This window comes from Homo sapiens, chromosome 13 (assembly GCF_000001405.40).
Source record: "Homo sapiens chromosome 13, GRCh38.p14 Primary Assembly".
In the NCBI taxonomy this organism is placed as follows: domain Eukaryota; kingdom Metazoa; phylum Chordata; class Mammalia; order Primates; family Hominidae; genus Homo; species Homo sapiens.
This window is the reverse complement of record NC_000013.11, coordinates 76,702,957-76,847,135: the sequence shown is the minus strand read 5'-3', so window position 1 is coordinate 76,847,135 and position 144,179 is coordinate 76,702,957. Positions and strand designations below refer to the sequence as shown.

The window sequence follows — 144,179 nt, the reverse complement described above, 5'->3', positions numbered from 1 at the left end:
TCAGACAAGATTAAATGCTTCATTGATGCAAGGACAAAGGTAAGATAGGAATTCTGGTAAATTCCAGGTAAGAGCAGTATTTTTCGAAGTGCATATGAAAAATTTCTCCTGGCTTTTTATGATTCCCCCAGTCATATTTTTGGTTTAAAAATCTAATCTTGTTTTAAGGCTAAAGGGATATATCGTTACCTTCTGGACAACACATAAAATGTTTAAAGGCAAAAATATTTGATTTTTTTTTCACTCTGTCAGAGAAACTGTCATTCGAATCAACAAAATGAATTAGTTTGACTTTGTATTTGGAAACTTTATAAAAGTAAACAACTTGTTTGTGAGTAGTTTTGCTGATTGTTATCTAGTCATCTTCTTTTGGTTTCTAGCACTTTGGCTAATACGTTATAGTCCTTCTCTTGATGGAAATTAATTGTTATCTAGTTTGATGCATTCATGAATCCCAAAATATTTTGCTGAAATAAAACCTCTGATATTTAGGGCAAGTTTTAATGATGTGTTTTCTTCTGGAATGAGTAACTTTAAAGGAAAAAATGCCAAGTCATAGTCACACTTTCCAAGCATGCATCATTTTTATGACAAATTTTTTTTCTGAGCACGAAGATTTCTTCTTAGAGCAAAAGCTTGCAGGAACAGCGGCATGAGGGCCAAAGCCTCACAACAAGTGGGTTGTCTACAGAAGGAGCAGCTTACCTTACATTTATGCTGCAATCAAGAATAAAGGTAGATAAACTCTTCTTACATCGTCACCTTAGGGAGGAAAAGGACAAATGAATGTTTATTGCTTTGTATCTCTTCTTAAATATTTCACCAGAAAAAGATTCTCCTGGTCAAAGCATCATCGCTAAATTTATCTCCAGAGGGACACTGCTGTTTAATTGAATCTTTGCAAGATTTTACCCTGGTGTTCTAAAAAGAGAAATTACTCAGGGTGATATGTTTTATTATTTTCTTTTGAATAATTCCAGAAATAGTTCATAAAATATTTTGATCAGCTAGTGTTCCAGACCGAGTCTTGGGAGATTAGGTTGTCAAATTAAGACAGAAAGGTTACAGAACCTGGGTCTGTGATGCTTTAACTGTCACTGTGTCAAGTTGAAACGTTGCTGGATGTTATTTATTTCAGAGAATGAAACATGGAATAAATATTGTTTTGCTTATGCTCAGGTTTCTGGTTTTAAAATGAGAGGATAATCTTTTATGGAAAAATTTAAACACATTGAATTAATTACTGAGACATGAGGTAAAGAGGTATATATTTTTTTGCTTCAGTGTATTTTGTTCTGCTAAAAATATACATAACCATTTGGTCTGTTTTTTGCCCCAGTTTTACCTCTGTTTTTGAAACTGATAGAAAAAAACTCATTCCCCTCCAAAATTTCCATATGAGACAAATAATTGGCAGATGTTTATGCTACTCAAAAATAAAGTGATCGATCGCATCTGTGTCACTTTGTGATTTGAAAGAATAAAATAAAAAGCTCTTTGTGTGTATGTGCATGTCTTTTTTCTTCATTATTTTGCATAATTTATTATTTATAATTTTTTTATTTTTTCCCCATTATTTTGTGTAATTTATTATTTATAATTTAAAAACTAAAAATATCAAATATCAATATTGAAATTGGACTTACCTGTTAATTGTTGAGCGATCAACAATTAAATTATCATTATTTTAAAATAAGTTTTTATCATTTCAATTACAGATCTCATTTTTTTTGAGTTGGACAAAGTAAGACAAAAATCTTAATTTCTATGCCCAATGTATATAAGCAGGGTGAACAAAAATTGGTTCTCAAAAAGAATAATTAACCCACTTACTTGTTTCTATTTTATTTACTTTTCTTATTGTAAATTGACAAATTATAGTGTATATTTATGGGGTACAAAGTGAAATTATGATTCATGAGTAAAATGTGGAATAATTAATCAAGTGAATTAACATACCCATCACATCAAATACTTATTTTTTTGTGGTGAGAGCATTCGAAATGTACTTTCAGCGATTTTGAAATGTATAATATAATGTTATTAACTATATTTACCACACTGCAGTGGATTAAGAAAAACTTATTCCTCTTGTCTAACTGTGCCTTTGTACCTTTTGACCATCATCTCCCCATCTCCCCATTCCCATCCTCCAGCCTCTGGTAACCACCATTCTGCTTCTTGCTTTTGTGAATTCTCTATTTGTAGATTCCACGTATAAGTAAGAACATGCTGTGTTTGTCTTTCTGTGCCTGACTTATTTCACTTAGTATCATAATGTTGTCCAATTCCATCCATGTTGTTGCAAATGACAGAATTTCTTTCTTTTTCAAGGATGAATAGTATTCCATTGTGTACCAACTGCAAGTTTAAAAGACGAATCTGCATAGAAAGACAAATATTTTTAAAATGTTTAGTTAAAAATTAATTTCCTGGCCGATCATGGTGGCTCATGCCTATAATCCCAGCACTTTGGGAGGCTGAGGTGGGTGGATCACTTGAGGTCAGGTGTTTGAGACCAGTCCGGCCAGCATGGCAAAACCCATCTCTACTAAAATTACAAAAAATTAGCTAGGCATGGTAGTGTGTGTCTGTAGTCCCAGCTACTTGGAAGGCTGAGGCACATTTGAACCCAGGAGGCAGAGGTTGCAGTGAGCCGAGATAGTGCCACTACACTCCAGCCTGGGCGACAGGAGTGAGAATCTGTCTCAAAAAAATCCAAAAAATTAATTTTCTGCCAAGAATACTGGTCCTACTAAATCTGTTGGTGAAGAACCCCACTCTCCATGGCAAATCAGTTGATAAGGATGGTGACTTGAACTGAGTAGAAGAGGTAGTAAAATGTTAATTACAGTTATTCTTCTGTATTCTCACTTGGATGTCATGAATGGTATAAGACTTTAAGGTGTTAGGGGACCTGAGATATGAATGAACAAAATGAGCAGAAGAAAAATTATGAATTATTTGTTGAGAAGCTTTTAATTTAATCAAAACCACGAGGGTTTTTTCCCCTTGGATCAAGTGCTGAGGACCCCAAAGCAATGTCATTTGGTATGCCATTTTTAGGTAATGGCCTTTCATCTGGACAAGTTGGAACTTTTAAAATGAAATTAGTCCTTCACTTTTGTTATTATTTAGTTAAATGTCAAAGGAATCAAGACCAACAGAACTTTGCCTTTTGCTTTTACATGGCTGAACTTTTATTTTTGATTTGATATTAGAACTTTAGTACTTCAAGTTTGTCTTCTTTGAATGGATATACTGAAATGGAATTGCCTTTCCAAAGAAATTGATGGGTGGTACTAAGGAGGCTACAAGTAATTGGAATTTTCCTATGATATTCACTTTTACTATAATATATTACAAATTTGTTGTAGTTCCTATCCACTATCCTAGAATCAATCTCATTTCCCTTTTTTCACCATTTTCTTTTTGGTTATAGGTTTAAAGAATTTTAATGATCTGGAACTAGCTCCCCAAACTAATGAAATAAATATGTCAAAGGGATTCCTTTTTTCCATCTTAAGTTTTAATAGATGTTCATTTTCTCACCATGCCAAAGGCAATTCTAGTATGGATTCTATTTCATTAGTGTTGAAATATACATCTCTGAAAACTCAAGCTGTGGTACCCTATTGCCTGACTGGTCCTGTTACTAGCAGGGAATTATGTTTTATAACTTTTCTTGATGAAGTTAAATTTATGTTTGGGAAATTAACCAGAAAATTTAAACCAAAAACTTCTTTTATATCTCTCTTCTAAAACTTAGAAATGGAATAATTAAAGATAATTTAGGTTTTATTTCCTACCCTGCCTCTAATTTATCATCCTAAATGAGCCAATCCTTCTACCACATTCTTTTTTTTTTTTAGACGGAGCCTTGCTCGGTCGCCATGCTGGAGTGCAGTGGTGGGATCTGGGCTCACTGCAACCTCCGCCTCCCAGATTCAAGAGATACTCATGCCTCAGCCTCCCGAGTAGCTGGGACTACAGGCGCATGCCACCATGCCCGGCTCATTTTTTGTATGTTTAGTAGAGACAGGGTTTCACCGTGTTGGCCAGGATGGTCTTGAACTCCAGACCTCGTGATCCGCCCGCCTCAGCCTCCCAAAATGCTGGGATTACAGGCGTGAGCCACTGCGCCCAGCCTCCTTCTACCATTTTAAGAGACGTTCTACTCTGGCATGTGGCTTCTGTCCTTCTGTGGACCCTCAGGCCTTGTCATTTCCTGAGTGACTTGGACATCTGCCCAAATGACACAGGCTTCTCAGGGTTTTGACTTACTCGTAACCCTCTTCTGCTCTAACCCTGTTCCTCTTCTTTTTCCATGGCCATACTCTGGCCATGGTACTCCGTACCCATATTTTGGTTACTCAATTATTATATTCAGACATTTACTCTCTGAACATAGCCTCATATCCATCTTACTCTTTGTCTCTTTAGGCTCTCTAGACCCTCAATTACTTTACTTTTTCTTTCTCTGTCACCCACCTTGCATCTTCAATCCATTTCTCAATCTGTTTAGATTTTGTGTTCTATCACTTCAGTCTCTCTTTTGTCACTATCAACTCTTTTGTCCCTATGTAACTTCTTTCACTACTGCTTGACAAAATCCCAGGCCTGGATGAATCCAGACGTCAGTCTTCCACACCTGAGTTTTGCTGATTAGAAAATTTCCCCACCGAATAGACTGGTGCCACCAAAGGCATAATAGGATCAACTGGCTTCTCAGTGCTTTGTGGCCTTGACTCCTTGCCACACCCCAGATTTGGTTAGTTCTTGCCCTGTGAGCTTCCCTACCAACAGCATTGAAATATTGTTTATTCTACTGAATTGTAACTGTTCATTTAATTGTCTGCCAGCACTAGTAGACAGTAAGCTCCATGAGGGCAGGGATGGTGTTGATCTTTCTTTCCCATGGTATCCTCAGCATCTAGTAGAGTGCTTGTCACTCACGAATATGTCTATAAATATCTCTTGCATGAGTGCTATACGTGTATTGAAGGAAGACTATATGGCTAATGTTTGTTAAGTACTTATGTGTTAAGCACTATGCTAAACACCTTACCTTGTTTATCTCATTTACTATTCAAAGCAGCTATATACATTTCTGTTATCTCCATTTTATATATTAGCAACTGAGACTTAGAAGAATTAAATAATTTGCCCAAGCTCACATAGCTAGAAATAGTAAGAGTTAGTATTCAAACTCATTTGCTTCACTCTAAAATCTTTGCATTTTCATTTTTGTTTTTTCTGATCTCTTGAACAATCCCATTGCTATTCTTTTTTATTGATTTTTTTTAACTTCCATAGGTTATTGGGGAAAAGGTGGTGTTTGGTTACATGAGTAAGTTCTTTAGTGGTGATTTGTGAGAGTTTGGTGCACCCATCCCCCGAGCAGTATACATTGCACCCAATTTGTAGTCTTATCCCTCACCCTCTCCAACACTTTCCCCCTGTGTTCCCAAAGTCCATTGTGTCATTCTTATGCCTTTGCATCCTCATGGCTTAGCTCCCACTTATAAGTGAGAACATATGATGTTTGATTTTCCATTCCTGAGTTACTTCACTTAGAATAACCATTGTTATTTTAATATGTATTTGTTTATGAGTTAAGCTTGAAATTTTTAAATTTATTTTTACCTCTATCTCCTCCTCTAAGAAGAATTGCCTGTAAATATACTGTATTATGGTCTTTGTGTATTCTAATAGATTTGTAAATGCTGTTTACATATGAAGGACAGTAACCATTTGTCTCATAGTTGTTATAGATATTTTTCCAGTTGGTAGTCTTTTAGTTCTCCTTATTTTAATAAAAAATTTATCAACCTCTTTCTTTGTAATTACTTTCATTGTTTTTTAGTTTCAAAGATCCCCTCCATAAGACAAATCTCTGTACCTTCCCTTCTACTTTGTAATTTGTTTTAAAAACATATTTAATTACTGTATACAGGATTTATCTCATAAGGGTATGTAGCAAAGCTTCAAATAATTTTTCCCCTAATAGTTTCTCCAGTATAAATTGTTGAATCTTTTTTTATTTCCTATTAATTTCTGACACCTCATACACCATATGGTAAATCCTTACATATACTAGAAACTCTTTTAGGGTCTTTTCCCACACTGTTGATATGCTTGGCATTCACAAGCAAATACAACATTGATTTAAATGTTGTGGTTTTATAGTATGATTTTCAAATCTAATTGAGCAAATTCTTCTAAAACTCTTCTTTCGTAAACTTCCTTAGCCATCCACACTCATTTTGCTTCTACATAAATTTTGAGATAGTTTTGATGAGTTTATTTGTCAAAATTAAATCTACAAACCACCAGTAACTTGGAAAGGATTGAAATGATCACATTTTGAATATTCTCACCCAGGAACATAGAATATATTTCATTTATTTGAGACTCCTAGATGCCCTAGAAAAAGAAGCTGAGGCTTTCTTTATGCACGAGTTTGCACATTCCTTCTTCAAATTACCTTGTATTAGCAGTTCAAATTGTAATGTTAGGCCAGGTGTGGTGGCTCATGCTTGTAATCCCACCACTTTGGGAGGTAAGGCAGGAGGATCACTTATACCCAGGAGATTGAGGTTACATTGAGCTCATGCCATTGCTTTCAAGCCTGGGCATCAGAGTGAGACCCTGTCTCCCTGCCACCAAAAAAAATTGTGTTGTTAATACATGTATGGTAAATTTTGGCCCAGTCTCCAATCTGGTGGGAGATCCTTGGGCAGGAGTGCTGATACTGAAAGTCTGGTGGGAGCTGGCATGACAGTGCTTAGAGGTCTTTTTGGTTTATGGCAGGATCCCAGGAAGTTACTGAATAACAGGGTAATGGGCTGGAAAAGTTATTTGGGGCACCAGTTAAGTGTCTGGGTTTAAGGAAGAGCTCCAACCCCCATAAGAGAAGGGGAAAGTTCAGTCAGATACAGAGTTAGAAGGCCAAGCATAGTGTGCTCAGCAGTAGGGTAGGGTTAGCCCCAGGGAAGGGCACAGCTCAGTTCTGGTTCCCAAGGTTCACCCAGGCATGCTAGATATTGGTTTTCCTATCATGGACTGATCTGAGACCTTATCAACCTCCTCCTCCATCAGTATCAGTTTGGAGAAATAGGTAGTGCTGTGAGTGTAGGTGGGTGGGGTTGGTGAAACTCAGTGGGTGATAGTGGTAGGGTGTTATCAGAGGTGAGGCAAGAGAGGTAATTTGGAGTCAGCCTGTAAAAGGCATTGCCCAAGCCCTTACCTGATAGAGAGAGCTCTTGAAGAGTGTGATCCAATTGTGGAGTCAAATTCAATGGAAACGGAATAAACATGAAACACTCATATTTCTTATTAGTTATAATTTTTTGGTTACATAATTTCACTTATATAAAAGGGATAAGAGGGGACTTTTAAACCAAAGAATTAACTTTTGGTTTGCTCTGCGAGGATTGCACTTTATGAAAATTTTAGACCTAGGCAGTTTTTTTGGTCATGTCATGGCCTCTTGACTCTCTTATGTATGCAAATATTTTTGTTTCAGTACATTCAGGGAAAATAAACTAATTTTAGTATTAGCCTAATCAAAATACAGGAAGGCAGATCTGTTGTAATAACATAATATGGTATAATCCAAAACTTAATATATTTGTATCCTGCTTTAGGCAAATTTAATATGTTAAAAGATTTACATAAAAAATCAATTGGAAGATATTTATTTGTTTTACAAAATTTTCATCATACAATTTCTTTAAAAAAACGATTTCCTCTAGGACATTTAAAATCTGATTTGGTGTACTACTAAATCAGATTGTACATGCACATTTATTCTGATTAATAATCAAGTGGGACTAGTTAATAGGGATAAATACACATTTTTGAGTTTAAGCTTTAAAATGTCTATGTGAGTATGAAGCTGAGTGCTGTGGTTGTAGTAGATCAAGAGGGCAGTTTTGTTCACTGTAGGCTAGGTAGAAGGTGATTGGGTGACCTGGATGTCAAAACATGGGAATCCGATTTGAGCCTCAGTTAATAGAAGTCAAGGGTCCACAATGAGAGCCTCAGATGCTTCATAGACCACATTGGGTACTTTCTGCCCATCCTTAATGGCAGACCTGACAAACTCTGTGCCTATAGAGGCAGGTGTTGTGAATAGAGGTTGATTAGAGGATGCTTGGCTTAGAGAAGAGAAGGAAATGAAGGTTCCATATAATATGTGGTGATTTGCCACATAGAAGCAGACTTGGATTTATTTGTTATTGTTTCAGACTTAGGGTTCAAGGTAGGAATTACAGGGAGGCAGTTTCCCCTTCTTACTGTGTGTCAAGAGGTTTCTTAGGGGCTTCCTCTTGTATGAGGTAAGAGGTAAGCCTGGAGGCTTCTATGGCTTCTCCCACTGACTGATTAGTCCAAATTTATCCCCTCATGTAAGCTTCTCAGCTATTATTATTTGTTAGTTATACTTATATATCCCTTATTATGTACCTGGCAGTGTTCTAAGCACTGTACAATTCCAACTCATTTCACTCTTATTTTAACAACCCTACAAGTTAGCTATTTTCTGCATCTTGTAGATGTGGATACTGAGGCACAGAGATGTTAAGTTACTCGCCAAATTAACACAGTAAGAGCCAGAATCCACACCCAAGCTGTCTGCTCTTTATTTTAGAAATATGTATTTTAAAGATTACATTATGCTTGAATTATGTATGTGATTGCACCATTCTTGGTACATTATTGAGCTGTGTCTGCAAATGACTTGTTTTTATTCTTATGATTATTTAAAATTTTTCTTATCTGGGAAGAGTTTCTGATTTACCTGGATTCATATATGGATGTTTTGCTAGAAAACAAATTAAAATGTTGCATTTTGCTCCCTGTGGCCTAAATAATTTTCAAATAGTAATTTGGATGATTTGAAATTTAAACTTTTTCAGCTCGAGCCCCTCCTACTTGGAAATTCCAGTGAAGTTTTTTTTTTTTTTTTTTTTTTTTAAAGAAAAATGCTGTCTTTCACAATTGCTTCCTTCACAATCCATGTGATTCCTTTACAATGGCAGGATCTTATGTTGTGCCAGTGGCTTGGAATAACTTTTTTTTTTTCCCCACCAAGTTTTAACTCTGTCACGGGTAATCTCAATACTGGAGAGTATAAGGCTTATTAAACACAGAATGGTGTTTGCTGTTCCTTTGGCTCACAACCTCAAAAGCCTCATCTGTTAGCAGACAGCTGGAACACACCCATCACAGCCTCTCCAGTGTTTGTGTTACTAGTTCATGAAGCAGAAAATAAGACAGGTTCTGTATCTTTTAAAACATTTCCCCCCAAACACTAGTTAATCCTCTGACTTTCAAAGGCCAACAAAATTCATCTTTCTGCTGGTGGCAGAATATAGTTTTTTTCCCCCAGACTAATGTAGATGCTGTTTTACTGACATTATGGTTTAACCCATATGACTATAATTTTTTATATGATATTAAACATTTTCAGAATATGGGCTAATTTTATGAAGAAAAATAAAATTATCAATCACCTAATTCAAGCCCCAATTTTTCCTTTTTTAACAAAAATGGGTAAATAATTTTAGATCTGAGGAATTGTTATCTTAAATAAGTCCATAGGCAATTTAAAATATGTTCATAATGTATTCATTTAAGTGAACGATTTGATTGTCTAAATAACAATAACACAAAATAATAAATGGAAACACTATTCAAAGATGGCGCAGCCTTTACCAGTGTTGTTGGGTATGGAGCGGAACAGACTTCAACAGAGAGCAGGCAGGGATGAAGGACTGAGTGGGCAGGAGGGCTTTTTGAGAACCGGTGGAGACTAAGGTAGTAAAACTGACAAGGTAGAGACAGGCAAGTGGTTAATTTGTCTTTAATGGGAAGATGAATGTCCCTACTCCTGGTGACACTGAAAAGGAATCTTGTGATGTTTGTGTTGGGGTATTTAGTAGCACCAGTAACAGGTACCCTGGTTCTGTATCACCCAGAATGTGGCTGCTTGGAAGGCAAGAAATGAAGAGCCTGCAGCATAAATAGCTGGAAGTGAGATTAGCACTTGGGAGCAAGCAGAAGGTATGGGGAAGAGCTGGAAGGAAAGGCTGCCTGGATATTCCCAAGTTTTGACTTATGCAAGGAGAGGTGGAAGACTGAAAATAGCAACAGGAGCACACCAAGGAACTCGTTATACCCTGGGAAAAGAAAGCAGGCACAAGTGATAATGGGTAAACATGAGCTCTGCAGACAGGTGTCTCTCGGGCAGTCTCAACAGCAATGTAGTCTATAAATGTATCAGCCAGGTAGGCTTTTGGCTGTATGTGTTAGAAAACCTGAATTCAAAGGGGGTTGTTTTTCATAGAGGATGCAAAATATGTAGGTGGGTTGTTGTTGGCACTGATTCAGGGACTCAGCAATGCTAGCACCAAGGTCTCTGATTCTTTGGAGGTTTCCTTCATGGCCACAGGAATGGTCTCACAGCCCAGGCATCATTTCTGCAGGAGGAAGAGAGATGTCTTTTCTGGCTGAACTGTGTCACTTGCCATTCCTAGCTGGAAGGGGAACTAGGGAAGAGGCTGGAAGTGGGGTCGGATCATTCAAGCAACAGAGTTTGCCACAGCATTCTTTTCTGATAACTAACCCTTGTAATATAATCTCTTGGGAAGCTTCCCCTTCCCTCTATATTTCAAACATCAAACATTCCCAGAAGTGCTGGAAAAGGAGGGTGTGTGTGTGTGTATGTGTGTTTTTTTGTGTGTGGGTGTGTGTGTGTGTGTGTGTGTATGAACTACTCTGTGATTCCATGAAATTATTCCTTGAGAATTACTGGAATTAATAGACTTAATTATTATCATGGTGCCTTATAATAATGATGATAATGATATTAAAAATGCTAGCACATATGGTTTCCTATGTGCCCAACTCTGATTTACATGCTGCATATAAATTACTTAAAATAATCTTATCAACCTTACATTATGAGATAGGAACTACTATTATTATTCCCATTTTACACATTGGGCAGCTGAGACTTTTCTTTTTCTTTCTTTTTTTTTTTTAGATGGAGTCTCTCTCCGTCGCCCAGGTTGGAGTGCGCACAATCTTGGCTCATTGCAACCTCCGCCTTCTGGGTTCAAGCAATTCTCCCACCTCAGCCTGCCAGGTAGCTGGTATTATGGGCATGTGCCACTACGAATGGCTAATTTTTGTATTTTTAATAGAGACGGGCATGTTGGCATTTTGACTAGGCTGGTCTCGAACTTCTGGCCCCAAGTGATCTGCCCACCTCGGCCTCCCAAAATGCTGGGATGACATGCGTGAGCCACTGCATCTGGCAGAGACTTTTCAATGATTAAATCACCTATCCAAAGTCATCTCACTAGCAAGTGGGGAGACCAGGAGTTTCACCTTGCAGTCTGGCCCAGTCTCCTCATTATTTTGCTCTGCAACTTCTTCTGTTTCTTTTTCTTTCTTTCTTTCTTTCTTTTTCTTTCTTTCTTTCTTTCTTTCTTTCTTTCTTTCTTTCTTTCTTTCTTTCTTTCTTTCTTTCTTTCTTTCTTCTTTCTTTCTTTCTTTTCTGGGCAACCAAATCACAATATATACATTTATTTATTTATAAAATATATTTTATTATGTATATGGAAGGTATACAATACGATGTTATAAGATACATATATATAGTAAAATGGCTACTATAGTGGAATAAATTAACTAACATCTCCCCCAACTCACATAGTTACCCACATTTTCCCCCTGTGGCAAGAGCAGCTATAGTTTACTCATTTAGCAAAGATCTTGACTACAATACACAACTATTAACTATAGTCTTCATGCTGTACATTAGATCTTTCAACCTATTTCTTACATATTTAGTACTTTGTATCCTTTGACCTACATCTCCCCATTTCCCCACCACATGAAGACCCTGGTAACCATTGTTTTATTCTCTAGCTTTGTGTGTGTGTATGTACACACATACATATACATCTATCTATCTGTCTGTCTGTCTGTCTATCTATCTATCTATCTATCTATCTATCTATCTATCTATCTATCTATGTGGAGAGAGAGACAGGGCCTGGCTTTTTCACCTAGGCTGGAGTGCATTGGTTTGATCTCGGCTCACCACAACCTCTGCCTCCCGGGCTCAAGGGATCCTCCCGCCTCAGCCTCCCAAATAGCTGGGACTACAGATGCGTGCCACTATGCCCAGCTATTTTTTTCTGTTTTTGGTAGGGTCAGGGTCTTGCTATGTTACCCAGGCTGGTCTCAACTCCTGGGCTCAAGTGATCCACCTTCCTCAGCCTCCCAATCTGCTGGATTTACAGTTGTGAGCCACCGCACCTGGCCTATCTTTGTATATTTGACCTTCTGTTTTTACATTCCACATATAAGTGAGATCAAATTTTTTTTCTGTATCTGCCTTATTTCGCTTAGTATAATGTCCTCCAGGTCCTTCTGTGTTGTGGCAAATGACAGAATCTCCTTTTTAAATCTTTTTCTTTTTAAACTGTTATACTTACTTCTTTAGCATTTTTCTAAGTTTTATCATCATTATGATTTTTCCTAATGATTAATTATAAAGTCCTGCAAAAACTAGAAATAACATAAATATGGACATTTATTTGTCCTGTCTCTAACAAATAATATCACTGCTAGGCAAATCATACCTGGACAGGTGAGATGGAAGGATGAGACGCTGCATCCAAATATGGTGAAGTTGGCAGGAGAGAGTTGCCTTAATCAGTTTCATTCATCTTGAAAAGTCCAAGTCCAGTACAGATTAGAAGCCATTAGGTAAAGCAGCATGCATGGTTCACTAACTCAAAAGGCAGACAGTTGAATTATTCCAGCTATATATAACTTTAGGTATAATTTATTTTGTCACCTACCTGAACCAAACAGAATTACTTCCTGCTAGTGTTTTTCTTCTGTGTTAATGGTTTTGAACATCTAGACTAAATAATTTAGTTTTTATACTGAGATAAAATTTCAGAAAATGCCAATATTCAAACCAACCAGCTTTAATCTATCAAAATTGAATAAAAATCTGTGTGAGTATGTGAGTGTGCATAAAGCAAGTATACAAGTATAAAGCAAATAACTGAACTGGCTGTTTGCAAATTTAAAAATATGTTAAATATTTTAAATTAAAATATAATGAATAAAGACATTATCAACACATAAACTTGCCTGACATGATGAGCTACAATTGCAGAAAAGGTATGGTTTGCTGGAAAGAGAAGTTGGACGAGTGAGAATGAGGCCCATGTCCGCCACTGGCCTTTGATTCCACAGCCCTTTAAATGCTCTTTTCATTTTACGATTATACGTTGGTAACACTGTGCTATTTGTCCTGTGGTATGCTTCATTGCTTTCAAAAGGACGGATCCAGGTCGACAGTTTTGTTGGGCGTTTGGAATCAGAAAATAGAATCTTGGCTGGATTTATCTCAGAGATCATTTCTTCTAACACCCGGCTGTAGACATGACCCATGGAATGTTTGAATCAGTGTATACATAGCTATGTTGACTACAATTTTATGGCATTTAATGTTCTGGTTTGTGTAGAATCTAAGTTGTTCTTAACTTTGCATATCAGATCTTGGAAACTGCATTAAATCTTTCAAGCCTAGACATTCTCCATTTGCCTTTAGGATAAAGTCCAAGGTCTTTTGCATCTAAGCTTATCAACTAGCAAGCAGTCACCCCTGTGGAAGAAACCTCATCACGTCCTACCTCCTACAATGTGGAGTTATCACAGGTTCCTTCCATATACCGTGATTTCAGTTACTTCGCCCCTTTCTTTGCATGCTTCCCTCAAGCTGGAGTATTGATTCTTCACCTTTCACTTGGCTAACTTCTTTGCCAACTCTAAGGCTCAGTGTAGGCATCACCACCTCCACAGGGGTCTCCTTGATTGCCTCAGGTTGTGTTAGGCAGCTCTTGCTTATTTTCCATCAATACCGTGTGTATTACATGGTACTCTAGTACTGTATCAATTAAAGAACAGTACTCTAGTACTGTATTAATTAAAGAACAGCACTGTAGTACTGTATATTCATTGCATTGCATTCAAATAACCTGCTTAGGTCTCCTCCTACGGAGGCAAAGACAGTGTCTTACTCATTTTCATATTTTCAAGGCTTACTACAGGATACATAGTTAATTCTCAATAAATATGAGCTCTATGAAAAAAATAAGAAAGGAGTTAGAAAAAACACCCATGAATATTCCTGTTGCAATACATGGGGTCATTCTATCCAGGAGTGGAATGGAATGAGTTCTGGGACTGCCCATACCCTAATAGAGACAATCCTAGTCAGGAGGCCTATATGACTTTCTTTGGACGTCACAGGCCTGGGGTTGGCTGCTAATGCACTTTGGCCAGTGGCAGTTAGTAGTTAAGGGGTTTCTATTTGATTAGCTGTCCTAAGTAACGATGATATGAAATGTTTCTACTTACACTGTTAGTTGATACCTGATATTATGTTGTCTTGCTTTCATTTTTGATAATTATTTTCTCTAGTTATCTAAAATAGCCCAGTATCTATTTATACAGTATATTACTTTCCAACTCATGTGTCTAGCATATTGGAAGCTTTAATACCAGCTAGCTTAGAGGTTGTAAATTTTTTACTGGTATCTAGATACAGATTTATAGGTTTTATGTGTTGTATAGTTTGCCATCAGAGATCTGAGTCAAAACCAAACACCAAATGTTTGTTGAGTCTATTATGTGCAAAGCTCCGTGGCAGGTACAAAGGTAGGTAAACGATGGATAAGTGGAAGAGAGAAGGCGTAAGTATTTGAAAAGTTAAGGGCAAAATAAGGGCTAAACAATAAAACACAAACAGCCATCATTTTGACAAATGTACGGATAAGCGCTATAAAATTATAAGCAGGCAAGACCACTGTGGGCTGGAGAGATCTAGGGAGGTTTTGGAGAGGAGAGGCTCTGTTGGGATTTTGAGAAATGAGAATGCTGCCTTCAGGCAGAGAGGACGGGAGAGAGCTTTGCAGAAGGTGGGCAAGCGTGTCGAGGAGAGCCCAAGCCTAGAAGCTGGAGGTGGACCTGTTTTGTGGGAGCAGGGCATCCACAGAGAGAAATTCAGTGGAAAATAAGGGCTAAGGCCACAAAAAGAGAGCCTTTAAAGAGGTTATTCTAACAGTAAGATTCGTAAAAGCAGTTTACTGGGTACTGCTTCTCAAACTTGAATGCAGCCGTGGGTTCTCTTTGGACCTGGTTAAAAATGCAGATTTCAATTTAGTTGGTCTGGACTGGGGCCATATATTCTGGATGTCTAAGATGTTGCTAGCGCCAGGACCTCACCTTGAATAGGAAGAGATGGAGGACTATGAGAAAAACGGTGAAGATCTGATTGGAAAACATGGTTAGTGACATTCTTGTTATATAACTGACTATTTCAAGGTTTTACACAGCACTTTGGAGGCATTGAAGAGTTATAGTTTTAAAAGGTGCATAATATTCAACCAGCGAGTCACATGGACAAAGTCTATGTTCAGTAGGTAGTGATGCAGGTCCACAGAGCTGTCCTGGAAGAAAAAAAATTGGGTTGGCTTTCATAAAATATCGTTATAAATTATATTTTATCAAAATGACACAACTTTAAAAATCTGGAGAAATTACTTGTTTAAATTAGATGGGGGTCACTTCTTTAGTATTTGTGTCTGTCCAGTCATTATTGGGTGAGAATTTTTTTTTGGCATATGAAAGGGGGTGCAGCACTGCATTTCTTGGATTAGATCAATGATTCATAACCCTGACTGCGCCTTTAAACCACCTTTGGAGTGTAAAAAAAAAAATACTGCTCTACCTCAGACCAATTAAATCAGAATATCTGGGGCTGGTGCCCGGCGCGGGGGTTAGTCTTTTTAAAGGCTTGCAGGTGATTCAAATGTACATCCACGATTGAGATTCACTGGTTGATCGATTAGATTGTTTAACACTGAATTAAAGTGCTGGCGGTTTTGACTCATAGATACTGTGGGCTTGACAGGAGTGAAACTGTGGGTTTGGTTGGTGCTGAGAGTCAGTCTGTGATCCTGGAGGCAGAATCACCGGGACCCGCTTTCAAGAGGTTCTGGGAGGAAGCTGCAAACCGACGGAGGTGGTATCGGAGGTGTGCTAGAGACTGGAAGTTCTGGTAACTAGGGAAGCAGGCAAGGTAACCAGAGACATGGATGTGGGAGCAGTTGCTAGGGAGAGGCAACAGCATCCTGCCAGATGGTGCCTGACATCTCCACGGCATGGAACTCTTTTTTAACAGACTGAGCTTGTTCTTGCAGCACAGGGTCTTAGAACTGCCGTCCGGGGAAGGCAGTTCAGAGCCCAAGAGCCCTTTGAAATGGACAGGCTTTGGTGGCTACCGAAGCAAGGACTGTGACCAGAAGGCAACACGAAACTGGAGTCTGTGAGCAGACAACATAGAGAAGCTTCCAACAGATTCCACGAAGTGGGAGAGTATGCTAAAACAGAAGACATCAAATACAACTTCATACACTTTCTAGTCCTCCACTGTGGTGCTCAGACACTCTGCATCTGAGGCTGTGCCAGTCCGTAGTCATTCATAAAGCACAGATCCTGCCATCCAGATCCTTGCCATACGAGCCAATGGTGTCTTGCCATTGCCAAAGATGTTTCTTAGGCTTTAATGAGCTTCCTAATGGAACACGCCAAGCCCAGTGACTTTGATTCTGAAAGAGGTCTTTGGAAACAAAATGAAACGAGGTGGCTTAATTTAAATCTTTATTTTTTAGCTGTAAAACTCTCATAAGAAATAAATTCTTACCTTTTTCCAAGGACTTACGGTGGCAAACATTTGAAAATATCACATCTCCTGGCACCAACACCCTTGAAGTGAACTTGAGGGCCCAGCCCCAATTTCAGGCTGCATCTGTAAGGGTGGTAATGATTACTTGGGCCCTATTGAAATAAGAGGAATACAGTTGCTATGGAGAAGGTTTAACATGTTGGTTCCTCTCTGGGATTCCAAGTATAACAAACAAACAGGCAGAAAGATAAAAGAGCTTTCCAGGCTGTGGAGGGGTCAGGAAAACAGAAATTGTTATCTGCTTTTGAGATTGAAACAGGCAAACAGGGGACCATTCTTATTCTTGGCAAAAGGCTCTCACTCGTAAAATAGGTTTTTCTCAGAGATCCATCTGAACCCTCCTAACATGGGACCTTAGATCTGACAGCTTCTGGGGCAGAAGAAATATCTGCGAGACTGGTGTGGTGGAACGGCCGTGGCTGGGAGCTGAGTTGCAGCCGGCCACCTCCGTTCATTCCCTGCCTTCTTCCTGGAATGTGTAGGAGGACACATGAGGCTTGGACCGGGTCACAAACACAGGCCTGCCAGGAGCTGGGATGGAACATTTAGGTTTCAGCGGGAGAGGCCAGTTTTCATGCAACTTTTTAAGTTTGAGATGATAAATGGGTAAGGACTTGTCAAACCATTAACCTTTAACTTTGCTGTTAAATATAAAGCAAACTATCAACTTCATAGTTCCTGGTTGGGAAGCCTTGGCTTTTTTTTTTTTTTTTTTTTTTTTTTTTTTTTTAGAAAACTTCCTGCAACTGGGAAGAGCAAAACCACTTACAACAATAATTTGCTAAATGTTTCAGAGGTTAGAATCAATTGCTATTTTAAAAAAACTAGTTCTTCCACCATGCGGGCCCAGACAAAGCCAGACTGCAGTGGACATCTGTTGTCATAACTCTTCCTTCTACTTTTATTAAAACGTCCCTAACTTTCCTTATTAAAATACAGTATCTGGAATCGGGTAGGAATGACTGATAGGAGTTTGAAGTGTTCTCTCTACAGGGAGCTCTTTTAACAGGAATCAAAATCTCATGCCATAGGGTTAATTCCAAATCTGACAAAGGAGGGGTTCTAGCTAGGCTGGCTCCCCATTCCTATGAGTTAAAATACTCCAATACTCCAAAAAGGACATGCAGGGGTGGGGCAGCATGATCCATTCCCACTGTTTGTGTGAGTGCCAGAGTTCTGTGGGGAATGGTGCCACTCCCCTTTCCCTTTTTGTGCCAGTGGTGATCTGCCTTCCTTTCCACCTGAAGTCCTCTGAGAGATTGGGATCTTTCATGTTGACAAGTTCAGCAATTCTTCTCTACCTAAAGCAAGGGGATGGAGCCCTGAGACACTTTGAGGAAAGAGTCCCTCTGGGGCTTCAGGGAGTGTATAAAGCACTGAAATTGCATGCAAATCTTTTTGCTTATTTACAAAGAGGATTGATAGCTTTCCTCAGATTCTCAAAAGTCTCTGCAACACCCTCCACACCTGCCCTCTACCCCCTACCAACATCACAGATGCTCCATGATGGCATTTCAGGTAGCAGGCAGCAGGTGGAAGAAATTACTTGAAGTCTCTGGGGCCTTCCTGGTGCACAGCTCACATGGGTCAACGGTCAGGTCCTGCTAGTGCTTGTCAATGTACAGTCATCCATTAATGTCTTCCTACGGTGGTTTTCTGTTGAATGTAGACTCAGCATGAACACTGTGAACCTCTTAATTGAGCCTCACCGTAGCTCTGGGAATCCCAAGATTGATATCTGAATTGTTCAGCACTCTTTCAGTTGCAAGTTAATTTAAATAGAAGGGCATATTTACTGGCTCTCATAAGTGAGATATTTTGGAGGAAGACATGGAGTTCAGGGGTGAGTCAGCCAGTGTCATCAAGAATCACTTTCTCTCTCAAACACAAAGATGGCTACCAAGACTGCAGGCTTTTATTCAGCTGGTTTAGTAGCCACAAAGTAAAGACTTTCCTTCCTTTGGTTTTTTTCTTTCTTTGGTCCTCCCTCCCCTCCCCCTCCCCTCTCCCCTCCTTCCTTTCTCCTCCCCTTCTCCCTTCCCTGCCTCCCCCCTCCCCTCCCTTCCCCTCCACTCTCCTCCCTTCCCCTCCACTCTCCTCCCTTCCCCTCCCCTCCTTCCCTCCCTTCTCCTCCCCTCCCCTCCTTCCCTCCCTTCCCCTCTCCTCCCCTTCTTTCTTCCTTCCTTCCCCCTTTCCCCCTCCCCTTCCCTCCCTTCCCCTCCCCTTCTTTCTTCCTTCCTTCCTTCCCTCCTTCCCTCCTTCCCTCCTTCCCTCCCTTCCCTTCTCCTCCCCTCCTTCCCTCCCTTCCCCTCCCCTCCCCTCCCCTTCTTCCTTCCTTTCTTCCTTCCTTCCTTCCTTCCCCCCTCCCCCTTCCCTCTTCCCTCCTTCCTTCCCTCTGTCCATCCTTCCATCTGATAGCTCTACGGTATGTCCTATGCTGGAGAACACTTTCTGTCAGCGACATTCCCTTGCATGAGCCCTTCACTATGGCCTGGCGAGTGAGGTGTTCTGATTGGTCAGGCTGTGGTGACATGCCCACTTCTGGAGTTGGAAGGAGTTGGTTAACTTTTCCTGAAATATATGGACTGAGAAGTGGGAAAGAGGTAGTTTCAGAAAAGGAAACTATATTGCTGTTAACAAAAAAAAAAAAAAAAAAAAAAAAGGGAAAGGATGCTGGGCAGGCAGAAGTAATTTATATCTGCCTCTATATGCTTCTGATTCAGGTACCTTCACCATTTTAGAGATGGAATGGATCTTAGAACATCTTATAGTTGAGGGACTTGTGACTCCCTGAAGTTGTATGAAAAAATGGTCAGGCAGATGCTTAATATGCGCCTAGAGGCAGAGCACCTTTGCCTTCACCAGCTTCACACAGTGCATTTGACAAAATCAGCTAATAACCACTGACTGACTTCTTTCATTTTTCAGATGAGGAAACCAAGGGCTCAGAAAGCCTAAATGGCTTGCTTGAGGAGACACCATCTAGCATTCGTCTACAACCCCAGGGTTTGCAGAAGACCCTGGTCACCAGATACTCAGTTAAACTCAGTCTTCTCTGATCATTTGGGATAGGTGCACAGTATCTATGCCCTGGAGATTCACAATGCATTTATGTATGTTAGAAATTCTGAGAAAATTATCCTAAAGAAATCTACTTAATTCTGTTTAACCCAGAAACCTATTTGAATACCTTTTTCATGAACTACCTGTATCATACTTTGGGAAACTGTGTGCTAGCACTTTGCCTTTCCTTTAGGCTATAGGGTGTCCCGTGGGTCCAGGTCAGGAATCCAGGACACCTAATTTACAGTGCCCTGTGCTCCCTATGTATCTGGTTCAGTTTCAGAGATTCCGGGACGCAGTGGCTTTCTAGTTTATGGAAGCTTTGTCCCACTGTACTCTCCTGCCTTTACCATGCCTCATCGGCCACAGCAAAGCAGTTAAAGGAATGCTTCCAGCTCCACCAGGGAGAGAAACGAGGGCCACAATTCAGTGCCAGGGGCCTACTTGGGACTTGGTAAGCGCTATGTGCCTGGAGCGCTCGTGTAGTGGGCAAGGTTAGTTTTGCTCTCAGTTCCTTTTGGGGCCACTGCCAGGCCCCTTCCCTTTGGTATCACCCCACCCAGCTGTCAGTTGCAGTTCTCCAGACCTTTCTTGTCTCTCATTACTTGTGAGTTTTCTCAGTCAACAACAACAATAGCAGCAGCAATAACAATAGCAGCCAATGCTGACTGGGAGCTTACTATAGGCTAGGAACTGTTCTAAGCATTATAGATGTGTTAACTCCTTTAGTCTTCAAAGCAACATAATGCTTTAGGTACTTATTTGTTCCCATTTTACAGAAGCAGATTCATATCACATTTTATGCCCAGGGATTTGCACAGCTCTGAGGATACAGCAGAGAACACAGCAAACATATGACTATAGCTGGATTTATTCCCCTGGGGGCATTTGTCTAAGGTGACCACCAGTGAATATACTATCCCAGTGCCTGTGCATATATTAGTGGGCACTGGCAGTGTGCTTCTCCCCCGAAGAGCTTTGTTTTCATCAATTGTCTTGGGAAGACAGATGTCTTGAACTTAAGAATGATCCTAATGATCCTAATTTTAGGCCCTGAGGGCATGATGGGGAGGTGACTTTGGACTAGGGAATCTTTTATCCCCGCTTAAAGCAGACCATTCAGGTAACTGTCTACCGTGGGCCTGCCTCTCACATGCCATCCATCTCTTCCTTTTTTCTTCTTAAGAGAAACAAAGATGCTTACAGTAGGGACGGGAGAGAGAGAGAGAGAGAGAGGAGGAAAATGCTCATGAATCTATTTTTGCCATGACTTTTGGCCTATGAGAAAACGTACGCACTCCTTTCAGTTTCCTAGTTTTTCATGGTTGTGTTTCTGCACACGCGTGTCCCCTGTCTATGCTCCTTGCCTGTGCTCTTCTTGTTCCACAGAGGAGCCCAGTGCCCTCATGTTACCCTGACCCCTGCAGTTCATATGAAAGTGTTAGTGGCAAAATGTATTCCCTTTCCCAAAAGTTCCTACATTTCAAATAAGCACTTGGGCTTCAGCATGGGAATGTGGGGGGTGGGGACTTTGTTCAGATGAACTGGAATGTTTTTCTCACTGTCTCTGCCATTTTTTATAGATTGTTCATGTTTGGCAGAGTCTAGAGATTTTAATGCAGCTGCTATGTGGTTGTGAGTCTTTAGGCTCAGAAATCAGATGAAGAAGGGAGGGGAAGAGAAGGGCATCTGGTAAGTGCAGGACTGGCAGTGATTGGCTGGGGTCGGTGGGGGCTGGGGGCAGAGGCAGTCACCAATGGCCAGTCCCAGAATAGGGGGAGGCAGAGGAGACTTGGAAGGTCTCTAAGTTGCGTGACCTATATAGGCATATTTTAAGCCATATTGTTGAAACTAACAAGGCAGACAGTGTCCTTTAAATAGCTAACTGATAGTTCACTATGGAGGAAAGTGGCTAGGTTGCTACTCTGGGCAGAAAACTAAGGAAACATATTATGAATTGAATTGTGTTCCCCCTGCCACGCCCCCAAAAAAGATATATTGAGGTCTTAACCTCGTAGTACCTCAGAATATGACCTTATTTTGAAATAGAGTCTTCAGAGAGTGAACCAGGTTAAAATGAGATTAAGAGGGTGGCTAAACCAATCTGACTGCTGTTCTTATAGAAAGAGGAACTATGGACACAGAGACAGATGAGCACAGAGGGAAGGTGATGTGAAGAGACACAGGAGGATGCCACGTGAAGGTGGGGGTAGAGATTAGAGCGATGCGGCCCCGGGTCAAGGAATTTCCGAGCTGCAAAAGCTGAGAGAAGTAAGGAAAGATTCTTTCTCTATAGCAGGGGTCCCCAACTCCCGGGCCACTGGCTAGTACTGGCCGTGGCCTATTAGGAACTGGGCTGCACAGTGCGAGGTGAGTGGCAGGTGAGCGAGTGAGTGAAGCTTCATCTGTTAAGTACAGCCACCTCCCATCACTCACATTGCCGCCTGAGCTCTGCCTCCTGTCAGATCTGCCCTGGCATTAGATTCTCATAGGAGCGAGAACCCTATTGTGAACTGCGCATGCGAGGGATCTAGGTTGAGTCCTGCCTATGAGAATCTAATGCCTGATGATCTGTCACTGTCTCTCATCACCCCGAGATGGAACCATCTAGTTGCAGGGAAATAAGCTCAAGGCTCCCACTGATCCTACATTATGGTGAGTTGTATAATTATTTTATTACATATTACAATGTAGTAATAATAGAAATAAAGTGCACAATAAATATAATGTGCTTGAATCATCCCAAAACCATCCACCCTTTTCTGGCCCATAGAAAAATTATCTTCCTTGGAATTGGTCCCTGGTGCCAAAAAGGTTGGGGACTGCTGCTCTATAGGTTTTAGAGCAAGCCCGGCCAAGCTGACCCCTTGATTTTGAACTTCTGGCCTCCAGAACTGTGAGACAATAGATTCCTCTTGTTCTAAGTCACCCAGATAGTGGCACTTTGTTGCAGCAGTGCCACCTAGCCTAGTGCAGCTAGGAAACCAATATAAGGAAAGAAGGTAATTACATTTGCTAAGACTTCCTAGGTGCCAGGCACCATGAGAAGGGCTTTGCATATTCAGTGCTTCCTTTTATCATCATGACAGCCCAGGGAGGTAGGCATTGTTAGGAGGTTAAGCAACTGCTCAGGGCACATAATGAGTACACAGCAGATCCTGAGGTTTTAAATCAAAGCCTGAGTTTCCTGAGCTCCTCTCAGCACATTCCCCACACTGCAGCAATCCATGCCCTGGGTGGTGGTAATGGAATTGATGGTTGACCTGGGAAGTTTTCAATGTGGGGCTACCCTGGGAATTTCATCTGAGACCTTATTTCTTAATCATTGCAATGCTCACCAACCTCTTCTGTGTTAATCTCAAATTGTCACCCTCTGCTCTGTGACTCCAGTTTGAAATTTCTGTTGTGTCTCATTCCAGTTTTCCACATCTACCTCCCTCCATCTCTCTGGAGTTAGTATCTCCTGAATCAGTTCCTAGCCTGGCTCAGGCCACATGAATTTCAGGCATTGTTTAGGAAAACAGAATTTGATTTGGGTGTCTCTAATGGCTTTGTCATTCCTTGTACTAATATTTAAACTTCTAAGGGTCTAATTTCAGTTATAGGAAAGTCTAACCTAGGATGGAATGACTTTGGATCATCAGCCTCATTATTGTCATCAGAAAGAATTGGTTTACTGCATTGAGCCTGGTTCTTTTCTGGGAATGGAGTATAGCAAGTTAAATAGGTATGACCCTCATCTGCATACATATTTCCATGACTAGACTTTACATTACACAAATAATTTAAAGTAGACTAAAGAAAGTATACACACAATAAAATAGTGAAACCTAAATTTTGAAAATAATAGAGCCAAGAGGTAAAGCATATTTGAGTAGACGTCCAGGTCGGAAGGAAATAGAAAATGCACATACGCTAAGTGTATCAAAGGGCTGAGATCCAGACCTTGTTGGAGAGGATATAGCTGTGGCTGACTGGATGGCAGACAAGTCCCTGTGATACTGTGCTGACAAAATTATCTAGAAATTAGCCCTCAGGAACTTGATAGTTCCTGTCCAGGGTGTTGGAGACAGCTGTTCACAAGGAGGTATCTCACCAGAGGAACTCTGCTACAAATCTGCCCAAGGGGGTTGTTGGGGGTACTGCTGGCTGCTGGGTGATGTTGGCCACTGTACCTTGTGGGAGCTGAGCCCTGGAGAAGCTGCTCCACTGCAGGTGCTGGGCTCTGGGAAGCCACATGTGTTGTGCTGTGTTGTAGGAGGAGCCTGGAGAAGCTATGAAGTCTAAAGGAGCCTGGAGGCCATGCAGCAGAACCAGGAAACTAAATACTTTCCTTCTGTGATGCTTCTCCAGAGCCCTCTACTGACAGAGTTTAACATCGTACCAGATGACAAAGGAAAAACACTTAAAGGGCCCTAGCTTCATCCATGTCCCTGCAAAGGACATGATCTTGTTCCTTTTTATGGCTGCGTAGTATTCCATGGTGTATATGTACCATATTTTCTTTATCCAGTCTATCATTGATGGGCATTTGGGTTGATTCCATCAGACAGAAGTATTAATAAGCTTTCTTCCATTGAACCATTCTCCGTATTAAAATAAAATGTTTTGTGAAAATTTGCTTTAAGAATTTTAGAATATACCCTTTCTGTAGATCATGATTAAGTTTGCATTATAAAATGGACATGTCTCAGTAACTAGCTAGTGGTTAAGAGCACTGTCTCTGAAGCTAGTCTGCCTGGGTTCAAATCCTGGGTCTGTCCCTTATTCTGTGTGCCCTCAGTTGAGTTACACAGGCTTCCTATCTGCAAAATGAGAATAATGACATTCACTTGATGGAGTAGTCATAAGGATTTATAGGTCTCAGAAGGTACCCAACACATCATCAACACTATTCAGATAAAAACCAGTGCTTCCAGATTAGTGAGAGAAGCTGAAGGGTCATATCTGTTTCTGCCAGCGTGTTTGCTTGAAGAATTAACTGCTGACTTGTTTTTCCCTGGCTCCCCTAGTAAACTACCTTGAACACAGTATGTGGAGCCTGAAATTTAAACTCAGGGTTCCTGGTGATTTGGAATCTCTAGCATAATAAAGGAAATGAAGCGAGTGGACAGATAGGCAGAAAGGAAGATGGAAATGCAGAGAGCAATAGGGTATCCTCTGTGGTTTAGTGCCTGAAGCAGAGTGGAAAGCGAGAAAGGTCCCGTGATCAAGGATGGGAAGCAAGAGCAGGAGCAGAGAGGGAAGTGGGAATCACAGACAGGTAAGGCTTGACGCCTGCCCACTCCTCCTCTGTCCTTTTTGTGGATAACACACATTGCTTACCCTAGCTGGGTGCCAGCTGATATGGTTTGGAATTGTGTCCCCACCCAAATCTCATCTTGGAGCTCCCATAATTCCCACATGTTGTGGGAGGGGCCTGGTGGGAGATAATTGAATTATGGGGGCTGGTCTTTCTTATGCTGTTATTGTGATACAAATAAGTCTCATGAGATCTGATGGTATTATAAAGGGGAGTTACCCTGCACAAGCTCTCTTTGCCTGCCACCATCCACTTAAGACGTGACTTGCTCCACCTTGCCTTCTGCCATGATTGTGAGGCCTCCTGCACCACATGGAACTGTGAGTCCAATTAAACCTCTTTCTTTTGTAAATTGCCCAGTCTTGGGTATGTCTTTATCAGCAGCATGAAAATGGACTAATGCACCAGTCCACCACAGCAACATTTTGCCAAAGATTCAATTGGCTTCTGATATGGTTTGGCTGTGTCCCCACCCACATCTCTTCTTGTAGTTCCCACAAATCCCATGTGTTGTGGGAGGGACCAGTGGGAGGTAATTTAATCATGGGAGCAGTTTTGCTCCACACTTCTCCTTGCTGCTGCCATGTAAAGAAGGATGTGTTTGCTTCACCTTCCACCACAATTGTAAGTTTCCTGAGGCCTCCCCAGTCCTATGGAACTGTGAGGCAATTAAACCTCTTTCCTTTGTAAATTACCCGGGTATGTCTTTATTAGCAGTGTGAGAACAGACTAATACAGCTTCGCAGGCTTTCTTTCTCACTTTTTTGTTCTGCCAGAAGACTCTAAAGGGGAGAAAGCCATCTGGATGCATTTACCAAAATAAGTTTACTTTTATTTTGAAACAGAAATCTTAGTCAAAGGAGCAAAAGATCAGGGCCAGTTTCCAAGGTCTAGGAAGCTACAGGGACCTGGACTTTGTGGCCTTTTGTGGGAATTGCTGGCAGAAATGGCTTCTCTAGGACAAAGCTTCTGGGTGGAGTCTGAGAACTTGCTCTAAGCAGACTCCAGGAGGAGCACAATCAGAGAAAGCCCTGGAACCAACCCACCAGCCAAACTGCTGGGCTGGGAGAAGTCAGTAGCGGTGCTGACTTCATCAGGGATCTAGAAGCAGCGAAACAACGCTTAGGCCTTAAGGCGTAAGAATGGAGCATTCCTATTTTTTTCCCCCTCTATCAAATATATTCTTTAAATAATATTTTTTATTGCAATAAAATATACATAAGATAAATTTAGTATTTTAACCCTTTTTAGGTGTACACTTCAGTGGCATTAAATATATTCACATTGTTGTATAACTATCACCAGAACTTTTTCTTCTTCCCAACCTTTCTTTCCTTCGCAAACTGAAACTCTTTATCCATTAAACCTTGACTCCCTATTCCCCTCTCCTTCCATCCCCTGGCAACCACCACTCTGGTTTCTGTTTCAATGGATTTTACTACTCTAGGAACCTCAGTGATATTGTTTGGACGTTTGTACCCTCCAAATTTCTTACTGAAATGTGCTGTTGGAGGTGGGCCTAGGGGGAGGCATTTGGGTCATAGGGGCCGATCCTTCATGAATGGCTTTGTGCTGTTCTTGCGATAATGAGTGAGTTCTCGCTTTATTAGCTCATATGAGATCTGGTTGTTTGAAAGAGACCTGGCACCTCTCCCCAGGTTCTTGCTTTCTCTCTCACTGTGTGACATGCTGGCTCTCCTCTGCCTTCTGCTGTGATTGGAAGCTTTCTGAGGCCCTCACCAGAATGGATATAGGGGCTATGCTTCCTGTACAGCCTGTAGAATCATGAGCCAAATAAACTTCTTTTTTTTGTATAAATTACCCAATCTCAGGTATTCCTTTATAGCAATGTAAATGGACTAACACACTCATATAAGCAGACTTATACAGCATTTGTCCTTTTGTGACTGGTTTAATTCTCTTAGCACAATGCTGTAGCATGTGTTACAATTTCCTTCTTTTAAAGCAGAATGATATTCTTTTGCATGTATATACCACATTTTGTGCATCCATTCATCTGTTGATGGACATTTGGGTTTTTTCCCACCTTTTGGCTATTGTGAATAGTCCTTCTATGGGCATGGGTGTATGTTTATGTGTTGAGTCCATGCTTTCACTTCTTTTGGGTGCTGGATCCTATTGTAATTCTAAATTTAATTTTTTGTGGAACCACCATAGTGTTTCTACACATGATTTTAAATAAACCTTTTTATTATGGAAATTTTAAAAGACTACACATAGTAAAAATAATAAAATGAATTCTCCTGTGCACAACATCAGGTTTCAATAGTTGCTTAGGATAATTATTTGGTGTGTAGGGTGGATCAATTTGTTAATTCAACAAATATTTATTGAGCAGTTAAGTACTGAATGATGCATTTGACATGATTCCTATCAGCTGAGGTGACGCTGGGTGGTGGTGAATCTGCAGCTCCAATGTCCTGCCGTGGCAGCATGACTGACTGATGGTGCCAGCTGGCTTTCTGGGCTTGCCATCATGTTTGTGCCGAGTGCACATTTTCAGTGGGCTATTATCAGCCAATAACTGATCATGTTGCTGGCCCATTCCTGTGAGATGCAGGACTCCTCCAACAGTGACTTTGGCTCAGTGGCTTTTCATTGGCCTGGCTGGATCTTTCTTAGAACTGCTCTGGGGTCTGAGAGTCTACTCAATTTTTCTTTCTTCCCACTCTCCTTTCAAAGGAGTCAGTCCTGTCTCAATTTCCAGTCTGTTTTCACCTTCTCCAGCTTAATCCTTGATCCCATAACCCTTCAAGGTGTTTCTCCCAGTAAAACTTCTGCACATCGAATCCTGTCTGCTTCTTGAAGAGCCTGAACTAACACACCTGAGCTTTGGGATTTAAGTAAGACTACCTTGAGCCTTTTATTACAGACATATTGGGAAACCCAACTACATCACCAAGATTTCTGCAAGTTCTAGAGCGCTGATGTCTTCATTCTGGCTCCAAATTATAAGCCCCCTGAACTCCCACATTCAGTTCTGTCTCATTTCACACAGCCTCTCTCTTCCCTGTCATTCATCTAGACTTCTACATAGAATTCAGCCCTCTTTCCTTGATTTCTTCCCAAACGACTTACCACAAGCCCTTTGTGTGTGTATCAGGCATTACTTCAGTTTTGGGTCCTTTTCACATATTAGAAATGCAGACAGTTTGAACTTAAATATGACTTATTCTTGTTTTCGGTGTCCTTCCTTCATCCACTGCCACTAGGAATTTCCCACTGCATTGCCCATCTGTGAGCTGAAGTTTTTTTTATGTTGCTTGACTACTTTTCCCCATTCAGCCAACTTACTTTTCACTGCTTAACCCACCCTCTAAATTCACGTGTACATCTCATACCAAGGAGTTAGCTTTCTCTTAGCTTCTCTTTTCAGTCAGTCTTTGGAACTTTCCTGCCAAAATTTACCTATCAAGGTATTGCCTAACCAATGACAGTTTCCTAAGTGGTCTCCTGAATGCAATTAAAATAGGTGTTTTTCAGCTGCACTACACATAAACATAGATAAAGACCAAGGTGTAGTAGGTGCTGTGATAGAAATGTCTAGTGGGTAGCATGAAGGAGAGGACATTTGATTTGAAATGGAGGTGGGTGAGGTGAGTGAGCTATGTCATAAGCAGGGAGCCCAGCTGGAACCCTATTTGTTGCAGTCGACTTGAGGGAGGCAGTAGGGTCTGGAGAGGAGTGGAAGTGGAGGTACTGAGGAAGTGCCAATATTAAAAAAAAAAGGCCATTGTTGTCAAAGAGCTAAGGCTTATGTAGCATTTATTACGTGCCTTTCTAAGTGCTTTCCATATAACTCAGTGTGTCCTTCCAACAGAACATATTACTGTGCCCACTTTACAGAGGAGCAGAGTGAGGCACAGACTGTGCGATTAAGCAACTTGTCAAATTTATAGAGCTGATAAGTGGTGGAGTTGGAATTTGGACTTAGGCTGGCTCCAGACCCCATAGTTCTTCCCCACTCCTCTTCCTTTAGCTCTAAGACCATGGGGCAGGACTGGTAATTGTTTGAATGTGGATGTCAGAGAAAAGGAATGGTCAGAGTTCATTATCTTAGAAGTTGGCACACTAACCTTTTCACTTGACCTCAAATGCAGGAATAGAAGCATCGTTACTAATGCGTACTTTATTGTAAAAGATAGCAGTGAATATTTATAGCAAGCCAATACCATTTATGTAAGCAGATGCAGTGAATGATGTGAGTGTTATTTATCTTTTGTAATACCATGTACAGGAAAATGATGGGTATTTCTGAATTTAAGTGTCATACATCTTTTGATGTCCCCATTCCTTACAGCTCATAACCGTTTCCTTTCTGAGTTGTAGTAAAATGTCTTCACTATAAAGTGTCATCCTTCACCTGCAATTAAAACAGAATAAGAATATATGAGTGCAAAAGCACATTTTTATTCTTTTCCAGTTCTCATCGCTATGAGCTTGGAATAAAATAAAAAGAAGAGATGGTTGAAATATGAGTCTATGGATTGATTTCTGTGTCCCCTTTCTAAAGCAAGCCAGAAAGTGTTCATATTAAGGTAAATTTTCATTCTAAAAATGTACAGTTTCTTCAAAGATTGGAAGCCACTGACATACAATTGCACACCATGTAAAGTTAGCTTAAAGTAAAAAGACTTTCAATTTATAAATTTCCTGTGCTATTCCTTTAAAGCCTTATTTATTCTCCCTGAAAGCACTCAGCAAAACATGATTGCAATAAAAAATGAATGTCCTAAATGCAAGCTGGAATCAGGGCAACAGCTATTGGTCTGGGATGTGCAAGATATTGACTAAACGCATAACATAAGCTATTTGTATTCTTTATTCACAATCACTTAAGTCTAATTGCTTTAGAAACTAAAGGTAATTTTTGATTTATGTATACAACCTTCTGAGAGAAGAATTTCTGAGCATTTGAAAAGATACATTTATAGGACTGAGTGCATTCTGGGGAAGTCCCATGCTGGTGTGCAAGTGTCTCCGTAGTTTTTATCTTTATTATTTCCATCATGTTTCATTCTCAGACCATCGGCTATGGATGTTACTATTCAGTGACTGAAGCCCCAAACTATCACCCTGACCCTGCTCAGTGGGCTTGACAATGGGACACAGAGTACACACCAAAGGCAGGGAAGCCAAGACACGTGGCCGGCTCATGTGGTGAGTGGGCTCCCTGCACTGGCTTCTCCAACTTGGAGTCATGCTCAGGACATCATAAGGGAAACCAGTAGTCCCTTGCACCTGCTGTGAAGGTTTTGTTGACTTCTTTCTCCAGCCTGTCAGTTTGGCTCTGAGCTTGGTGAATTATGACTCAGCGATGGTTGGTTCCCTGTGTGGGAAGCAGGCGATGCTTTGGTTTGCTAACAGGTGCTTCTTCCTGAAGCAGTTGCCTCCTGCAGCTTCTGAGCCTCTTCTGCCATGTCATTCAGTGCAGTGGGAGTGAGGAGGCAGTAAACACGTCTATACACTACCAGAGAAAACCAGTACCTAGAGACTCTGCCACTCATGTCTACTAAGTTCTCTACTGCAGCTTGTTGGTCAATCTTCATGAACATTTTCAGTAAAGCACTCTGGATGCTTTTATAGGAAAGAGCCCTGCAGGCCATTATCCAACCATTATTATCGCCATTACCGTCACCATCATCAACATTGTCATCAGCATCATCTTCACTGTAGAAATCAAACATTCATTAAGTAGTTAATTCTGGATGATTTTCTGTTTGATGCTGAATCAAAAATTAAACAGTCTAGGTTCTTTCTGTCAAGGATTATGACTGAAGACAGACACACTTATATGGACATACATTTATAGGTATTACAGAAACAGAAAACCAACCTGATATCAGCTAGTGTGAGTAGCTGATTTAAAAGTGGATTCATGATTGGAGTATCAGGAAGAAAACCTTTAGAAATCCCAAGGAAAAGCATATAACTTGCCTCTCTCTAGTTAGTATTTCAGGGATACAGGACAGTAGTAGGATCTATCTTTGCTGAGTCTTGATGATTAAGAAGAGTATTGCGGGGTGTAGAACTGGAGTTTCTATGTGTCCAGCTTTAGAGGGAGGATGAATGAGCTGATGATTGAGTTTTGGTCAGCTATACTTGAGATGGGTAGAAGGAGTACTACCATGGAAAGAATCCAGGTTAAAGAGTCAGGCCAGGGTCTGAATAACAGCCCCATTACCAGCTGTGAGATCTGAGGCAAATCATGCAATCAGAATTTTTTTCACTTCTTTTTATTCATCTGTAAAATAGGAATAGTAACATCTTGCCTGATGTGTTGAAGTTCCCTAGCATGTACCACAAGGAGTAATTATTATCTTGGTACATAAGAAGGGAGAAGACAAATAACAACATCTGAAGGAACCACATCAAAAACTTCGGTGGCTTGGCAATGAGATATTATCTCACACTACTCAGAGTGCCTATTAATCAGAAGTCAAAAAATAACAGATGTAATTCAGGCTTCGAAGAGAAGGGAATGCTTATACACTGTTGGTGGGAATGTGAATTAGTTCAGCCACTATGGAAGGCAGTTTAGAGATTTCTCAAAGAACTTAATATAGAACTACCATGGGACCCAGCAATCTCATTACTGGATACGTACCCAGAGGAAAGTAAATTGTTCCACCAAGAAGACACGCACACTCCTTTGTTCATCGCAGCACTATTCACAATAGAAAGACATGGAATCAATGGTGCCTATCAATGGTGGATTGGATAAAATTGGTACAGATACACCACAGAATACTATTCAGCCATATAAAAGAGTGAGATCATGTCTTTTTCAGCAACATGGAGGCAGCTGGAGGCCATAATCCTACGTGAATTAACACAGGAATAGAAAACCAAATACTGTATATTCTCACTTAAAAGTGGGAGCTAAACAGTGGGTATTCACAGACATAAAAATGGCAACGATTGGCCGGGCGCGGTGGCTCACACCTGTAATCCCAGCACTCTGGGAGGCCGAGGTAGGTGGATCACGAGTCAGGAGATCAAGACCATCATGGCTAACACGGTGAAACCCTGTCTCTACTAAAAATACAAAAAATTAGCCGGGTGTGGTGGCAGGTGCCTGTAGTCCCAGCTACTCGGGAGGCTGAGGCAGGAGAATGGCGTGAACCCAGGAGGCAGAGCTTGCAGTGAGCCAAGATCACGCCACTGCACTCCAGCCTGGCTGACAGAGCAAGACTCCGTCTCAAAAAAAAAAAAAAAAAAAAAAAAAGGCAATAATAGACACTGGGGACTCCAAAATAGGGGAGGGGACAAAGGGACAAGGTTTAAAAACTACCTATTGAGTACTATATTCGCTATTTGGATGATGGGATGATAGAAATCCAAAGCTCAGCATCATGCAATATACCCCCATAACAACTTGCATGTGTAGCCCCTGAATCTAAAAAAAGAGGAAAAAATGACTGGTGGCTTGGATTCTTCATGAATATGCATGTCCTGAAGGTGGTGTGGCCCCAGGTTAAAATCTAGGCTTTGTCCTGCAAGTAGATCCACAATCTAAAGATGGTAAATTAAAAAACTTCAAAACTCTGTATTAAAATGAATTAATCTGGATTGTTTCTGCCATAGGCACAGAACTCTATGTCCCACTGGTGTTTCAACAGTGGCTGTGGAGGCAGCAGGACAGGGATCTTTGCAGATGTAGGTAACCTTAAAGTGCTCCACACTATATCTCTGCATATTGTCTGCCAGTGCTCAACCACAGCTTCCCTTTTATAAGTTTCCACCTGGTTCCACAGTAGCTGAAGGCTGCCCAGGCTGCAGGAGAGAGGCTCTGGGATCCAGAGGACTTTGCACCAGAGGAGTGAGCTGAGGCTTGTTCCTGCCCCACAGCATTCAGCTGGCACAATGCCATGAGGATGTATCTTCAGAGCAGCCACCAGGTGCCTTGTGAGGAATGTGTGCAGAACAGATGAAAGCTGCACAATTTCTGATTTAGAAATTTAGCCTAAGCTAAAGGTTCTCAAACTTTTCCACCCCAAGATCCTCTGTTCCTCCTTTCTCTTCTCACCCCTCGCACAAGGAGACAGTGAGGAGGAGTAGGCATGGGGTCATTAGGAGACCCGAATTCTAATCCTGGCTCTGTCCTGTGTCATCTTTGGGTCCCCACTACTCCTTCCAAGCTTATGATCTCACCAGCAAACGAAGAAGGCAGAGAGAAGTTCCTCTACATTTTAATGCCTGGGACATAAACTCTAGGGGCAGGTAGAACTCTGGCCCCATGTGGCTCTGCACACAAAGGCCATGGCACCCCATGGTGGCCCACATGCTTGAGTGCATGTGCTCAGATCTGTGCTTTTCTGTTCCTCTGCTCTCCTGACAGCCCCTGAGGCTTTCCATTTTCCACCCACCTTCTGTGTAGAGCAGAGGGTGCAGAGAGAGCTCTCGCTTAGGAAGGAGGTGAGAGGAGTCAGAGTCTGCGGCAGGAACTGGAAACCCTGGGTCGCTTTGGGAGGGTGGGGATGGTGAGGCAGCAGAAAGTTTTACATTCATTTCTATTTGCCTGATGGAAATGAAAACCAGGTCGCTAGGAGCCAGAGGCCATCCAATAAACATTGTTTCTGGGACAGGAATTGGGGTGCTTTACTTCCAGAAAATTCCACTACTCTGCTTCAGGACTCTTGCATGAAATCTTTCAACACAGCATGGTTGGCTCAAAGCTTGGCATGGTTCCTTAGCCAGTGGCCTTCCTGTAGGGCTGATCAGGCTGCCAAAAGTGGCTCATTGTGTTTTGGGACAGTGGGGCTTAGTGGAACCTATGATCTCATTCTCACACTTTCCTCTTCACAGTCCACATTGGAACAATAAATCTCATACCCAAGATGGGGCTAAAGAGGCTGAAATGAGAGCTGGGTCAACACATGGAAAATGAAGTAATGGATTAGGAAAATTGTTATAAGAAAAACTGCATCAATGTAGCACCTTTGTTATCTGTATTTCCCAGATGAAACCTCCAGAATGACTTGATTTCTTGCATACAGATACATCTAAGGCAATGAGATTTCGTGGTCCATTGTATACTCTGCCTGGTGCCTAGTGATATATGTTCAATGGAGGTAAAAGTGCAGAATATGCTCAGTAAAATTTTTTATGGTTTCTTAGAAATGACTGCCATCCTTAGCACTTGGCATGTGAAGCAGCAGATGGAGTCACAACATCCCCAGGGGAGTAAGGACATGTGCAGATATTTCTTTCTTACTCCAGTGCATTTATTACTGAGACACAGGGAGGATTATGGAATATGATACCTTTGCTCATCACTGCTCAAGACTAAATTCAGCCAAATTTGCTCCTGTTAGAGAAGTGAACTTAGATGGTTCCTTTAATGAGGCAAGAAGGGGAAATTCCAATTTTCTTTCCGAGCTCAATGCAGCCTGTCCCAAGGGCTGAGGGTCCGGATGCTGAGCTGGGCACTGACTTGGATTTGGAAGGAGCAGTGTCAGCAGATCTGGAGGCTCAGCCCTAGATTGGAAACAGATGCCATAAAAGCAGAACAGAATCCATTCTGAACAAGCCCTTGGCTGCCGCCACAGCTCACATGGCCACCATCTGCTACAGTAATGTCCCCACCATGACACACTCCCTGCTTCTTCTGATAACCTTCCCATGTGAGTACTGCTGCCTGACTTGGGAGGTTGTAAGCTGTAAGTAATGGCTTTAGCTCCTCAGCTTAAGCCAAGAGCAGAATTCTCTAGGATTGGTCCTAGCAAAGAGAGAAGTAGGCTGTTGCCTTCATCTGCCTTTATCTTCTTCTCCCTTCTCTCTTGTGTCAATTCTCTCTTCTCAATCATTATCCCCTCCCCAGGCATCTGGTGCACTCTTGCCTCACCAGTTGCATCTGTGACCAGGTTGAAGCAATGAACTTCTAACTCCCAATGCAGTAGAATTTACAGTTTGAAGAAAGCCACAGGAAGAAAGCAATGCTTATCCCAGTGAACTGATTTTTAAAGGCTGGCTTAGCAGGTGCTCAGCATTGCCTGCTCCTGGGATAGTGAAATCCTTTTGATCAAGGTGGCCTCTAGAGTGCCTATTCTTCAAACCAGACCATCTGTGTCATTTGCTGTGCATTTGTGGCACTGACACAAATTAATTTCTAATCCTGCCCTCAGAGTAGTAGCACTCAAGTACTGGTGCTGTTGGCACATAGCAGGCTGCACTGGGGACAATTTCTTCAAATATTTTGGTACAATTTAATTTGGCCTCTATTTTTAACATAAGGTTCAGACCTTGTACTAACTGTAGGGTATTGGGTGTCTTAGTTCAAGCTGCTATAATGGAATATCATAGTCTGGGTGGTTTAGACAGCAGACATGTATTTCTCACAGTTCTAGAGGCTGGGAAGTCCAAGATCAAGGTGTTGGCTGATTTGGTTTCTGGTTAGGGATCTTTTCCTGGACTGCAGATGGCTGACATCTTTCTGTGTCCTCACATAGCAGAGAGGAAGAGGGAGAGAAGGGGAGGGAGTGGGGAGAGAGGGAGACAGAGAGAGAGAGAGAGAGACAGATTGAGAGGAGAGAGTGAGAGAGCATGAAAGTGCTCCAGTCTCTTTATATAAGGGCATTAATCTTACACAAGGACCAGCCCCCCTCTCATTACCTCTTCTAAATTTAATTATCTTCCAAAGGTTCTACCTTGAAATACCATCATACTGGGGCTTAAGAATTCAACACATAAATTCTTGGGGTGGGTGGGGGGGACAAAATCATTCAGCCCATAACATTGAACAAATCACTTAATTTCTCTGTACCTCCCTTTGTCATCTGTAAAATGCAGATTATGCTAGGATCTACTTACAGTGTGGTTTTAAGGATTGAGTGAGATGGTATATGCACAATGCTTAGAATTTGGTAAAGGCTCAGTCACTGGTAGGTCTTCTCTTTCCCCTTTCTTCTTAGCAAGAGTTTTTGGTACTATGGCATGTCTGCTCTAGTGTCTTAGAATCATGAAAACATAGAGCTAAAAGGAACTCTACAAATGATTTCATCTAGTTCTTTTACTTTTCATATAATGAACAGAGGGTGAAAATGTGCAAAAAAAAAAAAAAAGTTTCCCAGTGCTTTAGTGGATGAACAGAGTCAAGAACCTTAGTGTTCTGAAGTCAAGTCTATTGTTCTTTCAACAATCTCATTGTGTCTCAAGTACTAATTGGTATTTTAGTTACAAATCTGCCATTCCAGACTTTTCCTTTGGCAAGAAATTTGTGCTTAGAAAGTCAACTTAGTAATAAGATTTTTTTTTCTTAGTTAAAAGTAGAATATCTAAACATTTGGGGATGAGACCATCAAATGAATGACATTTGCTTCAAAAACAGACAAAATATATTCTTCTCTGGGGGAAAAATAACACTAACTTTTATAGGCAAAGGTGACTTGAATAAAAATATCCCATGGCCCTTGAGCTCAGATATCAGGAAGTGTATCAGTCCATTCTCACACTACTATAAAGAACTACCTGAGACTGGGTAATTTATAAAGAAAAGAGGTTTAATTGACTCACAGTTCCATAGGCTGTACAGTAGTCATGTCTGGGGAGGCCTCAGGAAACTTAAAATCATGGCAGAAGGTAAAGAGGAAGCAAGCACATCTTCACATGGCAATAGGAGAGAGAGAGAGTGAAGAGGGAAGTGCCACACACTTTTAAACCATTAGATCTTGTGAGAACTCACTATCACAAGAATAGCAAGGGGGAATATGATACAATCACCTCCCACCAGGTTCCTCCTCTAACATTGGGAATAAAATTCAGCATGAGATTTGGGTGGGGACACAGAGCCAAACCATATCAGGATGATTCATCTTAGAAATAAGGCATTTCACATGCAATTAACAGGCAACTCAAGAACATTGTTTAAGCCTATTAATATTATGAAGAGTGAGAAAAAATGGTACATTCAGGCATGGGTGGAGAAGTAAAGGACAGATAAGTGTGGGATGAAGGAAAACAAAAGACAGAAAGGTCAAAGTTGGCCTTGTCCATTCAAGCTGTCTCCCAAGAGGGGGAAAGACCCACATCTTCAATAGCTTGATGCATTGACTCCTAGAGACAGGCATGTTCCTACTGTGGAAATGAATGAACTGAAAGTCAGGTAATCCCAGTCTTGCAATTAACAATGTTGCCAGGCTCACAAAGTGGACTTCTGCTGTCATATGTATTTCCACATTGTACTCATATCCAGAGAGACTGGGCTGGCTATAGAAACACATGAGGATCTTGGATACTTGCATAGATTGATGTAGATGAATATGTTGGCTTTCTTGTTTACTCCTCAATCTCTATTGACTTTAAATTCCCAAGAGATGAATCCACCCATGGATGCTGACCACATCAAATATCAGAGCCTACAAAAGGAAGGACTTAGCCTTGTCTCAGGGAGAATAAGCCTGGAAGCCCTCCTGGTGACACTTCTAACTTAACCACACCTTCTTTTAAACTCCTTTAGATCTAATCAGGGCAATTATTTATATACGGAGTATTGAACTACATTTCCTTCAGCTATGTCAATGCTTAATTTTGACCTATTTTTCTTATCTAGGCTCTTGCTCTGCCTTCTCCTCCCAATTCCTGTTTTTCATTTCAAAGGCTACTTATGAGTCTACTCATTGTTGAAACAATCTTGAGAAAGTGAAATGTGACTTATCACCCACTGGCCATACTTGACGTATGCTATAGTCTTGTTTCAGATGAAATGTTTTATTACCATATTTTCTAAGAAATGAATCATTTCTGGGTGTGTTTCCAAGAAACAATCAATTTAATAATAAATATATGTGTCTTTGTGTAATGTGTAATATAAAAATATTTGTCTTAACAATAATATTTGACTTTATGGTCATGCCTTAAGCAGGGAAGAATGTGACACAGGATTTCCCACCAGATGAAGGGAAAGGATCAAAAACACGACTGCCAATGAAAAAGGTGCCTTTTGTAACAAGAAAACAACAATAATAGTATCTCTCCATATATGTATATCACTTCACATCTGTTATGTACAGGCTCTTTTACATCATCTGCAGTGTTTTCAGAAGCATAACTGCCCAGTGCAATGCTGTAGTGAAAAACAGTGTAGTAAGCCCACGGTCTCCACGGTGGGCACCTCAGAATGAAGGTGCATATCAGTCAAGGTAGATTCACTAGAGACAGCTATGTTCCTGGTGAAGAGATGAGTGGACTGAAAGTCATGTAATCCTAATCCTGCAACTAACAATGTTGCCAGGATCACAAAATGGACTTTGGCTCTCAGTATGTATTTCCATGTTGTACTCATAGCCAGAAAGACTGGCCTGGCCATGGGAGAAACATAAAAGGGTCCTGGATACTTACGTGGATTGATGTAGATGAATACATATAGATGAATATGTATATGAATATGAATATGTATATTCATATAAATATGTATATGAATATGAATATGGTATTAGGCCCTTCTTGCATTGCTATTAAAAACACTTGGGACTAGGTAATTTATATTGAAAGGAGGTTTAACTGGCTCACAGTTCTGCAGATTGTACAGGAGCATGGCGCTGGCATCTGCTGAGCTTCTGGGGAGGCCTCAGGAAGCTTATAATCATGGCAGAAAGCGAAATGGAAGCAGCATCTCACATGGTGAAAGCAGGAGCAAGAGAGAAGTAGGGGGAAGGTGTCACACTTTTAAACAACAAGATCTTGTGAGAACTCACTCACTGTCCTGAGAATAGCACCAAGCCATGAGGGATTTGCCCCCATGACCCAAACACCTCCCACCAGGCTCCACCTCCAACACTGGGGATTATATTTCAACATGAGATTTGGTGGGGACACACATCCAAACCATATCACTGCTGTAACACAAAATTTGAGTAAAGAATGTATAATGGCTTAAACACAATAGAATTTTATTTCTTGCTTGTGGAACATCCTAAAGAGTGTTTTTTGTTTGTTTGTTTTTTAGATTAGAGCTTCCTGGTGACGATTTAGGGACCTAGGCTCTTTCCGTCTTGTGGCTCTGTCATCTTTGCCATGTGGCTTCCAAAGTGGTTATGTTTGTTGCACCAGGCTGGCAGATGGGAAAAAAGCAAGAATTACCATGCATGGAAGTTTCATGGGCCAGACCTGAGAGTGGTGCACACTCCTCACAATCCATCTGTTGGAATTCAGTCTCATGGCCGTACCTCACCACGAGAGAGCTGGAAATTGAGGTCTAGCTGTGTGTCCAGGAAAGAAGAGAGAAGGCTACCAGTCTCTGCCACTTAAAAGGAGGCTGAAAAATACTGAAAAGCATAATTAAATTGGCAGCACCAGGGCATCCTGCCAAAGGGAACATGTTATTTTGCTTATAGCATCAGTGGAGAGGCCTGGAAGTTCTGACTGTTATACTTTTTGGAGAGAAGTAGAAAGCAAGTTTCTGAAGGAGAGATGTGAAGTTTAGGGCAGAAAAGAGAAATTCAGCCCCATTTACATTTCTAGAATCCTCCTCTCAACTATAAACATATGAGGCTCTTAATTGACATTTAGTTCATGATATTTCTGCATCTGACCCAGCTTCCTACCAGGGCATGGGGAATTATCTTATTAAAGAGCTTTGCTGTGGGCTGTGGAGAGAAGTGGAAGGCCATTGCGTCCTGGGATTCTATTTTTTGACCTGATGTTCACTTGGCCTTCAGGATCAGAGGCAGAGGGCTCTCTAGTCAGCAGGTTTCTAATAGGGTGCAGAGGGATGAAGTTGATCATTGGAGCAAAAGAACACATGGCTTTTTCTTGTTTCCCAAATCTCTGTTCTTTCCCTCATTTCCCTTCACTGAACATGACTTTTTTCTCTGGGAAAATATTTGGGCAGATCCCTTACCTTGTTGCTTCCCCCATCATCTTCCAAGTTATGCAAAATGTCATCTATAGACATGTTGTATGGAAGTTCGAGGAGAAGAGTCACAGGGCCAGCCCCCAGGCACAACTGCAAAGGAGGTGACATGATTTGGGCACGTTTGCCTTTTCCTTCAGTAGGTGTCTTCCCAGACAGATATGTCTCCTGAGCTTATTTCTAGTGTTCTTGGTTGGAAAAATACCTGAGTAAGTGAATTTTTATAAAATATTAGCTGTTGTGTGGGAGTAGCAGTGGGTATTGGCATTATATCAGACAGCTCTTCACACATCTTCAGAACAGGTCCCCATTGACAGAATTTCTGGCTCTGTGGCAACTGTTGGGGGTTATATCCTGGGCAAAAATATTTTCATTGTTCTCAAAAAGCTATAGACAGCTTCATAATTCTTGAGATCAGTCTTCTTGGTGAAGTCGGTTGATTTCATCCCAGTCCTGAATGGGATTCATTTTCCCATATACATGGAACGAATCACTGGGTAGATTAAAAACAGTTCTCTGCTACTCTGAATAATTTTCTTTATAGGTTTGAAATTCTCATCTTTAGACATGTACCGAGTTAAGCAATTGTAAATGTTGGAGGTATTATTTAGCGGGAGTGGTGCTGGAGTTGGGGCATTTGGTCTATACTTAGTGTAGCCAGGCACGGTGGCTCATGCCTGTAATCCCAGCACTTTGGGAGGCCAAAGCAGGAGGACAGCTTGAGCCCAAGAGTTCGAGACCAGCCTGGGCAACATGGCGAAACCCTGTCTCCACCAAAAATACAAAAATTAGCTGGGATGGTGGTGAGTGCCTCTAGTCCTAGCTACTTGGGAGGCTGAGGTGGGAGGATGGTTTGAGCCCAGGAGGTGGAGGTTGCAGTGAGCCGAGATTGCACCACTGCACTCCAGCCTAGGCAACAGAGACATACCCTGTCTCAAAACAAAACAAAGCAAAAAAGTGTAGCTCAAACAAACAGAAGAAGTTTTTAACATTTTCATGTTCTAGGTATCAACAGATTTGACAGCAACACTGGAAGAGATTGAAAGTCTCAGAACAGCATAACAAGTAAGCCACAATTACTTTGCATTTCCCATCACAGTATAGCAGTGCTTGACAGTGTCCATTAAAGTCTTCTCTGTTTCCACACTTCTCACTAGTTTGCCCCAGTGGTGTCCATTTTGAGTAGACCTATTGACTTCTTTGAACTCATCCTTTTATATACTCACAAGACAAAATTTTTGTGTGTTCTGGTGAACAGACAGTCTTTCTTTGGATTCAGATAAATTATTTTCCTCACCTCTTATTCATAGCAAATTGTACTCTACTCTGTAAAATTTAAATCAAAATATGGCAGCACACCCAGCAAGTCCCATGGCTGGGTGTGGCCATCACTGACTGAGAACCAATGTGAGTACCTCTCTACACCTGCTAGTTTATATGAATAACTCTTAGGGAATAAGGACTTGAGGAAGTGTTTATAAAAGTACTAGAGTATGAGGAACTTCTACAAAGGCCTGAATATGCAAAGATAAACACTGACTATCTAGGTGGTAGCACGAGGCTATTTTGTTATTATAGAGGGTCCTGTGGCTTGAATTGTGTCTCCCAGAAAGACAGGTTGAAGTCTTCACCCAATACCTGTGAATATAACCTTGTTTAAAAATTAGGCTTCTGTAGATGTAATCAAATTAAAAGGAGGTCACCCTGGATTATGGTGGGCCCTAATTTAATGACTGCTGTCCTTACACAAAGAGGTAAATTTGGATACAGGAATACAGAGACAGACGATGGAAACAGAGATTGGGGTGATGTCACTGCACGCTAAGAACGGCAAGGTTTGCCAACAACCACCAGAAGCTAGAAGGGAGGCCTGGAATGAATGCTCCCTCAGAGCCTCCAGAAGGAACCAACCCTGCCAACACCTTGATTTTGGATGTGTAGGCTCTGGAGCGGTGAGAGAAAAAATTTCTGTTGTTTTAAGCCACCCAGTTTGTGGCACTTTGTTGTGACAGTGCTAGAAGGATGGTGATGTTGCAATTGGGCTTTTTCTCCATCGTCGTAGCCTATGTTTCAGTTTTGCCTTGTGTGGGTATCATGGAAACCCTGGAAATGTCTACTGATGGGGAAGTTACTTTGGTATAATATTGCTCCCATTTGGAGCCGAGAGAATTGCTCTCTTTGTCTCTCTCTGTCTCTGCCTCTGTCTCTCTCATCCTTCCCTCTTTCTCCTGGCATCTCAAAAGCTCACTAGTTTGTAAAAGCACCACAGTGATACCTAATATTTTCTTTAAAAATGTGTATTGATGCTGGGCACGGTGGCTCACGCCTGTAATCCCAGCACTTCGGGAGACCGAGGCGGGCTGATCACCTGAGGTCAGGAGTTCAAGACCGGCCTGGCAACATGGTGAAACCCCGTCTCTACTAAAAATACAAAAATTAACTGGGTGTAGTGGTGGGTGCCTGTAATCCCAGCTACTGTGGAGGCTGAGGCAGGAGAATCTCTTGAAACCAGGAGGGGCGGAGGTTGCAGTGAGCCGAGATTGCACCATTGCACTCCAGCCTGGACACCAAGAGCAAAACTCCGTCTAAAAAAACCAAATATATATATACATATATATGTATATGTATATATGTATATGTATATATATGTATATATGTATATGTATATATATGTATATGTGTATATATATGTATATGTATATATATGTATATGTGTATATATATATGTATATATATTGACAGGGGCCTATGTTTTTCTTTTTCATTTTCAAATGCTGACGTTTTCAGTGAGGCCTTTCTTGTCAATACTGCAGGGCTTCAATCAAACAGCACTTGAAGTCTTTTCAAAAACCTGCAAGATTGAAAAAGATTTTAGCCTGTTAGAAAGGGGAATAATAGGTTTCATACACCCTCCACATTCCTATAAATATCTCCTCTTCCCTTGCTGTTAAGAACTCTGAAAGCGATGTGGAGGGTGTGGCAGCACAGGGCAGCATGAAGGGGAAGAGGAACTAGCATTTTGTGGGTTCTGCTGATGTACTGATTATCCCAGAACAGTCAGTTGAATCCAAGGAGCCTGTTAACACCATTCCAGCAGTCCTACAGCTGCCTTTGATATTTAGAATTGAGGAGGTTGAGAAAACCCAGTCCAATTAAACACATGGTATTTTAATCAAATAAGGATTAAAAGCAAGCAAAGACAAAAATAGTACCTTTACTGATTTCTGGGAGGAAATTAAATCAGACTTACTGCACAGGGAGAGAAATGATATTATAAGTTTATAAAAGAGGAGACCTTAAATTCTGCAACATTAAGTTAATGCTCCTGTATCAACTAAGCAAAGAAATTCCTTCGTTGTTGGGTGATATGCGGAAATCAGGATAGTTAGAAGCTATTAAAAAAGATCACAAAAAATGAGCAATAAAATATTGCCAGCAATTTGAACATAATACACTATGTACATATTGAAGAGTAGATAAAATATTCTTGCTGCATAGAATATAAAATTCTTCAACGTGGAGAGATGATTCACTCATCTGCTATTGGAATTCTTGCTGAACAACCCTGTTGCCAATTTCAATCGATATTCCATTGAAGGTATTACCACATTTCAGAATACACCAACAGGTCTGGAGATGTTATAAATATATATCAAGTGTAGGGATCTCAAGTGTAGAGGGGTCTGGCTTATGACACAAAACAAGTTGGAAAGGAAAAGGGGAATTTATAATCATCCAGCCTAGGTCATTTTAAGACTTGCAAATCTAAACTAAAAACTGTTAGATTTTATGTTTGATGAGTACATCTTTTGTCTTAATTTTGCTTAGAGAAGGAGTAAGTTGTTATTTAGCTATATTTATGGATAAACATTTTGATTAAATTCAATAGCAATAGGCTGGGTGTGGTGGCTCACACATGTAATCCTAGCACTTTGAGAGACTGAGGCATGAGGATCACCTGAGCCTGGGGAGGTCAACGGTGTAGTGAGCCAGGATTGTGCCACTGCACTCCAGCCTGGGCAACAAATTTCAGAACACACCACCAAGTCTGGAGATTATGTGTGTGTGTGTGTGTGTGTTTGTGTGGTGTGTATTATATATATATGTATGTGTATATAAAAATGTATGTGTGTGTATATATATGTGTGTGCATATGTGTATATATATATGTTTGCTGCCATTCTCCCCATAATAAAATCCTGAATTTTCTTCTTTTTTAAAAAAATTATAATTGCCCCTCTATCTCTACTACCTCTGCTGTGCTCTGGGTCTTGACCAGCTTTCATCTGGACTTGTGAAACTTCCTTCTCTGTGTCCCCTTTGTCATTCACAAAAGCTTGTGAAATGTCTTAAAATGATGTCTTCTCAGCTCTTGCCATTTCCCTGGAGAGAGCTCCTGGCAACCTTTCTGCCTGAAAATTCAACTTCCCTGGATCCTATTTACTCACTGATTAAGAGAATGCATCTTCCCATATATAGTAATTGCCCAGAGTGCAAATACTGATGTGTTCTTACTCAGGGTTTATTTCATAAGTAACAGTAACAGTCAGGGTCCATGGGTTGTAGGCAACAGAAACTGACTTTGGGTAATGATATGGTTTTGCTGTGTCCCCACCCAAATCTCATCTTAAATTGTAGTTCCAGTAATCTCCAGGTGTCGTGGGAAGAACCAGGTGGAGATAATTGAAACATGGGGGTGGTTTCCTCTATCCTGTTTTCATGATAGTGAGTTAGTTCTCACGAGATCTGATGGTTTTATAAAGGGCTTCTCACTTCACTGAGCACTCATTCACCTTCCTGTCACCATACGAAGAAGGACATGTTTGCTTCCCCTTCCACTATGATTGTAAGTTTCCTGAGGCCTTCCTCAGCCATGCTGAACTGTGAGTCAATTAAGCCTCTTTCCTTTATAAATTACCCCGTCTTGGGTATGTCTTTATTAGCAGTGTGAGAATGGACTAATACAGGTAATTTAAGAAGAAGGGAATCTCCTGGGAGGTAGGCACTTGGATTTATTGTTGCAGCAAGACTATTTAATTAAAAAATGTAATTCTCCAAAAGACATTTGTGTCCTATAGGAAGGAGAAGTGGGTGCTGAGTTGTCAAAATATTAAACACAAATATACACAACTATTACAAGAATACTTACATATTTTTATTTGATTTATAGATATTAGATTGGTGCAAGAGTAATTGTGATTTTTTCCATTAAAAGTAATGGCAAACTCCAGTTACTTTTGCACCAACCAATACATTTGTGTGTATACACATATCTATGCCATTTTTTTTCTTCTGAGACAGAGTCTGGCTCTGTTGCGCAGGATGGAGTTCAGTGGCATGATCTCGGCTCACTGCAGCCTCCACCTCCCAGGTTCCAGTGATTCTCCTGCCTCAGCCTCCTGAGTAGCTGGGACCACAGGCACCACCATGCCTGGCTAATTTTATATTTTTAGTAAAGACAGGGTTTCACCATGTTGGCCAGGATGGTCTCGATCTCCTGACCTCGTGATCCACCTGTCTTTGCCTCCCAAAGTGCTGGGATTACAGGCATGAGCCACCGTGCCTAGCCTAAGCCATTTTTAAAATACTATCTTGCCATGATAGTGCTGAATACCTCATGATCAAAGTCTTAGATTTGATATGGATTTTGAAGGGCATGAAACACTTATTTGAAGATTATTTTGTGGAGATAATTTTCTCTAAATGGAATGATTTCCTTTTTAGGATCTAGCTTGGAAGGAACGAGGGTAATGCTCTGAATCAAAAACACATCTGTTGATTTATGGAGTGCTTCACTAGTGACTTGGACATAAACAGATCATTAATTTCATAATGATTGAAAAGGTGGATGAAAATGCATAGAGAGAGAAAGTGAGAGGGGGTTGAAATTACAGCTCTCACCACAAAAATCATAACTATAAGGCGATGTACATGCTAATCAGCTGGATTTAACCACTCCACAGTGTATATATACACTTCATCATGTTGTATGTCATAAATACATACAACTTAATTAAAAATAACTTTGGAAAAAAATTACAGCAGGATCACTGGTCTTTGGACATATTCAGGGAAGGGATCTCAAGTGTAGAGGGGGCTGGCTTATGATACAAAACAGGAAGTTGGAAAGGAAAAGGGGAATGAATTTGTAATCTAAACTAAAAACTGTCAGGTTTTATGCTTGATGAGTATATCTTTTGTCTTAATTTTGTTTAGAGAAGGAGTAAGTTGTTATTTAGTTATATTTATGGATAAACATTTTGATCAAATTCAATAGAAATAGGCTGGGCGTGGGGGCTCATGTCTGTAATCCCAGTACTTTGGGAGGCCCAGGAAGGAGGATCGCTTGAGCCCAGAAATTCAAGACCAGCCTGGACAACATGGCAAAACCCTGTCTCTACAAAAAAAATACAAAAATTAGTCAGGTGTGGTGGCCTGCGCCTGTAGTCCTAGCTACTTGGGAGGCTGATGTGGGAGGATCACCTGAGCCTGAGGAGGTCGAGGCTGCAGTGAGCCAGGATCGTGCCACTGCACGCCAGCTGGGGCAAAAGAGTGGAACTCTGTCTCGAAAACAAAAAAACAAAACAGCAAAAAAACCCAAATTCCATAGAATTTGGTTTTTATTTTTATTTAATTAAAAAGTGGGATCATCACATTTTAAGTCGATATACAAGTACACTTAAGAGGCCTGCCTTTTTTTTTTTTCAAGAAGTGAGTATTGTTAAATATGTCCTAGTAATTTAACAAACACTGATGTTTATGATTAAAAAAACCCTCTTATGTTTCTATGTTTTGAATTTTGATTTTTTTTGTTAGTGGCTTGATCTGTTATTACTGATATACATTCTCTGTGAACTACGTTTGCTTTTAGTATAAGAGTGGACATTTCAAAGCTACTAGTAGCGTTAAATATTATTTAAGTGGATAAGCAAAAAGAAGTTTACTTTGTGTAATTTCCTCTTAAATTCAATGAAGTTGTGGCTTTATTTTATTTTATTTTTTACAATTCTCTCACGATAGTGTTCAGCTGAAGTTAGTCTCTGTTTTCCTCAGTTGTCCAATGGTGAATATTACTTTATCACCTCCAAGGCTGACTGTGTATGTAAGAATCACAAGATGGTCTACTCTCAGCTGTTGTCTTAGTGATACGGGGCTTTATGAGCTTGCCAATCATTTAACAACTAAAGCAGGAAGTGAATAGTAATGTGTTTGGTCTCCAAGGTGAAAAGTCAACAGACTCCACATTACTGTAATTTTCTTAATGACTGAATCTTTAGCCATAGCATTAACATACGTTGTGTAGTCTTTTTGTTTGTTTTTTTGAGAAGGAGTTTCACTCTTGTTGCCCAGCCTGGAGTGCAGTGGAGCAATCTCTGCTCACTGCAACCTCTGCCTCCCGGGTTCAAGTGATTCTCCTGCCTCAGCCTTCCAAGTAGCTGGAATTACAGGCATGTGCTACCATGCCTGGCTAATTTTTGTATTTTTAGTAAAGACGGGGTTTCAGCATGTTGGTCAGGCTGGTCTCAAACTCCTGACCTCAGGTGATCCACCCTCCTCGGCCTCCCAAAGTGCTGGGATTAACGGTGTGAGCCACCGCACCTGGCATTTTTTTTTTTTTGAGATGGAGTTTTGTTCTTTTGCCAAGGCTGGAGTGCAGTCGTGTGATCTCAGCTCACTGCAACCTTTGCCTCCTGGGTTCAAGTGATTCTCCTGCCTCAGCCTCCCGAGTAGCTGGGATAATTATAGGCACCTGCCACCATGCCCGACTAATTTTTGTATTTTTTAGTAGAGATGGGGTTTCACCATGTTGGTCAGGCTGGTCTCGAACTCCTGACCTCAGGTGATCCACCCGCCTCAGCCTCCCAAAGTGCTGGGATTACAGGTGTGAGCCATCACACCTGGCCCTGCTGTGTAGTTTTGAAAGCAGCAGTGCATAAATAGAAATGTGGACTTTTCAAACAAAATCTTAATCAAGGAACTTTAATGTAGGGATAATAGCTCTCTGGGAACTGGATGTGGTCTGGTGGAGAAACTGCTGGACCAGAAAGTGGACTTAATCATGGGAGAGAGCTTGTGTTAGAAAGAGATAAGCTAGGATGTTTTACCTTGGATAAAGTGGGCAGGGCTTCTCTCTCTGCGTTTTCTGCCACGTTCCCACTCCCTCTGCTCCCTCTTACTCCTCGCAAGTCCCTTAGAAGCCTCTGTCTATGGGGGTGGTTGCTAAAGCTGGGCTTAAAGGCTTTTCTTCTATTATTCTTACAGAATCTCCCTGGAGTAGGCTAATATTATCACCATTTTATAGATGAAGGAACATATGTCACTAGCCCACAATTATAAAGAAAATGGCAAAGCAGAGATTAGAAAATTGTTCTGTGCTTAGTTACCTAAAAAAGGCTCTTGATATTCATGTGATTAATCCCAGAGTAAGTGGTATGAAGGTTCAGAAATATCTGGAAAATTTCAGAAGCAAAACTGTCCCCCTACCTCCATGCATTTTTTTCCCTTTCTTTTTTTCTAAAAAAATTTCAGCGGGAAACTTCCCCATGCTTTCAAAAAACAAGAAAGAAAAAATTTTCTCCCTTTTTCCCATCAAACATTTTAAAAATAGGTTTTTATACCTCAACCCAGAGAAAGTGGAAAATTGGTTATTATTTCAAGATCCAGTATTTCGAGGGTCCTGTACACACACTTAAAACAGTATCTGGAGTCAGGGTTCTGCAGCAAGAAGAAGAAGGAGGTGTGGCCACCAGCAGATGCTAAGTGAACCCTGTGGTGTTCATGTGTCATCAGCAGCATATAATGGCCTCTCACTACCACAGTTCTCTGAGGCCATGAGGAAGGTTGGTTGCCGGGCAGTGCCCTGGTGCTGTGTCATTTAGGACATATGTTTGCAGCCATCTTAGGAAATTTCTTCCTCTCTCACTGTTTCTTCTGCTTATATCACTTGTCAAAATCTAAGGCAAGTAAAAGCAGAAGTTAACTTTATGGCCAGGCATGGTGGCTCACACCTGTAATCCAAGCACTTTGGGAGGCCAAGGCAGGAGGATCAATTGAGCCCAGGAGTTGGAGACCAGCCTGGACAACATAGGGAGATCCCATCTCTACCCCCTCCACCCACCACAAAAAAAAAAAAAAAAAAAAAAAAAAAAGACAGGCAAGGTTGCATGTGCCTGTAGTCCCAGCTACTGGGGACAGGTGTGTGGGGGTGGCACTGAGCCTGGGAGGTTCAGGCTTCAAGGAGCTGTGTTTGTGCCACAGCACTCTAGCCTGTGTGACTGAGCCAGTCCCTGTCTCAAAAACCGAAGCAAAACAAAAAGTAGTTAACTTTTGTAATATTAGACCTCACAAATGAGGGGCTGTGACAAACGCTGAAGAATGTAGTATACTGAATCAATTGTTGATTTATTTCTTATCTTAACTCTATCTGGCACTTAGGTGAGCTTCATCACGTCACAAGTCTCCAAGCCTCAGTGACCTCATTGGTGAAATGGAGCCCATTTTCCTGGTCTTGGCAGGACGTTCTGAAGTATAACTGAGTTAAGAGATGCGAAGGTGCTATATATAGCAGAAGCTAGCTCTATGTTGGACACTTTGTTCTGACCTGGGATTATAACTCAGATTTTTCAGAGGAGGTTAGGATTCCACTTTTTGGAGTTACATTTTAGCATCAGCTATCTACATAACAACATAGAAATGTCCTGACAGAGCAGCATGGTGTTTGGAACTCAGGTCTTGTGTTTCATAGTTGATCATTACTCCAATCTCTCCGAGTTTGTGAAACTGCCACAAAATTACACAAAAACAAAACAGCATCTCACATTCTGTTTGTAAAAGCATCACTTAGTCACCTAGGGCATAATAAATGGAAAGTTGTAGGGCTTAGAAAATGATCAGGTGTTAAGAGAAGCACAGAATGTACTATCATGTTTCAAAGGTTAATAAGCTTTTCCTGTTTCTGTTTTTTTTTTTTCTCTATAGTATTTTACCATCTCACATGACGCTGCTTCTCCAGATGAAGCCGAGATTGAAATGTCACACCGGCAGGATCAATTAGATGTTGTAGAATAGAGAGGCATTTGCTACCTGAACTTAATCCACAGGGCAAGAATGATTGAATGGAGGAGATTGGATATAGGGAGACTCAAGGGTAGAGGAAATCAGTTGAGCATAGTTTAAACAGACACAAAGCAGTATAAATGGTAACTCATGACAAAAAAAAAAAATCAGGGTGAGTGTTTATTATTGTGTATACTGGTTCACTTATTCAATTCTGAGAGACTACAAAGTGGAATAAACACCTGTCACAAAAAGAAATATAGTAGGAAAAGGAAGCAGGTATGTTTTTTGGAAATTCTAGATTTTTGTATCACTTCACAAAAGTGACGAGGAGAAAGATGCAAAACATATTCAGGCTGTAGGATGTCCTATGAGGAAGACAGTAGATGACATGACTGAGTAGGCAACATGATAGCTGTCTTCCTGTAGTTGAAGTCTTGTCATTGCAAGAAAGGTTAGGCATATTTTGGTAGGAATGACAGAGAGGAGGTTTTGACTTAGTATGAGGAGTGGCTTCCCAGTATTTAAAACTTGACAAGCATTGTTGGAGCAGCCTTGCCCAGCTCCCTGCTGCTGGATCAGTGGATATGTACTGTTGTAGAGGGATTCTTGCATTAAATGAGAGGATCTCAGTCACCCCTCTAATTTGCCTTCTCTGGAGCTTTAATTCACCTTGGAGAGGTTTGAAATGTTTTGCAGCTTGTTCAGGCTCAGACCTGAATGAGCTTTGAGGCTCCTTAGGCTTTGATAGAATGATACTTCTCAATAGCATGTACGCACATTGTAGGCCTGGGAATGGTTGCTGGTATATTTAGATTATGGGCAGCTGGTGTTAGCTAAGACATTTATTGGATTAGTCATCCCTAGTAACAATGATACGAAGTGTTTCTCCCGATTGTGAGTTGATATCTGTTATGTTGACTCTTTCAGTTTTATATTTATTTTTCTTTTCCATTCAAACACAGCTTAATGTGAAATCTTCTGGTTGGGAATCTGCTTCCCATGATAAACCACTATTTTTCTAGAGTCCACTGGTTGTTTCTATTTATGGATTTCAGTTTTGAGACATCGATTTATCATAGCTGTGGAAAACTAGCAGAAGGCTCAGAGTAAAGCCATGGAAACCATGAAGGACTAGGAAAACAAAATGAGAACATGTATTCTGGAGAGGTAAGGTTGAGGATAGAGTTTACACCTTTTTTGGCATGCCATTTTTTCCTAGTGCAGCTATTTAAATACATATACCTACATAGATGTTGATTAGCAGGTACAGAACCAACTGTGGTCTACTTGTTTGTGAAGGCTAATGTAGAGGATATCTTCTATCAAGACATGGGCATGAGCATCAAGATGTTCCCATAGCAGGCACTCTACCTTAACAAATCTTCATGGATTAAATTGAGTTCCATGTTAGTTCTAATATGAGCATCATGCTGCCAGTGAAGGTCATTAAACTTTAAAGTGTGTTCCCAGGGAATGCTGTGGCATCTTCATTTGAGAACATATTTTAAATTGGGTAGCTAATTATCTATTTAGAATAAAAGCAGATGAATAATTCTGAGTATGTTGTAAGGACTCATAGAGTTCTTCATTTCACTCATGTGTTTTGCTTGCATGTAAGCAAAGCAACAAATCCACAGTTCAAGGGCGAAGTAACAAATACATAAAAGACGACTACATAGAAAGAATTTCCTCATTGGAAATCTGTTTTCCTCCAATCAAAAAGAATGATAGTCTTAGTTCTGCATGATAAACATTCCTGACAAAAATGACCATCTATATTGCTCACAGTGCCTAGCATGTATGATAACCTGTTGTAGTTTGATTTGGGGGCAGACAGGATAGACTATAAATTTGGGTTTTCTTTAAAAAGCTACTGCATGTAAGACATACTGTTTCAGAACAAATAATGCCAATAGGAATTTATAATTTCAAGTTGGAATATAATTATAATTATATGGTTAGAGAAACTTTCAGTTTCTTTGTTTCTGGCTAATGAGTTCTAGAGCAGATATTTGGTGGTCACCTCCCCAGTATCCATTACTTCCCTTCTCCTAACACCTTGGGGTGGGGGGGATTGACTTCCCTCCCTTCTCAGCTAGGAAGCTTAGGTGGTGTTGATGCCACCACATGCCCTTAGGTGTAGGCTCTGATTGGCTTGTTCTAGTCATATCCCAGCCTCCCTGTCCGCACGACAAGAGCATGTAACACAATCATGCTAATGAGAATGTGAATCCAGAGAAGACTTTCTTTTTCTCTGGAAAGAGACATAAAGGTGTGAAGGCTAAAACTGCTGCATTTTGCTACTAGGAGGGAGAGCCCAGATCCTGTGAAGATGAAGCTGACAAGCTCTCTGTTCTTTAGTTTCCTCTTCTTTAAAATTGGGATGATATAGTACTTTCTTTTACATGTGTTGTGAAATTAAATTGGTTACCTCATGTAAGGTGCTTAGAATATCAAGCACTCAATAAATAATAAAAAGATTTATTCCCCTCCCCAGAGCCAATATAATAATTCTTTCAAACTGAGCCATCTGATTAATTATATTAATTTTTTGAATTAATTTTTTTCGTATTGGCTATATATACAAGCAATCTCTGCAAAATCTTCATTGACTTTTATTCCATAGAATTGGTTTTGCCAGTAATACAGAGTCATGTTAGCATTTAAACTTATATAAACATAGTCCTGGTGGTGTTTTAACATTAAACCTTAGGAGTCTGATCTTTGAAGAGCCATCTCTGGACTTCTAGAACCTCCAAAGTATCCTGATTCTTGCTTTCCAAACCCTCAGCTCTGTCTGGGAATAGTTTTGCAGAACCTTGGCAGTGAGAAGGAAGAGTTGTGATGCTAATTCCCAAGGCAGAGTCTGGAGTGATTATATCTTCAAATGATAATTAACCTGGGGGCATCTGTTGAGCTCAGTTAAGGCCTGGGCTAATCGAAGTCTGCAGATGCCTATGTTTAGAAGGCCATAACTGTACACAGTGGCTTCTGTGCTGTTCTTACTGTCCTAGTAACATTTTTTCCTTTAATATTGATGCTTATTTGCTTATTACCTTAAAGATAAGATTTACAGAGATAGAGAATAATGGTTAGAATTGATTCTAGAAGTTATAAATAATAGATTTTCCCTCGAAAAGCAAGGATTCCATTTTAATAAGAAATTTGTCAAGTTTTTGGTTAAATCTGACAGGACAAAGACATCTAATGTTTATAGATACTCTCATAGTGCCATGTGAAAGAGACAGAAACAATGTGAAGATATGTACATTTAGACCAAGAAGGGTCTAAAACATCACTTGCCTGTGGTTGGAAGAGTGGGATGGGAGAGGATGAGATAAGGAGGAACTTCCAGATGTTTACTTGGTGTACATCTGCATGGTTTGACTTTTATTTTATAGTGAATTCATGTGTTACTTGTATAATTTTAAGAAATTAACCTTGACATGTCAATACTTCCACCCAGGTTGAGTTATACTTTCTAAGATTAATTGTTTAGATCAGATTATAATAATCATTCCAGGTATTTATACTTGAGCCAATTGATGATTCAGATGAATTCAGAATTCATTAAACTTAAATGCTGGGTAGACAGCTAACTCCTTATTTATGTCTGGTATATTACATAATTTAATGTTTCTGAAAGCCCATTTTGCCTTTCTCTTTTTTCAGCACTCTCCCCCTCTCCTGGTTTTCCATACTACAGATATTTGGGTTGCATATACATCTGCAATGAATATTTTGCCTGAGAGGTTCATTCTGATATAAAACAGTATGTTAGATTTCCTGAATATTTATGACTTTCAGCTTTCACCAGTTCCTGCTGAATGAGAATCACTTGCCTGTGAGTGGGACGTTGCAGTAACCTCACACTCATGGCAATTAGAACTTGCTGCTGCAGTCGGATCTAGCAGCTGATGAAAAGTAGAAATTTTATGCTGGATGGGCCTTTAGGGACATTCATCCTAATCTTTCAGTTTTTATATGGGGAGAAGGAGGCCCAGAGAGCTAAGAGGAATTTTCAAGGTCCCTGTATTATATCTGGGGTAGATGAGAGCTAGAAGATAGTCCTGGCTCATTCTGCTTCCTGCCACAAGATGTGGTGAGGAGTCATCCAGAAGTCAGCCTGCTTGCTAAGTTTGCATCCTGGAAGCCGGAAACAATGTTGAACCACGTGGGATTTGGGGAATCCAGAAGATAGGAAGTGAAATTAGTGGAGTAGAATATGGTACAAATAGATGATAAAATGCAGGTTTAAACTGAGGAATATCCAACATCTGTATAGTAGTTGGAAAAGATGATTTTTTTTTCTGCTTGTAAAAATATATACTGCATTTAGAAAATTCCTGAAAGTACAGAAAAGAAAATTAAAATTACTCCTGATTCCATTGCCAATAAATGATTGAGACCGATATTTTGGGCCAGGGATGGTGGCTCATGCCTGTAATCCCAGCACTTTGGGAGGCTGAGGTAGGTGGATCACGAGGTCAGGAGATCGAGACCATCCTGGCTAACATGGTGAAACCCCATCTCTAATAAAAATACAAAAAATTAGCCAGGTGTGGTGGTGTGCACTTGCAGTCCCATATACTTGGGAGGCTGAGGCAGGACAATCACTTGAACCTGAGAGGTGGAGGTTGCAGTGAGCCGAGATCGCACCACCGCACTCCAGCCTGGGCAAGAGAGCGAGACTCCGTGTCAAAAAAAAAAAAAAAAAAAAAAAAAAAAAAGTAAAGAAAAAAAAGACTGATATTTTGGGATTTTTTTAAAAACATGTGCACACACATCAAATCAGATCATATTGCATATATGTTTTTTATGTAATATTATATGATGAGGCCAGGCGTGGTGGCTCATGCCTGTGATCCCAGGACTTCAGGAGGCTGAGGCAGCCTGATCACTTGAGGTCAGGAGTTCGAGACCAGCCTGGCCAACATGGTGAAAGCCCGTCTCTACTAAAAATACAAAAATTTGCTAGGTATGGTGGTGTGTGCCTGTAATCCCAGCTACTCAGGAGGCTGAGGCACGAGAACTGCTTGAACCCAGGAGGTAGAGGTTGCAGTGAGCCAAGATTGCACCACTACACTCTAGCCTGCGTGACAGAGACAGACTGTCTCAAAAAATATATATAAATCTGTATATTATGACACTTCCTGTATCATTGAGTATTCTGCAAAAATATGGTTTTTAAATGGCTAAATCTCAGATTAAAAAAATCATTTGAAGTGGAACCGTCGGAGCTGGACAATGTGGAATGAATCTGATAGAGAATTAAAAGAAAAGGGTCTAAGATTTGGTGCTGCAATCTGAGAGACATCAGCCTGGAATGAGTAGCGACAACAGCAGTGGAAAGCTGCCAGGCCACTGCAAGCGGCAGCATGACGTAGTTTAGAGGCAGGTGAAAGAAAGTCAATTCAAAGCCACATGCTTAAGACAATGTAATAGTTTTTCATTTTGTCCTCTCGCATTAACGTGCATTTATCATGCAAAACAATGTTTAGGCCACGGGCTGGCCACTCTAGGCTGCCTCTAGGTAAAGCCCTCATCCCCCAAGTGGAAGTGACTCAGTTACATAACCCATCCTTTGGAATTCAGGCCTTGATTATCCAGCCCACGTTGTCTTCCTTTGACACACAGTTGGCTGCATGTGATCCTTCTCCTAGAAGCAGGGTAATTAAAGGAGGAAGAGGTAAAATTGAAAACAGTCTAGTATGTCCCTTCTTAATCAGTTTTGCTAAAAGGTGCAATGAAGAATGAGGTAAAGTATTTGAAGTGCTTGGCTTTGTTTAGTTCACGTATTCCCCATTGCCATTGGTAATTGGGAGCCTGCCAAGTAGGAAACATGACTGTCACCTCAAAGATGAAAGTCAAATCCAGGATCCAAGGCCTGTGTATCATCTGTGGCTGTGAGGCAGCTTAAATGATTAGAGAGGGGACCACTTCTGAAAAGTGCTGAGAGAATGGGACACAGATGAAATCCAGCCCTTCCCAGTGCTCTGGGCTTAATATGCCTTTCTTTCCCTCTTTCCCCATTTCTACAGATTGTGAGTATATTAATCATTAAAGAAGCTAATCATACCTCAGTTCTAATGAATGAAACAGAATTCAGATAGGGAGCATAGTACTTTAGCTGAGAAGAGAATTTATGTAAGTATTACAGGAAATGTTCCTCAGTCTGATAAATACTCACAAGATACAGAGAGCAATAAAGATGGAAGTTCCCTTTGCTTTCTCTGTGTTTTCCCTGTGGGTTGGGTTGATGAGTCTGTTTCCAGCAGGGTATTGTTTCCTCCTGTGCAGAAATGCCAAATTTGCAGCTCTTGGTGGGGGATGAGCTTGGAATGTGATTTCTTCCTTTCTCCAGTAATTTTCTGCCTGCCTGCATGAAATGCTAACGAATGTCTCACACATGATGGAGCAATGAAATGTAGCCTTATTTTACTATTTTTGGCAGATTCTGACTTTAGAAGGTCTAGGTCTTAATGTAACAGTGACAAGATAGTGTTAGCAGACCCTGCTCCCCCTTCCTACAAATTTGTACTCTGTATACTCTGCTCCCTGTGCAGACCTGATGAGTCGTGTCACTGATTTGAGGCGAGTTCTATGTTTCTATGACATCCTCTGCATCCTATCTTATTCCACCATGCCTTCATGTCCAAGTCTCTGGAAAACTTCTAGCTCCAAGAAAAATAAGTCCTGAACTTCAATCTCAGACCAATTCAGACATCTATTATTAGTTGTAGATGAGTAGCATTCATGCCAGGTCTTATTTATTAATTAACTAGCTGGGGGTGGGATAGGGCATAAATAGGGAGTTGAACATGCTTATGGACTGCAGTTAAATGCCTAAATAATTTTATGATTACACCATCAAATGAATTGACTTGTAGGAGGGACTGAAGTGAAAACAGAGCTTCTGGTAATCAAATTTTAATTGAGGCTCTTGGCTGATTGATAGCGCCAGTGGGAGATCTTAATTTAGGCACGGTATCCTTCATTTGTGGAATCGATTGGTGGTACTCTGATACTCTGGCCACATCTGCAGGAGGGCCACCTGCAGATTCTGTGAGTGACAGAAGACTGCATGAGGCACAAGGGCAGAAACGTGCCAACAGCAGAGACAGAGATGCTGGTTTGAGGGAGGGCTGTCAGCAGTGACTGATGAGGAGCCCACACAGGCAATGTTGGGGTTCACCCTGCTTCCCATCTGCAACCCAAGGCTGCTTGTGGTAGTTGAACATAGTTTATTTTGAGAGTAGAAGAGTGAGAGAGACAAAAGAGGAGAAAGGTGGGGTTTGTAAATGCAGTAAAACTTGGATCCAGGGCAGAGAGAAAAGACTGCCTGGGGATGTATTCCTCAGTATGAATCCAGCTGATTCAGGGCCCCCTGGTCCTGGGGTTTAATTCAGACCCCATGTCTTCTATTTCTGTCCATCATCACCTTTTGCTGTCCTCATTCATCTTCTCAATGACCTTAGAAATTCTAGTGTTTGATCTGAAAGGTATAATCTGAAAGTCCATGGCTCAAAATGTGTCAATGAAAAGGCCCTTTGATCACTAATATACCCAGGAAAAGATGTTTCCTTTCTGTGTCTTAGTTTCTGTCATATGGGAAAGAACTCAAAAGATACCACAATGGATAAATAACTTAGAAATATACTAGGTCTGCTGTAGACCTGATTTCAGAAAAGCCTAGGGCAGTGACTGGAAATAAGTATAACCATTAAGAAAGATGAATTGTGAAATTCCTTTATTTTTCTGAAACAGTGTCAATATCTGGAGAAAAAAAATAATGAACTACCATTTGTGGCTAGAATAGCAAAGGCCAAGAAAGTATAATTGAAGATCATAAAAGTCTGAAGACTCTAGATTGGGTTGACATGCACTGGCCCAATCTAGGAACACAAGCTTGTGAACCTGTAGAATGTACCTCTCATAGAAAAGGAAGAATTTGAAATACAAACGGACTTAAAAAAAAAAAGGCTTAGATAAATAACAATAATGGGCTATAAAGGGAGGTTAAAGTTGCCTGGAGGGTACATTTTCATTTTTGTTTTTAATATTCTAAGTATTATTTTTTTAACTGATTAAATGTACATTCTTTTGTCAATAATTTGGAAAACATAAAGAAGAAAATAAAGATAAATTATAATCTTATTTTATAGACTTCTAACATTTTTAGCACTTATTTTTTTAAAAACTAAGTAATTAATTACTAGTATTGTTTTTACATATTTATGGGGTACAATTGCAGGTTTCTTACATGCATGTATTGTATTGTGGTGAAGACTTCTAACATTTTGATGTATTAACTCTTACTTTCCCACAGTATTTTAAAATTATCTTATATCATTTTGACTGTAATTTTGCATTCTGCTTTTATAAGTTACTTAAACCCAAAGAATTCTTCAAATCTTCTAGAAGTATTTATTTTAAATGAGCTTTTCAGATGTCATTGACTTTGGGGCACTTACTATTTTACATACTGCTAGGAAAGAAAAAAGTGTTTCCAATTAAACTGTGATACAAAACTTTAATGATAACTTTGCATGATATGTTTGTTGGTCACACCAGCCTTTTGACGCTTTGACATTTCTTTCATCTAGTTCAGGGATTTGGCAATAATTTTTCCTTTAGTTGCATTTCTTGGCATGTAAGAGATGCTTCTTTTGCATAATCCTCAGAAAACAAAATGTAGCACAGCATCATCTACTTAGGTTCATAAACCACATATGTGATTTATTGCTTTGGAACAAAATATGGCATAGTGATCATTTGTCCTATGGTGAATATTTGCTTCATCAACATAAAATGTACCCACTGTGTCTCTGTTTACATGCTTTTTTTGTGTGTACACAATGACTTTTCATCTCAATGCTGAATCACAGCGTTACATTTGAAGACATTTTATTTATTGTATTTAAAAATATTTAATTGACAAAGATTGAATATATTCAAGGTATATAACATGATGATTTGATATATGTATACATTATGTAACAATTACCACCATCAAATTAATAAACATATCCATCACCACTCATGCTGTACATTAGATCCTCAGAGATTGTTCAACTCATAACTGAAAGTTTGTACCCTTTGACCAATATCTCTCCATTTCCCTCATCTACTAGTCCCTGGTAACCACTCTACCCTTTGCTTCTATGAATTCAAAATTTTTAGATTCTACAGATAAGAGATCATTCACTATTTGTCTTTGTGTCTGGCTTATTTCACTTGGTGCAACGTCCACGTTCATTCATATTGTTACAAATGACAAGATTTCCTTCTTTTTAAAGGCTGATTAATATTCCATTACATATACATATATATCTCACATATTTGTTATTCATCCACTGATAAACACTTAGGTCGATTTCCTATCAATGCTATTGTGAATAATGCCACAATGAACGTGGAAGTACAGATATCTCTTCGTGATACTGATGTCATTTCCTTTGAATATATAGCCGGAAGTGAGACTGCTGGGTCATAGAGTAGTTCTATTTTTAATTTTTTGAAGAATCTCCATAATGGCTGTACTAATTTACATTTCTACCAACAGTGTATAAGGGCTCCCCTTTTCTCTACACCCTTGCCAGCACTTGTTATCTGTTGTCTGTTTCATAATAATCAGGTGTGAGGTGATATCTCATTGTGGTTTTAATTTGCCCTTCTCTGATGACCAGTAATGCTGTGCATCTTTTTATATACCTGCTGGCCATTTGCATGTCTTCTTTGAAAAGAAAAATGTCTATTCAGGCTCCTTACCCATATGTAAATTGGGCTTATTTTTTTTTTTTGCTATCGAGTTGTATGAATTTTTTTACATATTTTAGATTAACCTCTTATCAGGTTTTTGGTTTGCAAATATTTTTTTCCATTTTGTAGGTTGTCTTTTAATTTTCTCGATTGTTTCCTTTGCAGAAGTTTTTAGTTCATTGGAATCTGCTTGTTTATTTTTACTTTTGTTGCCTGTGCTTTCGGGGTCATGTCCAAAAAATCATTACTAAGACCAATGTCAAGGAGCTTTTTCCCTATGTTTTCTTTTAGGAGTTTTATGATCTAAAACATTACATTTAAATATTTAATTTATTTCAATTTAATTTTTATGTGTGGTTTAAGACAAGTGTCTAATTTCATTACTTTGCATGTGGATGTGCAGTTTTTTCAACACCATCTATTGATGAGACTTTTCTTTTCTTCATTGTATGATCTTGGCATCTTGGTCAAAAAACAATCGACTGGAAATGTGGACTTATTTCTGGCCTCTCTGTTTTGTTCCATTGGTCTATGTGTCTGTTTTTATGCTAGTGCCATACTATTTTGATTACTGTAGCTCTGTAAGAGATTTTGAAGTCAGAGAATTTATTTCTCCTGGCTTTGTTCTTTTTGTTCAAGATAGCTACTTGGGGGAATTTTGTGGTTCCATACAAATTTTAGAATTGTTTTTTCTATTTTTTTAAAAAAGTCATTGGAATTTTGATAGGAATTGCATTTAATCTGTAGATTACTTTGGGTAGTATGGATATTTTTAACAATATTAATTCCTCCAATCCATGAACAAATGGTGTCTTTTATTTGTGTCTTCTTCAATTTCTTTCATTAATGTTTTATAGTTTTAGTGTAGAGATCTTTCACCTCCTTGGTTAAATTTTTCCTAAGTATTTTATTTTATGTTTTGAAGATCTTATAAATGGCATTGTTTTCTTGATTTCTTTTGCAGATAGTTCATTGTTAATGTATAGAAACACTAACAATTTTTGAATGTTGATTTCCTATCCTGTCAGTTTACTGAATTTGCTTACTAGTTCTAATAGGTTTTTTTTGGTAGAGGCTTTAGAGTTTTCTTTATGTAAGATAACACTATATCAGCAAACAGAGACCACTTAGCTTCTTCCATTCCAATTTGAATGCCTTTTATTTCTTTGTCTTGCCTAAGTTCTGTGGCTAGGATTTCTAGTACTATATCAAACCGAAGTGCTGAGAGTGGGTATCTGGTCTTGTTTTGGGTCTCAGAAAAAAAGCTTTTAGTTTTTCCCCATTCAGTATGATGTTAGCTATGGGTTTGTCATATGTGGCCTTTATTATGTTGAGGTACATTTCTTCTACATCTAATTCGTTGAGTTTTTCTCATGAAAAGATGTTGAATTTTGTCAAATACTTTTTCTGCTTCTATTGAGATGTTTATACTCATTTTTTATACTTCATTCTGTTAATGTGGCGTATCGTGTTTATTGATCTGCATATGCTGAACAATCTTTGCATCTCGGATAAATCCCACATGATCAGGGTGCATGATCATTTCAACGTGCTGTTGAATTTGGTTTGCTAGTATTTTGTTGAGGATTTTTACATTTATATTCATTGGGGATATTGGCCTGTAATTTTCTTTTCTTGCTGTGTCCTTACCTGACTTTGTTATGAGGGTAGTGCTGGTATCATATGGTAAGTTTGAAAGTATTCCCTCATCTTCAATTTTTTAAAAAAGTTTGAGAAAAATTGGCATTAATTCTTCTTTAAGTGCTTAGTAGAATTCACCCCTGAAGCCATATAGTTCCAAGCTTTTATATATTGGGAGTTTTTTTATTCAATCTCCTTACTCATCATGGTCTGTTCAGATTTTCTATTTCTTCATGATTGCATGTTGGTAGGTTGTACGTTTCTATGAATTTATCCACTTCTTCTAAGTTTTCCAATGTGTTGGTGTATCATTGTTCATAGTAATCTCTGATGATCCTTTGTATTTCTGTAGTATCAGTTGTCATATCTCTTCTTTCATATAGGATTTTGTTTGAGGCTTCTCTCCTTTTTTGCTTGGTTAAGTTGGCTAAAGGTGTTTTAATTATGTTGATTTGATTTTTTTTCCCTAAAAACCCCAACTCTTAGTTTCCTTGATCTTTCCTATTATCTTTCTAGTCTCTATGCCGTTTATTTCTGTTCTAATCTTTATTATTTCCCTCTTTCTGCTGACTTTGGGCTTAGTTGGTTCTTCTTTTTCTAGTCCTTGCAGGTGTGAAGTTAGGGCAATTGAAATCTTTTCTTTTCCTTTATGTAGGTTATTTGTTGCTATAAACTTCCCTTTCAGCATTGCTGCTGCTGCAGCTCATAAGATTTGGCATGTTGTGTTTCTGTTTTTGTTTGTCTCAAGATACTTTTTGATTTCTCTTTTGATTTCTTCTTTGATCTATTGGTTGTTCAGGACTGTGTCGTTTAATTTCCACATATTTGTAAATTTTCTGAAGTTCCTCCTATTACTGAGTTCTAGTTTTATACCTTTGTGGTTAGAAAAGATACTTGAGACAATTTCAATATTGGAGACATTTTAAATAGCAGCTAAATCAACATGTGTGGTACCAACAATGTACATAATTCAGTTGAGGTAATGACAACACAAATGTCTGTCATCATGTTCATGCATGCATGGTAATGACAACTCCTTTGTACTTAACTGATAATAAAATGCCATCAGCTGATGGGGATAATAATATGCCAACTACTATAAGACATATTCCAATTTCAGAGATGCTAAAATGTGGAAAAGGTGCATCTTAACATCAATGGGTTTAATTAACCTGAATTTAATTAACCATTTTACTATTCTGGGCTATTAAAAATAAAATTTATTTATAGAAAATAAACTTTTTTTCCTTATAGGAAATTTTAAATAGTATTTTTCTTTGCATTTGTGATTTTTTTGGGAATAGATTCTGAGAACTGAAATTATTTAGTCAAAGAATATAAACATTTTTAAGGTGTTTGATCTTTATTTCTGAATTGCTTTACAGAAGGTAGTTCAAACTATACAGTCTTATGAACAATGTTATTTCAGCATTCTAAACTTCACTTTATAGAAAAAAGCTGGCATAGGTGGCCTGCAAGGTGGCCCCAATGATCTGAAGCGATGGCATGTGACTTTTGAGGCAAGGGCTGACACAATTGCAGCTTCTACCTTGTTCTTTCGGACACATTCTGTGGGAAGCCAGGTGCCAGGTTTGGCAGATACTCAAACAGCCTGTGGAGATGCCCATATATGGAAGAAACAAGACTGACAATGAGAACCAACCTGTGAGTAAAATGCCTTAAAAGTGGATTCTTTTGCCCGTCAGGTTTTCAGATGTCTAAGGCCCTTATTAACAGCTGAGTTGCAACTTCATGAGAATCCCAGAGCCACAACTGCCCAGCAAAGCCACTTTCATGTTTTTGACCCACAGAAACTATGAAAGATTATAAATGTTTATTATTTCTGCTACATTTGGGGGTAATATATTATGCATAAATAGATAATGAATACAATAATGGCATTGTTTAATAAAATATGCAAAGATGTCACTATCCAAAAGAGAGTACATCTCTAGTGGGCCATTGATTTAATTATTCGTGGCAAGTCTTATATTATTATGAGCACTTGGAGTTTCAATCTTAGCTTATTAGCTATGTGAACTTGGTCAATTCTTTTAGTCTCTTCGGTCCTGAGTTTTTTTTTTTTTTTTTTTGTCTTTCAAAGGAGATAATGATACTAGCCTTAATTTCTTCAGATGTGTATTTTAAATTAAAAAGAAAATTTTGTGTTCTATAAAATTTGAAATTTTCAATTTTAACTTTAAAATTTTCAACTTTTAAAATCACAAGGAACATAAACCAGGTAAATGGATAGTATTTATTTATATTTTACTTATTTTAGAGCTTAATTTTAAATAGATAATACTATTTATACAGTTCAAAATTAAAAGGTACACAAAATGGTAGGTATTATAAAGCCATCTTCCTAGCCTAGACATTATATTCTCTACATTATATGGCCCATGGGGATAATAAACATTGCCAGTTTTTCTGTTATCTTTGTTGATATATTTTATAAAACCACATATAAGATATCTATATCAATCTTCTCTTAAAAACACAAATGATAGTAGAATTACTTTTTTGTCACTTGACTTTTTTCTCTCAATAATAAAATTCAGAGACCATGATATTTAGTATGTGGCCTAAATATTTTTTCTTAAACTGTATCTTAAAATTTCTGTTCTGTTATTTCATTTTCTTTTCAGAGACTCCAATTATTTATATGTTTGATCTCTGCCTTAGCCTATTTGGGGTCTTATAACAAAATAGCATGAATTGGGTAGCTTATAAACAACAGAAGTGGCCGGGCGCAGTGGCTCACACCTGTAATCCCAGCACTTTGGGAGGCCGAGGCAGGCGGATCACAAGGTCAGGAGATCGAGACCATCCTGGCTAACACGGTGAAACCCTGTCTGTACTAAAAATACAAAAATTAGCTGGGCATGGTGGTGGGCACCTGTAGTTCCAGCTACTTGGGAGGATGAGGCAGGAGAAAGGTGTGAACCTGGGAGGCGGAGCTTGCAGTGAGCCGAGATGGCGCCACTGCACTCCAGCCTGGGTGACAGAGCGAGACTCCATCTCAAAAAACAAAAAACAAACAAAACCCCCCCCCCCAAAACCCCCAGAAGTTTATTTCTCACAGTTCTGGAGGCTGGGAAGTTCAAGATCAAGACACTGGTAAATTCAGTGTTTGGTGAGGGCCCACTTGCTGGTTTATAGATGGCTATCTTTTACAGTCCTCTTATAGTGGGAGGGGAGAGGAGTCTCTCTTGGGCCCCTTTGATAAGGGTACTAATTCCATTCATGAGAACTTTAACCTCATGACCTAAGGAACACCCAAAAGTCCCAAACCCTAATACTATTACCTTGGGGTTTAGGATTTTGACATATAGAATTTGAGGGTACACAAACATTCAGATAATTGCAGTCTCCTTTACCTGTATTCCATATTATTCATTTTTTCTCTAATTGTTTTTAGCTCTTTATTTTTGTTCCTTTATTTCTACGTTTTATATCTTTTAGTGTTCATTTTTGCCAATGTTGATTTACCCTTGTGTTCTTTACAGTTTTGTTGTCACTTTCATGATGATTTTATTTTTTTCTTTTATTGTTCTTCTGATATTTGAGAGCTCCTGTTTCACTTCCGACTATTGTCTCACTAATTATTCCTTATTGCTTAGTACTCTCACTTGATAGAGCATTACACTTTATGGCCAAATTTTTACCTCATCTATGGCTTCCTTTTTCTGGTGACATTCTTTTTCTGCTATCATTTTTCCAGTTCCTATCCTCATATTACCTTTGGAGGCACCTTTTGTACATCCTTTTTGTATGTGAATCATAAAGCATAATAATGTATGACCTGTGAACCTATCTCTTAGTATGCATTCCATTTAAAATTTTCTCATGTTGAAAGAGATGGATTTTTCCTGGGCCAACATTTTGGGGGAATGATGGGAGGAGGAGGCGTGTTGCATTCTAGTCTGGATGGATTTTTTTCTTATTATCTAGAATTTTATAACTTATTTTGCCTTTACTCTGGACCAAAACAGATAGATAGGCTGCTGTAGTTTTTGTTCTTTTTCATAATGTAACACCTCTCTTCTCCCTGTCTCCAATTATAGGAACAGACAAAGATGGCTTATTTGTGCCATTCTTCATTCAGTTCCTGCTTCTTTTAGATGAGAATAGGTATAGAGAAAATGCTGTCATCCTGTGCACCTCTATCCTACTGGAAATAGAGGGTATACCTCATGTACCCTTCACTTTGAAAAAGCCTACTTTGTTGGCTTTTTCTCAGATCTGCAGTCTTAGTGACCTATTACTCTTCTCTATGCTTTTGAAAGTTTTTCATTTTATTTGGATTTAACTATTTTCTACTACTGTTCAAAATGGATTTTGCTTTTCTGTTTCTTATTCTCCTTGGTACTTCTAGTTGATTTCCAGGAATGGTGGGGTGGTGATGGTGGTGGTGGGGAATTCTGACTTTATACCATCTTTATCAAACCTGAAGTTACATTTTAAATTTTTTTTGTGGTGCTCATGTGTAAAATATTTGTAGTCCTTAGGTTCACCCTAGGGTGAACTAGGCTGGATCAGGTGGCTAGCCTCCATATTCCTTCTTTCTCCTTAGACCATGTCCCCTCCTTCATTCACTTTACAGAAATTGTTGTGCACGCTATTACATGTCAGGCACTGCAATAAGCACTGGAAAACAAAGACTAAACCAAACGTGAGTTCTATCCACACAGAACTTGTAAGAGGTTATGACAATTAAACCAACAGAAGCAGAGCTTTCTAAAACAATTTTTTGATGGGAGACTGATGTCTATTAAACATAAATAGAGATATATGCTGATGCTATAGAAGAGAGGTTCCTGAAAAACAGGATGCATTGGGATGCAGAACACAGAGAGGATTAACCTTGGGTGGAGAAGTCAGTGGCAGCCTAGTGGGAAAAGCATAGGCTCTGGAGACTAATTCCCTCCATTCAAAACTGACTTTTGCTCCTTCCCAGCTGCATGAACTGGGGAAACTACTGAGCTTCTCTATGCCTCAGTTTCCTCATGTTTTGCTCACAAAATGAGACTATGTAATGCATAGTTGTATATAAACCACAATAAAAAGCAGCATAGTAGAATGCTTAAGAACATATATTTTGGAGAAGGTTGCTTGTCTGACCTTGGATACATTAGCAAATGTTCTTGTGCCTCAGTTTCTTGATTTATAAAATAGGGGTGATAATAATGTCTATTTCATAAGATTGTTATGAGACTTAAATGAGTTACTGTATTTAAAGTGCTTCTAATGTTGTCTTGGAGATAAAACAAACCATGTAACTATGCCTGGAAGGTAGTAAGCACCATCTAAGTATTTGCCAAATAAGGCATTTATCATCATACCCGAAATATAGAAAGTACTAAAACATAGTAGCTATTATAGCAGAAGGGGAAAAGTAAGTAGGTTTTGTGGCAGGAACCTGGAGTATTTCCTGTGATAGCTTCTATAGGCAGTCTACTTTTGAGAGGGAAGGAACAGATCAGAGGTTTAGGGAGAAAGGAGAAGATTTGAAATAGCTGCTGTTGAGTTAGAAAAAAAGAGATGGCTGAACCGTGTTGCCTAGTTGAGGTTAAATAACGCAATGACTCATAGAGGTACAAATACAAGCATCTGTCTTGTTTTATATAGCAATACTTGGTGGCCTGGTTCTAGGCACAGACAAGGCAGATTGATATGAGGCTGCAGTTCTCCCAGATGTGACAGAACAGCATCAGGGCAAAGAATTCAAGAATGTTGGCAAAAGGTGGTTAAAGCAATAGACCATAAAGACTATGTTGAGTAGGGAAGGAAATAAAGAGAGGAGGAAGTAAAGAGTGAAGGCACAGAGTTCCAGGTGAGGTAGAAATGCAATTGTAGTGGCAGCAAGTGAATGAGATGGATGGAGAGGAAAAAAAGTCCCTTGGAAATGCACACTGAAGAAAATAAGAAAGCATTTCTTCATAAGGAAGAATAAGTTTAATCTACCCATTTCAGTCATCTGTAGGGCAGAGACAGCTTTAAAGTGGGAGTAGCCTCAGGATCATATTATTTGCAACATTAGAGGTAGAGTGGGAAGAGAGGTCTCCAAAGAAAATGGTTCTTATGGGCTCAGAGGTCTAGCCATTTTACTTTTTCATGTGCAAGCCCTACTCTCTAGCATGGCAGACCATTGAGAAGAGTGACTTTCAGGGTGGCGTATATGTGTGTGTGGGAGGGTGTGAGAACATGGAGAGAGTTAGGAGAGTAGCCCCTAAAGGTGATCAATGTTCTTTGAGATCAAACAACCAAGAATTTTAGAGAAGACACTGCAGTCATAATGCTGTTGATGCAAGCAAACGTCTTACAAAAAATGAGACTTTTCTAGATTCTATGATGAAGGTGGAAGGTCTGCATTAAATCTGGGTCAGTATCATGTATTATACTCCTCAGTAAACCTACATTATGTTGTATATTAAACAGAGCCTTTTAAAATAACTAACATTCCTTTTGCTGTGGAATGTATCCATTTCCCTTGAGTTGACATGTCTGATCTGTGAGGCTTTGGGCCTTTGCCTTGCAGTTGCTTTATATGGGTGGGATCCAAATGCATGTCAAATTGAATATTGCTAGATGTTGAGAGTTTAGGAGAAAATAGGCAGGGGTGAAATATCTCTGAGTTATAGTTGAAGGTCACTGTGGCAATTTGATTCAATTCAATTCAACAATTATTTACTGAGTGTTAACTCAGCATAAGTCAAGTGGTTTAAATAGAGTGGTCACTGAAGAGTGGTCACTGCCCTTGTGAGGCTCACAACTAAGGGACAGGACAACCCATTCCAACTTGCCTGCAATGTATCTTCATCTTCTGTCATAAACTGTAGGGTTATATAAGGTTTCTTAGAATTCATTAATTGAATCATCTGTTCATTCAATACATTTTGTTTGTTTGTTTTGAGTTCTGTGGTATGTCATGCACTGGTGGTTGGAAACTCTTGATCAGCTCCTGTGACGTCCAGATGAACAACCTGTCATCAATATAATTTCCTAAGATTCTAAGAGTTAAATAGGGTTTGTCTTCTTTAAGTCACCCAAGACCCCAAAGGTCTATGTCCTCTCCCAGGAATAGAAACACTGTTTGTGATGGTGTCTTCATCGTTTTTTGGTACCTTCTATCTGCATGCCATCCTAGTGACCCTCAGAGATCATGTTTCAGAACCATGGAAATTTACAGGAATTAGAAAGCTTGGAATTAGAAGAACTTGGTTTGAGTCCGGTTCTTCCGTGGTCTAGCTGTGTGTGATCTTGGTAAATTGCTTAGCTTTTCTCAATCACCATGGTTCTCATCTTTTCCACAACAAGCTTATAGATATTATTCTATCCATTTTACATTAAAAAATCTGAGGCTTAGCAAGGTTAGGTAATTTTCCCATGAGCCAGGGTTCAAATGCATGAAGTCTGACTTTGGTGTCCATGCTTAAATACTCCTTTATGTATGTCAATTATGAAGAGTTGAACACACTATCTGGTACATAGAACATACTCAATAAAATATAGCTGTTATTTTGGCTATCATAACTGAGAACAAATACAATGGAAATATTTGCTAAAGGTGGAAACAAAACTGCACCAGTTATTTTGGAATAAGGAATCTTTTGTATTTGACCTTGGACCCCAACCACATGTAAGACTAACCTTGACTAGAGTGGCAAATGTCATTTATAATTGAAGGACCTAATTTTTATAATTCTATTTCTGCTGTAATGAAAAATTACACTTTTGACATTTTCAATTAATGCTCTAGATAGCCCTGTATTGACATATATTGTACTAGGACCCTTAAACCAAGAGCTAAAATAGAGAGATGAATCCTTAATCAATGAATTACAGATCCTGGTAAAATGTTAAATTTAAATAAAACATCCACAATTAGTACTGTTTTGAGGTCTTTAAGAATGTTTATATTCTACATGTACTAAATAATAGGGCTAAATGCATGTAGATTTTCATAAAGGCAACACCTATGAAAATCTTTGCCTAATGTTGCACTATTATGTTCAGTATGGAGAGATGCAGTCTAATTTTCTTATAATTTCCTCCCCTATCTTGCTAGCATTTTGTAGGTTAATCCTTTGTTAACACAGCTTCTTAGAGTGCTCTTGTTTTTCACTCACAAGTATTATTTTTTTCTTTATCTACCATAGAAAGATTGTCCTCATTCAGTTGCATTTAGGTAGGAAAGAGATGTTCAAATGCCATGTTTAAGAATGTCTTTCCCTTTCTTCCCCATTTCATTCTGTTCAAGTTTTCTGCTGTATCTGAAATAGCCTCTAAGTCCCCGGGGATGATGAAAAAACAATTTTATGGCAGAAGGTAGAAGAAAAACTATTGTAATTTTTTTTGTATGTGTGTGTGCTTATTTTTCTTTTTCTGAGACAGGGTCCTGCTCTGTCACCTGGGCTGGGGTACAATGGCATGATCCTAGCTCACTGCAGCCTTGAACTCCTGGGCTTAAGTAATCCTCCCTTCCTCAGCCTTCAGAGCAGCTGGAGCTACAGGTATGTACTACCATGCCTAGATAATTTTATTTATTTATTTTTTTGTAGAGACAGGGTCTTGCTATGTTGCCCAGACTTGTCTCAAACTCCTGGCCTCAAGTGATCCTCCTGCTTTGGCCTCCCAAACTGCTGGGATTACAGGCATAAGCTACCATGCCCTGTCCATTTTTTGTATTTTACAACAGAGGATGAAACTTCATTTTTAATTATAATTTTGACCCAAATCATCTTGTTTATGTAGACAAACAGGTCAGTGACTTGTCCACATATCTATCCTCACAAGTCGCTGGGGTGGGCAAACAGCTTGTGATATGTCCAGCAAAATATGTGTTCTGTTTGATTTTCCACAGAAGTATGAAAATCCAATTTAGATAATATCCATTAATGGGCCCATTAAAAAGAATGTTCTTAACCTTCACCAAGTAAAGAAAAACTTATTCAAGGGCTGCTGGCAACACTGAGCTACGGCTTAGGAGATTTTCACCAGCGTGTTGTTAAGATTCCAAAGTGTGGAAGGACAATGAAAAATGCAAATTGGAACCAAAATATTCCAGGTTTTGAATGAAGAAGAAAAACTTATTGCTCCACACTTACATGAACACTTATAAACATGCAAGAAAAATAGTTTGTGTTTTTAGAGGATGTGTCAGTTCTTTGAGCTGAGGGAAGTCAGATTTTAGGCCTGGGACCTAACTGGAATCACTTGTTACTCATAATTTAGTATTTTACTTTTTTGCAAAGTTCATTACCTTTCAAAGTCAAATAAAAATTTTAAAAAATAGAAGACATCCTTGTTTTGCAGCACTGTAAATTAGAATGTACTATGGATTTTGTCAAAAGCAAATGAGAGTATTTGAAAATTTGTTTAAGATACTCTGCTGATGTGTACTCTGGTATATCATCCTTTAAATATTTTTTCTAAGTGAATTTAGACAAATTGACAAATCAGAAATTTTTTTTGGGAACTTGTTAAGAAACTCCAAAGTTGTACCTCTTAGTGTATATTTATTGAAAATTGCAAGAGCCAAGAAAAGGAGAGTTTATTTGGAGTCTCAGAATATATAATTAAATCACTCTGCTTTGTTTCATAAAAGTGACTGAAGACTAACAGAATCCATTTCTATCTCTAGTATGATGCTGTTCATGATAGAGACAATTCATATGATATAGAAGTTAATCTTCCCAATGAAAAAATGTTATAAAGTTTTCTGCTTCTGTTACTGAATCACGATTTTTTCATGTTTTTCTCTCCAGTGCATTTATCCTTACTAGAAAACTCTATCAGAAACCCCCAATCATCTGAGTAGGTAGACAGCCATAAAAGTAACCACATGCTTTATTAATGATGGGGGAAATGGCAGATTAACTTCTTTCTTAAAAACTAAAAGGCATCTAATAACATGTGCTTTGATTTTACCCAGGTATGAGGGTCTGGAAAATTTCTTATTTAAATATACGGGTATTTTTATGGGGCCTTTTAAATCTTTGCCTTAATACTGTAGTTTCCTCCATATGTTTACTGTCAACTAACAGCTTAGAACTGATAAGCCATGTGGAAATGTTTTGTAAAGCTGCGGTTCTTCTTTGTGACTACTGCTTCTTTTATTAAAGTCGAACTTCTTCCAAAAAAGAATGCAATTTGTTTGCATATTCTTGTCTGCAAAATATGGCCAAGTATGGGTACCTTTTACATGATAGGAAAGAGGGTTTAGTTAGGTGTCTTTTAGTGTGATTAGAATGGATGTGACATGCACATGCTTGTGTTTTGGGAAGATCACTGGCTGCAGTGAGGGAGATGAGATGAGGTTGGAGCCAGGGAGACTAAAATGGGGAGAGTTACACAATCCCTGGGAGAAATAGTGATGGACTGGATGGAGGCAGTAGGAGGGAAATGGGGAAGAGGGAACAGAATTCAAGAATGTCCTGGGAAGTAGATTCATTGGAAGGGTGTACCAGGGAGGAAAAAGGATTTATTATGATTCAAGCATCTTCCTTGGTTAATAGTAAATCACATTCCTGGAGATAGAGAAAGCAGAGGAGAGGTACCTTTTGATACCTGCACATGGTTGGCCTCACAAAGTGCTGGGATTACAAGTATAAGCCACCATGCCAGAACTATATGGAAGCACTTTCTAGGAGCAGAAACACAATGTGAGATGCAACTACCTCTATGTGTCTTCAGCTGCCTCCCCATTAGAGAGAGCTGTTCTGCCCAACATTTAAGAAGTTATTTGTGTTTGGAGAGGATGAGGGCTGGATGAAGGCACTAGATGGCTTCTAAGATTCCTTAAAGTCTGAGAACTTGTGATTTTGAGAAAGTGGTTTGAAAAATTTAAGCTCAGCTTCAAGAAGACAGGAAGTACCACACTATAGTGACAGAACACACATGCACAGTGAGGAAAAATGGAAATTCCCCTTCATGTTCTCCCCAAATTGTGACAGCATAGTCCCCCTCTCACCACATTGCAATATTCAGGTACAGACATTATGCATTATGTGAATTAACCATTCTGAGGAATGATCAGACAACTTTGCACTGTTACCCTATTTGTATTTGAAAATATAGTTATGTTTATAGTTGTTTGTAGTCTGATTCTTATTCTAAATATTATTTTCCAGCAAAGATATGATGTTTCATAATACAGATTTGTGACTCTACTAATTCTACATCAAACTTGAATATATGTTAGAAACGTTCGCTCTTATTGTGGGACCACAATGCCCTATCTGTTGTACCAAAGAGGACTTGGACAGGAGTATCCATTGTTCATGGGGAATTCTTAGGAATATATTCAATGGAAATAACCAAATGTGTCGGTCACATTTGATTCTATCACAGTCAGGCAGGTGTGGCAGGGTCAAAAAGGGTATAACTTATTTTACAGAAAAACATTTTTGATGGGACATGTAGATTCAAATTAGCATGTTGGGATTAGAACTAGTAGACTTGACTGAAAGTCGGAGGGGCTGTTTATATAATTTCTTCTTCTCGAATACATGGTCTTTATTATACTAAATTACAATTTGCATCATTCAAATGCAAATGAATTTTCAAAAGCCCTGTGTGGGCTTCACGTAATTCTTTTGGGCAAGCATTGCTCAATGTTTCACTTACTCGAAAAGGATTCAGTGATTCAACTGATTCCATGAAAAAAAAAGTGAATTTGAAAGTGCTGTTCATATTGGAAGGGATGGTATAATCATATCAAATTCACATCTGGTTTTATTTTGCTGACTGTTTCTCCTCTTGGCTTTCCTAAAGTATATGTGCCCTATGGGATATAATGCTCTTTACTTGACTTTCCCTTATTTCCCGGAGTCTGATTCTTCTCAGAGTTATGCTCCCAATTAAATATTGACTATAAAAGTAAGGAACACAAAGGAAAGTTTTGAAAAGCATAACAAACTAACAATGCTATTATGGAAATGTGGGAATTCATTCAACAGTAACACTTCATTTTTGGCCTTAATGAACCAATCTTGCAGCAGACCAAAGTGCTCATAATGCAGGTCACTTTGTAAGTCACCAAACCTCCCTTAGCAGTTTATTTTAATGTCTTTTGTTCTAGCAGGAAGGAAAATAGTCCCACAGCTTTTAATACTCTCCAGCTGTTCATTCGTAAAGACTTCAACATGAAGCTTATAGGGAGAAAATTGTGTACTTGGTTTAAATTCTACAAGAGACTCTAAAAAGGCCTGAAGTTCTTCAGCCTCCACTCTCAGGATTTGTACCTTTCTGATCAGCCCAATGACACTTACATTGCTTCACAGGGCTTTACTGTGGTGATTCTTTGGTCACCAGTTCAGGTTACTTAGGGAACAACTAGGAGGTGTCAGATATTCTTCAGATTTTTTTCTGAACAGGTTTTATTTTTATTGTTATTTTTTTCAAGTGGAGAACATGATGTTGTTCTAGGCAAGTCTTATGAAACATCCATCATGAAGGCTGTTTCATGATAAAAAGAGTGCATGGGAGAAATAAGTTTGAGAAATAAATTTAGAGCTTAGAATTAGAAACAGCCTGTTAAAGGGTGCTATGGTCTGAATGTGAAACTTAATCACCAACTTGATGGTATTCAAGTGTGGGGCCTTTGGGAGGTGATTAAGACATGAAGATGGAGCCCTTATGAATGGCATTAGTGACCTTATACAGGGAGCTGTTCACCCCTTCTGTCCTTCCACCTCTTCTTCCATGTGAAGACATAACATTTGTCCCTTCTGCCTTTTCCATTATGTAAAGATGTCTTAAAACAATGCCATCTATAGATCAGGCCCCCACCAGACACAGAATCTGCTGCTGCCATGATCTTAGACTTCCCAGCCTCCAGAACTGTGAGAAATAAGTTTCTATTGTTTAAGAGTTACCTAGTCAAATGTGTTTTGTTATAGTAGTAGGAATAGACTAAGACAGAGGGTCTGAGAAATTCTGTGGTAAAGAAATCCTGCTTAACTCTGCTTAAGCCAGTAGCAGAGCACAGTATTTAAGAGCACCAGGTTTGAATACAGGACAGACTTGGTCTCAAATCAATCCCAGATTCAGTGTTAGCAATGAAACCTGGCCAAGTTACTTCCCTGTACAATAGGAATTCCCAGCTGTGCAAGGGGATTAATAAGACCCATCTCACTGGCTTATTGTAGAAAGTATTCTATAATGTAGAATAAAACATTTGGCAAGGTGCAGGATCATAGTCAGTATGAATACTCATTTTTAATACAATGTTATCTTATTTGACTGTATGACTTTTTGGGGCAACACATAAAAAACTGCTCTACTAAGGGAATATGATGAGAAATGCTAGTCCGGCAGACTGATATTGGCATCAATACTTTCAAAGAATGGAGAGGGCCAGGACTGCTTATATCATGTGAATTCTCTACTAAATTGGCTGATACCTTTCTCGTAGTGCTGTCTCATGGGCAAAAAAATTACAGAATTTTTAGCAAATTAAGTAAAATTGGATTTAAAATGAAATATACAGAGGTTATTATAAGGCCTATATTCTGTCTTGAATATCAAAAGCTAAGTTCTAGGATATAAATGTCCAGAAAGAAGCCTCAAGAGAATGAGAAAGAAGAGAAATTTGTTTCCTTATGTCAAGAAGAAATTCATGCAAAATTTTAACACCTATTGAAAGAGGATTGGAGCCATCTGTTTTTTCATGTTTAATCACTTTTAAAGGTTATTTTTAATCGACTCAATAAGTGCACATATACAGTGTGATATTTCAATACAATGTATACAGTGTGTAATGATCAAATTAGCATAATTAGCAAATCTATCACCTCAAACATTTATTTATTTATTCATTTATTTATTTGCGTTGGGGACATTTAAAATCCTCTATTCTAGCTTTTTGAAAATATGCAATGAATTGTTAACTAGAGTCATCCTACAGTGCTAAGGGACGCAGAACTACTTATTTTTCCTATCTTTCTGTTATTTTGTGTTTGTTAACAAACTTCTCCCTAGCCCCTCCTCACTATCTTTCACAGTCTTTAGTAACCACTATTCTATCCTCTATTTCTATGAGATGAAAAATTTTAACCTTCACATATGAGTGAAAACCTGTAGTATTTATCTTTTTGTGACTGGCTTATTTCACTTAACATAATGTTCTCCAGGCTCATCCATGTTCTGACAATTATGGCTGAATAGTATTCCATTGTGTGTATGTATCATTTTCTTTATCCATTCAACTGTTGATGGACACTTAAGTTGATTCCATATCTTGGCTGTTGTAAATAGTGCTGCAATAAACATGGGAGTGCAGGTATCTTTTTGACATACTGACTTCCTTTTCTTTGGATAGATATCCAGTAGTGGAATTGCTGGATCATATGTAATTGTATGTTTAGTTTTCAGAGGAAACTCAATACTATTTTCCCTAATGGTTTTACTAATTTACATTTCCACCAACAGTGTATAAGAGTTCCCCTTTCTCCACATCCTTGACAGCATTGGTTATTTTTTGTCTTTTTTATAATAGCCATTCTAGCTGGGGTGAGATGATATTTCATTGTGGTTTTGATTTGCATTTCTCTGATGAGTGATGGGTATTGTTTTATATACCTGTTGGCCATTTTTGTGTTTTCTTTTGAGAAATATCTGTTCAAATCATTTGGCCATTTTAAAATTGGATTATTTTGTTGTTGTTACTGAGTTGTTTGAGTTCCTTGAATATTCTGGATATTAATCCTGGAGCCAAGTCATCTTTTAGAACAAAGATGAAGTAAATTAAACATTGAATCATCAAACTAATAATCAGCTCATCATTAATAAGGATCTTGTGGGTAATTGGTTTTTGAAAACATTTGAATTGTAGGAAAGTTTGTGTTTAACTCCAGTAACTGCTCTTTTCATTTTCTTCTCGCCCTCTGAGGTACCCCCACCCCTTTCCTTAGTTCCTCCTTACCCTAAGCACTTTCCTCAGATGAGATAAAACCAATTGAGACCTGCTTTTAGTTAGCTCAATTTTTGAAAGGATCTGGCAATTAATTCATGTATAAGTATAAAGCAGGGTTTCTCAGCCTCTACTCTGCTGGCAGTTTTGCCTGGTTAGTTCTTTGTTGTGGGGGGCTGTCTTGTGCATTGTAAGATATTTAACCAAATCTCTGGCTTCTACCCACTAGATACCAATAGCTTTCTTTGTCCTAGTGGTGACAACAAAACTATCTCCAGATATTGCCAAATGATTCCTGGAGGGCAAAATCCGTCTCCTCTCCAATGAAAACAATTGAGTACGAAGATTTTTTACAACAGTTAAATCTGTACCACTGTCTGAGTTAATTTCTCCTTTCATCATGTGTAGTTTCTTAATTACCAAAGACAAAACTCTGAACAGTAAATCATTTACAACAAAGAGGTCAGGGAAGGATGGCTTTGTACTCTAGGTAATCATATTGGTGACATGGATATCTCCTTTATTTACCAAGTAGGCCAAATCTATTAGAGCAAGTAAACCTCCCCCTCAGTTAATGACTTCAGACAAGGCTTGAGGCTTCATCTACATTCATATTAAATTTTGAGTTCCATTTCCCATCCTTCACTGCAAATATTTTTAATGGTTGAGCATTAAACAATAAAAAGGATTTCCACTAGTCAATTGGACTTGGTCATTAATAAAGCAGAATGGATTGGCTGGTAGCTTTTGTCCTTAATAACTGAATTAGGTATATTATTTCAACAAACCATATTGCAAAACAGCTCTTCTAACAAAGGCAAAAAATAAATTCTAAATGGGTGATATTTCAGGGTATCTCTAAATACACATTTGGCATTGAATCCAAAAGAAGAGCGGCTGAGGTCCAAAGACTGCTGTTTTTTTCTTCAATTTGCATTTGGCTTTGTGGGTTAGATCTTTCTGCATGCATGTTTCCCCCTTTTTTGCTCCTCAGTTGTGGTTCTTCTCTCTGAACTTTTGCTTAACAAAGAGGAAAACGTACTGTGCAGTAAAAACATTGGCTGTAAATCATTTTAGCTATAAAATGTAGCTGCTTGGAGCCCAGTAATTGGGCCTGTGGTTCTGAAAATAAGGACTGCCAACAACTGAATGTGTTGTTTAATTGGTCCACAGGGAGAGACCCTGAGAGTGTCCAAGAGATGGTTTTTGACTTCCTATTGTTTTAGTTTTTCCATGGGACCTGCAGGATTCCCTTGCTAACCGTTTACCACAACTGGCTGTTTATTCTGTGTGGTAAAATACCACTGGCACCACAGAATTCATAGCACTGACAGAAGGGGAGTCTTTCAAAGGCGTGCATGCTTGGCAGGCAAAAATATGTGCACTTTGTAGATTCAGTGCAAAGTAACTAGGAACATTTCTTTACGATCTCAGTGTGGCTTGGGACACCAGCCACAATGTTATCTGTGAAGCCCAGGTTGGTGCGAATGTAAAATCCTTAAATTGGTCACAGAGCAAATAATTAATTTACTTTAGATATCTAAAATTTGCCCAGAATTCTCATTGCTCCATGAAATCCATCCTTTAAGAATGAGGTTGTATGCTATGTAAATGTGCTGATTTCAAGTAAAAATCGCGAAAGAAGAGCATGACCTGATATGTGTTTGAATGATTTGTTCCTTGAAGTCAGATTTTAAGGAGATAGTTCTTTCTCTAAAGTTTGGAAATATAAATTCCCTGTGATAAGAATAGGGTTTAGTTCTCCCTCCGTTTTGCCAAACCTGACAGAATACGTTAAAATATAACCCCGCATTTATCTCTTTTAATTAGTAAATGTGAATTCTGAGATCAAAAAGTGTAGTCCTGAGGATGTTGGGAGTGTCCATTCTAGAAGCAAAGGGAGAATCTGGGGAATGCAAAGAGGGAGTGAGCTGAGCCCATGGCTAAAGATCAACCCCTTTCCCTTGGATGTCTGTGGAGAGCAACAGTGCTTGAATACTGCTCTCCTCTCCTAGGTGTTGGAGTTTGAAATCTCTAGCAGCCAGCATCATAGGACACTCACTCAAAGCAGACTGAACTGGTTATTGGGAGTCATCACCTTCCTATTATTCCTTCTAGTAACTGACAGGCTGAAGGAAGCCTCAGGAACGTTTCTCCAGAATAATGGCCAGGTGTGTGAGTCAGCCCTATGCAGAATGGAGCATAAAGAAGAATAATTCTTTTGGATGAAATAATAGAAATCCTATTTAAAGTAGCTAAACTGAAAGGGGGAAATTTATTCACTGGGACTGAGGTGCCTCACTAAATATAAGGACGAGAATTCAGTCAGGACTGAGGAACTTGAGGCAGGGACTCATACAGCACCAGAATGTTCTCTCCAGTCCTGGATTCTGCTTTTTCCTGTTCAACCATGTTGTCTTTTCTTTATTTGACCATTGGCTTTCTCTGCTCATTGTTTAGCCAGAGCGTGAGGCATGACAGATAACAATATCCAAACTGTTTTTCTTCACTGTCTCAAATCTCTTCCTGGTCTAGTTTGGATTAGAAAGGCAACACTGCCCAAATGAATAGGATCAATGGTGGGTGTCATACTTCCAACAGGGTGGCTCAGGCATTAGCCTTGGGACAAAGTAAGAGGAATGGTTCCTAGTAGGAATGATATCATAAGTGTCCACAACATAATCCAAATCACAATCAGATGAGGGGGAAGAAAAAAAAAAAATCTGTGATTCCATGAAGGCTTACTATCTGTAAAGAAAGAAGTAAGGAAATATATCAATCACTTCACAGTTCATTTGGGGGCTATTGGGCTGGTGATATGGTTTGGCTGTGTTCCCACCCAAATCTCTCCTTGAATTGTAGTAATCCCCACGTGTCAAGGGTGGAGCCTGGTGGAGATAATTGAATCAAGGGGGCAATTTCACCTATATTGTTCTCCTGGTAGTGAATAAGTCTCAGGAGATCTGACAGTTTTAAAAATGGGAGTTCCTCCGCACAAGCTCTCTTCCCTGCCACCATGTAAGACATGCCTTTGCTTCTCCTTTGTCTTCTGCCATGATTGTGAGGCCTCTCCAGCATGTGGAACTGTGATTCTATTAAACCTCTTTTTCTTTATAAATTACCCAGTCCCGAGTAGTCTTTATTAGCAGCATGAGAACAGACTAATACAGCTGGCCAAGTCAGAAATGGCTCATATGGGAAGGAAAGAGTTGAATCTGGCCTGGAAAGATTTGCCAAATCTAAAGAGGTGTAGGAGAGAGAAGGATTTCCAGGTAAGGAAAAGGCCACAGGAAAATAGGCCAGAGGCGCTAATGAACTCCCATTGGTGGCAAGGGGAAAACAGCTTGATTGTATCTAGCTATGACTATGGAAGACATGTAAGATTACTTTGGGTAATTACGGTGGTGCCAGATTGCAGAGGACTTTGCAGGTGGGCAGAGGATTTAGGTTTGGCAAGCAATAGTGAAACAGTAAAGATTTTCAAAGAAACAGTAATATGATAAAAATGAAATTTTAGAGGGTGAGTGCACAATGTATGAGATGTACTATATCAAGACGTTGAAGGCAGGACGGCTTCCTAGGAGATAGCTTTGGAGTTCAGCATAAAATAAAGATTCTCAGACCTCATCCCTGCTGTCGAATCAGAATCTCTGAGATTAGGGCTGGGAGTTTCTAGGCTTGAAAATTCCTCAGGTAAAAATTACTCAGGATATGCCTAACTGATTCCTGATCTGCTATTTGTTGGCTTGAGCAGTTACAAACTAAAAATGTTTATAGAAAAACTATTATCCTTTGAGAAACACAGTGAATTCTTTAGTAATTGGAGGAAAAGGAGAGAAGAAAGTAATACATAATCCCAATTCTTAGTTAAAGACCAACAACAACTCTTAGCAACCCAGTTTCCCCCGTTTTTATTTATTTAATCATTATTTTATTTTGTTATTTCAAATAATGCAGTGATTATCTTGGAACCCACCAACCAAAAACCAAAGCTGGCATCCTCACAGTTACTAGGCCTCACCTGTTACATGGCTTTGTCCTCACCTCATTGTCTGGATGTTTACCCACCAAAGGCAGCCATCACTCTGAATCCCATATTCATCATTCTCTTGCTTTTTAAAAAATATAGTTTATTGTATTTATATAGTTTTTCTACAAAGTCTATGTAGTTTTGTTTTAATGATGTTTGACTTTATAAAAAGAGTAGCATGCTGCATGCAGTGTTTTGGTGCTTACTTCTGAATCTTACTATTACATTGCGAAAACTGTTCCATATTGTTGGATGCTGCTGTACTTCGGGTGACTGAGCTTTTGGAGTGACTGTGGGAATGACGCACCAGGACTTGCGGTGAGATCACCAATCACCCCAACAAGCAGCTAAGAGGCACTGGGTGTTTCCAGCACTGTCACCTTCCCAGGGCAAGAGAGGAGAAGCCACACCATGGGGTGTCTTTTCAGAAAAAAAGGGAGGCCTAGCCAATGGATTTCCTGTCAACCCAAGTAGCTTAGAGGGGGCAATAGCTTTTCCCTTTTCCATACATGCAATCAGCTATACTCTTTGCCTGCCTGTTATTCAGGAAAATGGCCAGGGAAATGGGTGTTCGTCATGGTTAATGTGCAAATTGGTGAATTCACCCTGATGCCAAGAGCCAATTGTACATTCAGGCTACTTTTCTCAGATGATATATAATACATATCTATAATATCCTGCATTTATGTAACATACTGTTCTATATAGTATAATGTTATATAACATATTGCTACACACTGAGTGGTGTCCTCCAAAAATTCATGTTGAAGCCCTAACCTCCAGTACTTCAGAAGGAGACTGTATTTAGAAAGAGGTTTTTTTAAAGAGGTAATTAACATGAGGTTATTTGTGTGGGCTGTAATCCAATGTGACTAGCCTTGTAATAAGAGAAAATTTGGACACAGACACATATGGAGGAAAGCCTATAAGAACATAGCAAGAAGGCAGCCATCTACAAGCCAAGGAGAGAGGCCCCAGCAAAAACCAACCCTGCCAACACCTTGGTCTCATACTTCTAGCCTCCAGAACTGTGAGAAAAGAAATTTCTGTTGTTTATACTACCTGCTCTGTGGTATTTTATTATGACAGCCCTAGCAAGCTAATATATAATTGTTTTTATTATTACTAGTTTTAGCATAACAAAAAACAGTTCCTGTGACTAGACATCCTGGGTTCAAATTCTGGCCTCACTATTTATGAGTTTATAAGACCTTAGATCGTTCTGGTTCCTCCAAGATGGGGTAGATACATTCCTCGTAGGTCCTTTACAACTAAAAATCTTGGGCTTAATACAACACACCAGCATTGGAAGTCTTTGAAAAGCGAAAGAAGGCCGAGCTGCCCAGGACTTCAGGACCTGAGGAATGGCACTGTGGTGAGCTCCTGGGCTCTCTTATTTCCTCCTGAGTATCTTGCACAGGTGCTGTAGAAGCCTTTAAACCAGAGCCACAAACAGGCACAGACATAAAAAGCTCTGACAAAGGCCTGTTTCTAGGCAAAGGACCAGGAAGCATTTTGGCAGTACCTACCCTACTCTAGACAAATGCCAACCACCAATGGAAAAATGCCCCTCTACCCCTTACCCCCTGCTGGGCAGAAGATTCCATTCTCCTACCAGATGGTGCTAGCAGGACCAAATGAAACCAGGCTGTGCAATTCTCCTGCCAGGTTGGTGTCAGTGGGGTCCAGTGGTGATTTGAGTCTCCATCTAGACCCAGCAGCAATGAGACTTAAGTACATGCTGGGGTTCATCCGTGCTGCACTTTTTTTTCTGGTGTTAGTGGGGCCAAGTGGGGAGCTGAGCATCCACCCCCATCCAGTAGCAACAAGACAGAATTATGTGATGGGAGGCAGGCTAGTTGGTGCTCTGCTTCCCTCCCTCTCCTTACCTTGTGTCAGTGGAGCCCAGTGGGGTGGGAGTTGGTGTCCTGTTTCACCAGGAAGGTGTCACCAGAGCCGAAGAGGAAGCAGAATAGGAACAACCTATCTGCAATGAAGCAGTGTGAGTCAGTGTCCCACTCTTGCCAAGGGAGGGTTTTCAGGGCCCAGTGGGAACTTGGAAGTACACACCCACCCAACCCTTGCACTGCACTTCCCAAGGGGACTTCCTGCTAAAAACAGAAGATTCAATAGGGTGTAGAGTTTCATAATAGAATATCTACAATTCCCAGAATACAATAGAAAGTCATGTGTCATTCTAAAAACCAGGAAGATCACAACATGCATGAGAGAAGCAAGCAGATGTGGAAGTGATCAGACAAATATTTTATAGCAGTCATTATAAAAGTTCCCCAGAAACAATTAAAAAATTCTTTTGAAACAAATAAAAAATTAGGAAATCTAAGCAAAGAAGTAGCAGTCATTAAAAAAACATGAAAATTGTAGAATTGAAAAAATTCAGTAACCAAAGTAAAACCTAGCTGGATGGGCTCAGTAGCACAATGGAGATGATAGAGGACTGAACCAGTGAATTTGAGGACAGATCAATAGAATAGACTCACTATGGATAAGACAGAAAATAGGCTGAAAAACAAAGGCCTTGGAGAAGTTACTTAAATTGTCTGGATTTTATTTCACTCATCTTTAAAATGAGGAACATAATTGTAGCTATGTCAAAAACAAATTTTGTGACAATTAATTGAGATATATAATAAAGGCTTATCTGATGCAATGCCAGGCACATAGTTCTCAATAAAATTTAATCTCTATAATTATTATAATTTCCCTGGGTAGATAGCCATGTGATTTCATCTCTGTACAGTTAATTCAATTCAATAAGCATTTATTAATCACCAGCTGTACACCAGTGAGAAGTAATATTTAGGCTACATGGTCTGGTGGAAACGACATAAGGAGTTAAATTCATATCCAGAATCTGCTACTTCTCAGCTGCGTGATCTTGGACATGATTTTGAGATGCCTGTTTCCCACCTATAAAATGATCAAAGGGCCTATCTAAAAGGGCTGCTTTTTGGAAGGATTAAGGAGCATCTGGTACATAGCAGAGGGAGAAAAATATTGGTTATATTCCTTGAATTTTCATCACAGACTATTAGTTGTATTGAGGTATAATGCTATACAAAGAACTGCATATATTTAATGTATACATGTTAATGAGTTTGGACATATGTAAACACCTGTGATCCTATCACCACAATCAAGGTAATAGACATATCCAACACCTCCCCGATTTTTCTCATCAAAGATTATTTTCCCCAACCATTCAAATTTTTTGAACATATAGAAAGGTTGCAAGAATAGTATAAGAAACACTCATAAAACTTCCACTTAATCCAAGATGATTTGAACAAATAATTTGAGCATGACATTATAGTAATTTGTGAGAAGTATAAAAGAGGAGATTGGCCTCCTTCCTTTGACAAACTTTTACTCTAAATCAGAAGGTGACAACACTGAATCATAGAACTGTAAAGCTGGAAGGGGCTTTGTATATGTACAGAGAGCAAATAGCTAGAATATGTGACTCCAAATGATAATTGCTGTTCTTAGGAGTTGAGGGAGAGGTCTATGTGGGGGAAGGCTGGGTACAGAAGGTTTCTTGAAAAAAGTGCTTTTAATCAAGGCTTGGAGGAATTCATCAGCCTGGATGAACCGGTGGAGGTTGGCACCATTCCTTGCAGAGATAGAGCCTAGAACTGAGACAGACATGGTCAGGAGCTAATAGGGGATGTTATTGGAGTCCTTTCTGTTTTCTTTGGCAAACAAGGATAGAGAGAACAGTGAAAGGAAGACAGAAGACAGGCCCCAGCTTCTAAGGGACCATTTAGGAAATGACTTTGGTGTTGAATGCAGTCTGGCTAAGGGAATGCATAAGAAGCAAGTTGCCGAGCTAATTAACCCATAAATACCTCTACTCTTTGTCCCTTTCCAGGCCATAGAAATGCCTTACCCCTTTGGTTTATTAGATGTGTTGTGTCAGCAACAACTCCTCATCACACTCACATATACACTCATATTCACTTCCACACATTTTCGTACATACATATTCACACATTCACTCACACTTACACTCTCCTACACATACACTCACATGCACAATCATACAGGCACACATATACTCACAAGACATACAAATGTACATAAACATACCCTACACACACAAGCAGTCACACCCATACTCATATCCCCCACCATATATACATAAAAACATGTGGACAAGTCTTCTTTGAAATGTCCCAACATATTTATTTTCATGTGACATACTTACTAATATGTGGACAATTTTCATAAATTAAGCTTAAAATGGTAATATAATTTACTATTTAGTTAAGGGTGAATCTCTACCAATAATAAGGTCATATATAAAACCACCTTCCTCCATATCCCCCCAAACACTTAGAAAATGTTACTAAAAATGTTAAAACACAGAAACAACAGATTTTCATTTTAAAGTAAAATTGATAGCATCTTCCCAAACTTTCCTGGCACTGTACCGTTCTTGTCACTATTATACAACAAAACCAATTACCAGATCCAAAATAATAAATTAACCTGTTGCTAAACCATCTTCTCATGGCTCTGGCCCCTACCCTACTTATTTTTCTAAATTTCACATTTGTATCTTTTCAAGAATAAATAGCAGGTTTTTTTTTTTTTTTTTTTTTTTTTAACTGTCACTCTTTTGTGATTTCTCAAACTTTAGTTTTGGAGAAAATTTCCTGAGATTTTATAACTTCTCTTAATAGACAACAACAGCAAAGTGTTTCTGTTTTCTTTTTGATTCGCTTTGGGTCACGGTATACCTTTTAATAATGACATACATTTCAGCTATAAACCTTCTTACAATAACTAAGTGCAGTTTGTTTGTTTGTTTGTTTGTTTGTTTGTTTTTTTGTTTTGTTTTTTTGTTTTTTTTTTTTTTTTGAGACGGAGTCTAGCTCTGTCGCCCAGGCTGGAGTGCAGTGGCGCGATCTCGGCTCACTGCAAGCTCCGCCTCCCGGGTTCAGGCCATTCTCCTGCCTCAGCTTCCAGAGTAGCTGGGACTACAGGCGCCCGCCACCACGCCCGGCTAGTTTTTTTTTGTATTTTTAGTAGAGACGGGGTTTCACCATGTCAGCCAGGATGGTCTCAATCTCCTGACCTCGTGATCCGCCTGCCTCGGCTTCCTAAAGTGCTGGGACTACAGGTTTGAGCCACTAAATGCAGTTTAGTTTACTATATCCTTTCTATCTTTTTAGCATTTTAGATTTTATTCAATTTTCTGAAACAGCCATTTATTTTCAGTAGGTCTTGTAGGTTGTTTTTCTTAGAATCTTCTTTTTGTAGTGGTTACATTAATCTCCCAAGCCTTTGGACGTCTATCCTTGATCTCTGGAATCTCTGTTACTTTTTTTCTTACAGTCAATTACTCTAATTTCTTTTCCTTTCACCTCTACTTGTTTTTATAGAAACTTTCTTTTTTTAAAAATTTTGATATTGCCATTAACTTTACTGCACATTGCTGCTTTGCTCTGGCTGTGAATAGCCTGCACAGGCAGATAGAGAACTGAAACACATGATAAAGAGTTCAGTATAATTTGCACAAGATCCCAAATACACATTTGTCATGCTGGGCACCTAATGGTCGTATCTATCACTAAAGCAATAAAGGAGCATATTAAGCAGATATATTGGTGCTGAGCATGATTGCTTAAGAGAGCATAAATAAATAAAATTTCTCAAATAGATAAACATCACCTGAGTTTCCATCTTACCAAAGACGATTGGGAGCCATAATGATAACCAGAAATTGCTTCTTCATTGGCTTCTTGGTTTTTAGTTAGGTAAAGGAGGGTCTGTAATTTAGATCAGGGCCATTGGCTCCATAATGGGAAAACAGGGACAACTATGCCAGTTAAACAAGCAATATTCCTCATTTCTGACCTAGGATAATGTTCTACAGGATGAGAAAGTGCTTATGTAACTGGGTATATTTAGCCTTATTTCTTTAAACTGGGTCTGTTAACCCAATTAGACAATTTTAGACTAGGCCAGTAGGAAAACTGGGTAAATGTGTAGTGACCCAGAAGTCAACTTGAGCATACCAGGAGATTAGGAGAGGGCCAGGGTCTGTATTGGTTTGCTTTGGTGCTGCTACTGCCTTCTGTATTCTACCAGCAAGTGACTTGGTGAGGATGCTGCCAAGTCTTAGGTGCCCACCTAGACTGGCTCTCTTTTTCCATTGACAGAAGCTGGTCCAGCCCAGTTGTGCTTATAACTCATTTTTTATTATTTTTCTTAGTGTTGCTGGTGTTATTGGTAGTTGTGGTAGAAATAATAGTAATAGCCTTTTCTGTGGCTCCTTGAAGTGTTGAAAGATCCTCGCATTAACCCCCTTTCTCTTGTGAAATAGCTTGAATTACCCTTCCCACTTGAACTATGAGAAGATCATCTCTGAAGAGTCAGGTGACCGGTTCAAGAGCCATGCTCTTCTTATGCCTGGCAGAAATGTTTCCTGAATATATCCATGTTCCCCTGTGCATTTAGTAGTGCCCTTGTGGTGAGATGGAGCATTTAAGAGCCAGTGCATGACTGTCTGATTCACTTGCTTTGGACTTTTGTTGCCACTGACCTGGAAGCCACATCTTGAGATACTGAAGCCACAAGATACAAGTGGCTTGGATTCCTGATTCACTGCTTGAAGGGAGCTACCCTGGAGAGCTGCCAGGCTTGCAGACAATTTTGCCCAAGTGAGAAATAAACCTTTGGCATATTCAGTTACTGAGATATTATTTATTACTTATTACTGCAGCATAGGCTAGCCTATCCACCAGAGTAAAGTGATCCTTACTTATATCTAGGTATGTATAGTGTAAAATATATTTTTATGTATATCAAATTTCATCTCCACAAGAACTCTGAAAGTAAAATATTCTATTTCTATTTTTCGAGTATAATGATAATCAATGCTGCAGTGTTCAGATTGTTTTGTGCACTTTTAGATCTCTATTTTTCATTTATCACGACTGGGATTTTATATGTATTTATAAAATTATTTGATCAATATCTGTCTAGAGTTGAAGCTCCATGAGGATACTATAATCCTGAGCCTGAATGAAGCAGATAATGCCTGTTTGTTGAATTCAGTGAATAAATGAGTGCTAGTATCAGTGGATGAGTGCATTTCATCCTTATGGACGAGCCACAGAAATTCTACTTTGAATCAGGGGAATTAATTGTGTGGTTTGAATAATCCATGGCATTTGGCAAAAGGAGATTGATTGATTCATCTTAGTTGTAGGACTACATCTACCCCTGGGACAAGATGGGCCATGTCCTTGGGCCAGGATATCCACCCTTCTGGCTGTTTTGATGTGGGAAATACTGACTTCAGAGAATGTATATTGATGATTGGACTTTATGCCCAGTTTATTAATATAAGTTCTAATGGCATGCCAAACTTTGTCACAATTACTCTGGGGCAGAGCCAATTTCAATATATTTTATGCTTCAAGACCATAAAGAAAAATTCATGAAAGCTTTGGTGGTTGTGGTGTCATTGCTTGCATGAACATTAGAATCTGAACTTTTGACACTGTAGATATTAATTACAGATATTAGGTATTAGTACATGTACTGGTTTAGAGCTGTTTTCATGAACACTGGGTGAATGGCACTCTTAATGGAACTCTTCAACATTCATTGCTGTTGTTTACACAAGAAAAATGATTCATATTTTGTAGGGTGGATGGTAGGTTTATGCTGACTTAGCCACATTTTGTTAGGCTGTTCTTCCTGGTAACTTATAGTCATTTCTGAGACAATTGCCTGGGACTAGTCTGGTCTGTGATCATGGAATTGCGTGACATTAACTGACAAATGGATAGATTAAAGCCATGGCTCTGACCTTATTAAAATAATGTGTTCATCATTCTAGCTTAAGAACATTGACTTCAAAGAGAACTCTTGGAACTAAGGAAAGCTAAAGGGATAAAACACAAAATTTAAATTTAGTCTGTGTTTTCTCTGGATTCAACCAGCAATACAAATCTTGCTCAGTGGTATAATGGTGTAAATCTGGCCACCATGGACTTAAGGATACCCATAATTAGATAACTTAATCATCTGATCTAATGAAGAAAATGCAATAGCACTATGCTTATTTGGACACAGCTTTTCTTATCTGTGCCTATGAATAGGATGTGTGATAACAAGATGTCAAAACAATTGCTGCACTGTGAGCTGAAGGAGGGCAGTCTACTCAAAGCAGACAGAAGGAATGATCAAGGGCACATGTGAGAGCCATGGACAGTAATGAGGCTGTGGCTCCAGACAGACCCTGCTGGCCTGTTGTCTGAGATGAGGCCATTAACTAAGCATGTCTTGTAGGGCAGAATCACAGGACCCCCAACAGAAAGTGGCCCAATGTCTTTTATGTTAAATACAGGGCAGACACTGGAAAGGAAAGGCATGTAGGAACAAAAACTGCTTTTTAATCAAACTGTTAAAGTGAATGCAGAACCTGTAGAATAGGATAAAATATTTTCAAACTATGCATCCAACTGGGGACTAATATCCAGAATGTATATGAAACTCAAACAACCGAACAATAACAAAAACAAACAACTCCATTAAAAAATGGGCAAAGAAGATGAATAGACATTTCTCAAAAGATGTACAAATGGCTACAAAGCATCTGAGAAAAATACTCAACATCACTAATCATCAGAGAAACACAAATAAAAACCACGATGAGATATTATCTTACACCAGACAGAATGGCTATTATTAAAGAGACAAAAAACAACAGATGTTGGTGAGGATGTAGAGAAAAGGGGATGCTTATACACTGTTGGTGGGAATGTAAATTAGTACAAGCCTCTATGGAAAACAATTTCTCAGAGAACTAAAAACAGAACTACCATTCAATCCAGCAATCCCATTACTGGGCATCTACCCAAAGGAAAAGAAATCATTATATCAATAAGATATCTGCACTTATTTGTTTATTGCAGCACTATTCACAATAGCAAAGATATGGAATCAACCTAAGTTTAGCAACAGATGACTAGATAAAGAAAAATGGTATATATGTATGTATATATACATATACACATATACACAATGGAATACTACTCAGCCATAAAAAATAAAATTATGTCTTTTGCATCATCATAGATGGAATTGGAGCCCATAATCTTCATTGAAAGAACTCAGAAATACAATTTCGGGTACCATGTGTTCTCACTTATAAGTGGGAGCTAAATAATGTGAGCACATGGACATAGAGTGTGGAATGACAGATATTGGAAACTTGGAAGGATTGGGGGGGTAAGGAATAAAAAATACTTAATGGGTACATTGCATATTGCATTATGGATACATTAAAATTAAGGATACATTAAAATTAAGGATAATTAAGGATACATTAAAAGCCAAGATTTCACCACAGTGCAATATATGCACATACCAAAATTGCACTTGTACCCCTTAAATTTATTTTTTTAAAACCCCGTTAAGTTGAGGAGAATCACTGTTGGTCATCAGATACCGATCTGTCAGTTCAGAGGACAAGAGTGCCTGTCCTCATGCTCACAGGAAGCGGCGTGTCTTATGCTATCCCATCTAGGAAAACCTGTGTACCTCAGACTATGCAGATACTTCACTATTTATCTGGTTTCCTCCATAATTCCCTGACCAATTATCCATTCATTTGAAGTTGCAGCATGTGCTACAGTATTGTGAGTTACTGCTATGAATTATTATGGAAACATACATTCAAGTATTTCTGAAGTCGTAGGTAGCAGCACAGGGCTTCTGCCTATATGTTTCAAAGCTTTTCTCAGTATACAAAGCAAAGAAGGTGTTAAACATGAATAATTGGAATTCACATGGCTTGGGAAATAGATTGTGAATGAGAAAGATTAACAGTCCCCTGAAAAAGTAGGAAAGGATGAAGTTTCTATCAAGGGAGGTGAAAATTGTCAGTGGATTGTACAATGAGATGGGATAACACTGCTTAGGCCGTCTATTTCCCTTAAATTGCCATGGCAGGAGTTACATAAGCAAAGGGTGCTTTTTTTTTTTTTAATTGCGCCATTCTCTTTTTGTCTCCTTCTCTTAAATTTCTTTTAAAAGAAGCTTAAGAAGCAGCATGCAAAGCATCCAGAATAATGCAAAGTTACCCTCCAATGCTGGTAAATGTAAAAAAAAAAAAAGCTCTTTTTTTTTTTTTTTTTTTTTGCATTTGAACAAAGTACATTTTTAGGTACTGTGCACACTCTTGTTTGTGGTAGTTTGTGAACATTTCTCATGGTAAGCAGACTTTTACCAGTTTGGCCATTCCTGAAAACGAGACCCATGACAATTCTTTCAAAAATTTCTCTTAGAAGAGCCTTCCTGTGTTTAGTCTCATGGAAAGAAATGCTGGTTGGAAGAAAAGTCCTTTAAGGAAGAAAAACATGATACAAATAGCAAGTTTTTTAAAGCAACCCAATTCTCCACTCTATGAAGTAGAAAACAAGCTTTCTTGGAAACCGGTGGCAGAAAGTGTTTCTAGATTGAGAGAAGAATGGGGATGGAGGAAGGGAGAAAGCGTATTTCCTTATTCCATGCCAGGGCAATGACCAGGGGATATACAGTAATAGCAAACATTCACATTGCACTTGCTGTTACCTTTCTAAGCACTGCTTTCCATAGTTTAGCTCAATGAATCCTCCCACTCCCCATGAGGTAGGTATATTTTTATCCCCTTTTGCAGATGGGAAACTGAGGTACAGAGAGCTCACAGGACTTGTCAGAGATCACACCGGTAGTATGTGGCATACTGTGGTATTGAGCCAGCTTTGCTTATAACAGACAAAGCGAAGAACTCAGGGGGTGTGATTTATAGACTATTTATAGTCTGAAGAGACCTGTTAATAAAAAATATTCCCTTAATGCTCTCTGAGATTCTTATCTTAGGGTCCAAAGACTGACCAATGAAAACTTCATTTGAGTAGCATACTCTATTCAAAGACAGGCTACAGTAATAGACTAATCCCATTTTCTTCCCTACAGAAATGAAGTAAAGGCATTTGGAAGGAGGAGTGAAGCAGTAAGTCAATGTGCAGGGAGCCTTCTGGGCTGGGGAGGAACAGTGAGGGTGGATGGCCAATGGGAGCAGCCTACCTTCCCGCCAGGGTCATGGCAGAGGGAGAAGGGGACAGATGCAAACAGAAGAGGCCTGGAGAATGGGTTTTAGAGTCAGGCAAACCTCACTTTGAAACCCCCTTATCACTTCTCAGGCTAGTTCCTTCACCTCTCGAAGTTTCACTTTTCTCCTCTATTATCGCCTGGGGTGGTTTAAAACATTTAATAACATCCTGAGAGTAACATACAGTATGTTACCCCCAGACATGAGGGTACAGACATTAGCACACAATGAAGGGACAAAAGAGCCCAAACTCCAGAGCCAAGTTGCCTGGGTACAAGTCCTGGGGGCCTCACTCATTAGCTGTGTGTGAGTTAACGTGTGTAAAGTGGTTAGACTCGTCTGTGGTACATAATACATGCTATGTAATTGCTAGCTATTTTCACAGTAAGCACTCAGAAAATAGCAACTGGCATTAGTGAGATATATATTAACCTACTTAGGCTTTGTTTTTCTAGCACATCCATGTATTGATACCTGTCAGTCTATAAATAAGCTCTTCTTGTTGGCGTTGAACTTTCTTATACCTACTATAAACGCTGCCTATTATTTTTGGTTAAATTCTATTTCTAACAAAGCATAATTTTGGTTCAAAAGTGTAATGCTACTTGGGAGGCTGAGGCAGGATAATCGCTTGAACCTGGGAGGTGGATGTTGCAGTGAGCTAAGATCGTGCCACTGCATTCCAGCCTGGGCGACAGAGTATGACCCCATCTCAAAAAAAAAAAAAAAGTGTAATGCAGCGGGTAATAAGGTAAAGTTTTCTTCTTTTAGGCTTTAAGATACAGTTATTGTAGGAGTCAAGAATTCCATCTTTTGGTTTGGATTGACAATCAAAGCAGGAATGTAAATTGTACCTGGACTTGTTCTCCAGATTATCAGGGAATGAGCTCATGGCTTCCTGTTTAGCTTCCTGAGCTCTGTGCTCTGACATGAAACTGCAGAATTGGAGCTGCTCCAACATTTTGTTCTGGAGCAAGACGAAATGTAAGAACTCTTGCTGGGTGGCCCAGTGCACTTTCAAATATAGGTCGGTGCAAAAGTAATTGTGGTTTCGGATCATGAATTTTAAATCATTATAACTAGGCTCAAACATATCTTTATTAATCAAAGTAGGAACTATTACAATCAACACATTTTTTGCCAACAAGAAATAAGTTTGTTTACTCCTGTAGAACAAAAATCCATGCTTTGGGATTCGACAACCCATGGAAAGGATTTTCTGCAATCTGCTGGTTGTGGAAGCATTTTCCCTACAAAAAGTTGTTGACATGCTTGAAGTGGTAATATGTTGGCGAGAGGTCAGGTGAATATGGCGGATGAGGCAAAACTTCGTAGCCCAATTTGTTCAACTTTAAAGTGTTGGTTGTGTGACATGCAGTCAGGTTTTGTCGTGGAGAATAATTGGGCCCTTTCTATTGATCAATGCTGGCTGCAGGCATTGCAGTTTTTGACACATCTAGTCAATTTGCTGAGCATACTTCTCGGGTGTAAATCGTTTCACCGGGATTCAGAAAGCTGTAGTGGATCAGACTGGCAGCAGACCACCAAACAGTGATCATAAGCTTTTTTTGGTGGAAGTTTGGCTTTGGGAAGTGCTTTGGAACTTCTTCTGGGTCCAACCACTCAGCTGGTTGTCACCGATTGCCATATAAAATCCACTTTTGTCACATGTCACAATCCGATCAAGAAATGGTTCATTGTTGTTGCATAGTGTAAGATAAGATGATACTTCAAAACAATGATTTTTTTTTTTTTTATTTTTGGTCAGCTCATGAGGCACCGACTTATTGAGCTGAGCTTTTTCACCTTTCCAATTTGCTTCAAATGCCAAACAACCATAGAATGGTCGACGTTTAGTTCTTTGGCAGTTGTGTAGTTGTAAGAGGATCAGCTTTGATTGTTGTCCTCAATTGGTTGTGAACTTCGATGGCTGGCCACTACACTCCTCATCTTCAAGGCTCTCATCTCATTTGCAAAACTTCTTGAACCACCAATGCACTGTACATTCATTAGCAGTTCCTGGGCCCAATGCATGGTTGATATTGTGAGTTGTGTTTGCGACTTTACAACCCATTTTGAACACGAATAAGAAAATTGCTCAAATTTGCTTTTTGTCTAACATCATTTCCATAGTCTAAAATAAACATAAAATAAAAAGCAAGTAATGTCATTAGCAAAAAAAATTAAAGTGAGAAATGCCCATTAAAATGATGTATAACATAACCACATTTATTTAAGAATGTATTCCAATATGAAATGACAAATTCCCAACAATGCAAAAACTGCAATATATCTTTATTATTTTCCAGGGACCTTTTAAATGCTTTTAGTACTTTGGCCTCTGTTTCAATGTTGTGAATGCCATTATACACATGGACATTGTGAACAAATATGAAATGCTGGCAGTTATATTTTTCCAGTTAGTAGTTGTTTATTGATTGATCCATTCATTCTCCTAAAACTTCTTTAATGAGCATCTATTATATGCCAGGAATTGTTCCAATCATTGGGGATTCAGCAGTGAACAAAACAGACACAATTCCTTGGTTTCAAGATACCTGCATTCTGATAAAACGTGTGAGACGATAATAACCAAGGTAAGTAAAGTATGTGACATGTTGGTGACAATGTACTATGGAAAAAAACAAAAAGGTTGGTAGGGTGAGAGGGTGACTAGGAAATCCTCACTGAGAGGCAAATGATGTTCGATTAAGACCTGAAGGAGTGTGGAAATGAACTATGTGGGAAGAGCAACCCAGGCAGAGGGAACAGCAATTACAAAGACTCAGAGGCAAGAGAATGCCTAGCATATGTAGGGCAGAGCGAGGAGGCCACCACAGTAGCTGGAGAGGAGTGAGTTTTGGGGAGAATAATTGGAAACAGAGTCAAAGAACAGGGAAGAGTCAAAAGATAGAGGTCCTTGCAGGCCATTAGAAATTTGGCTTTACTCCTGGTAGGATAGGAAGCTATTACACGGTCTCAGGCAGAGGAATAGCACAACCTGATTTTCATTTTGCCAGAATCAGTCTGGGGCTAGATTGAAAACAGAAGTGGTAGGGGGTGAACAAAGATCAAAGAAGAGTCCCCAGTTAAGGGGCTATCACAGTGGTCTTGGGGAGGGAGGACAGTGACTTGGACCAGGGGGCTTGCAAACATCCTGGAATGTAAAATGGTACAGCCACTCTGGAAAGTAGTTTGGCACCTTCTAAAAACAAGCCAACAAACAAATGAAAACTAAACTGAAATAGCCACACATTGACCATACAACTCAGCAATTGAACTCCTGGGAACCTATCTTGAAGAAATGAAAACAGGTCCACATAAAAAATGTGTACAAATTTATTCACAGCAGTTTTATTTATAGTTGACAAAAACTGGAAATAACAAAAATGTCCTTCAAATAACACCTGTAGATCTCAAGGGTATTATGCAGAGTGAAAAAAAAAGCCAACCTCAAAAGGTCACATACTGTACATTTCCATTTATATGACACTACTGTAATGACAAAATTATAGAGATGGAAAACAGGTTGGCAGGGGTTTTGGATACAGAGGGAGGTAGGTGTGATCATAAAAAGGTAGCATGAGGAAGTCCTTTGTGGCGATGGGTTAGTTTCTGTGTCTTGATTGCAGTTGTGATTACATGAATTCACACATAGGATTAAGTGACACAGAACTCTACACACATACAGTGTCAATTTCCTGGGTTTGATATTGGGCTATAAATGTGAGATGTAACCATGGAAGGAATCTGGGTGAAATGTATGCAGGACCTCTCTGTGCTATCTTTGCAGCTTCCTGTGAAAAATATGATTAGCTGACATGGCGGTAGGGCAGAGGTGTCAGGGGAAGCAGGGAAGGAGGGAGGGCCTTGGGTCAGCAGAGTTGTGGCTCATTCTTGGAGTCTTTGTGTTCTTTGGGATTCTTGATAGTATTTGTGGCTCCTTTTAAACTCCTGTAGTTGCGTGAGGCTTAGTGCCCTTTAATAATAATAGAAGACGCTGATGAAGGCAAAAAATAAATGGAGCCAACAGAATTTGCTGACTGAGCTGATGTGGGGTATAGGAGAAAATGGAGCTAAAGATGACTCCAAGAGTTTTGGCCTGAGCAACTGAAAGATTTGAATTGCAATTAATCATCAAAAGTGCTAGGTTGGGGGTATATATTGAGAACTCAGTTTTAGATACGATATATTTAAGATACCCAGTTGACATCTCTGGAAGTCATCAGCATGAAAATGGCATTTTTAGCTATAAACCTAGATGAGATTACCAAGAGAGTGAGTATATAGAGAGAAGTGAATTTGGGGCTGAGTTTAGAATGCGCCAACATTTAAAGATGTCAGAGATAAAGAGGAACCAGAAAAGACCAGGACACAGTGCCCAGACAAATAAGAGAAAATGTAGGTGAGGGAGGTTGTAAGAAGATAGTCATGATCTGTCTCAAATACTGCTGAAATGTCAACAAGATGAAGACAGAGATTTGACCATAGCTTTAGCAGTTTGGAGGGTATGAGAGAACTCCATGGGGTATTGAAGGACAGAAGGTCAAAGTATAACTGGAGTGGATTCAAAAGACAATAGGAAGAGTTAAATTGAAAACACTGCTTATAGTAGCTGCTGGGGAATCTTGCTAGAAAGGGAAGGTGAAAATGTAGAGAAACCAGGAGAAGTTTTCTGGTTTTTTTTTTCCCCTTTTTTTATGACGAGAAGGAAAGAACGTCTTTTGTTCTGGTGGAAATGATTCAGTATAGAAGGCAACTTTTATGGTATGGGAAAGAGGAGAGAATAACTGAAGAAATGTCCTTGAGGAGGCAAGAAGGGTTGGGATCTAGTGCACAGGTAATGTGGAAGCAATAGCTTTTTCCAGGAGAGAAGCAGAGTTTAAAGGTGCAGATGGGTGAGGCCATGTGTGCGGAGGGGCTATCTTGTGGGAGTTCTATTTGGGTGGTTTCTATCTTTCCAGTGAAATGGTAAGCAAGGTCATTGCTGCTACAGATGAGAATAGGTGGGTGAGGCTGGAGGTTTGAAGTGGAAAAAGAAACTGTGAAAGCATAGAAGAAGGAATGCACCAGGGGAACAAGTGCACCTTCTTTCAGCTGTAGCACATGTGTTTTATGCAATGAGATGTCTCTACTCTTAGTTTGGTATATTTATCATTGCAATAATTGTACTTCCTATTTGGTCAATGACTTGGCAATTCATGCAACCCTGTGACCTCAATTCTCTTTTAACCCCTTGAGAGGTTAATTTTGAAATTTTGGATTTTGGAAGAAAGGAAAATATGAAAGGGGAAGGAATGTCTAATGTGAGGAGGTATGGAAACAACCAGGAGAACAAAAAGTAGAATAGTTGTTTATTTCATCATTTATGGAACCCATGAAAGGGTTTTAGGTCACTGACATGCAAACAATGGCAGTTTCAGCTAAATGGAATACTTTGGATATTTTTACTTGTGTTATGTTCATCCAAACAAATATTTGTTGATAAGCTAACATTATCCAAACAAATATTTGTTGATAATCTAGTATTGAGCCAGGAACTATGCTATATACCAGGGACTGGGGAGCAGATGGCCATTGTCCTCAAAAGCCCTAGGTACTATGGAAGTAGAAATGTAAAGTGTGGTAAGTGGCAGGATGCAAGGGAAGGGAGGTGCCTGAATATGGCTGGGCAGTCGGTGGGCATTATTCAGAAAGAGACTCAACTAGGGATATTGGAATTGAGATTGACAGAAGGAGTGAGGGATAACCTGGTGATGTGGGTTGTGAGTAAGAAAAAAGCCATTTCATGGGAGGGTGAGGGCAAAGGTGAGAGGGTAGAAGGGAAGAGAAGCAAGGAAATAAGGCTCTGAGGGAGAGGCTACAGGGCCGGTGATCAAAAGTCTTGAGATGCTTCCATGTGATGGCTCCTGTCTGTACTCCCAGGACCTTGGGAGGCCAAGGTCGGTGGATCACTTGAGGTCAGGAGTTTGAGACCAGCCTGACCAACATGGTGAAACCACGTCTCTACTAAAAATACAAAAACATTAGCCAGGCATGGTGTCAGGCGCCTATATTTCCAGCTACGTGGGGGGTTGAGGTGGGAAAATCTCTTGAATCCAGTAGATGGGGGTTGCAGTGAGCTGAGATTGCACCATTGCACTCCAGCCTGGGTGACAGAGTGAGACTCCACCTCAAAAAAAAAAAAAAAAAAAAGTCCTGAAATGGAGAGGACCAGGACAGAGGGGAGCCATGGGTGAGGAGATGGGTGAGGAAGGAGAGGGGCTTTAACCCTGGGTACCTGCATTTTATTGCTAAAGCCATGTTAGTGCAGCATCTTCTTACAAGGCTGGCTGTGACCTAGGAGAGAAAGAAGAATTGACCAGAAGGAAATAAGGAGGAGAAGGGAAGGGAAGAATATCAGCTTCTTGGTGGATGCAACTGGGATAGCCCCCAATGCACAAGGCCCAGCATTGACCCTACCTTTCCTTGGTCTCTAAATCTGCATCAGAGTTTTACAACTTGTCAGGAAGCCAGGGATGGCTGAAGAGCACTGGACTTGGAGACTTGGGTTCTTGTCTCCAGTATAAAGTCATTAGGCAAGTTGTTTATCTCTGGGTCCTGATTTCCTCATCTGTAAAACCAGGTGGTTGGGTCTGAAGCTCAGATGCGTCATTTCTAAAAAATATTCCCTTGTGCTATATATTAATCGTTAGTGAGCATAAGGATATTATATTTCATTCCCCACTCAACACTCATGTAAGGCCTTTCTTTTCATGCTGCGAACTCTTCTAATTCAGGCCTCTTGTGTAGGGCATTTGTGATCCATCGACATCTGTGCTTTTATTCTGTTACTTAGTGTTACTGGTTTCCTTGAAAGGTGATTTGGAAGTTTCACAGAGATGATGAACTGTCAATCTTAGAGGAGTGAGGAATATGTGTAGTAACAATGATAATGAAGATGATGATGATGAAGATGGTGATAATGGTGATTCTGATCTCTTATTCATTTTCCATATATCACATTTAATTCACACAACAAACTTTTGATATAAAGATTTCCATTATCTGCATTTTACAGATAATGCACAGATTAGGCACAGAAAGGTGACGTAACCTTCTCAAAGTCACGCAGCATTTGAATCCATGTAGTCTATTTGAGTGTGTGAATAGGGAGAAAGGAGATAGAAAGGTGGAGGTTGGGGATTACATTGTTTTTGAAATTTCATAGGAAGTTTCCAAATATCTAATGCAGAACAATCCTATAAATTGACTCTCAGAAAACATTTTAAGGGTTAATATACATTGCAAGATGACAATTGTGACTGTACCAGAAACAGAAATGACATTCCAGGGAATAAGATTCTTCAGTTTAGTTTAAATGTAGAGAGTTTGAAATGTGTACCTGTTTTAAAACTTATTTTTTAAATTTCAGCTTTCATTTTAGATACAGGGATAAGTGTGCTGGTTTGTTACGTGAGAATATTGCTTTATTCTGAGGTTTGAGTAAGGGTCTTGTCACCTGGCTAGTGAGCATAATATCTGATATGTAGTTTTTCAACTTGCATCTCCCTCCCTCCCTCTCCCCTCTAACAGTCTGCAGTGTCTATTGTTCCCATGTTTATGTCCATGTGTGCTCAATGTTTAGCTCCCACTTATAAGTGAGAACATGTGATATTTGGTTTTCTGTTTCTGTGTTAATTCACTTAGGATTATTGCCTCTGGCTGCATCCATGTTGCTGCAGAGGACACAATTTCATTCTTTTTTATGGCTGCATATATTTCATGGTGTCTATATACCATTTCCATTGTCTGCATTTTACAGATGAGGAAATTAGGCACAGTGAGGTGAGGTAAACTTCTCAAAGTCAGGCAGCATTTGAATCCACGTAGTCTTAACCATAGTTCCATTTCAGTGTGTGAGTAGAGGAGGAAAAGAGGATAGAAGGTAAGTTCTTCATCATTTAAGTTGTAGAGTCCCTTATTAAGACAAAAGCATCCTCCATTGATGGGCATCTGGGTTGATTCCATGTCTTTGAGACCTGCACCTCTTCCATCATCTTCCTCCCAGCTCTGAAGAGCATCTTCTGTTCACTTCAGCTTCCTCTAGTCAAGAGGAAACTCACCATGACGTGCCTTGTTTTGTCATGTGGGTCTACTTACATAAAAAATGTTATTTGGGCCGGGTGCAGTGGCTCACGCCTGTAATCCTAGCATTTTGGGAGGCCGAGACGGGTGGATTGCCTGAGCTCAGGAGTTCGAGACCAGCCTGGGCAACATGGTGAAACTGTGTCTCTACTAAAATACGAAAAATTAGCTGGGCATGGTGGTACACACCTGTAATCCCAGCTACTGGGGAGGCTGAGACTGGAGAATCGCTTGAACCAGGAGGCAGATGTTGCAGTGAGCTGAGATCGCACCACTGCATTCCAGCCCGGGCGACAGAGCGAGACTCTCTATCCAAAAAAAAAAAAAGGTATTTGGAAGTAGTTATGATCTGATTTTTTAATGATTCATGTTGTACAAGGGCAATGTAATAACCTGCATTTGTGTCATACCTGACAGTTTGCAAAGAGCTCACATTATAATTACGATTAACATTTATTGAACACCTATTATGTGCTAAGCTATGTCAAGCAGTTTTATATGGGTTATTTCACTTAATCCTCACAACAACCTTTTGAGGTTGATTTCATTGCTATCCCTATTTTAGAGATGAGAAGACTGAGACACACAAGTGTTTAAGTTTAAGGTCACCTGACTAGTACAACAGGAATTTGACTCAGACCAAAATGACCAACTGTAATGCAGGAATTAGGTTTTCCATTTGTTACAAGGAAATTTTCTTCACATTTCAAATTTAATATGTGGCAATGATTACATTTGAAATGTGATGGAAATATGGGGCTATTGCTGTTTTTGGTTTTATCAGGGACTCTGCACTCTACAACTTGAATGTTGAAGACTATTTACTTTTTTTTTTTTTTCTTTGAGACAGAGCCTCACTCTGTCACCTAGGCTGGAGTGTAGTGATGGGATCTCGGCTCACTGCAACCTCTGCCTCCTGGGTACAAGTGATTCTCCTGTCTCAGCCTCCCAAGTAGTTGGGACTACAGGTCCGTGCCACCATGCCCGGCTAATTTTTGTATTTTTTTTTTTAAGTATAGAGAGGGGGTTTCACCATGTTGGCCAGGCTGGTCTCGAACTCCTGGCTTCAAGCAATCCACTTGCCTCAGCCTCCCAAAGTGCTGGGATTACAGGCGTGAACCAACGTGCCTGGCCAGAACTTTTACTTTCATCAGAAATCAAAACCTCCTCTATTCAACAAGTAATCTTTAATAATTTTTGGGTCTTTTCTCTACCATGCTGTGAACCATTTCTGTAAATAATGATCCCCTCCTTTGCAAAAGTCCTACAAAAGAGGTCAATGGGTGAAGGAAAGAAATGACACATTTCAAAAGATCTGCTTTCCTCTTTCAAGTTCTTTTCTGGCCACTTCTTTTTCCTGTTGTGTAATCAAGCAACTCTCGGTCTGATAAGGCAAGTCTGAACCCTCTTGCTTTGGGTTTTTGGTGGTTGGTCTTTGTTGAGGTGCTGGGGCTGAAATTAGACCAACAACCCACTGGGCAGCATTAAGTTCTGCTTGGAACTTAGTGTACCCTTGATGCTCAGTAAATGCTAATTACCAATGATGATAACAAGGCATATAAATTCAGCTTGTTCTTGCTGATCAGCTTCCCTCTTAGGGGAGGGAACAGACCAGCATGAAGCAGAAATGGTGGCCACTTCCCTGTTTAATGCAAAATTCCTTGGGCACTGTCTGCAGCTCTCGGTCACAATTTGAATAATCAATTGTACTAAGAATAGAGGAACTAATTTAATTTCTATAGTGCTACTGGGATCTGCAATAACTCATTTTATGATGTTATAGTTGCATGCAATTGTCTTGCTAGAAAATGAATAAGTATTTGGAAAATTTAATCCCTTGTGGTGATGCTGTTGTTTGTATGTTGTTTTTAAACCGGCTGAATGACATTCATCTCCCTTAGCCTCCAGAGCTCTTCAGGAAGTCTCTGTGTATAAGTGATGCAAATTTTAGGGAAGTGAGTGCTTTCTGTGCTTCTCCTCTTGCTGTATTTTTGGTATTTTCTGCCTCCTGACTTAACTTGTGGTTTTAGGGACCCATTTCACATTGCTTCTGAGCCTGGAATGTATCTTCTGATATCTGTATTTTCTTACAGCTATAATTTCTGTTATCAAAAAACAGTAAAGGAAGGCTTTATTTCTGAAGCTAAGAGTGAGCCTAGAGATTAAATAAACACATTTCCTAGTAAGTATAAATGTTGAAGTACTAAAATTGCCCAAGTTTTTTTTTTTTTTTTTTTGAGATGGAGTTTCGTTCTTGTTGCCCAGGCTGAAGTACAATGGCGCGATCTCAGCTCACCACAACCCCCACCTCTCAGGTTCAAGCAATTCTCCTGCCTCAGCCTCCCGGGTAGCTGGGATTACAGGCATGCAGCACCACACCCGGCTAATTTTGTATTTTTAGTAGAGACAGGGTTTCTCCATGTTGGTCAGGTTGGTCTCGAACTCCCAACCTCAGGTGACCCACCTGCCTGGGCCTCCCAAAGTGCTGGGATTACAGGCATAGGCCACCATGCCCGGCCAAAATTGCCCAACTTTTAAGTAAAATGATACCAATCTAGAGATCTCTGGGTGATCTATGAATGTGTGAGTGTGTCTTGTTTGAATGTTCAAGGCACACAGCCTAAATGTGTGTGATGAAGTGAATGTGAATTTTATGACCATATGGTTAGTTTAGTTCAACGTTCTCTCTAGGGGCAGTGGTGAGGTGAGTGGCTTCTGTTATGATCTATGCAAGGGTGTAGATGGGCACCCCACTATTCATGTGTAGATGGAGTGTTGTGCTCTAGAGAGGAGAGACCTGCCCTTGGGATCTGGGGTTACTCAGAAGATCTGGGGCTTTGTGATTTTCCGCTGATGTTTGGGCTGGAGCCATGGGAGGTGATTTTTGTACTTATGGAGGATGAATCAGCTCCCAGGCCTGGTTACCTGGAGAACAGGGGATAGTATTTGGAGCATCGTGGGGGTAATTTAGGCTTCTTAGGACCTACAATGGGGAATTTTATGAGTCAGCTTGGCTAGGCTATGGTGCCTAGTTTGCTTGATTAGACATGAATCTAGATGTTTCCATAAAGATAGTTTTATTTATTTATTTTTTAAAGTTTCCATAGTTTTTTTGGGGAAACAGGTGGCATTTGGTTACATGAATAAGTTCTTTAGTGGTGATTTGTGAGATTTGAGTGCACCCATTGCCCAAGCAGTGTACACTGAACCTGATTTGTAGTCTTTTATTCCTCACCCCCTTCCCACCCTTTCCCCTGAGTCCCCAAAGTCCACTGTGTCACTCTTATGCCTTTGCATCCTCATAGCTTAGCTCCCACTTATGGGTGAGAACATATGATATTTGGTTTTCCATTCCTGAGTTACTTCACTTAGAATAATAGTCTCCAATCCCATCCAGGTTGCTGCATATGCCATTAATTCATTCTATAAAGGTGTTTTGTAGATGTGATTATCATTTAAATCAGTAGACTTTGAGTAAAGCAGATTACCTCCACGATATGGACGGGTCTCATCCAACCCATCGAAAGCCTTCAGAGAAAAGACTAAGGTCTCTCCAAGAGAAGGGAATTCTGCCTCTTGACTATCTTCAGACTCAAGGCTGCAACATTGACTCCTGCTAAAATTTCCAGCCTGCCAGCTTGCTCTACAAAATTTGGACTTGCCAGCCCTCACAATCACATCAGCCAGTTCCTTAAAAGAAATCTCTAGCTATGTCATACATCCAATTGGTTTTGTCTTTCTGGAGAGCCATGACTAATACAGAACCCTACTGGATCCTGTGTGGAAACTTCAGCTTGGGTTCTTGGGGCTACTGGAGGAAACTTCACCTGGAACTGTGGGCAGCTATGGGGATTTGTAGTGCAGCTGCCACTTCCAGGGCAGCCTTAAGTCCCTAGTTCACTCAGGCTATGATGCCCTGTGGGTTGTGTATAGGCTTCAGTGGGTTATGGTAGCTCATGTCCCTTTGGCTTTTAAGTCTTATAGGTGACAGGTGAGTGGTTTGTACAGATTGAGTATCCATTATCCAAAATACTTGAGACCAGAAGTGTTTTGGATCCTAGATTTTGGAATATTTGCCTATACATAATGAGATATCTTGAGGATAGGACCCAAGTATAAACATGGAATGTATTTATGTTTCATATATATCTTATACACATAGGCTGAAGGTATATTTTATACCACATTTTAAATAATATTTTGCATGACACAAAGTTTGATTACATTGAGCCATCAGAAAGCAAATGTGTCACTATGTCAGCCACCCATGTGGACGGTCTGTTGTTGTCTGGCATCACCATCATTCCTGACTTTATATGCTACCAATAAGCAATAATTTTCTTATGCACACATAAGTATTTGCCAGTGAAAAATATAACCTACCATTAATATAGGTGTATTAATGTGTTTAGGGTAACTAAGCAGCACAGTGCCATCACCAGAATAAACAACAGCAACAACAAACAATGGCAGGCTTTCAGTTTCCACCTGTGGTGCTATGTTTTGATTAAAAGATTATTGTCCACTGTATTTTTTTTTCAGGTGAGAAGAAATAGCAAAAGCAGTTGAGGGACCAAGTAGTGGGTCCTGTAGGGATAAGGAAGCATTCTGTTGGATGGCTTTTAAAAATGTTCCTTCCAGAATTGCCTACTTCATTAATAAATGGTTTTTGTCTTAGAAGTCTCTGATTTTATAAATTGACATGATTTCTTGTTCTGTTATGGATTCGTCATGTCCTTCAATAAGCCCATCACCCATTTTCACCATGTTTTCTATAGGCACTTTTTCTACAGTGTTAACCATGTCATCTTCTTATCGCTATTTTCACAATCACCTTGATTGAGAACCATTCTGGCTATTTCAAGTCAAGATAGAACAAGTGGAGTCTCATTGATGTTAAAAAAAACTTCTTTGATATCTACTTCCATCTTACTGGCAGACTGAAGGTATGATTTTGCATATGTAAGGAGGTCAGACATCATTTTTTTTCTCACTTGACATTCAGCATCCTTCAAAGTCACCACCTTGTTCATCATCACTAAACATAGTTGCAGGCCAGAGGCTTTGCTAGGCATGCACAACCATGTCTTTAGTCATTGTGTTTCAGGCACTGGCAACAGCATATACGGCATCTTTTATGACAGCTCCTTTTGAAAACCTTCCACATCCATGCCTCTGAACACTGCGGCTAGCATGCTGTTCTATAAAGTGTTTTTATATTTACTCTTCACTCATCTAAGGATACCCTGATCACATGGCTGAATTAATGAAGTCACACTGGGGAAAAGTACATGGCATAAAAATATTTTTGATGAAAAGTTCAGGTGGAGGATGAGTAGAACAGTCGTCAAGGAATAACAAAAGGTTGCAGCTCTCATCCAGTCCAGCTCTCCTGCAGTGAGCATGAGCCACTGGTATAAAATATCTGTGAAACCAATAAGAAAAGATGTCCCTGGTGATCCATGCTTTTTTGTTAGCTATGTCATAACAAGAAATTCACTTCCTGAAAGCAGCAAAGACTCAAGCTTTTGCCAATCACAGCAAGTTTACATTTATGCATGCCTGCTGCATTAGCACGTCCCAGCACAGTTATTCTGTCCTTGACATCCTTAATTCCTGTTGGGGTTATGTCATTAGTTGTAGTGAATATATTTCTAGGGCAAGAACACCAAAACACTGATGTTTGTTGGCATTATAAACTTGTTCTTGTGTCAGATTTCCATCAGGAATGACCTTGACAAACTCATCAATGAATTTCTTCTCTGCTTCATGACCAGCAGATGATTTATCATCACAAGTGTCTAAAAATTTAATGCTGTATATTTTCTTAAATTTTTGCAACCAGCCTGTTGAATAGTCACAATTTCCTTCAATTTCTAGTTCACCGTCATAGATCTTTGCTTGTTTCATGATCAGCATACCATTAAGTGGCATGTATTCATCACAACACTGATGGATCCACTCTTTCTATACACAATCAAGATCTTCATTTTGAGCCTTATGCAGTGTTTTTCTATTTTCATTAACTTCTGTACATCACTTTCAGCACAGAACTTCAGTGGATTGTCCTTCTGTTCCTTCAGGTCATATATGGTGGTCATTCTGACACCATGCTCTTACGTAAGATGTTTCACATGTAATAGCATTGTCCAGTTTCTCCAAAAGCTTGGCTTTCTATGCTATAGATAAGCATAAATGCTTCCTCTTCTTCTTTTTACTGTTAGCCATAGGGATATTTGCAGGCCTTGTTGACATTTCCAATAATATCTTTACACCACAGAAAGAGAAAAACAATAAAACATAGTGAGTAATATATGTAGGTCTTGGCACAATATGGGGCATTGTGGGGAAACTGCCATTGATGTGTCCAGCCTGCACAGATACCATTTTATTGCCCTTTGTGGGCATGCTTGAGTGGGGGAATCTGCACACACACAGAAAATATATTGCAGCTGAAAGAGACTAGGAGGATCTTTTTTCCTTGGGGGAGACTGAATAAACTGTGTCGTGTGCCTGTATTTTGGCTGTGACATCATGTCAACACTTAAAAAGTTTTGAATTTTGGAGCATTTTGAATGTTTGATTTTTAGCATAGGGATGTTCAGCCTGTATTTACAGTCAGACACTAGGCAGTTTTAGTCCTTTTGTGGACTGAGATTTATTTCACCTACTTTGAATATATGGCAATGTCTCAGAATCTCCACTTCTTGTATTTTAAAAATTAGTGGCTGTCTCAACCAAGGTGGAATGAGAGGCTATCTGGTAGGTAGCAGGGAAGATGTGGCAGAAACAACAGCATATGTCAAGATCCAAAGATGTAGTGTACTTTTTCGGGGACAGGAAAGGATGGGATGTTGTTGATGGAAACTGTGGGTTCTAAGAGGTTATCAATTAAAGGAGCCTGTAAGAAAAGACGTAGGACTGAAAGTCTCAAAAATGAAGCCAGGAAAGAGACAACCGAGAGCTTCAAATAATGGGGCAGGAATGTGATATCAGGTGCAGAAGTCTGCAACTTATTTTAATCTGCCACATACATTAGAGGTATCCCTGGTGCAAGGCCACAACAAGTGATTTAAGTTTCTATAAACGAGATTGAATCCTTTTCTTTTTCCCCTCAGGGACTATTTTCCTTTTTGCTTTTTACAGGTTTTGCTTTGGTCGACTTCTTTGTATTTAAGTTTTGTAATTTAAGTTTTGGCAGAAATTTCATCTGGCAATAATCTCCATAAATGTGAATTTAGCCAGATAATTTGGACGTGCGGGGGTATTGTGTGCATTGTAGGCTTTTAAAGCCTTGTCACCAGGGCTGGAAAGTGAACTTCCCATGAACATGTCAGATATACACTGTCAGATATACACAGATATATCTTGGCTTCAACTGAATTGAATACATTACTACCTTGCTCCAAATAGACATTGCAATATCATTTTAAAGATTAGTTAGAATGACTCTTATTTGTCCCTCAGACATTTTTATGACATGTAAATGAGAGGCACTGCAGGTCATTCTCATTTGAGTATAGTTATACTCAAATTTTCAGTTTAGCTTTCTTTACAAGAACAAAGTTACATGGATTATATCAAAGTTATCATCAGTGGCATATAAACCAAGAGATGGGACATCTGGGGAGTTTTTTTTTTGTGGGGCCAGGAAAAATTCTGGAATAGCTGAATTCATCTGTGCAAGCCCATTTGTAAAGATGGTGCCAGGGATCTGCAACTGCTGATAGATGTAGAATCTTTACCCACGTGGGAGTTACCAGGGAGTGCCGAGTAACTGGTGATGGAAAGAAGTATAATTAATGTAGTCTCCATTGCTTCAAAAAGGGACATGCAAACCAGTTATGCACAGGTGATGAGTCTGTTTGATCCATCAGTTATGTCACCTGGTTCTTTTGTCCCCTTTGCCTGTGATGCATGGTGTATATTAAACTTTCTGGCATCCATATTGTCAATATGACTGCACAGTAGTCATCCTTGTGCCACTTAACAAACTAGTGTAATAAGCTACTGGGGCTATCCTGGCAGCTTGGCCAGTGGACACCTGGTATTACCCTGAAGGGGAAGGGACAGAAGCAAGCCCCATTGTAGCTCATAAATCCAGCTTCAGGCTTGATCTAGAGATCAGATTAGGTCACAAGTTAAAGATTGGCCTCAGGACTCAGGAGGGCCTCTAAAAGTTACATTCTCTCAGGTTACTTGGAACAAATTAGAAATTCCACAGGATGTTCCAAACAACCCTGCTCTTCAGGTCATTTCTCTAAAAGTCCTCCATCCCACTATGATTTTGAAGCAAAGTTTATAGTGCATCTGAAAATATTGGCTTTAAAGCTGTATCTCCTGTGATTGAAATCATGTATTAGGGCAGTGGCTAAGTTTCTTTAACAAAGAGGTCTGAAAATTTAGTGACTTAAAGCTTATTTCTCTGTCACGTAACAGCCTATGGGTAGGCAGATGTATTGTCAGGGTTATCTACAGACCCAGGCCTCATCTCTCTTGTGCTACCGTCTCCATGTCCCTATCCACATGGTCAAAACTGACTCACTACTCATGGGAAGTGAGGAAAGAGTGGGGAGTATATGGGCAATGTTTTAAAGGCATGCCTCAGAGGTTGGCGTATCACTTCTGCTTACATTTCTTCATTGCCCAGATATATTAATATGGACACAATTAGCTGAAGGGGTCAGTCTGTATCTGAGCTAAACTTTTGAAGCTTCTATTACTAAGAGGGAGAAGAGGAGAATGGGTGCTGGATGATAATTACTGTCTCTGCCACGATTTAGCTCTGAGTGACAGAAAATCCTAAGTAATTATGGCTTAAACAGGATACAATGGCTTTTTTTTTCCATGTTGAAGAAGTTAAAAGAAAAGCACTTGAGAATAGTAGTGGGCTTCTTGTAGTTGTTAGGGATCCTGGGTCCTTCTATTATGTTGCTCTATCATATTTAGCATGTGGTTTTCACCTCATGGTCCAAGATGGGGGCTGTTTATGCTCCTCCTGTTCCATGTATCTTCCAGCCAGCAGTTAAAAAAAAAAATGAAAATGAAGGATGTATCTTGCCATTCTCTTTAGAAACACCTCATGTAAGTTGTATATAAGACTTCCGCTTCCATCTTATCAGCAAGAATGTGGTCACATGGCCAAACCTAGTTGCAAAGGAATCTAGGCAGCTAGTTCAGAATCAATAATAGCACTGCTAAGAAAGGGGAGATGAACACTAGGAACACTAGGAACACTAAGAGCCACAGCCTGCTCTTTTGGTTACTCAATGATTTCTTCTTTACACCCTTACCTTCTCCTCAGAGCAGATAATGCCCAAATCCTATCTGTATTAATTCACATGGGCTGCCATAACCAAGTACCACAAACCGAATAGCTTAAACAACAGAAATTTGTCTCACAGTTCTGGAGGCTAGACAGTCCAAGATCAAGATGTTGGCAGGGTTGGTGCCTTCTTCCGGCTGTGAGGAAGAATCTGTCCCATGCTGTCCCCTGGCTTCTGGTGGTTTGTGGCAGTCTTTAGCCTTCCTTGGCTTGTAGAAACAGCCCTCAGTCTCTGCCTTCACTTCACATGGTGTTCTCCTTGCATGCTGTCTTGTCCAAATTTCCCCTTTTTGGAAGGACATCAGTCATACTGGATTAGGGGCCCACCTGTTTTAGTATGACCCCGTCTTAACTAATTCCGTCTGCAATGGCTCTATTTCCAAATAAGGCGACATTCTGAGGTCCTGGGGATTAGGACTTCAACACAGGCATTTGGGGGCAGACACAATTCAACCCATAAGACCATCCAATAACTGCACTGAGCTCCATAACTAGAAAACCTTGTCATCAGTTCTAGATGCAGCTCTGTGTGCCATAGCAGCACAGAAATTGAACTGCATAGGTCCCTTCCCCCATACTCATCCAATATACCAAGGCAGAGTAAGAAGAGCACAATTATGACAAAAGCCCCATTTAGAAAAAGAGAGTGGAGGCTGGGTGCGGTAGCTCATGCCTGTAATCCCAGCACTTTGGGAGGTGGAGGCCAGCGGCTCACAAGGTCAGGAGATCGAGACCATCCTGGCCAACATGGTGAAACCCTGTCTCTACTAAAAATACAAAAATTGGCTGGGTGTGGTGGCGCACACCTGTAATCCTAGCTACTTGGGAGGTGGAGGCAGGAGAATCCCTTGAACCCAGGAGTTGGAGGTTGCATTGAGCCGAGATCGTGCCACTGCATTCCAGCCTGGTGACAGAGTGAAACTCTGTCTCAAAAAAAAAAAAAAAAAAAAAAAGAGTGGAGAACCAATGGCAGTAATTGTTCCACAGCAATTGTCTTACCTGCTGGGTGGGACTCTCTGCCTTGGCATTAGAGGAAGCGCCATGGTTTTTCCCTTGGGAAGTCCTGAATCTAGTCCATGGAGGATATTCTCTCTTGCTTGTTGTTTCTTGTGGCCACTGGGTTTGCTCTCTCATTTTTAATTCCTTGTTCATTTGTCCCCATGTTGATTCTGAGGTGAGCCTCAGAGAATGCCCAACTGAAGGTTGCAGAAGCCTTGTGGCTGCATAAGTCCCCACGATGTAGTTCCAGGACCTGAGCATTGCTTTGAGGACTGATCTGTCACTGTCTTTTGTAGGCTAGGTTTGAGGTTGCTTTAGCAGTACAAAAAGGCTTACAATTGCTTTGCTTCTGGTCAGTTCCATAGGTAAGAAACATACAGTGAAATATCTTATGTAGAGATGATAGAGGCCTGGACTAGGTGGAGGCAAAGAAGGTGCCCAAAGCACAAAGTGGAAGGAGGCATGCACTGTCAGGTGCTGCTCTGCCCTTGCCCAAGCCTGAGAATGAGGGCTTCTTTAGTTTTGTGTGCTGGGCACTTCCTTTTTTGTTTTGTTTTGTTTCTTTTGAGACAGGGTCTCACTTTGTCACTCAGGCTGGTCTTGAACTCCTGGACTCAAGCCGTCCACCCACCTCAGCCTCTCAAAATGCTGGGATTATAGGAGTGAGCCACCACACTGGGCCCCCCGGGCCTTCTTCTTTCTCACCCTTGCCTTGGCCCTGAGAGATTATATTTAACTCTAAAGTCTCTGGCCTTTAATTTACTGATCTCTTGGCTTTGCTTTTCCTATTTCCCTTCTACCAACTTAATGATGGCTTTAACAGTGGATTTATTTAGCAAAACACCACTTTTATTTTTATTTTTGGCTTGCAAGCTCATAAGATTTGTAGGACAGGACACCATTCTTATCTCCTGCTAAGGCTACTGCTTTGCTGCTGCCACAAAATCCCTCTTCACTTTGGGGTACATATGTTGACTTTTTCAACCCTGCCAGGATTCAGATTATGAGTCTTTCTGTCAAGTTGTAGGGGAGGCCACAAGCAGAGAGTGCTTCCCTCAGCCAAGTGATGTTTCCTTCATCTCTGCTTGCAGACTCATTAGCTCCGACCTTGAGTAATTTTGCAAAAGGTGGCAAGAAGGAGCTAGCAAACACTACGTTTTCCTTACACTGCAGCCTCAGTCAGCAGGTCATCTGCCTTTTAAGGTCAGAGGGTTTCATTTTGACCAAGGGTTTTACCACTGCAAAATGAATGCTGTCAGCTTTCCAGACCTCAGTGCTTAAATTCTCAATGCCAACTATTTGATTGCATCTACTAAGCCATTGCAATATTTTTAAATGTTGTCACGAATCTCTCCAATTTCAGGTTTTAAGTCCTGTATCAGATAAGATTACACCAGTGTGCACATGACAGAGAACTTAAATACGTTTAAACACACATGATATTTCTCTCATGTGAAAAGTTGAGAGGGAGGCAGTTCCTGGCTGGTATGAGGTATTTGGGCCCCTTCCTGCTCTCACCTCCACAGTTCCTAAGGTGCAGGCTTCATTTACATGTTCCAAAAGAGCCATTCCTGCTTTAGCCATCACTGTGATGTTCTGGGCAGTGGGATGAAGGAAGGGTGAAGAAGGATATGCTCTCTGCCTTAGAAGACTTCTCAGAAGTTTCATACATCACCTCTGCTTACCTTGATTGGTCATAACTTAATTACCTGAGTGCACTGAGCTGCAAGGAACGCTGGGAATATAGTCTTTATTCCCAGAGGCCATGAACCCAGCTAGACATCTGTGCTCAATGACTAAGGAAGTAAGAGAGATGCATATTTTAGACAGCTACCACCTTCCATCATGTGTTACTTGATATTATTTAAATTTATAAATGTACATATTTTAATGTAAGAATTATTTAATGTCTACTATGTGTCAGGATGGAGTCAGATCCTATGGGGAATGGAATATGAGCAGGACAGGAGGCTATATAAAGTTACAGAAATGAATATTCCATAGGTTGTCAAATACAGTGTTAGTTTTCATACCATTAAAAAAGAACACCACTGCCATTTTCATTGTAATACATTTTTTGTTTTAGATATGCTAACAATTTCAGAGCTGTTTAAATGTGAAAAATATGCCTCTTAGAAATAATATAATTAACTGCTTCAAAGTACGGATTCTGGGATCAGATCTTTTTGGTGGCTTTATTTAATCTTTCTAAACCTCAGTGCCCCTATATGTAAAATGAGGGTAAAAATAGTTCCTACTTCAGGCTGGGCACAGTGGCTCACACCTGTAATTCCAGCACTTTGGGAGGATGAGGCAGGTGGATCACCCGAGGTCAGGAATTCAAGACCAGCCTGGCCAACACTGTGAAACCCCATCTCTACTAAAAATATAGAAATTAGCTGGATCTGGTGGCACATGCCTGTAATCCCAGCTACTCAAGAGGCTGAGGCAGGAGAATTGCTTGAAGCCAGGAGATGGAGGTTGCAGTGAGCCGAGATCATGCCACTGCCTTCCAGCCTGGGCAACGAGAATGAAACTGTCTCAAAAAAAAAAAAAAAAAAAAAAAAATTCCTGCCTTGCAGGGTTGTGAAAGGATTAAATGAGATGATTCACATGAAGCTTATAGCCCAATGTCAGACATTCAGTAAGTGCTCATTAAATGTTGGCTTTTAGTAGCTTTAAGTAAAGATTCCTGGCTTTAAAATAGCTTACCCTCTAATGGGAAACACCACTAACATAATAGAGGCAACAAAATGGGGAGAGGAGCGGGAAAATTGCGCAGCCTAAGTTCTAAGTGGGAAACTGGTGTTTCGGTGTGGGCTGTTTCGTCAGTTACACTAAGATGCTTGGTTTGAATTCCAGGATAGCTAACACGTATAATAAATACTATGCCAATTTAAATGATCTGAGGAAAATCACCCTAAGTAGTAGAAGAAAAATATTAGCCATTCAGACAATTCCAACGCATGATGTCTGTTTCACACACACCCACCGCCCCCCACCCGCTGTGTAGGGTGGACCCATGCAAGAAGACTGCCTCCTGTGTGGAACTTCAGAGAAAATGGCAAGACCTGAGCATAGCTGAAGGGTGTTAGAGGTTCCTCTTGACAGGAGACTTATGGAATGTGTTCTGCAAAGTTCTTATATTTTCACCAATGTCTAGACAGATAAATTCCCAAGTGGCATTGCTCCTTGGAGGCAAAGATCCCACTGAGACAGATAAACTTCCATTTGTTTTCAAGGAATGTTGACTATTGCAAAAGAATGGAATCATCTCCCCAGGAAAAGCTAATTATAATGGGATTCTTGATTCTTTGGGAAACCACCCTTTCCCATTGCATTTTCATCTTTAGTATGTTTGATTTAGAACCGACCACATCTATCTCAAGTATGTTTATTCCCTTTGGTTAAGTGGTGCCTATAATATTTACAGCCTAGGAGAGTAAAATGTAACTATTATGTCTTGAAGAAACTAACCACCTGAAGTTTACCAAGTTATCTCTTAAAACTTTTTGGCTTCTTAAATTAGCTCATATGTCATATTGTATAGTTTAAATTTGGGAGAAAAAATTGAAAACCTGAGATTTTTAGCTCTCTCTCAAAATAGAATTTTATTGTATTCAAAGAGATTTTTAAAAATGAATTTGTCTTGCATAATAATTTATTTCTTAAGGAGCAGCTTTGGGATATGGCAATTTATTAATTATATTTACACAAAATATTTTCATTGGCATCTATAGGACCTGAATATTCCCTACATTCCACTCACTTGTGGAAGTTACCTGGTGATATGGTTTGGCTGTGTCCCCACCCAAATCTCATCTTGAATTGTAGCTCCCATAATTCCCACATGTTGTGGGAGGGAGCTGGTGGGAGATAATCGAATCATGGGGGTGTTTCCCCCATACTGTTCTCCTGGTAGTGAGTAAGTCTCACGAGATCTGATGGTTTCATAAGGGGAAAACCCTTTCACTTGATTCTCACTCTCTCTCTTGCCTACTGCCATGTAAGACACGCCTTTTGCCTTCCACCATGATTGTGAGGCCTCCCCAGCCATGTGGAACTGTGAGTCCATTAAACCTCTTTTTCATTATAAATTACTCAGTTTCTGGTATGTCTTTATTAGCGGCATAGAGAACAGACTAATACACTTGGGTAAGGTGACTTGCACAGTTGTAGTTCTTGTGTCTAATGGATCAGCAGCCCCTTCTTGTGAGGAGCAGGATCTGATTTGTCATGGTGGCTGTGTCACTCAGGTAATCCTCCAGAAGACAGAAGAGGGGAGGGACCCGTGTATGCAGTAGTAGTCACTGTCTGGGAGGCCACAGTCCCTGTGCTCTTGTTGCCACTGGTGCCCTCATAGATGTCAGCACTCTTGGTGTCTTAGGCCTGGAGAGCAGCTATTGGTGCTTTGTTTGGCATGCACAACTTGCCCTTGACTTCAAATGACCGGAGTGTTTATCTCTGAGTTGCCATGGGTGGACTTCTGCCTCCTGATCTATGTGCTCACTTCACTCTTCAGTCAGTAAGAAAACACCTTCCCCTTTTAGAGCCCAGCGATCTTCCTTGGGCATGTGGCTGGGTGGGAGATGTCTTATAACATAGACACCAATAGATACAGCTGTTTCAATTATAGTACCAAGCTTTCCAGTGACAAAGTGGCAAAATTCACATGGCACAGTGGCTTAGGGTCTTAGAGATACAGCTTTGCATATTAAAGAATTTTTTTCTACATATTTCTCTTTTTTTAGGGTACATAAACAGTCCTGCCTGCAACATATTTGGACCCCAGAATAAGAATATTCACGTACAAAAGGTCTAAATACTTGAGTGTAAATCAAGTGAACATACTATTATATAAAGTATATCTTACCCTCCTACTTGACAAATATTCCTTTACTACAACAAAATTTCTATTTTTAAAATTTTAACGTTTTTACTTTTCTGAACTGCATTTTATATTTTCTATTATAATTTTAGCTTGTTCTCAATTTCAATGATCTAAGTAATGACAAAATAAATTTAATTTTATTTGGAGTATTAAAAAATTGAATGCATTTGAATTCTATTTAAAAATATAAATTAAAATAAATGTAAACATTAAAATATAAAATCCTTTCATGTGTCCAAAAGCTTATTTTTCTAATGAAATATTTTTAAAAGATCTATTGAAATTAAATGAGAAAATTCAAGTTATAATGAATGAATATCAAAGAGTTCAATCAATTATTTAAATGGAGCTGGAATTTTAATTTTAATTTTATGAATATAAATTAAATTATTTAAATATATCTATAAAAAATAAAACTGCTACTAAGCCTAGTCATCAGTGTCCCTCTGGTTATTAGTGTGAAGAAATATCTCACTTTGTGCATGCTATGTCTGTATCTTCAGGTATAGTTTAAGAGTATAAACTTACATATGTCTAACTTAAGACATGAACGGTGTATTTAATAATAAAGAATATTCCTCATCTTCCACATGCAACAGTTGTGAATATTGTACTAATTTGTGAGTGCTTCCAGAGCCCTAATATGGAACATAAAGAGAAGAAGACAACAGATGCCCAGTAGTTATGGGGAATTATACTTCATTATGCAAGAATTCATTATACTCATAGTACTTGAGAGGATTATGACATGTTATTTGTTTTTCCCTTGCTTGAGCTCTTTTGCTGCTTGCACTCTGAAGCATTATTGATTTCTGAAGCTGGTAATGGCACAGCCCAAAAACCTTCATGGCATTTGGATACAGTGATATTTTCCTTCAAAATCAGAGTGTATTAGTCTGTTTTCATGCTGCTGAGAAAGACATACCCTAGACTGGGTAATTTATAAAGACAAGGAGGTTTAACGGACTCAGAGTTCCACATGGCTGGGGAGGCCTCACAATCATGGCAGAAGGTGAAAGGCACTTCTTACATGGCAGCGGCAAGAGAGAAAATGAGAGCCAAGCAAAACAGGGACCCCATTATAAAAGCATCAGATCTCGTGAGACTTATTCACTACCGTGAGAACAGTATGGGGAAACTGCCCCCATGATTCAATTATGTCCAGTTATGTCCCTCTCACAACACGTGGGAATTATAGGAGCTATAATTCAAGATGAGATTTGGGTGGGAACACAGCCAAAACATATCACAGGGTAATAGATGTGAAGAGTTTTCCTGGGGCCTGAACAGTATTGGTAACAAGAGCAAATATTTAGGATTATGGATTGTGCTAAAATCCCATGAGACAGAGATGCCCAAGTGTTCTTTAAGGAACTTCTTTTGCCTCCGTCTAGGGCATGGGGACTACCAAGAGACAGAGTTATAAGGGGTAAGGTGTCTGTGCATAGCTTTGCACTGTACCTGCTAACATTTTGTCTTTGGATGCTCAGGTCCTGTGCTACTTCTCACTCACCATGCCAGATTATCTCCGCATTCACAAAGCTTTTCTCTTAGGGACTTAGCTGTCTCTCCCTGATATCTGGCTTCCTTCGGATTTTTCCAGCAGATATATCTGTAATGTGTCTGAATATCATTGCCATCAAGATTCAAGTTCTTTCCTATTGACCTGTGGCTAGAATCTGTCTGCATGTCTATGAACATCGTGTGACAGGGATAGACACTTTTTGTGCTAAGACCCTAAGGACTTCTAGGACTGTTGCCTAAATCCACATTCTGATCCAATACAATTTCCTTTCCAGCCTACAAAAGCACCCTATTACGCATGAAGTATTGTCTTTCCAAATGATTTCTTCTCACGAATGGTTTTTAAAATGACAAAATATTCCAGATATTTAATGTGCTTTAAAGATAAACATGGTATTGTTGAGAGAGATTAACTGCTCTGCTCCTTGGTTCTTCTGTTGATCTTCTTCATAGGAGGTTGTCACCACCCAGGTGACAAATCCAGGTGTAAAAATAGAGACCTTTTTCTCTTCATGGGCAATATCCTGAAGCTTCTAGTCTTTGGCTCCTCTAAGATCTCTTTTCCCAGCTTAACTATAACCATGTAAGCAGAGCCCACACAGCTAATTTATAATTAAAGTAGAGAATTTAGGGGCACAGATTACTTATTGCTGAGACCAAGCTTTTAACTTTCTTTTTAGGTGTATCTCATCAATTCTGAGCTCTTTAATCCTACTGTTTTTTTCAGTGACTCTCTTGCTTCAGAATGCTAGATCAGCAGTTTTGACACCAGTGCCACCTTTTCAGTTCTTCCCTTATGACTTAATTTCATATCCTCTGTAACCTCCTTCTCTTTCACGTTCTTCATCCTCCTTCATGTTCTTCATCCTCCATATGGATTGATATGTGATATTTAAAGATAAGTCTTAAATCCTAGTTTCATCACTCACTAGAATGTGACTCTGGGAAAATTACCCAGTCTCTCTAAGCTTCAGTTTTTCCATTTATAAAAAGGAACTGATAATGCCTATCTTGTGAGATGGTGGGAACGATTAAATGAGATAATTCAGGTAAATAATTTGGTAGAGATCTGACATATGCAAGATGATCACTAAATAGTGCCTCTCTGTTTTTAACTTCCTCCCTTTTGTCTTCAGGTTGTGTCACACCTTTTCCTGAACTTTGGCTCAATTGAAGAAGGAAACTTTCAGGGGAATTCCAATAGTAAACAACAGAACCAGCAGTTTTACAATAAACTGCAGAGCTCCATTTCAAAACACAAAAATAGAGCGTCTCTGCAGTGATGTACTGCCTTAAGGAAGGGTAAGATTTTTTTCACGGATGTTACCAAACTTTAATGAAGTACATGTTGTCCACTCCGTGTATGGATTTTTGCATGATTTCTATTTTCCAATGAAGTTCAAGTAAAATAATTAGAACATCACTTATATATAAAATGCTGACAAATCTCTACAAAACTCACAAAACAGAAAAATTCAAGGCCAGTCCATCTTTGGCCTATAATCTGGCTTTCATGCTCTTCTAGTTTCTCCTGACCCCCTGTATTAGTCTGTCTTTATGCTACTGATAAAGACATACCTGAGACTGGGAAGAAAAGGAGGTTTAATTTGATTTACAATTCCACATGGCTGGGGCGGCCTCAAAATCATAGTGGAGGGTGAAAGGCACTTCTTACATGGTGGCAGCAAGAGAGAATGAAGAAGAAGGAAAAGCAGAAACCCCGATAAACCCATCAGATTTCATGAGACTTATTCACTATCATGAGAGTAGCACAGGAAAGAGTAGCCCACATGATTCAATTACCTTCCCCTGGGTCCCTCCCAGGGGACCGAGGGGAACGTGGGAATTCTGGGAGATACAATTCAATTTGAGATTTGGGTGGGAACACAGCCAAACCATATCATAGCACCCCTGGCCCCTCCAAATCTCATGTCCTCACATTTCAAAACCAATAATGCCTTCCCAACAGTCCCCAAAAGTCTTAACTCATTTCAGCATTAACCCAAAAGTCCACAGTCCAAAGTCTCATCTGAGACAAGGCAAGTCCCTTCCACCTATAAGACTGTAAAATCAAAAGCAAGCTAGTAACTCCTTAGATACAATAGGGGTACAGGTATTGGGTAAATACAGCCTTTCCAAATGGGAGAAATTGGCCAAAACAAAGGCCCATGCAAGTCCTAAATCCAGTGGGGCAGTCAAATTTTAAAGCTCCAAAATGATCTCCTTTGACTCCAGGTCTCACGTCCAGGTCACGCTGATGCAATAGGTAGGCTCCCATGATCTTGGGAAGCTCCACCCCTGTGGCATTGAAGGGTACAGCCTCCCTCCTGGCTGCTTTTATGGGCTGTCATTGAGTATCTGTGGCTTTTCCAGGCACAAAGTGCAAGCTGAAGGTGGATCTACCATTCTGGGGTCTGGAGGATGGTGGCCTTCTTCTCATAGCTTCACTAGGTAGTGCCCCAGTAGGGACACTGTGTGGGGGCCCTGACCCCACATTTCCCTTCTGCACTGCCCTAGCAGAGGTTCTCCATGAGGGCCCCGCCTCTGCAGCAAACTTTTGCCTGGGCATCCAAGCGTTTCCATACATCTTCTGAAATCTAGGTGGAGGTTCCCAAACCTCAACTCTTGACTTCTGTACACCTGCAGGCTCAACACCACATGGAAGGTGTCAAGGCTTGGGGCTTCCCCGCTCTGAAGCCACAGCTTGAGCTGTATGTTGGCCCCTTGCAGTCATGGCTGTAGTGGCTGGCACACAGGGCACCAAGTCCCTAAGCTGCACACAGCATGGGGACCCTGGGCCTGGCCCACAGAACCACTTTTTCCTCCTGGGCCTCTGAGCCTGTGATGGGAGGGGCTTCTGTGAAGGTCTCTGACATGTCCTGGAGACATTTTCCTCAGGGTCTTGGAAATTAACATTAGGTTCCTTGCTACTTATGCAAATTTCTGCAGCTGACTTGAATTTCTCCCTGGAAAATGGGTTTTTCTTCATTTAGAATTCATCATCAGGCTTCAAATTTTCTAGACTTTTCTCCTCTATTTCCCTTTTAAAATGGAATGCTTTTAACAGCACCCAAGTCACATTTTGAATGCTTTGCTGCTTAGAAATTTCTTCTGCCAGATACCCTAAATCATCTCTCTCAAGTTCAAAGTTCCACAAATCTCTAGGGCAGGGGAAAAGTGCCACCAGACTCTTTGCTAAAACATAACAAGAGTCACCTTTGCTTCAGTTCCTAAGAAGTTCATCTCCATCTGAGACCACCTCAGCCTGGACCTTATTGTCCATATCGCTATCAGGCTTTTGGTCAAAGCCATTCAACAAATCTCTAGAAATTTCCAAACTTTCCCACATTTTCTTGTTTTCTTCTGAACCCTCCAAACAGTTCCAACCTCTGTCTATTCTCTAGTTCTAAAGTTGCTTCCACATTTTCAGGTATCTTTTCAGCAACACCCCACTCTACTGGTACCAATTTACTGTATTAGTTTGTTTTCACACTGCTGATGAAGACATACTGATAACTGGGAACAAAAAGAGCTTTAATTGGACTTACATTTCCACATAGCTAGGGAGGCCTCAGAATCATGGCAGGAGGCAAAAGGCACTTCTTACATGGAGGCGGCAAGAGTAAAATGAGGAAGAAGCAAAAGCAGAAACCCCAGATAAACCCATCAGATCTCGTGAGACTTATTCACTATCACGAGACTAGCACAGGAAAGACCAGCCCCCATGATTCAATTACCTCCCCCTGGGTCCCTCCCACAACACGTGGGAATTCTGGGAGATACAATTCAATTTGAGATTTGGGTGGGGACACAGCCAAACCATGTCACCACCCATGCCACTATTATGAGGCTGAGCAGTAAGGGTGGCCTGTGTGAGAAAGATATGCTGCTGTCATGCGGTTTCTGCAGTAAAGAGGTCATGCACTGGTTATTAGGAAACACTACTTCAAGTCCTCCATGTAGTTTGCTACCAAAAAAAAAAAAAAAAGCAATTTGTGCATTACAGAAAATAGGTGGATCACAGAGGATTTTCAGGGTGGTGAAATGCCCTTAATGATAGATATTATAATGGTGATACATGTCATTGTACATTTGTTCAAACCCACAGAATGTATATCACCAAGAGAGAACCCTAATGTAAACTAGGGACTTTAGGTGATTATGATGTGTCAATGTAGGGTCATCATTGGTACAAATGTACCAATCTGGTGGGGAATGTTGATAATGGAGTCTGTGTATATTGGGGGACAGGGGATATATATGGGAAATCTCTGTACCTTTCTCTTAATTTTGCTGTGAGCCTAAAATTGCTCTGAAAAAATTAAGTATTAGTATTTAAAAAATAAAGCCTGAGATAAATGAGAAAAAAAATAATGTCTATTCAAAATATTTGATGTCCTAAAGAGAGGAAAAATGACCTTCTCATAGAATTGAAATAATTGAAACTCTCTTTTAACATGTTAATTGGTTTTCTCTGCTTGCTTCATTTTAGGTCTTCTCTGTAGTCCTGGAAATTCCCAGTGTTCCCTCCCTCGTGCTTTTAATCTTGCTGTTCAAGGTTGAATTCTTCTCTTTTTGCCTCTCCAGGAATCCTAATTGTTCAAGGTCTTGCTTCTGGTCCTCCTGAGGCCTCCCTACCTCCTGTGGGTCCCTTCAGTGATCTCTAAATTGTTTCAGTTAAATTTAAACTGTGTAGGAACAAGGACCATGTGCTGTACTTAAAAATGCCACATCCCTTACAGAGCCTGGTTATAGTTCTGGGCATGTAGTAGGTGTAAATTTAATATGTGTTGACTGTTTAAAAACTTCTGTTAACTTAATCAGAAAACAAGAAAAATTTACCAAGTCTTTTACTGCTTTCAAAACATGTCTAGTATGTATGTTTCTTATGTTTTAAAATGCCTCTGCTCATTTTGTTCTTGTGCTAATGCAGAGCAACAACAGAGGGTGAACATCAGGTGTGCTCTTTTACATACGGTAGGGAAGGTGGAGAGATGCCATTGAAACCCATCTGGAAGAGTGAAGAGAGTAGGAACACCAAAGTAGTAAATAAATTCATAAACATAGGAGAGAGTTTGTTGATAGCCTGAAGGAGCATCCCAAATGCATTAAAAACAACTGCAGATTCTCATGATGCTAAGCTAGGGGAACTCGGGCAAGTAATTGTGTTTGATTTGCTTGCTTTTCTTGACTAAATCAAGAAAACAACATACAAATGGAATGCAGTGTAGTGGCCAAAGGAAAAAGGAAAACCCCAAACTCAGAATGCTGTGAGTGTGAAATGACCTTTTAGTTACTTTCTCCTGTTTTTTTTTTCTACTGCTGTTTGTGATTCAGGAAAGACAGCTTTTTATGTGTCTCTGCTAAACCTGGGGTAGCTATTCTTTCAATTTTTAAAAGTCTCTCAACAGATGCTATCTCCTGAAACACAAAACAAAAACAGAACAGAACAAAACAAAAAAAAAAAACAAAGCAGAACAGTACAAACCCATAGATAACTCTCCCTCCTCATACCAAACTAGGCATACTCTGAAATCGGGGGAGAATAATTCTTTTTTATATTTCTCTATGTTCGATGGTAGGTTTGGGTGTGCATAGGTTATGTTTCTTACAGCATTCTCATTTTAGAATATTTATATTAAGTTCCTTTTGCAAATCCACAGCAGATAACATGGATGGGGAGGGTTTCTGCTAATTCCCGTGTAAATCATCCCAGTGGCTAAACAACAGAGATTATTGTTAGATGGGTTATTGAAAATAAAGCACTCATCATTTTCTATTCTTTTGGCAGAAACAGTAGTTGCATGAGGCACCTAGGCATGGTTTGTTCTGTTGCTGATTTAATCCTTCCTCTTTTCCTTCCTTCTCTCCTTGCCTTCCTTCTATTTCTCCTTCTTTTTTCTCAGCTTGCTGTGCAGTGATTCTAAAACACAATGACCTCCCAATGTCTAGTACTTGCCCACTTCATATGGGAAGTACCCTAGCCTGAGTTTCCTGCTTTCTTAATATCTACTTCCATGGGTGCATGTTATCTATGGACACATAATCAAAATGTAAAAACAGTTTGGCTCCCACGTTTAGCAACACTCAGTGTGATCTTCCTTAATGTTTGGCCCGTTGTGTCACATAGACTTTCCTTGTATTTTAATATGCATTTTCCTCCAGTCCTTGTTGAATTCATTTGCATTGCTCTTTAGTTCTTGCTGATAATTCTTTTCAGTAATGGTGTCATATCAGATTTAAAAATCTGGAAAATAGTTTGACATTTATAAGGTATGTTTTGATTTTGCAGGAAAATAGATGTGCTTTTTTGTTTGTTTGTTTTTTGGTCTCATTCTCCTTCTCAATTCTTTGAAAAAAAATGCAACAGGAAGAAGCAGCTAAATAGTAGCCAATAGGTATTCTAGTATGTAATGAGGAATATTAAATAATCACTCCTAAAGCCCGTGGCATTTGCCTATCATGATGGAGACCAGTGACAAATAATAATACATCTGTAACATTGTATCAATAATGTTAGCTGGAGTGGTGAGCACCCTTGATTTTGAAAGCAGCTTTGAAACTCAAGTGTGCTAACAGTAGAGAAACTAAGAGAAGAATCTACAAGATGTGTTAAACTGAGAAGGAGGGAAGGAGCCAGGGTAGTTTAGCTTGCAGAAGAGGAGACAAAATGAGATGTGAAAGAGGGAGCAGACTCTGTCCACATTGTCCCTGAAGGCCTGCTGGGTTTGCTGCCTTCTAGAAATAGTCTAGCAGAGGTTGGATGACTAAATTTCAGGAATGTTACCAACAATGCTTTCCTGGGGTGAGTGTAGGGCAGATGGTGTCCTTGGTCTCTGCGTGAGAAACAGAGAGATTCTGAGCTGCATAGTTAAGAAAGTGCGGGGCATCATCAGGGGCAGAGAATGAAATCTGGCATTGAGCTTTTCCGGGGGCTTGAAGCTCTGACTGTGTTACATGTGACAGCACCTCCTGCTTCCTGTTTGCTGTGAGTTTGAGGTTGTGGCCTGCAGCAGTTGTTAGGGAAGTCTGTAAGCCTGCACCTATGGAGTGGGGCTTCCGGGAGCCTGGGAGGAGCACCACCCAGACTGGGCTCAGCAACTTGGGGCTGAATATTTCTTTCTTTCTTTTCTTTCTTTCTTTTTTTTTTTTGAGATGAAGTCTTTCTCCCTTGCCCAGGCTCGAGTGCAGTGGCATGATCTCAGCTCACTGCAACCTCCGCCTTCCTGGTTCAAGTGATTCTCCTGCCTCAGCCTCCCAAGTAGCTGGGATTACAGACGCCCATCACCATGCCGGGCTATTTTTGTATTTTTAGTAGAGACAAGATTTCACCATGTTGGCCAGGCTGGTCTCGAACTCCCAACCTCAGGTGATTCACCAGCCTCAGCCTCCCAAAGTGTGGGGATTACAAGCATGAGCCACCACGCCCAGTCGGGGCTGAATATTTCATTTGGTGAAATGATGAGGAAATTGATTTATTATTACCCAGGCCTATATTATTCTTCTACTAGCATCACAAGAGTTTTCCTCTTGTTAATTTTAGAGAAGTGGGAAGAGTGAAGAGTAAACATATTTGTGTCGGCCATTAAAGAACACACTTATGAAAGCTTGCACACCCTCTTAGTGAGGCCCTGAGCACAGTGTGGACTGAATATGAAAACATCAGTTGGGACATTGTGTCTCATCCAGGGACACAGCTGCTGTGGAGGTTTTCACTGCATTTTCAGTAAGGCATTATAGAGACAGCCTGTTCCTGTAATGGCTTTGGTGTAGCAAGCTAATAGGAAGAAAAGAAAGGGCAGAATGGTCTTGGGAGAGAGAGAAACAGTGTGAGAAATACATGAATGTGCAGAGAGGGGAGAAATCATTGCAGGATGGGAATTTGAAACATGTAAATAGGAAAGGAAAAATAAATGTTCTTTGGATGCTAACAAAGCAAAGAACTAGACTTAGCAAATGAGATTGACTTATAGGAACACAAGTCTGTCTTCACTAAATAAGAGGAGAAGCAATGGAAATAATTATATCTCATGTAAAATAGAAGTCAGCACCTCTTCTTGCTGTGCCTAGTCTTCTCTGTGAAGTGGAGCTTTCCTTTGGTGAAAGATGCATTATCTGGCTTACCCCTACTCTCCAAGCTCTAGAAGTAGGCACTTCTGATGTTCCTTGTTTCAACTGAGGAAACAGCTGGATCAATCACAGTAGACTTGATTTTTAAAAATTGGTTAAAGATAGCTTTTTACCTAGAATTTCATGTTACTAGAAATCAGAAAGCTTAAGAAGTCTTTAAAAAAACGACAGGACTTATTTTGGTTTTCATTTCAACAAAATTTTATTTGAAACACAAGAACCTAGAGGTGGTCCTTAAAAACTGATAGTGACAATAATAAAACATCTGTGAATAATATATTCAGGCTGAGTTGCAGACCAACATAAATCCCAGTTTCTTGGGGAGGTGGAAGGATACTCACATTTATGGAAGTGGAAAGAGAAGTTTCACTTGTTGAATGCTAACATTGTGTCAGGCACTGGGCTAAGACTGCAATCTCATTTATTTGTCACAACCCTGAAATTAAGTATTATTGTTATGCCAAGTAGAAAACTGTGATCCTATTATTTAGAAAAAAAATATGGACTATAAGTTTCTGAACTTATTCATTGACTATCTGGGCTTGGATGAAACATAAAGTTTCTACAACTTGCCTTTCAAGTCCATAAGATTTCTTTTGAGAATTTGTCACTTCTCTTTTTCATGAGAGTATATTGAAACACTAGACTTCCTACCATTGCCACTACCTGGATACTTCTCCTCTTACTAAGGTGGTAGAAGGCTGGAGACCTTCAAGCCATAATGCCACCTCATCCTAAAGCTTCACCTGTGGTACCTGGTGACAACGCCCATTGAAACTTGGTTAAGCCCTGCAGCCAGACAGTGTAACGACTTGCTTGACCTTCTATTGACTCAGGTTAAGCAGCTCTCTCACTTGTAATGAAGAAGGCTTGGGGTAGCAGTGTGGAAGTGATATCTCCCTCCTGGAAGGTCATTTCTCATGGTGACCTCCACCCAAAAATGAACTTGTGTCAAGGGTTTGCGTACAAGCAGTTTCTTTGGGATGTGATCCCAGGAAGCACTGCAAGACTGTGGCAGAAGAGAAACAAGAAGGGAAAAAAAACACTACAAAGTGTGATAACGAGTGGGCTACTGCTGTGAGCAATTGGAGCTTCATCCTTCTAGGGACCTTCTGAAAGACTATGGAACACATTTCAGAACCCTCCTATTGCTCTGTGTTTATCCACCAATTCCTACCCTTCATTAACTGAGGGTTCCTTCTGGGGCAATTTCTAGCCTGCCAACCCTTTCCCACTGTCAGAGATTGCCTACACAGGTGAAGAGATATAGAAAGGCATTTAAACAAGAATAGTACATAGTTACTTTCTGCATGGGTGGAGGGGATATGGCGGGCCACCAACAGGGTCTTCCCATCCCCCATCTCAGGGGGCTCTGAACCTGCCAACTCACATGCTTTCTTCCCAGTGCAGGAGAGAAACTTTCTCCTGCCAGCTACATGCTCCTGCTTTAGCTTGTAGAAAAAGGAACAAATGTGTGCCCACACTTCTGCCTTCCAACACTTGTTCCCTATGGGGGAAGGCTTATGAAGGGAACTTCTGGCTTCTCTCTACTCCTTACTAAGGATGCTCCAAGTGAAAGAAAGTAGCTAATATGATTGTTGGGAAGCCTACTGGTCCTGAGTAGACTGGTCTGTGGGATCAGGGTCCCTGTATTTTGTGGCATGGCCCCTTTCTCCTATCTGTGACATATGTTGGTAAGAGAGTCAGGGCTTTCTTCACTTCTGTTTTCCTGTGAGGTAAGCATGGGCCTGGAAATGGGTCTGCAGAAGATTTCTAGAAGGAAAGAGAGCCATTTTTCTCTTGCTCTTGCCATTGCATCAGTGTCTGATTGTGTGAGGCTGACCCATGACCCTGCGCCCAGCAGCTAGTCAAGGTTCTGAGTTGTTTATCTAACCTCACTCTAGGGTAGACTCCAAAGTCTTGATTCAGAGAAGGAGAGGAAACCCCAGTGACCTTCAGACTTCAGTTTAGTTCTCCCACATGTTTGCAAAAGATTCTCCTCTGGCTCCACTTGCCAGCCTCTAAGGAGGGTGATGCTAATCTCCATTTAGGTTTTCATTTGGGTGTTTGTGCCATTTTTTAGGACCTTGTAGGTTTCTTACTTTCCAAAAGACAGACAGGATATGGGCTCCAAACCCTACCCTGAATCCTTAATCTTTTAATTATTAAGAATTTGTGACCTGAATTCAAATTTCAGTGCCACTATTTTTTAGTTGTATGAAATTGTCCAATAAAATGTATGGCAGAGGCACCTGACAGCTGTAACTGAAGGATACCATGAGGACGACCCTATGGTCTAAGCAGAGCGTTGGTTCAGAATTCTGAGCTAAGGAATCTGGGAGTGGCCAATCCAGACATTGATCTTATCTATGAAGGACAATTGAACCCCTTGCCCATTCTTTGGAATATAGGTCATACAGGGGATTGGGAGGCCCTTGTTTTGGGTTAAATGGAGGTTGCTAGGTGGAGGTTGCTATGTGAAAATGCTATATAAATTGTATGGTTTTTACAAATGGTAGTGGTTCTCTCATCCAGCCTGCTGCCACTGTACTATCCCTGTGTGTAAGTGCCCCCAATAAACTCTGTATATCATTCCCTGTCACCAAGTCTCTTCTTTGGCTTCTCAGACACAGTGCTATCCCTATTGGAGTCAGTAGGTGGCTGGCATGACATTAAATAACTACCTAGGGCCTCAATTCTCTCTTTTCAAAATAAAAAAATGATGCCTATCTTATAGGATTTTAATGAAGATATCTGAGATGGTACAAGTATCACATATTACCTTGCACATAGTAGCTGCTCAGTAAATTTAGTTGCTATTAGCTAAGGCAACTTCAACTTCAGATTTTAATTTCAGTTACTATCCTCTCTAAACTCAAAAAATATGAAGTGTATTTTATTTGCTCTATGGCAGTCAATACCTGGAGAAGTACTTCTTTCATAATACTAACAGTTAACTAAAGTTATGAAAACCAAGGTTGTCATTTGTTTTCCTAGTATCTCTTTAGGGAGTTTCCTTCTCCCCCTGCAAGTTTTAGTCTGAAAAGTTTGAGTGGGGATGACCTCAACTCCTTGGTGTAAGAGGTTGGTCCAGGCCCAATATTTGGTAGTCTAATTTTACCTGTTTTTTTCTACGAGACCAGGGAGAGCTATTTGTCTCTTATCTTCATCTTTTCCCTTTCCTATATGAATTCGTCATTTTTGAATGGGACCCATTGTTTATTGACAAATAGGAATGTTTGTGTATGTCAGGACAGAGAGAGATTAAGGTGAAGCAAAAACAAGGCTCCTGGGGTGCAGAATTTAAGGAGGCAACTCACTTTTAGGATTTCCCTAGGCTTCTTTCTTGCCTGACCTTACTTCTGTCACTGGTGTGTCTGTATATGTGTGTGTGTATGTGTGTGTGTGTATGCGCGTGTGTGTATGCGTGTGTGTGTAGAGGTAGTGCTGGGGTGATGCCAACATGGAGGTGGTAGTAGTGGTGAATGAGCCATATATATCCATTGGCCTCCTTAGAGTTTCTTGTCTTGAGAACTTTCTCCCTTCATCAAATCTATCCTCCTTTTGCCTGGGGGAACAATATCCCTTTGCTTTTCAGGAACCAGAAGATAGCATAGCTAACAGCAAAGCCATTGGGATCACAGGCTTGTTGTTCTCTGCTCACCGCTGTTTCATTTCCTCCCTCCACTCAGTTCTTCCCCTGGCTTTTTCCCTTAGATAAGAGGCTGGATCATCCCAAGAAAAGATAAGATGTCCTGCTTTCTCCTATAGCTCACTCTGCTCTCCTTGGTTTTGTGATGTTGCATTGTGACTGTTCAAGAACATTTTCTGCCTCTCCCATGATCGTCCTCACGACAAGAATTCAAGGTTTCAGTTCAAAGATTACTGGCTCCCTTATTGTAGGAGATGTCTTCATTCTGCCTAGGGTCTGAGGAGCTGGCCCCTAGGTAGGCTTCTTAAATCAATCCTCGCACAGTACCTCCTAGGTTGGCCTTATAGTGTGCGGCTTGTGGTTGTGACAGTTTCTGTATTTCACTGAAGTAGGAGACGTTCTATCTGTACAGTTTTAGATTTTTTTGGTGAGTTTTTATGTGGCAAGCTGAGCAAAAATGCTTTTATACTATATTCAGTGACAGCCTATTCCCAGGCACGTAGTAGATACACAGTAATTATGTATTAATTGTCGGTGGGGAGATCTGGGGTAGAACTTTAAAGGAGGCAGAGTGCAAAAGGAGATGTGAAGGATTCCGAAGGGGACACTGCTGTTACTGGCTGTGACTTCTACTGGGTACAAACTCTTGTCTTTTCCATGACTTCCACGCTGCAGTCTTTAGGCGCATTAAGAAGGGAGGGAGACTTCTCTTAGTCTTTCATCTTCTCTCTTACAGAGAAGCTCAGTTGTTGTCCAGTTTGTGTATTTTTCCCTGCCCAGATCTCATGTTGAATTGTAATCCCCACTGTTGGAGGTGAAGCCTGGTGGGAGGTGCTTGGATCATGGTGATGCATTTCTCATGAATGGTTTAGCACCAGCTTCTTGCTGCTGTTGTTGTGATAGTGAGTGAGTTCTCATGAGATGTGGTCATTTAAAAGTGTGTAGCACCTTCCTGCCATGTTCTCTCTTTCTTGCTCCTGCTTTTGTCGTGTGATTTCCCTGCTCTGCTTTCTCCTTCTGCCATGATTGGAAGCTTCCTGAGGCCTTCCCAGAAGCAGATGCCACTATGCTTATACAGCCTGCATAACCATAAGCCAATTAAACCTCTTTTTTAAAAAAAATATAAATGGGGTTGGGGGAGGGAGAGGGATAGCATCAGGAGACATACCTAACGTAAATGACGAGTTAATGGGTGCAGCACACCAACATGGCACATGTATACATATGTAACAAACCTGCACATTGTGCACATGTACCCTAGAACTTAAAGTATAATAAAAAAACAAAAAAAAAAAAAAAGAAACATTAAAACTCACTAACTCTTAGATTTGAGTAGATGGCTCTTACCACAAGTTAAAAATATATATATATATATTATATATAAATTACCTAATCTCAGGTACTTCTTTATAGCAGTGCAAGAATCCATTAATACAGTAGTGGAAAGCCTTTTCCAAGTCTAGGTCTGAAGATCCAGCTATCAATAATGCAAGTGAGTGTAAGTTACTCTTGCATTGCCATTTCCAGACACAGATGAGCTATGGTGATTCACCAGGCAGGACAGTCACTTCGTTGCTGCTATCTGATTTGATGTCTCCTTGGAGCCAGGGTGATGCTTGTCTGGGTCTCTCACAGGCTCCTCTTTGGACCAGCTGGTCTCTTTACTTGATCTAAACAATTTCTGGTTTCAGCAAAATAGGCTACATTGTAATTTAATATGTATTTTTTAATCAGAAGAAGAATGCAGCATGTTAATATAATTTCAAAAGACAATAATATTTAGAAAAAAATGTCTTTTTCTAAAAGTGGATAATTTTATTTATGTTGGTCTCCTGTTAGAGTCTGAAAGATAATCTTTCAAGGTTGTTTAGAATTGACTCATGGGCGTTTTCAAGATGGATCATAGCATCTCCTTTTCTGAGCCTGGTAAAAAAAAAGTTAAACGGGAATAAGTTTTGCTTGGTTTGAAATCACTACTATCTGGAGAAATGCGGATTTTTACACAATTGTTTGAGGTAAATCCTTACAAGTTTTCTAGTGTAAAACTACTATTTCTAGAAAAATCAGGAAATGAGAGTTATTATAAATGATTTCTGGTAATATTGTTGGTTATCCTAGACCTATGCCTTTTTTATTTTCTTCAACAACTTGTTTGACTTACTGAGTCTAAAAATTCATTTTTCTGTTAAAGACCTTTGTCTCACTTATAAAATATATGATAAACAATGTTCATATGATCTCAGATAATTCTGTCATGTCAATAAATAATTTTGTTTCAGGTTTGGATATTCTGGAACCAGCTGCCCTCAAGTCTTCATGTAGACTTACAACATTTTAAGAGTCAGTGCATTATTGAAATTATTACGTTGCTTTATTTGGTATTTTCCATTTCTTCTCTTATTAAATACATTTACTTTCATGGTATATTATACTGTGTAACTTCTTAGTTCTAAATACCTACAGCAACAACATCTTTGAGATTCACTACTTCTTCCTTCTTAAACTATTTCAGTTTTTTTTCTGCTTTTAGCAACTTAGACATAAAATTTAAACAGACACCTTGTTGAATAAGAAACCATTTCTTGTGTTTATGAGTGGTTCCTTTCCCCTGTTCCTTATCCTTTTTCTTTCATTCTTATCCTTTACTTCAGCCTCCACTCTTACTCTGAATGAACACTAATTTATTTTGGAGTTGTCATATGTAATTAATTGCTTTGCAACCAATTGCATCACTGAATAGCTACCGCATTTGATATCACAATAGTCCAACACTGTGATATAATCTAGATAATACTGTGAAATTGAGAATATAGGTCAATATGTTGGAAAAAATTGAAGAATCAGTACTAGAAAAAAATTAATTTTCACATGCTCTAATCACGTCATTTTTATTTTCTTTTGTCAAATTGCCTCTTTCTCATTCCCTTCTCCACATATTGCTTCAATCATGTTTTTTTTTTTTTTTTAACGGTTCTTCTTTCACATAGTTCTTTCTCCACTCACATAAATGCTTAGCCCAGCATTGGAATTCCTCCCCTGTGGGCCTTTCCTTTCATCAAGTTCCATCTTCATTCTTCTCGAGATGGATTACAAAAGGAGCTGATTTAAAATTCACTGTCTGGTCATGAATAGACACGATAAAGAGAGATGTTAATGTAAAATTATATTACAAAATGTTTGTTTAAAAAACTCATCATCTTGCTCCCTTGGGGTTTTCTCTACTAAATTCACTTTGGCGAATAATGACATTCATAAAAAATCTACCCAAGGGCCTTCACGAAACAAAAAGTGCCAAAATGCAGCATTTCATGTCACAAAAATAGCTCAGAAGTTAACAGGTAAGGCCACTGCTTTTTGTTGAATTTAGTTGTTTGGTTTTCCAGTATTTCCCTCGCATTCTTTGTGAGTACATACATACACATAAGCATGCAAATGCACAAAGCACACATACAGATTAGAATTGGGTTTATTTTAATTTCCTGATTGTTTTTGTTCATCTAAGTGCTATTTAAAATAAGTGAGGTTAATGGCAGTTCCCTCTCCTCTCATTCTGTACTCTTCCCCAGTCTTTATTTCCGGTGTGTTAGGAACTTGTTGTTCTTCCCAGATAGTTCAGTTGCAATTGGGAGTTGCAATTTGAGTTGGTAGGTTCTCTCTGGGGCGCTGAGTAAAAGACAACTGTTTGCTATAATGGCCTACACAGCTGCAAGAAAATCACTGTTTATTGCCTTTATAAAAAATAAAATTTGCTGCTTTCGCCTTAGCTTCTTTTGAACCTTCTCAAGAAAATCATTCTGAAGGGCAGAATAGCAGACTTCTTAAGGGCTGGGATTCTGGAGTTGGATTTGGGGTTAAATCCTAACTCTACCATTTACTGTGTGGTATTGAGTAAGTTACTTAACCTTTCTAAGACTCAGTTTTCTCATATATCAAATAGGTATTTATGAAGACAAAATAAACTCATGTATGAAATAACTCTTATCACAGAAAAAAACTTCAGTAAAATATAATTCTTAATATTGTTGTCTTAATAATGCTAATTTGTATTTGTAAGCCAATTTATTATTTTTAAGTAATTTTAAATTTTATTTTTATTTTACTCCTAGTAGATTCCACCTTTGAAGGAGTCTTACAAAACCATTGCCTTTATCTACATTTAGCAGGTATTTTTTGAACATTATGATTGGAACAACATAGAATTGGGCTCTTTGGGCATTAATAAAAAAATACTGGAAGCATCCATCCATTCTCTTTGTGTGCTAAATGTCTGGCCCAATATAAGCATGAAGGCTGTGGAATTCAGTAAGGGAGGAAGACTTATTGGAGAGAGGAATACATATTTAGAATTCTATGAAGTAGGCAATGTTCTTCCTCATTGCACAAAATAGGCCAGGAGTCTGAAGACTTCCATTTTAGTCCCATCTCTGCACTAACTAGGTGTCTTAGCAATTAACCTTTTGGAATCTAGGCCTCTTCATTGATCAGATTAATTTTCCAAAAGAACAGCTTCAATCACATTGTTCTATGGCTTAAAAGCCTCTCCATTGCTCACTGAATTAAAGTCTAACCTCTGTGCTTGGCATTCAAAGTGCTGTAATAGTCAGAGTTTTCCAGAGAGATAGAACCTATACATATATACATGTGAGAAGGGATTTACTGGGGGAATTGGTTCACATCATTATGAAGGCTGAGAAGTACCAACACAGGCCCTCTGCAAGCTGGAGAACCAGGGAGGTAGATAGTGTGGCTCAGCCTAAAACCTCATAACCAGGGATGCTGATGGTATAATTCTCAGTTTGAGGCTGAAGGCTTGAGTACCCAGGGTCACCTGTGTGAATCCTGGAGTCGAAAAGCCAGAGAATGTGGAGTTCTGATGCCCAAGGGCAGGAGAGGGACATCCTGGATCTGCAGGAGAAAGAAAATATTTGCCCCTCCTCCATTTTTTTGTTCCACTTGGACCCCTAACTAATCAGATGGTGCCCGCCTACATTGAGGGGGGATCTTACCCACTCGGTTCACAGACTCACATGCCAATCTCCTTCAGAAACACCCTCACAGACACCCTCAGAAGCAATGCTTTACCAGCTAACTAGGTATCCCTTAATCGGGTTAAGTTAACTCCAAAACTTGACCATTGCAGGTGCTCAGCTTCCTCTTCCAACCTCCTCTGCCATCCTCCTACTATGTATACCCCACTCTCCATCAGAGTGCTGTCCTTGTTCCCTGAGCACTTCTAGTGCTCCTATCGGCCTCACCCAGATGCCTTTCTGCATCTCTGCCATGCTCTCCTGCAGTGAGCCCACCCTGCTGCCAAAGGTAGAGGTCTTGGCTCTATCTCATATTCCTTCAGCATCCCTCATCAGTCACTTGCTACCCATCAATCAATCATTTGCCACACATCAGTCAATCATTTGCCACCCAGGCCTATTCATTTTCCCTCACTGAAATCTTTTAATACATTTCCTGCATTTCCTCTGTATTCTTTACCTTAGGTTAGGCCTCTTTCATATCTTACCTCTATTATTACAGTAGCTTCCTGTGATGGTTAATTTTATGTGTCAGCTTGATTAGGCCATGGGATGCCCAGATATGTGGTTAAACATTATTTTTGGGTGTGTATGTGAGCATGTTTCCATAATACATTAGCATTTGAATTAGTGGGTTGAATAAAACAGATGTCCCTCTTCAGTGTAGGTGGGCATTGTTTAATCCATTGAGATCCAAATAGGACACAAAAGGGAGAAGGTTGAATACCCCCTCTCTGTTTGACTGCTTGAGGTAGGACATAGGTCTTCTCCTGTCCTTGGACTAGAACTTACCTACTGGCTTTCCTGGGCCTCCAGCTTGAAGATCATGGGACTTCAAACTTCCTAATGCTGTTTGCCTTGCTTGCTCCCTTTCAATCTATCCCATCATCCTTCTGGCAGGGTGATTTTTCTTTTTTGTTTTTTTGAGAATGGAGTCTAGCTCTGTCACCCAGACTGGAGTACAGTGGTGCAATCTCAGCTCACTGCAACCTCTGTCTTCCAGGTTCTAGTGACTCTCTTGCCTCAGCCTCCCCAGCAGCTGGGACTACAGGCACACACCATCACAACTGGCTAAATTTTGTATTTTTGGTAGAGATGGAGTTTCACCATGTTGGCCAGGCTGGTCTCGAACTCCTGAACTCAAGTGATCTGTCCTCCTCGGCCTCCCAAAGTGCTGAAATCACAGGTGTGAGCCACTATGCCTGGCCAGGGTGATTTTTCTAAAATGCAGTTATAATCATGTCACTCTCCTGCATACAACAATCCTTTGATGCTTTCCCATCAGTTTGTACATAACAATCAAAATCTTTTCTTAGTCCACTTTGTATTGTAGTTATATGTGCTTTTGTTTTGTCTTTCCTCTGCTATTAAAAGCCACTGGACAGCAGGGACTGAGTGTTACTCAGCTTCGTATTCCCTGGAGTACCTAGTAGAGTAGCTTGCATATAGTAGGTGTTCCTTAAATGCCTGTTACATGATTGTATCAACTGGAATTAATATTATCTCCTTTACCTTTCTGAAGGTAAATGCAATGATTAAATATGAAGAAGAGCATTGACAAGATGAAATGGGCTCATTCTCAGCAATGTTATTTCAAAAAGAAAACCTGAGTGATTCACGTATTCATATGTCCATCTGAAAATGTCCTTCTCTCAACAAACTACTCAGTGAAAACTCATCTTCATATAGTTAATGCTGGAGTGCTAATAAACTGTTGCAAATTTCAAAAATAGTGTCATAACTTCCTATACAGAGTCTAAAGAAAGTGGAGGTGTGATGTAGTCTAGGGTTATCAATAGGGCAGCATGACTTGATGGGGCTTAAGACTTCTACACACAGCCAGCAAGCATTTAATGAGCATCCCTGAGGGGCTTAATGTTCCATACTATTACTCAAGGACTTTTTCTTATTTGCCAAGATTACTTGGTAAATCTACAAAGCCAAGTGGCCTATGGCCAGAGTTCAAATAGTTTCTTGTCAATTCTTCCCTCCCTTTCACAGTTGCAAGGCATGGAAAAGAGGAAATGGGATGAGATGGGATGGCTTTCGTCCTGGCCTGCTTCAAGCACTGTTTCACCATAAAAAAGGAACTCTCCACTGCTCCTCTTAAACAGATAAAATATTTTGTGCTTAGAATTCAATGACTCATCCCACTTGGACATAACTACATTCTTTCTAGGGCGGAAATCTCGCATTCAAGTGCAGCTGGCCAAGTTGAAGAAAGAACTTCAAGGCAGTTCTGGGAAAGAACTTTAAGCCTTAGCCCTGATTATGAGAAAGAAGTTTTGCTCTTTGCAAAGGATTAGGAGCATAACTGTGCTAGTGAATAACAATCTCGGACTTAGCCAAAGAATGCTTGGGTGGGATTTTGATTATCATTATGGTATTTTTTAAAATGTAAGCATCTAAGTCTTCAAATTCTTTGATAAATTTAATTTTAATACTTAATTTTGGGCAATCAAAGCACAAAGAAGTAGAAACTGGAGTGAAAATGGGTGGGTTACCAGATACTTACAATAATAAAAGTGTCATTTTGCCAACTTATTTTGTAGCTAAAATTACAATTTTCAATGCTATATGTAGTTGAAGATAGCCATCATCTGCGAGTGCTTATTATATGCCAGGAACTAAGCTAAGCTCTTAACCTGCAAAATTTCATTCAATCCTTGCATAGACACTATGTGATAGATGGACTACAATTGCCACATTGAATCAACATTTGCCTGAGAGACCAATGGGCATTTATTGAACACTATTTAGGGATTAATGTGAAGCGGTGGCAAAGAAGGAAAGGTATAGCATTTAGAGGAACACAGTATTTCATAGAATCTTAGTGAGGGAAGGGATGTTGAAGGACTAAGGCTGATGCCAACTCCGTTGGGCAAGTAATCATCGCTTCTAGCTTTTATAAATTATTAAAATATATTTTGATTTCAGTTTTTCTGATCTGTTTATATTGTCTCTTAAGTCCTTTAGAATCACTTCACACTATGCTCTCATCCAGGTGAAAAGGAACTCAGAAAGAATGTAATTAGCCTCATTTTCTAGCCTAAAACCTTGTGCAGTGGACCTAGAGGCTCCCAAACACGTGCTAAGGTGTAAGGGCCCATGGGCTGCATATCAGTAGGTAACCAAGGCATTCTTTTGTGTATGTGTTGCCCAAATCCCTTAAGAGCACCTATACATCTTGACAATTTTCAGTACAAATCCTTTTCAAGTGAAAAATAAACAAGTATTTAATACTTAAAAATCTTTCTTTCTGTTTCAGACAGAATTCCAGCTGTCTGCTTCTTCCGTCCCTCCAACAAAAACAAAACAAGGGACTTGCATCCATTTACAGTCTACATAGTTTAATCTTCGTGCTATCTTATAGGAGGAGTTCCTCTTGCTGTATTTCTGATATTGGCAACCTCTTCCATTGTCTGCATACTCTCTGGTATCCCTTAATGCTATGCCATAGTCATTGCAACTCTGTTAGTTCAAACCTATATTAGTTATTTTTTAAATTGCTGTTGCTTACTAATTTTAGGTTCATTTTCAGTCCTACCCTTTCCCTACCAATCTACCATTGCTGCCGCCATTACCTTTACAAAACACACCACAAGTCTTATCTGCATTAAACCTGCTTAAAACTGGTGATAAGCCCTCACTGTTCCTTAAGGCCTGCAGGATAAAATACCAACTCCTCAGTGCTGGGGTTTGGAGCAGAGCTTAATTACTCACTTTTCTTCTTTTGCACATTGTGGATCAATTCTGAATTGGACACATAAGTCAGATGGGAATGAAAATGCAGTGCCTGATTCACTGCTGAGAATGCAGCACTGGGGCTGGGGCCAGAGGCAGGCTAAAATGAGGCCATGGCAATCTTCCCCGTGAATTTACCTAAGTTCAGGAAGAGCTGCTGGGGAGCAGTATCCCATTTTCTTTTGGTGCAGGCTTTGGGGTCTGGAGATTACTTTAGAAGTTGAACAATCTATGACAAGCCTGTTTGCAGGGTTTGAGGAGTCTCTAGAAATAACCTTTAGAATCTCAGAGGGAGGCCAGACTATTCGATATTTAGAAATTCAACAGGCTAGTCAATTAGAACAGGGATCTACTATGGCATGTTCCTTAAATCCAACCTGGTTTTGGAGTTTCTGTCTCTGAATAATGTCTTTACCTTCTTGCCCCTTGGTCCCTGCACTTAGAACCATGGGCTGGCGTAATGAGGGGGGCTGTCTCTTTAAAATGAGCTTGTCTTTTAAGGCGGGGAGTACATAGCCAGAAGTTTTTGGTAAGGGCCTAGGAAATTAGGTTTCCCCCAGTGTTCCTGCTTTTCCTGCAATTCAGTATTATCTCCTTTCAAAACAGAAAACTCATACTTTGTGTCTTCTCAAGGATTGCTGGAGGAAGAAATGATCTCTTTGGTGAGGCTACATAGGCCCTTCCCTCTGTTGTAGAGGGACAGCTTGGTCTGAAGCTTCTAGGATAATAAAGGCTGCAAAATATGGTCGGCCCATTTTAACTTTGTCACAACATATCTGGAGAGACACAGAAGTGAATTTGTTGAGTCCCAGGAACAGCAAGGAAAAACCTTCCCTGCTGCTTTGCTACCACTTAAGAGGCACCACTAACATCCCAGGTAAAGAGGGGCAGTGTTGACCGCCCAGGGTCCCACCTGTTGTCTGTCTTTCCTTTCATTTTAATGCCTGTCAATTCCAACACCCCACTTCCAGGTACCCATCTCTGCATTTGGCAGGATTGTTTTGGGTGCAAATGAGAGAAACCCAGCTCAAGCTAGATTATGGCTGGAAATACGGAAGTCTAAGGGGTATCTCTGGCATCAGGCTTGGCTGCATCTAGGGGTTTAAACTGCATTATGAAGCCTTTCTCTCTCCATATCTTGGCTCTTCCCTCTGGTGGTCTTTAGCTTCAGAAAGTCTCTATTTTTATAACTCTTTCTGGTACTAGAGAAAGAAAGACCCTTCTTTTCCCAGAAACTTTATATCAAATATGATGAAGAAGGTCTGATTGGTGCTCAGTTTGGGGCTAATCTCCCTGATCAATTGCAGTGGCCAGAGGGATGAGCTCTTCTGAACAGCCAGGTCTGGGTCATATGTCTTGTGCCTATCTACCTCTGGGAACCAGAGGCAAAGGTAGAAGGAGGTTGGGCTTTTCTGAAGGAAGACAGTGGAACAGACAAGAAACATATGTTCACTATACAGACTCTATCACACTGTACTGTAATTATGTGTTTATGTGCCTGATTTAGTTTCCACATCAGACTCAGAGCTGCTACATGGTGAAGATCACAATTTGTCAGTCTCAGAAAGTCAGATGGACACGGCTAAGTCTGGATTTCGCTCCCTTCATAAAGGAAAAAAAGAGAATTTCCCAAGCACTGCAGCCATGTGGCCATGTGGCATCTCCCCTAACCACCAGAGCCAGCCGGGTCAACACCCTTTTCGTCACACTGAGAAAGGATGCTGGCACAGCCCCTAGCCTTCAGCGTTGCTGTTTTCTTGGAGGTCTGCAGAGAGGTGGCCCTGGCCAAGCCATCTGCTGAGCTTTTCAGTGCCCCACATGCTGCCAAATTTTCCCAGGCCACAGGGGTTTCTGAATAGAGGATGGAGGATCCTCCATGACTCAGTGGTGCACACAGTCAAGGGCACTGCCACCCAAATGGCCTATACTGCGAATTCCTTTTTATCATGTTCTTTAAAAAATAAACGTCTTATGCTGAATTAATTTTAGCTTCACAGAAAAGTTATAAAGAGAGTACAGACTTCCCATACATCCTTCAGCCAGCTCCTCCTTGTGTTAACATCTTATATAACCCTGGTGAATTTGTCAAAACAAATGAATTAATATTAATATTAACTAAACTATAGGCTTGATTCAGATATCTGTGGTTTTCTCACTAATAATCTTTTTTTCTTCCAGAATACCACATTGTCTTTAACCAAGTTCTTTTGGTTTACTCACAGAACTAATTCTCTGAAATCAAGATGCTGGTGTGGAAGGTTGATTGCCCTAATGGTCTGCATTGATCATCCCTCCTTGTAAACATGCTGCTTGCAATGCAAAGTATTAGTGCTTCCTATAAAAAGGTGGAGTCTCTTTCCCCTCTCTGGAATCTGGGCTGGCCTGTAATTTGCTTTGGCCAATAAAAGGCAGCAGATAAGAAGATATGCCCATTTTGAGCCTGGGTCCCAAGAGCCCTCATTCATTCTCTTAGATCCCAGCCTCCTTCACAAGAAAAAGGCCGAGCTAGCCTGCTGGATTGAGTACATGAATCAGACAGGAAATATCCCAACTGAATACTGAGGCTGTACTAGACCCACCAGCCCCCAGCTGAACTTCTAGCTAACTGCTGATTCATGCATGAATCCAACCAAGATCAGTTAAGTCCCAGAGCATCGGGATTAACCAGGTGTACGGTCAACTTGTGAGCAAAATAAATGTTTATTAATATAAGCCACTGAGATTTTGTGGTTGTATTTATGTAGCAGTATTGTGGCAATAGGTAACTGATATGGCTGGATCAGGATGGATTCTGGTATCAGCCATCCAGTGGCTTAGGTTGCACTGTCACCAACAAGGTCAGTTATATTTGTCAAATTTTTCAGATTGGGGGACTTCTTGGGACTGGTCTCAGACTTTTGTAACCAGCTTTAGCGAAAATTTCTTATAGGAGCCACTATTTTTTTTCATCTTAGTGAATTTGAATAGAAAACCCATGCATGGAAAGTGATTTCTCCCATAGCACTAGGGGGTTTCAGATGTTTTTCGAACCCTTGGTATGGCTGGTTGACTTGTGCACATTGAGTGCCATGATGGATCATCACACTATGTCTCAAGTCTCCTTCTCTCTAATTTCAAGGACAAGAAATCGACACATATTTGCTCTAGGACTTTGCTGCTGTGGATATTTCCCAAATAAGCTGTCTGTATTGGCAGAGCTTTCTGCTGACTACAGTGGGTACAAGTCTGGAATTTAAATTTCATGTCTTTAACCATCTTAGTGGAAAAAATGTTATTTTTTTGTTTTCTTTTTTCCCTCAGAGAAGCCAAAGTCACTTGAACAAGTATTCTCAAAATGGTGGGATGCTGCTTTGCGGGGCAAAATCAGTTGCAAGGGGGCATTCTATAGTACAATGCTCTTTAATCAACTTTGTTTTCTCAGTCTTGGAGCTAAATTCTGGTTCCCCTGGAGAAGGCTCTGGTTCTGTCATTAGAAGGTCTCAAGCTTTTCCTCTGCCTTTTTAATCTCTTGGATTTCTCCTGATTCCTACTGGGATAGTGGCAAGTTTCCCCAGGATTACAAAGATACAGGCACTAGTCTCAAGTTTTTGCTATTCTCCTTTCAGGGAATATTTTACTCCTATTATAACTCCCTTGCAGGGGGAGTTTCAATATCTTGTGGATGGGAAAGTAAGAGAGAAGGCAGCAATGTACTTCTGAGCTCAGATCAGTAGGAGTTGCAAAGATCGCTATTATTTAGTTTTGCCACCCAATTGTGGATGGGAAAGTAAGAGAGAAGGCAGCAATGTACTTCTGAGCTCAGATCAGTAGGAATTGCAAAGATCGCTATTATTTAGTTGTGCCACCCAATCCTTAGCGCCGTACCCCTTAGTGGCTTGCAAGAGTGTGACACCTGCTTTGCAAACTCTGCAAGTCTGTGCTATGGCTGTTCTTGTTAGATTCTCACTGATGCTGCTACTTCAGACTTAAGGGTTATTTTAAAATCACTTACTTGAGTGTCCCTTTCAATAACTGGAAGAAACTAAGGAGCTAGGGTTATCCCTCAACCCTGCCATTCTGTGTGCTCAGGCAGCCCTGTCTATGCCTGAATGCATTACTCATTTTTTCTTTTATCTTTTTGTTTTTAAATACTTGCATTTTGTTTAAAAAATTTAAAACATACAATTACTGTGAAAATTTAAGCATAACAGAAACATATCAAATATGCAAAAAAGTCACTGCCCAGAATTCTGTATAGTTGAATGTCTATTCCTGAAACATTCTTTCTTTAAAAATATACATATAATGATCACAAAAATACATGTACATAGATTCAAAAGTTAAATAATTCAACAAGACTTATAAATGAAAAGAGGGTTTCTTTGCTCCACTCCTCTCTACTCCTGAGTTCCAGTTCTCAAAGACAATTTCTTCATCTGTTTGTGTGCTTTGTTCTCTGATTTTCAAGTTTTAAGGTAGTTTCTTCAACTATCTGTTGATCTGTTTAATTAAAAGTGAGGCAATCTAAAGATGATGGAAGGTCTGTGTGAATGGGTGGAGGAGAGGGTGTATAGGCCACACAGAGAAATTAAGTGGGGTACAGATATTTTCTCAGGCCCCCACAGAAGACCTTACATATTGGTCTTTTCTTCTGAGGCACTTCAGTTTGTTCAAGGAAGACTCTTTTAATCTCCTGGCAGGGCCCTGGGTAGAAAGGAAGATAATATACTTGGTCAACACTATTCTGGGGGCAGAGCCACGCAAGAGGCTAGGAGTCCATTAAGTATAGAGACTTTCAGTGTTGTACCTTTCTCCTTCTCATCCCCTCCCCTTCCAACCGGCCCTCCTCTATGCCTGATGTCAGCATCTAGAGAGGGCTTTTTCAACCCAACTTTTATGAGGGTTTGAAGCCCTACAGAAAATTATTTGAAAACCTATTTTATTTCTTCAGTTCACTCAAGAATGGTACATAGTTGGTACTGTTTTAGAAGCCTACAAGAGAAATTGATGTATTGTATTCAATGAATGCTTTAGGGTGTTAGGGATAAATTTTCTCCTGAACACTCGTTGAGAAGGGTTGACCTGAAGTCTTTTTGACTGCGTTTCCTACCCCCTACCCCCCTCACAGAATAAATGTCTCATCTCTTGCTGGGGGGCAGGGAAGGGTAGTTGTCTGGATGCATGAGATGGGGAAGAGGATGCGGAGGTCTAACTCCCTCTTACAGGATTTTAGACACTCCTGTTTGCAGTCCCCTGTCCACCTTTTGGAGGTAGCTGGTACCTCTAGTGGCTAAGTGTTTCTAGGTTTCATGGAAACAAGAGACTTGCTTTGTATTTGCCTTCTCATCCCCACACTTGGTGTTCAGCTTTTTCAGTTCGTTACCAATTTTCGGTAAGGAAAAGTGTATTAATGTCTCTTTGCACTATTGAAACTGTGTTGACACCTCTTTGCACTATTGTGTGCTCTTACATTCTCTTGGACCTTGTGGGTTTATATCTTGATTTTGTTCTTCTTATCTCATTTTTGTGGGTTTTGTAAAAAAGTAACATCCATGTTCCATGTGCTGTGAAGCTTTCAGTTTTTAGGCTTTGTAGGGTTTTTCTGAATATATATAATTTTTTGCTATATCTCAATAATTATATTCTTTGGGAATCTTGTCTTGCTTTTTAAAAATTGCATCATAAACTGCTTTAATAGGAAAAGGGGTTTGAGCCAGAGAGTTTAGAACTTTGAAGCAAGTTTTTTTTTTTTCTTCCCATAGGGATTTCAGTAACTCTTACAAGAACAGCAACAAAACCTAAATGTCACTAGGCATATTAGTATTTGATTATATACAACATTTCTTCAAGAGGATGGATTTTCTTTTCTTACAACTGTCAATACTTTCATTAACACAGAGCTCATATTCATATCATTCTCATCATCCATTTTTCCCCATTATCATAAAAACAAAGCAGGAAGTCACACAAAGGAAGCAGCTCTGGTGATATAGTTTCTCTGTGTGAACTTAACTTTGGCTGTGATGTCAAGGATTAGGTGTGATAGTCATATCATATGTAAGTCCTCACACACAAAGCTATATTTAAAACATATAAACTGGATCATAACGCACCTACTGTTTTGCAACATGTCATTTTTCTTTACATATTGTGAGTCTCTTCCATGTCAGTACATAAAGAGCTAACTCATTCTTTTTTTTTTCTAAAATATCTTTGTTTCTATTTTTTTCTTTCTATTCAAGGCAATATTGTAATAAACATGCATTGATACACTATTGCTCATTTGTTTACATATTTCAGAAGAATTTCCTTCCCCCAGAAGTAGAGTTCTGAATCAGAGTCTGCACCCTGCACACTTTGATAATTAAGGCCAATTGCCTTTTCAAAAGCTTCTGTCAGTTTATGTTTTCCCACCAATTAAGTGTCAGGATGCTCACTTTTTCATTCCCTCTCCAAACTGTGTGTATGTCCTTTTCGTCTTTGCCTCTCTGATAAGCAAGACAGTATCATGTTATTTTACATGCTTTTTTTTTTTTTTTTTTATGAGCGAGCGAGGGCATTGCTCTTTGCTGTACTTCTAGTCTCCACACACAGATACTTTCCTCTCATTCCTGATAAATGGTTGAAGAGTCACTAGCTCAGTCCTGAGGTTTTCAACAAGTCCAGAGGCTTGTTCATTAAAGGGTGGTTGTCCTGATAACATGAACAACCTGAGTAGCTTATCTTTTCTGCCTCCTGGTTCTACTCTTGTTGCATTTGAGAAATATGCCAGCTCAGGACTCAACTGCTCCTTCCCTGGTGCTGCTTTCCCTTTGCTCTCCAAGAAGTTTGAACTCTCAATAATAATTGCCTGCAGCTATAGGCAGAATAACCTCTTTAGTTGCCTTTTTTTTTTTTTTTTTTTTTTTTTTTTTTGAGATGGTGTCTCGCTCTGTTGCCCAGGCTGGAGTGCAGTGGTGCGATTTCCGCTCATTGCAAGCTCCCCCTCCTGGGTTCATGCCATTTTCCTGCCTCAGCCTCCCAAGTAGCTGGGACTGCAGGTGCCCACCACCGCGCCTGGCTAATTTTTTGTATTTTTAGTAGAGACGGGGTTTCACCGTATTAGCCAGGATGGTCTTGATCTCCTGACCTCGTGATCCGCCCACCTCAGCCTCCCAA

General features: G+C 39.8%; 2 long non-coding RNA genes across 7 annotated transcripts, besides 1 other annotated feature; both read left to right on the top strand.

Annotated features, from left to right (window-relative positions):
* Window positions 1-25,799: 25,799 nt before the first annotated feature.
* On the top strand, window positions 25,800-31,481 carry LOC107984587 (uncharacterized). Its single transcript, XR_001749928.2, has 3 exons — window positions 25,800-25,832; window positions 29,653-29,767; window positions 30,254-31,481. It is a non-coding gene; the product is annotated as an uncharacterized LOC107984587 (long non-coding RNA).
* Window positions 31,482-41,028: 9,547 nt separating this feature from the next.
* On the top strand, window positions 41,029-135,028 carry LOC105370265 (uncharacterized). 6 transcript variants are annotated; one of them, XR_942096.3, is made up of 5 exons: window positions 91,485-91,524; window positions 94,115-94,220; window positions 117,626-117,791; window positions 132,378-132,434; window positions 134,821-135,028. It is a non-coding gene; the product is annotated as an uncharacterized LOC105370265 (long non-coding RNA). The 6 variants fall into 6 exon arrangements; XR_001749923.2 differs by lacking the exons at window positions 91,485-91,524; window positions 94,115-94,220 and adding an exon at window positions 41,029-41,145; XR_001749925.2 differs by lacking the exons at window positions 91,485-91,524; window positions 94,115-94,220 and adding an exon at window positions 62,871-63,207.
* Window positions 48,778-48,897: an enhancer, noted in NCBI's record as "active region_7837". NCBI's record gives its function as "activates an Ori minimal core promoter by ATAC-STARR-seq in GM12878 lymphoblastoid cells {active_cell/tissue: GM12878}" and the evidence as "EXISTENCE:reporter gene assay evidence [ECO:0000049][PMID:35858748]".
* Window positions 135,029-144,179: the final 9,151 nt, after the last annotated feature.